Source organism: Aulonocara sp. 'chitande type north' Nkhata Bay, linkage group LG3 (genome assembly GCF_057382095.1).
Source record: "Aulonocara sp. 'chitande type north' Nkhata Bay isolate Kocher_YH1m ecotype deep benthic linkage group LG3, A_spYH_male_GT1.1, whole genome shotgun sequence".
NCBI lineage: Eukaryota > Metazoa > Chordata > Actinopteri > Cichliformes > Cichlidae > Aulonocara > Aulonocara sp. 'chitande type north' Nkhata Bay.
The window spans coordinates 15,635,775-15,779,953 of record NC_141346.1 but is presented as its reverse complement, the minus strand read 5'-3'; the positions used below and the strand labels follow the sequence as shown (position 1 = coordinate 15,779,953).

General features: G+C 41.8%; 5 protein-coding genes across 7 annotated transcripts; all 5 read left to right on the top strand.

The window, feature by feature from the left end:
• Nucleotides 1–11,455: 11,455 nt before the first annotated feature.
• On the top strand, nucleotides 11,456–15,989 carry LOC147334162 (Fc receptor-like protein 5). 2 transcript variants are annotated; one of them, XM_086286693.1, is made up of 5 exons: nucleotides 11,456–11,864; nucleotides 14,926–14,961; nucleotides 15,085–15,348; nucleotides 15,428–15,673; nucleotides 15,760–15,989. In XM_086286693.1, the coding sequence occupies exons 1-5, from the start codon at nucleotides 11,843–11,845 to the stop codon at nucleotides 15,987–15,989; spliced, it is 798 nt and encodes a 265-aa protein (XP_086142819.1). In that variant the 5' UTR covers nucleotides 11,456–11,842. The 2 variants fall into 2 exon arrangements, with proteins under 2 accessions (XP_086142819.1, XP_086142820.1); XM_086286694.1 differs by having other exon boundaries at nucleotides 14,926–14,965; nucleotides 15,089–15,348.
• A 20,835-nt stretch (nucleotides 15,990–36,824) lies between these two features.
• On the top strand, nucleotides 36,825–42,542 carry LOC147334161 (Fc receptor-like protein 4). Its single transcript, XM_086287327.1, has 6 exons — nucleotides 36,825–36,855; nucleotides 39,348–39,383; nucleotides 39,564–39,824; nucleotides 39,904–40,149; nucleotides 40,236–41,744; nucleotides 42,239–42,542. The coding sequence occupies exons 1-5, from the start codon at nucleotides 36,825–36,827 to the stop codon at nucleotides 40,412–40,414; spliced, it is 753 nt and encodes a 250-aa protein (XP_086143453.1). The 3' UTR covers nucleotides 40,415–41,744; nucleotides 42,239–42,542.
• Nucleotides 42,543–46,962: 4,420 nt separating this feature from the next.
• On the top strand, nucleotides 46,963–53,420 carry LOC147334160 (uncharacterized). Its single transcript, XM_086285885.1, has 8 exons — nucleotides 46,963–47,146; nucleotides 50,086–50,229; nucleotides 50,419–50,682; nucleotides 50,762–51,007; nucleotides 51,094–51,192; nucleotides 51,425–51,505; nucleotides 51,761–51,832; nucleotides 53,319–53,420. The coding sequence occupies exons 1-8, from the start codon at nucleotides 46,963–46,965 to the stop codon at nucleotides 53,387–53,389; spliced, it is 1,161 nt and encodes a 386-aa protein (XP_086142011.1). The 3' UTR covers nucleotides 53,390–53,420.
• Nucleotides 53,421–69,075: 15,655 nt separating this feature from the next.
• LOC147334159 (Fc receptor-like protein 5) lies at nucleotides 69,076–85,652 on the top strand. The gene is made up of 6 exons (XM_086285884.1): nucleotides 69,076–69,151; nucleotides 69,346–69,609; nucleotides 69,689–69,934; nucleotides 70,020–70,187; nucleotides 75,286–75,364; nucleotides 85,418–85,652. Exons 1-5 carry the CDS (start codon nucleotides 69,076–69,078, stop codon nucleotides 75,318–75,320), a joined length of 789 nt encoding a protein of 262 aa, XP_086142010.1. The 3' UTR covers nucleotides 75,321–75,364; nucleotides 85,418–85,652.
• Nucleotides 85,653–100,508: 14,856 nt separating this feature from the next.
• On the top strand, nucleotides 100,509–138,724 carry LOC147334158 (Fc receptor-like protein 1). Of its 2 annotated transcripts, XM_086287325.1 has the most exons (6): nucleotides 100,509–100,539; nucleotides 101,088–101,123; nucleotides 101,334–101,493; nucleotides 115,262–115,365; nucleotides 115,445–115,690; nucleotides 138,516–138,724. In XM_086287325.1, exons 1-6 carry the CDS (start codon nucleotides 100,509–100,511, stop codon nucleotides 138,722–138,724), a joined length of 786 nt encoding a protein of 261 aa, XP_086143451.1. The 2 variants fall into 2 exon arrangements, with proteins under 2 accessions (XP_086143451.1, XP_086143450.1); XM_086287324.1 differs by lacking the exons at nucleotides 100,509–100,539; nucleotides 101,088–101,123; nucleotides 101,334–101,493 and adding exons at nucleotides 114,267–114,297; nucleotides 114,861–114,896 and having other exon boundaries at nucleotides 115,102–115,365.
• The last annotated feature ends 5,455 nt before the right edge of the window (nucleotides 138,725–144,179 follow it).

Genomic DNA, 144,179 nt, shown 5'->3' with positions numbered 1-144,179 from the left:
TGCCGCAGCACGTCTCTTGACCGGCACTAGAAAGTTTGACTCTATCACCCCTGTTCTGAAAAATTTACACTGGCTTCCTATCAGATATCGAATTGATTTTAAAATTCTATTGTTTACTTATAAAATTCTGAACAATATGGCACCTGACTACTTAGCTGATCTCCTCTGTCTGTACAGCCCTCAGAGAGCACTAAGATCATCGGGCCAACTGCTCTTGGTGCAACCTAGGTCTCGGCTGAAGACCAGAGGAGACCGTGCCTTTGCCGTTGCTGCACCCAGGCTATGGAATACTCTCCCTCTTCATATTCGCGCGTCAGATTCCATTCAGTCTTTTAAATCACGTTTAAAAACGTATTTGTTTGATCTAGCATTTAAGGCAAATTAGGGTATTTTACATCTGGCTCTGTATTTAGATTATGTAATTATCTTATATTTTATATATTTGTAATTTATATTTTATTGTGATTTTATTTGTACTACGATTTTAATGGAAAGCACTTTGGTGTACTTCGGTCTTAAAAATGTGCTATATAAATAAATTTTGATTGATTGATTGATTGATTGATATGCTTTAGCAAAAAGGAAAGTTTTAAGCCTAATCTTGAAAGTAGAGATAGTGTCTGTCTCCTGAATCCAAACTGGCAGCTGGTTCCACAGAAGAGGGGCCTGAAAACTGAAGGCTCTGCCTCCCATTCTACTTTTAAATACTCTAGGAACAACAAGTAGGCCTGCAGAGCGAGAGCGAAGTGCTCTAATAGGGTGATATGGTACTACAAGGTCATTAAGATAAGATGGGGCCTGATTATTTAAGACCTTGTATGTGAGGAGCAGGATTTTGAATTCAATTCTGGATTTAACAGGAAGCCAATGAAGGGAAGCCAAAACAGGAGAAATATGCTCTCCCTTTCTAGTCCCTGTCAGTACTCTTGCTGCAGCGTTTTGGATTAGCTGAAGGCTTTTCAGTGAGTTTTTTGGACATCCTGATAATAATGAATTGCAGTAGTCCAGCTTGGGAGTAATAAATGCATGAACTAGTTTTTCAGCGTCACTCTGAGACAGGATATTTCTAATTTTAGAGATGTTTCACAAATGGAAGAAAGCAGTCTTACATATTTGTTTAATATGTGCGCTGAAGGACATGTCCTGGTCAAAAATGACTCCAAGGTTCCTCACAGCGTTACTGGAGGCCAAGGTAATGCCATCCAGAGTAAGAATCTGGTTAGATACCATATTTCTAAGATTTTCAGGGCCGAGTACAATAACCTCAGTTTTATCTGAATTAAGAAGCAGAAAGTTAGTCTTCTAATGATGCTGCCTGAGGGAAGCATGTATAGTGTAAACAGAATTGGTCCTAGCACCGAACCCTGTGGAACTCCATAACTGACCTTAGTGTGTGAAGAGGACTCTCCATTTACATGTACAAATTGGAGTCTATTAGATAGATATGATACAAACCACTGCAGCGCAGTACCTGTAATACCTACAGCATGTTCTAATCGCTCTAATAGGATATTATGGTCAACAGTATCGAATGCTGCACTAAGGTCTAGCAGGACAAGCACAGAGATGAGTCCACTGTCAGAGGCCATAAGAAGATCATTTGTAACCTTCACTAAAGCTGTTTCTGTGCTGTGATGAGCTCTGAAACCTGACTGAAACTCTTCAAATAAACCATTCCTCTGCAGATGATCTGTTAGCTGTTTGACAACAACTCTTTCAAGGATTTTTGATATGAAAGGAAGGTTGGAGATTGGCCTATAATTAGCTAAGACTGCTGGGTCTAGAGATGCTTTTTGAGTAAAGGTTTAACTACAGCCAGCTTGAAGGCCTGTGGTACATATCCGATTATTAGAGATAGGTTGATCATATTTAAGATTGAAGAATTAATTAATGGCAGGACTTATTTGAGCAGTTTTCTCTAAGCTCTAAGCTGCACGTGCTGGCAAAAAAAGTTCTAACCTGAATTGAAAATAAAATGAAAACTTTAACAATTCTGTTTTGCAGTGTTAGTCAGGAAGTGACTGGCTGCTCCCGTATGGGATTAGAACGATGCCACCTTATCCCATAGTCCAGCCAATGATCGATTCACATTCGTATATACGCAGCTAATCAACATCGTTGACAGGCTATGACTGCGTCCTTATGTGCCGACACCAGTGTTTTAGCTAGCAAAGCGACGTGGCTGATGTGGAGTGAAGCCAACGTGTACAACCATTGGAGATGTGAGCAGGACAGACGGAACAAATGACGGAAAAAGTGTGGACTTTATACCAGTTTTTAAATTGTGTTGATAGGCCACGTAAAACCAGAGTTATGATAAAAATATGCAATGTTTGGTTTTCTTCCTGAATACTGTCGTTGTTTATATTTACTGCGGGAAGAAACAGTAAAAAAGGCATTTTATAAGGAAAACGCTCGAAAGCCTGTGAGCAAAAACAAAACCAAAACGTACCAAAAATGTACCATGTCGACCAATCAACAGTTGTTTAGGGAGGAGGAAAGTTTTAGGAGTGAGGGCGGTGTTTTGAGATGTGAAAGATTTGTGACCTTTAGAGATGAAGCATTGCCAAATATGACCAAAATGCTCAAAACACTCTCCGCCTTTAAGCAAAAACAAAAACAAAAAAAACTCCACCCTTTCCTATTGGTCAAAAAATGTACCATGTCGACCAATCAAAAATTATATAGCAACGTGTCATTTAGTTGTTAAGAAATGGAAGGAAGTTTTAGGAGTGACGGCGGTGTTTTGAGATGTGAGAGATTTGAGACGTTTAGCGCAAATCTTGTGTAGTTAGTGTGTAGTGCAGTCAATAGTTTTGTTGTGTGTGTCAGAACAATGAGGCGACTGCTGAATGTTACAGGTGTTACAGGAGTGATACATCTCCTGTTGTCAGGCCTGCAGGTATCAGGCTGTTGTTCTCCTTCATCTCATAGTGGACAGAAATTATTTTTTGGAGTGGCACAAATAATTTGTGTGGCATCAATATTTTTACTTCCAATAGTGTTAACATACAACACAGGTCATGAACAAGATTTTTTTTAAATTTTCATTGTAAGTGGGCTAAAGCAGTTAATTAAAAGTAGTCTAACATACATGTAAATGTTGTCATTTTAATAAACCATGTAACTTGGATGGATTCAATGCTGGCGTGACCACAGTGCACACGTCTAATGTTGCTCACAGTGGTCCAAGGGATCGCTCAGGGAGTTTGTGTGTTTGCTCAGACACATAAAAAATTAGAGGGAACATTGCTTGTGACTGTTATTGTTAGAATTAAAGCTGTTAGTTTTATCTCTCTCCAAACAATATTGACCTAACCAGCAGCAAAAGAAGATCCAAACTTCGCTTCACATAAACATCGTCATGAATTCCCTCTGTGATTTTATTGTGGTGGAAGCAAAACCGTAAAACCCTTTTACGGTTTTGCTTCCACCACAATAAAATCACACTTCATGCACAGCTCTCTCTCTCTCTGTACTTCAACAACAGTTTCCTGTCTAAAAATCTGCTTATGTTATATGTACACACAATCACACTCCCCAAGCGTGCTCTAAGCCCCAGCTCTAGGAACCCTTGCCCCTGGAGGGGGAAACTGCACCCAGACCGAGGTGGTGTCACCCTTTTCACAAGGGTGGAGGGGAGCAGACTGCCGCGACTCGGCAGCAGCAGGGAGGCCCCACACTCCAGACGCCAATCGGGTCTACGTGTATTTTAAATTGAGAGGTGGGCAATGACGCCAGGGGTGAGGTGTACACCCTGATGGTCTTTTGGAGTCCGTGTAGCGTGCCTGTTGTGATATTTTGATACCACGGTTAGCATTTACAGGATATTGTTTTATTGTGATATTATACAGAAAAGAGTTACTCAATAAGGCCCATCTACTAGTTGTTTTTCTCTTTCTCTGTGACCCAAGAATTAATGTGTAAGACTCACAAGCTGGTACCCCAAGGTCGAAAACACCACAGAGACGAGACCACTTCCTTACTCCCATCCTCCCTTCTTTATCTCTTAGAAAAAGGCTCGTTAAAGGCCAGGTGGTTTGTTTCAGAATTCACTAATGAAAGAACTCTGTATTTTATGTCTAGGAGTGTATTTTGCTGGGATGATCATAAATTGTAGCTGAACTGATAAACTACACACAGGATACTTCTTTGCTCACAAGGCAGGAAGACGTTTCCTTATTTGGTCTGTACCGGTTTGAACTGAGAACTTGCTGACACACGAACCTTTTTTTCCTCTATATAAGCTGTTATGTACTAAATAAACCTTTGAGTCGATTGGGAAGGCAACCTAAAGCAGTCTCTGTTTTCTTGTTCTCCCAAGCTGCTCCCGACGTCGTAACTAACCCAGCTGAATGGCATACCTGAGTGTTACTTTGAATAATTAGGAATCTTATAAGGAAAGGACAAAACTCTGCTTATCGCTCGTGCCTTGGAGGGAAAACCGGGATGGACATTTTTTCCTTCAATTTGGTGTCAGAAGTGGGATGGACTGACAGAAGGTAAATATGCGTCTTTCATATTTATATAAAGACCGTATTATACCTCTCTCAGTGATCGATCCATAAAAAACGGGATATGCTGACGAAGTTTCACTTAGTGATCCAGAGAGATACACTGACGACTTCCTCAGTCCCCGAATAAAGTAAATTAACCCTTGTGTGGTGTTGGTGGACACAGGAAGTTGCCTGTTGTCTTGAAACGTACGTTAAAAAGTGAGAAGTTGCTCACTCAGAAAAAGTGACACAGGAAGTTGCCTGTTGTCTTGAATATTTCTCGTTAAGTGAGAAGTTGCTCACCAAAAAGTGACACAGGAAGTTGCCTGTTGTCTTGAAACGCACGTTAAAAAGTGAGAAGTTGCTCACTCAGAGAAAGCTAGTAAATAATTAAATTTAATTTTGTTAAAAAAAAACAAAAAAAAAACGAAAGAAAACTGAAAACGGGTCTCACAGACCCGATTACCATACAAGGGTTAAAAGCAGTAAATTAAAAGCAGAAAGACACAGGAAGTTGCCTGTTGTTTTACGAGAAGTTGCTCGTTAAGCGAGAAGTTGCTCGCTAAGTGAGAGTTGCTCACCCAAACAAAAATTGCTAGCAATAAATTTAAAGTAACCTCAGCTGTGCCGCAGCGAAAATACTAACATAAATCCTTCAAGCGTGTAAACCCCTCTGGAAATCACTGAACATGGGTCAGAATAATTCAAAGACCACAGACAGGTCCGATAAAAAATCTAAAGTACCTGTAAAACCAAAAATTAATAAAATACAAAATAAAGTCTCAAATAACGGTTCAGTACAACTCCCATTTCCGGTTACGTGTAACCTACGTCCGCGAATCGGTGAAGACGTCCATGATTACGTATCCAGAACATGCGGGAGTGCTTATGTGACTGACTTTGTTTACAACTTACGGACTGTAAGTTCAATGCATTCTAATTTATTTCTGGAGCCTTATCCCGAACGATTATCGCCAGAAACCAGGTCAGTAGAAATGTTGAATATCATTTGTGATAAGAAAAGTAGTCTGCTTAAAAAGTCCTGTAGAAAATACATGATAGAATGCCGCGACGTGATACATCAAATGTTACCACTATGGAAAAAGGGACCGGAACCAGGTGTAGATGCTTTAACATCAAATAAAACTAGTGCAGGCTCTAGCAAAGAAAATAAATCTACCGCGGGAAAAGCTAGTCTTGCATGCTCAGCCATTCAGCCTACAGCCCCGCCGCCTCATTACGATGAGACCGAATTAATAGTCGCTGTAGCAACTGCACGTAAACAATGTCAGCATTCTGATCCAACCAGCTCAAAAGAAAGCGACGAAAAATCTGAATCACATGCAACGGATCTTAGCCATCTCTTTAAACAGGATCAGGAAAAACAATATATACGCCGCGAGGAAGAATTAGCAGAACATAGAAAGAGAGAAAAACTTTTGAAAGAAGAATGTGAGGAACTTATGAGAAAAAATTCAGACGACTATGAAGAAAAACTTTTGCATCAGGCAGTGTCCACAATAGACACCCACATGAAACGCCACGATATCGTAGCTAGAGGTTTAGAGGTAGCTAAAGAAATACCTGTTACCCGAACTTTAATAAAGACTTATCTAAAAGGAAAAAAGGAAAAACAAAGCCAGGATGACAAAGGTCCTCACGCCAACACTCGCGGTAGTAAACAAACAGAACCAAAATCTAGTGACGTCAATGACACTTACCCCTTTATGATAATAGGAGATCAGTGTTGTATTCAGCCCCCTAAAATCTCAGAATTAGTGACAACTATTAAAGAGCTTCCCGATCCTCTTAAAAATCCTACAGCCTTTGTCTCTGCACTACAGAGAAGTACCAGATATCACCATTTGGGTGGTCCGGATTACAGGTACATATTGTGTCAATGCATTCCTGGAGTAACCGAGTCACAACTCATAAGAGAGATAGGTGAATTAGATCCAAAGCATGATAAAGCATCCACAACTGCAGAGTTTTTGTGGGTAAATAATGACAAAGTCGCCGATTTCTTTAAGAATCTAAAGAAATTCCTGCTCACAATGTCCAGAGACAAAATTGACTTAAATGCAGTAACTATGTGTAAACAGAAGCCTGATGAATCTATCCTAGTATTCATAAAACGCTTTATGCACTGTTGGACAAGCTAGAGGTGCAAATTTAGCTCAGTTTTCCAGCAGCCGCAGACACCCAGAGCAAAAATGAATTTGTGTATTTCATTTAACATAAAGGGTGAAATGTTTGCTGACACTGATAACAGCTTATGTTTTCTCTGCCCTATGTACCAACATGATGGAGAAGGAACATCCTCTGTGTCAGCTGGACCCTCAGCAGAGAATGAACTCAACATCCTTTTTGTCCGGTACTCTATGTCACACACTGTGCCAAAAAAAACGTGTACAGACGCCACTACCAGGTAATCCCATGACTGGGAGCCACACTTTTGTTTCTCTAAGGTCAAACAGTGATTTTGTCACATAACTCAGACATAGTTTATGACATAACTACACCATGTCGTCACATAGATCTAACCTACCCTATCGACTGTACTATTTCTGCACTTACGTTGCCAGCTGAATACCAGAATATGACATTATGGTCAAAAAGTGAGAATGATATAGGATTTATTGACTGTACACTTTATCACGTACACCTATTAAAACACAACAAGCCAGTATATGTCAAGCAACATCCCATTTCTGCCGAAAAAGCCGCAGCCCTAGATGTCATGATAGGAGATTTATTGACTACAGAAGTAATAAAGCCCACACTCCTGTCAATCCTGTGCCAAAGCCTAACAAACCTGGCGTATGGCGTTTCATACAAGACTTAAGGCAAATTAATGCAGTCAACATTCCTCTGCCACCTCTCGTTTCAGATGTTCACAGCATATTGACATGCATTGCATACACATTTTACCGTGGTGGATTTATGCTCCGCTCCTTTTTCTTAGTACCTGTGCATGAAGACACACAGCCGTTATTTGCATTCACACATAGAAATAAGCAGTACACTTGGACTCGTCTGCCTCAAGGCATGATAGACAGCTCTGCTGCTTTCTCAATGGTGCTTCACTCCTCCAGGGCTGCACCCTGATCCACATGTGGATGACCTCCTCCTCCGTGCTGAAAGTGAAAAACTATGTCAAACTGCTACACACATGCTTCTCCAGCACCTCCAAAAGACTGGCCACAAAGCATCAGCAAAGAAAATGCAGTACTGTCAGACTTCTGTTCAATATTTGGGATTCACACTGTCTCACGGAAAACGTTCCATGACTGCAGACAGGGTCAAAGCTGTGACCTCCGTCCCTCGTCCCACTACACAGAAGGAAATGTTGTCCTTCCTGGGCATGGTGAACTATTGCAGACAGTGGATACCAGACTGTTCTTTTCATGACCACATTCTGCGTGACTGTTGTAAAAAAGACAAGCCTCCTCGAATACTGTGGTCCACAGAAATGACTGCCTCTTTCAATGCATTAAAGGGAGTGCTGACCTCCGCCACTCAAAGGTGCTGCCTGAATTGTTCAGGGAATGCCGGCCTGCCTGAGGGCAGTAGCAGCTTGCTCTATCATGATAAGGGACTGCGAGAAGCTCACACTCTCACATGACACTATTCTACACACCAATCACCAGGTCACGACCATTCTAGCAAACATAACTACACAACATATGCAAACCTCACCATAAAAGTGAGCAGCACACCTGATTCGCCAGCACATTTATTGATCCTATGCTGTGTTCTTGTGACCGACAGGATGGCTCAGACAGGCTTGATGATCATGACTGCATGACACGTATACAGGAATCCACAGCACCACGTCCAGATTTAGAGCAAACACCTATCCCAGACTCAGCCACGGTTTATGTGGACGGGTCCTGTTCAAGGCCGAATGACAACTCATTTCTTTGTGGCTATTCAGTGGTGACATTGCCTGACATCATACTAGAGGCTCACTCATTACCATTTCACTCAGCACAAAAAGCAGAGCTCATGGCTTTAATACGCGCCTGTGAGCTACATTTGGATAAGCATGTGACAATTTGCGCAGACAGCCGCTATGCATTTGGCGTTGTGCATGACTTTGGCACATTGTGGAGACAGAGAGGATTTAGATCTGCTGATGGAAAATAAATTGCTAAATTCTGATTTTGTTCAAAGACTTTTGCAGGCTATACAGCTGCCATCGGCCGTTGCAGTTGTAAAAACGAAAGGACACAGTACAGCTGACACAGACGAAGCAACAGGTAATGCCTTAGCAGACGTGACAGCCAAGGCTGCAGCTCCCACCGCCGCAGGAAGTATTATCTGTGCCCCTACAGCTGCCACTTGTTACACTCCCAGACTATTTAGACACAAATGTTGATTTAAAATTTATACAAGAGCAAGCCTCTGCATGTGATTACACCTATTGGGAGAATAATGACTGTACCTTAGATGACAGAGATGGCTTATACAAAATCTTAAGGGTTTGATTGCCCTCCCATATTCCCTGATGCCAGTCCTTGCCCGACATTTTCACTGTGTGAGTCATGTCGGACAAAGAGGGGTAATAGGGGCAATAAAATCAAGATTTGTAATTGAGAAAACATCACATGCAGTAAAAAGCATATTAGCAACCTGTCTAACATGTGCACGAACTAATGTAGGAAAATCAAAAGCAAAACATCAGCATTTACCACAACCAGATTTTCCATTTCATACATTACAAATTGATTTTACACATATGCCAGCGCAAGGAAGCATCAAGTACTTACTGGTAATAGTGGATCAATTTAGTAAATGAGTAGAAGCTTATCCAACCTCAAAAGAAACTGCAGAAGTAGTCTATCAAAAGTTGAGCAATGAAATAATACCCAGATTCGGAATACCTCACCAGATTAACAGTGATAGAGGATCTTCATTCACATTAGAAGTAATTCAAAAGTGTGCTAAAACTTTAATGACCTGGGTCAAATTACTTCCTCAAGTCCTCTGTGAGATTAGAATGACTCCATCTGCAGTAACCAAATTATCTCCATTTGAAATAAGACTATTTCCAACACCATGGTCAGCTTCCAGAGGGGCACCGCTAGTAGAAGGTGATGTAGATATTGCATTGTCCGACTATGTCTACAATCTGGTAGAAACACTGAATAATAACTATCAGAAAGTTTGTCTCTCTCAGCCTTTCCCCTCCACAGTTCCACCAGTGGAGACAAGGAGATGCGTGTTGGAGAAGCCACTAAAACCAAGGACACTCTGGGAGGCCGCGCGTGTTCCAGCCCCAGACTGTACTGGCAGTGACGAAGAACCAGCATCCTCACAGACGGACAACCTCAGTGGATTCATGCCAGCAGGGTTAAGACCAGCCCAATCGGACCATCTCAGGCGTCGGATCAAGCAGATGACATCTCCGGCGGGCCAACGCCCGGAACCAGAGCAAATAAACACACGGGTAGATGACATCTCAGGCGAGCCAGCGCCCGGATCCAATGTACATACACACACACAATCACTGATTAACACACAACGCCTGAAAGAACAACAACAAGGTACTCAAACATCCAGCAGGAACAGAAAGCCAAAAGTACCACATGATGTCTAACCTGATAAAGCTAGACTCATTTCATCCTGATAATGGAGAAAATGAAATGCCCATTGTCATCATACGACGCTTATTCTGTGTCTCTCGAACCTGGGACCAGGCCAGGAGACGACTGAAGAACTGTCTTTCTTATATATTTAGGTTATTTATCATACCTATCGCATTAACCTTAGGATTTTTCTTTGCTATTTTGTATTGTAAGCTGCAACCATGTTCACATTTCTGCAGGTCATATTTTGCTGACTATACCTCATGCTCCATTTTGCAAGACACCTACTTAATGCACTCATTACGTTCCCTAAAATCAGTAAATAGCAACATAGACGCCACTAATAAACCATCTTATGCGCCCTCTAGAACAGGAGCTAACGCCTGGTATGAAAATGCCAGAACAGCCGCTCGTGATTTAGGAAACAGTAACTGTTATGTCTGTTCAAAGGCTAATCCAGAACAGGTAATAGTAGGATACCCCATATCCGGTTTCCCCCTGACTGAGGGACTAGAGGAAATCGGCGGAGATAATGCTCTCCTTAAAGACACTTTACAGTTGACTCTGAGCCCTCTCGACTGCCTACTTAGACACACACACACACCAACTAACCCTGAGACTCCATTAGGCGAATTATTGAAGTTATCTAATGACACCGCAGGGACCTGCGCCCCAATGAAACGCCCCAAGAATAGGTTAAAACCCTCACTGCCCTTAGGACAGATCCCTCTCCATTTTAATACTAGTATGATATGTCTGCGCAGACTAAAGTTAACTGGCCCAGACACACACATAGATTATACAAAGGATAACTATACATTCTTCTCTGACTCCCCAGGTGCACGCTGTAATGAGACATGGCTAGCTGTCTCTGTGGCTGAAGTTGTATCATATCTGGAGGAACACACACACAGTTCAAGTTCGAGCAGAGAATCGATCATTGTTCCCCCAGAGGGTGTATTAAATGACACTGACTGGGGGGAGTTAGTTAAATCACACATGGTCACGCGCCTAACTAGACCAATCCCACATGCTTATTGGTTGTGCAATAATACCCTTAGATTAGCTTTACCTGTTAATTGGACCGGTACCTGTGGTCTAGTAACCGTTGATGTATGCTGTACTTTCATTCCCAATAATACCGCTCCTAACGGTTCATTCACACAAGCTATGAATAGACTTGAAGCATTGAAGATAGAACTAATTGCCAATACAGGCCACGGTCAGTGGCTAGACAAGTGGCTGCAGGACACGTTTGGAAAATGGAGGGAACTAATTGTAGCCTTTGTAACCGTTGCAGCATGTTTTCGATGATTATTGTCTGTTGTGTGATACCATGTATACGCTCTCGGAATTTTTGATATTAAGCTTGCTCGAAGGACCAGTTACAGTTATGATTTGTTTTATGTTTATGATTTGTCTTTATATTATGTTATTACATTCTGTCTTTATACTATGTTATCATTTCATGATAAAAGGAGAGAACTGTTGTGATATTTTGATACCACGGTTAGCATTTACAGGATATTGTTTTATTGTGATATTATACAGAAAAGAGTTACTCAATAAGGCCCATCTACTAGTTGTTTTTCTCTTTCTCTGTGACCCAAGAATTAATGTGTAAGACTCACAAGCTGGTACCCCAAGGTCGAAAACACCACAGAGACGAGACCACTTCCTTACTCCCATCCTCCCTTCTTTATCTCTTAGAAAAAGGCTCGTTAAAGGCCAGGTGGTTTGTTTCAGAATTCACTAATGAAAGAACTCTGTATTTTATGTCTAGGAGTGTATTTTGCTGGGATGATCATAAATTGTAGCTGAACTGATAAACTACACACAGGATACTTCTTTGCTCACAAGGCAGGAAGACGTTTCCTTATTTGGTCTGTACCGGTTTGAACTGAGAACTTGCTGACACACGAACCTTTTTTTCCTCTATATAAGCTGTTATGTACTAAATAAACCTTTGAGTCGATTGGGAAGGCAACCTAAAGCAATCTCTGTTTTCTTGTTCTCCCAAGCTGCTCCCGACGTCGTAACTAACCCAGCTGAATGGCATACCTGAGTGTTACTTTGAATAATTAGGAATCTTATAAGGAAAGGACAAAACTCTGCTTATCGCTCGTGCCTTGGAGGGAAAACCGGGATGGACATTTTTTCCTTCAGTGCCCACCCCCAAGATCCTATATGTATGTGTTATGAGCAGAGATGGGCAGTAACGCGTTACAAGTAATGCGTTACTGTAATCCGATTACTTTTTTCGAGTAACGAGTAAAGTAAGGGATTACTATTGCAAAAACGGTAATTAGATTACCGTTACTTTCCCGTAGGAACGCTGCGTTACTGCGTTACTAAAACCGTGATTTTTTTTTTTGCGAGAACGTGCGACGTTTGTGACAACAGCTGTGTGCAGATCAACAGTGGATCATATATCGAGTACTGGAGAGAGTATGAGCGTGCAGCGTTTAAAGCTTGGAAGTACTGACCTTACTTTGAGTTTGATTCCATAAACAGTGACAAAAACATAAGTGTCCGTTGTGCGTGGGAAGAAAACTTCTTTTTACACCGAAAAAAACCCCTAAATTTCCAAACAAGCTCCGAGTGCCCAACGACGTAATGGGAAATTCACAGAGAAACTGCCGTATCCTTCCACTGACCGCTGCGGCACACCTGCACCAGGGTAAACCTCCGCCTACCTTGCTCCTGCTTTACAGGTGAAAATAGAGCAAAAGGACCGCTGAGTCTTTGACTTTATTTATTTTCTGCTGTGTTTCACTTGCATCTATTTGAAAGACTGAGTGTAAACACAAAAAATATTTTATTTTATGTGCTGGAATGTGCAGAAAATAGGTTTAAATATTAAACAAATTTCTTCCAGTCAGAGAATGTTGCATATAATTAAATTTTTGCTTGATGTATGAAGTTAAAAGATTAAAACTGATAAAACAAGTTAAAAAAAAGAGACTTTTCCATTTGATTACATTTTGTATGATGGATTATGTAGAAAAAGTAGAATTGGGCTGAGAGATCTATCGCTTTATCACCTCTTCAGGTTGTAAATCGTGTTTTTAAAAAGTAACTAAGTAACTAAGTAATTAATTACTTTTGAAAATAAGTAATCAGTAAAGTAACGGGATTACTTTTTTTGGGGAAGTAATCAGTAATTAGTTACTGATTACTTTTTTCAAGTAACTTGACCAACACTGGTTATGAGAGTGTGAGTAATGTGAATGTCTAAGTTGTGAGATAATACTGAGGCACAGGCAGCCAAAAGGGGACAGAGGGGGGGGGGTAGCCTCCTCTGCACCCTGGTGACACACCTTTACCCCAAGGCCCTGCATGTGTGGGTGATTGTGGTGGAGCGGGAAGAGGGAGGCAGCTGGAGATGGGGAGTGAAGGAAGGGAGGGGCAAGTGACCTCTCCCTGGGGCCAGCTCCCCCGCTGACCCCAGTAGGCACCCCCATACTCAGCAACCCGCCAGGGAAAGGGGGCCCAGGCCCATCCGGACCGGGGCCCAGAACAGCAGCGCCGCCCGGCCCCAAAGAGCCCGGGACAGTCCACCCGACCCCACCACAGAGAAAACTGCACCCACTCCATCATCCACTCATCTTCCAGACTACACAAGACAATAGATGCCCAGGCTGAGATCTTCCTCCGCCTCTCCTGTATCTCCCCCTCCTGCAGAGTGAGTTCCTGAAGACAGGAAAGCTCCTGCAAGATGTGACAACCTCCCCACCAGTTGAAGAGCCCCCCAGGTGGTTCAATGCAGGTGGTTCAATGCACTGCACCCTGCACCGTCACCTAAGAGCCAGCAGAGCCACTAATAGGCCTTGACCGCTACCCAGGTTGAGCCCCACAAGGAAGATGCTCCTGGGGAATCCCCCGACGCCCCAAGCCTGACCCTACCCCCACACCAATCACAACAGCGAAGGTGGGACCAAACTATGAACCCCCCCCCCCCCCCCCCCCCCACTAGGTGATGGAGCTGATCAAAGATCTGATGTGGCAGAGGCTGTATCAAGACTAATGTAATCTAATAGATAATTTCTATATTGGTTAGAATTAAGATTATTTTTATTTTTCCGGTTCATGAGGACTGTTTTCTTGGCTATGCATAGGGCAGTGAAAACCATATGGGCTATATTCTTATCTGAAGTGACATTATCTAAGCTGCCCAACAAACACACTAAGGGGGAAGTTGGAATGTTACATTTCAGACACTTTGATAAGTCCTCACACTGAGCTGTTTCAGATGTTCAGTCATGTTCATGAAATACTATAAATAAATAAAAGCTATACCACCCGAGTGACCAGCTCACCAAGCTGCACGCCACGCATCTGAGCACAAAGCGGTTCAAGTTCAAGAATGTTTTGGCATACCCCCATCTGTGAATGGCTTTATATTAAGCACTAGCAAAGCTAGGCAAATTCCAGTCACCTTGTTGGGTCCAAACATGGAGTTGCTGCTGATTAGCTTGCACTTTGCAAAGTAGCTCTTGAAATGCTTTTTTCCTGCTGTCCACCGCATGATATTCCGATGCAAATGTGGTATGGCGTGTGCCAGAAAAGTTTCGATGTGGTGAGATATGTTAATAAAAATAAAATGAAATGATTTATAAATTGTGTTTGACCCTTTAAAACCAGTGGGAGGAAGCACACTCCATTTTGCGTAACTATTTTTAAATCCCTGTAGAACTGCAACAACGTAAGCTAGCGCAGTAATTTTTTTTTGAATATGAAACTGGAGGAGTCATTTCCTTCCACATATAGCTTTGCTGTTTGTGTGGAGTTGTTCTTTATGTTCACCTCAAATCAACCTGAGTGTCATTTCTCTTTAGTTCTGATCTCACTGCTGAGCTGCACAACAAACCAAGGTCAGTAACCTTCTTCTGTCACAGTTTAAACCTGAGAAATGCTCACTGATATGACCTGATGGGGTTCATGTTTCACAATGTAAAGTCTAACAGATCATCAGTTTTTCATTTTAACCCTCACACCTCGTCTGACTGTGAGTCCCAGCAGCTCTCAGTTCTTTAAAGGAGACTTTTTGTCTCTGAGCTGTGAGGAGGACGACAGCTCTGCTGGATGGACTCTGAGGAGAAACACAAGCAAAGAACAGAGGACTCAGTGTGGAGATGGGTGGGGAAAACCTGCTGGTTCTTCCTGTAAGATCAGTAACACATATCAAATGGACAGTGGAGTTTACTGGTGTGAGTCCAGAGAGGGCCCCATCAGTAACATGGTTAACCTGACAGTCACTGGTAAGCTGAGTGTGTGGAGTTAGTGTTGATGAAGCTGTGTGTAAATGGATGAAATGCTGTAGTTTGTCTCTGTGTTGAGGTGGATCAGTGATCCTGCAGAGTCCTGTCCTCCCTGTGATGGAGGGAGATGACGTCACTCTGCTCTGTGAAACAAAGACCACTCCCTCCAACCTCCCAGCTGCTTTCTATAAAGATGGCTCCCTCATCAGGAAGCAGCCTACAGGTCACATGACCATCCAGCATGTTTCCAGGTCTGATGAAGGCCTCTACAAGTGTGACATCAGCGGTCATGGAGAGTCTCCATCCAGCTGGATCACTGTCACAGGTGACACACTCACCTGTCTGTGTTTCTGCAGCTTTCAACATTCACAATGTGACGACAACTTAGTGACTGTGTTTGCTTTATTTTAGGGGAACACACCACCACACCTCCACCTACATCCACACCTCCACCTACATCCACCTGTCCTCCTGGTTCCACCTCCATCATTTTTCCTCCATCACTCTCTCCTCCGCCTCCTCCTCTCTCTGTGTTTTCATTTGTTGTATCAGTGTGTGTTGTGGTTCTACTGGTGTTACTGGTTCTGCTGGTGAGACGATGTGTTCACAGGAAACCTGAAGGTGAGACTCAGACTTCCTGATCTTTCATGTCTGAGTTTGTTTAGTAGAATAAAGTTCACATTCATGATGACCACAGTAACGACTTGATTAAATGTAATCTCTGTTTAGATATTTAATTTGAAATATTTTTCATTTTGGAAAATTTCAGCAGATCAACAAGCTGGAGAAGATGACATCATCACACGTGTCATGTACCATGCTGTCAAAATACAAAGTAGAGGTATCGCTGTGTTTCCTTCACTGGGTTTTTAGTGTTTTGTGTCTGTGTGTGTTTTGGGAGTAGATGTGTGGTATGTTTTATAATGTGAGGACATTCATAAATATTTAAGGCATACTTTGCTTGAAAGTTGTAGTAACAAACATGATGGTTGCAACGCTCCGAAAGAGCAAATCAGCAGCTTAAACACAAAGTATATGAACATCAGAAAGTTTCAGCTTCTTTTTTATCATAGTAAGGATGGATTCAATATACTTATGGTAACTTCCTGGATTACTTTGTGGGGAATAAATTTCTTTAGGAAAGTGATTATTAGAGGAACAGCAGCTTTTTTCACTTGTTCTTTTCACCTCTGCAAGTTTCTGCTCAGTCTGTTTATTGTTCTAATGAAGACTTATTAGAAAATCCTTACTAGAAGACCAGCTCACACATAAAGAGTAGAAGTATAACTTGTGTGGTTTACTTATTTATTTTCAATGACAAAGTCATCAAACCATTGAATCAAGTTTTATCAGATGGTGTCTGGTGATTCTGCATCTGCCCTTGTTGTTTCCCTTTCATTTAGGCAGAGTTTATATAATAACTTCGCATTTCTGCTCAGACCCAATATAAGACTGCTGCTGAGTGTTTGACTGGAGGTAGAATTAGATTTAGTCCATGAAGACTGTTCATGACTTTGGTGATATGATGAATTTTGAGGACATTATGAAGCAGTGAGGGATGATCAGAAGTGTAGAAATGCAAATTATTGTAACAGTAAAACTATTTTTGATCAAAAGCCTGAAGTCATAACAATTAAGTTCACACCTTTATTATAATCTGTGTCCTTTTATTAAACATTGGCTAATTTAGACGAATGTTACCATGTGTGTTTCATACTGTACTTACTGAGTGTTGTTCACTGTGAGCTGGACTGTGTGTTTGTGGTCTGTGGTTAACTGAAGCTAACAGCTCTGCAGTCGTCCAGCATCCTGTTTCTGATAGAAAGAAACACTTCAGCTGCAGGCGTTTCAACACAGAGCTGTTTATTTTAACAGGAGGGAACACGGAGACATCATTTGGAAACTCTGCACACAAAGGATAAATTCATTTGATTAAGATCTTCTTTTAACATTCACTATTTATTTCGAATTTAGCCTTTGAGTTTTTTAAATGACAATAGCATTTTAAATCATATCTACATCAGTATATATATTTGCATTCTGAGTGTCACCTTAACAACATTAATATTTTGCTAGTGTCTTTGACACACTAATATGTAAAACAGATCCATTCATATTGATATTGATTCTAGTTAAATATAGTCTTAAGCTGCTTCTCACTGCAGTGCATTGTTATTTGGCCAATCATAATTCAGTTCATTTCAGATTTATTTATACAGCACCAAATCAGAAAAACAGTTGCCTCAATGCACTTAAAGTGGTCGTGCTGTGAGAAGATCTTTGCTCTGTGGTAAAGAGCGTCGGTCTGCAATGGAAGAAGAAGGTGTGTTTGTGGTTGTCCACCTTGTTATTCTCAGAAACTCTCCCCAGTTCTTTGTGGTGGTCTGTGTTTCTCAGCAGAGCTGTTAAAAAAATGGAAGCTTTACAAAGGTTTTAATCTTTATAAAGAGTTGTCAGTTAAACTTTTCATGATGCAACTTTACAAAAAATATGATAATACTACAAATAATGGTAAACTTTTTGCTTTTGTGTGATAATATCACAATGCTGTAGCTGTTGTACCTGCAGTCATTTAAATGTGTTTTATTTTACATCCAGCTGCAGTCCATTCAGCAGTGAAAACTTACCAACCAGAAACCATCTGAACAAAGAAGGCCCAGGTACAACTGCTCTTGACTTTTAACTTTGAATAAAGGCTACTCTGTTTCCAGACATCCTCCTAACCTAAGCTAACACAACCACATCATGACTCAATTTCAGATCTCAGATTTGTGAAGGATATTACACTCACACTTCTCATCTCTGAACAAGCAGACAAACCTGTTCCTGTTAAATGAGACATGGACAGCTAAACATTAGATCAGTGATAAAAGAGCTTCCCCCCTTCTCTTGGAACAATACTTAAGAGTTTTATGTCACATAAGATGTAATTCAAGTGATTCTGTAATTATAAATGGATGACTACTTTCATTATCCTTTGTCACATTGAGCTCAATTTATTGCATTTACAGATTTTCAGAAAACTTGACTTCTGACCTTGAGGTCAATGATACTGAGATTTGAACTTGTCGGAGATTTTTAGTAGATGAGCTTGGTATTTTGAAACTCTGTCCCCTAGATCTCAAGTTGTCATATTCATCAATGCAGGTGTCCATGCTGTCCGTCAGCATGCCAGCCGGGGTGATGACAATGCCTCATCAGCTTTTAAGGGGCATTTTGCACAGCAGAAAGAGCAGGGCCGCCATGTCCCATTTCTACTATAAGCTAACAATGATTGTGCTCAGGGTTGCACAGTTTTGTGATGGTTAGCACTGTTTCCTAACAGCAACAACATCCTGAGTTCAAATCCAGGCTCAGGCCTTAATGTCTGGAGTTTACATGTTCTCCCTGTGGATGTGCAGGTTCTCTCCCACAGTCCAGTACATGACGGGTTTATTTTTGTTTGTGATTTTAAACTGACCCTAGGTATACATGTATGAGTTAATTTCAGCTCTTCGGGTTCCTGTTTGACTTGCTAATTTCACAGTGCTCTGATTTGTGTCTGAACTAGTTCCCAGTAAAGTCTGAACTGGAACTGTGTGTGATGCAGAGAGGTGGAGATTGGAGGTTTTGATTGAACTACAAAGCTTGTAATCATGTTTCCTGTTGTTTGAACTGTGTGTGTTTGTGTTCAGACTTTAAACCAGAGCCAGACGTCGTCTACTCTTCACTGAAGTAGTCCACCAGTCCAACCACTGAAATCCAGCTGCTGGTCTCTAACTGGTCCCCCAGCACCTCAGACTAAAGGACATCCACATGTTCAAAAGACTTTCTGTGTATTTTATGTGTTTCTTTGGCTTATTTAGACTCACATACTTCAAAAATCATATAATCTTAATTGATATAGGTATCTAAATTCAGCAATGATAATAAAAGTATGCTAACATGTTTAATGCTTACAATAAGGTCACCCTGCTTTTGTAATGCTGGTAGTGGTTTAGTTTGTTTGCATCATTAATAAATGCACTTTTAGTCTGACTTTGTTACTGTGATACTTTCACCAAAGTATCAGATGGGAAAAATTTGTAGTGGTTTGGTTTTCCAGAATTGATACACCAATCTTTTTTTTTTTTTTAATGCATAGAACAAACAATTAGTAATAAAACCCCAAAACAAACGGTCACAGCTTAAAGCCACCATCTTGCCAGGGTCTCTGTGTGTAGAGTTTGTGTGTTCTAACCATTTCTGTGTGGGTTCTGTCCGGGTACTCCGACTTCCTCCAACAGTCCAAAGACATGCAGTTAGTGCGATTACCATAATTGATGATTCAATATTGCCCATAGGTGTGAATTTAAGTGTAAACGGTTATCTTTATTGCTGTGTTGGCAGAGTGGGAACATATCCTGAGTGTACCCCACCTCTCTCGCACTGTGGGAGCTACGATAGCTTCCAGTTCATGCATGACCTTGATAAGCCAAAGGGGATGGATGGATAGATTTCAGGCTAACCATGCGTGCTTTAGTCACTTCTTATATAATCCCAATTCATAACAACAGTCTGGGAATTTCCTCTCAGGGAATTTCATCACAGCTCTGGTCCGTATGTGCCTAGGCCTTTTTCAAAGTAGGGTTTCAAAGTAAAAGTCATTTTTACAATGTTGTTTTGAAAAGAGAAATGTTGTGGTCCTACTGTTCACTGCACATGTTAGATGTGTTCCTTGTGCTCTGGAATAAACTGTGGAAGCATCAGTGACGACCTGCTTATCTGCTTCTAAACTAAAACACCTCCCTCTAGTGGCCAAATCTGACAGGTTTGTTCCAGTCAGACTTAAATGCAGTTATCCAGTTTGACCTGCATACTATTCTTTCTCTTCTAATGAAGATGCATCCACAAGCTCTCCAGACAGATGGGTTGTAGTTCCATCATTCATCTCTGAACTCTGACTTTTACTGATAACCTCAAAATAACCACTTAAGATTCTTCCAAACATCTGGATTATCATGGTCCTTTCAGACCACACAGAATGCTTTAATCTGTTGTCAGATATGAATGGATTTAACCAAGGACCTTCTTGTTTTGAGGAAACAGCACTAATCACTGCACCACTTAATTTTTATCATTATTAAACAGATTAGCTGTTTTTACAGAAAACATCATGTAGAAATTACGGCAACACTTGTGATTTGATCTGCTAAACCAAAGCACATTTCAGAAGCTTCTCAACATCACTAAACATGCTCAGTTGTATCTACACCCATCTGTACCAGCTAGCGAGCACTGTGAGGGTCATTTTTTAAAAACTTTTCCAGTACAGTCAACACCATCAGGCCGACCCTCCTGGGGTGTAGCCTTGTTGCGTCCTGGATTATTGATTACCTGACAGAAAGACCACAATATGTGTGTCTTCAACATTGTGTGTCTGACAAGGTGCTCAGCAACACAGGGACACAACAAGGGACCGTCCTCTATACGTCAGACTTAATTAAGTCACTGCAGAGACCTGCCATCTTCTGAGGTTCAGGACTTTTAACATCAGGATTTTCTATGAGTCTGTTGTGGGCAGTGCTATACTTTGTGCTGTTGCATGCTTGATCAGTGGGTTGAGGGCTGCGGATGCTAACAGACTAAAAAAAACTGATCCACAAAGCCTGTAACGTAGTGGTGATGGAAATTAATTCTCTGAAGGTGGTGTCAGAGGTGGAGGTTGTCTAAGAAAAGGATGATGCCGAGACCACAGCAACTGTGAACACATCATTTTCACAGGGATTAATAAAGGCTTCTGATTCTGAACACAATAAACATCACAGCTTGAGCTGGATTAATTTTTAATTGCCAAAAAATGATTAAATCTGCACAGACTGAAAAACAATAACCATCAAACAGAAAAAATACAAACAAATAAAAAAATCTCAGCACATCCTTTAATTTTTGGAATTTCATGGTTTTTTAAATCTATATTTTAAAATTATTTCCTGAAATATTAGCTAGTGCAATTTCCCACTTTGACATAATGGTCTCAGTGTTGTGTCACTGTCACATAACCTGGAAGAAATCTACATATTCACAGTGTCTTATGACATTTTTCAATATTAAAGTAAATTTACTTCTGACTTTTATTAAGCTGCAGGTTTTTTTTGTTTATGTTTTTTTTTTCATTGTTTCAGTTTTCATGGGTTTGAATATAATTTACATTAACTTACCAACAAAGTGGTGGGAACATGGTTCATGTTGGTTTGATATGGAAGTTACACTTTAACTAACCAACGCGCGCGCACACGCACACACACACACACACACACACACACACACATATATATATATATGGATGGATGGATGGACATATGCCACTAAATAAAAACATATATATAAACGAAAGGCTGATGATTAGGAAACGTGTTCATCAATTCAACCTTGTCATGGTTCTGGGTCATTGTGAGCCAGCATCTTCTGTCTTGTGCATTTGTATTATTTTTTATTATGGTTTCGGTTCTGATTCCTTGGTTGTGCTCTCTGATTATCATTATGTTGTTAAGTATTGTTTTCCTGTTTTGCTTTGACAGTCTGTTTCTAGTTTTGCAGCGCCCTGGCCCCGTCGGTTAATTTATATCAGATGTGTTTCCCACCTGGTCCTCATTCCCTCATTTTCCTCTTGTATTCATTGCCTGTGTTTTCATCTGGTCAGCATCGTGTTGTCCCCTCATGCTGTTTTGTTTTCCCGTCAGCAATAAAGCTGCTTTTGAGTTCATGTTTCGCCTCAATGAATCTGCATCTTGGGTCCTCTCTTGCCTGCACACAGCTGTAAAATAACAAACCTCTTATAGCTCAAGGATATGTTCAGGAACATTAAAATATCTCAGCATTGTTTAATTCAAATAATGCATGTGTGCAGTTTTCTTGGGCAACACATTTCCTTAACAACTGGTTTAGACCATCAGTTGGGTGCTTTTTTTTCCTGAGCTGTGATACACTTTAGATTCTAGCCAATCATTTTACGTTTCCGAGGATAGTAGGCGGGGCCAGGTACATACGTTCTTTTAGAGCAGAGCTACAGATTAAAAATGACCAAGGCGAAGCGGTCAAAGTCTGGCTGTACTTCACAGCAAAAGATGCAAACTCAGCAGCCTGCAACAAGTGCTTTAAGCTGATACTGTGATACTGTCAAAGGAGGTAACACCTCGAATCTGATGAAATACCTGGCGACGCATAGCGTTTTTTTTAAAGCCGAGAAATGCGACGTATTTGATATTTACTATTTAATTTCTTTGACAACGTATGAGATTTTGGTTTTAGTTTATTTTTATTTTTGTAGTTTTTGCTGATTCTGTGTTGTAATATCTTGTTTTTTTAATACAGGGCTGTTTTAATTTGTATGTATTATTTGTTTTATTTTTTAATGGTTCCTTTTATGCTATAGTTCTTAATGTATATATTGTACAGCAGTTTGGGCCTGTTCTGGCCACACACACACACACTGACCACTCACTATGTCTTGAACCAATAGAAAGCTGGTGCTCAGAGGAAGAGGGCGGGCTTTACTTGGTGTCAGTGACAGACATGAAAAAAAGCTCAAATGAGTGAGAAGGACGATGAAGGAAACATCTGTGCTGTGTCTGCTCTGTAAGTAGAATATCTGTGTCAGATTTTAAATTTGATGTAAAATGTTAAAACATGTTCACTTAACATTTCAGGCTAATCAGGGATTTGTTTTATGTGTTAACCCTGCATTGGACCAGTAACATTTCAGATGTTACTGGTCCAATGTCATGGTAAGCGAGCAACAGTTGGGATCTGTAGACCCAAAGATCAAAATTTAGTCGAGAAGATGGATGTTCTCCTACCAAATGTTCCTTTTTTTTGTTTGTTCAACTTTAAACATTGTTTTCAGTCCTTTCTCTTTTTCCGAGCGTTAATTTGAAAATGAGCAGATATATCACAGAGAGACGAGTTTGTCAGCTTTTTGTTGTTCTTTATGTTCACCTCAAATCAAGCTGAGTGTCATTTCTCTTTAGTTCTGATCTCACTGCTGAGCTGCACAACAAACCAAGGTCAGTAACCTTCTTCTGTCACAGTTTAAACCTGAGAAATGCTCACTGATATGACCTTTATTGTCACTATACAGATGTACAATCAGATATTGAGAATCTCCTATTCAGTGTAAACATGTAGGGGGAGGGGGATGCACAGTTCTGCATCACTGTATACATATGAACAGTATTAACTGAAGAAATTATATAAATTGCAAAAATATGCAATCCGGTGTAAACAAAAACTAAATATACAAATAAAAAGTGTTTTGTATACACAGTTTGGGTTATTGCACAGTGCAGTGAGGGAATAATTATGCCATTGTTCTCACAAAAGTATAACTAATCATCAGTTTTTAAATTTAACCCTCACAGCTCGTCTGACTGTGAGTGAGTCCTACCTGTAACATTGTTGTATTCCCGTCAGACAGTGGAGTTTACTGGTGTGAGTCCAGAGAGGGTCCCATCAGTAACATGGTTAACCTGACAGTCACTGGTAAGCTGAGTGTGTGGAGTTAGTGTTGATGAAGCTGTGTGTAAATGGATGAAATGCTGTAGTTTGTCTCTGTGTTGAGGTGGATCAGTGATCCTGCAGAGTCCTGTCCTCCCTGTGATGGAGGGAGATGACGTCACTCTGCTCTGTAAAACAAAGACCACTCCCTCCAACCTCCCAGCTGCTTTCTATAAAGATGGCTCCCTCATCAGGAAGCAGCCTACAGGTCACATGACCATCCAGCATGTTTCCAGGTCTGATGAAGGCCTCTACAAGTGTGACATCAGCGGTCATGGAGAGTCTCCATCCAGCTGGATCACTGTCACAGGTGACACACTCACCTGTCTGTGTTTCTGCAGCTTTCAACATTCACAATGTGACGACAACTTAATGACTGTGTTTGCTTTATTTTAGGGGAACACACCACCACACCTCCACCTACATCCACACCTCCTGCTGTTCTCTTTGTGTTGTCATGTGTTGGATCAGTGTGTGTTATGGTTCTACTGGTGGTACTGGTGAGACGATATGCTCACAAAAATCTTAAAGGTGAGACCCAGGATATCTAGATTTCAAATGCATGCTTTTGGTTTGGTGAATAATCAAAACATTTATTAAGTGGAAATGTCTTATTGCTTGCATGCCTTGATGCTGATTGTTAGAAATGACAAATATAAATTTTTTTTGACATTTTTATCTGAACTTTGGTGTTAAATTTGGATCATTAGAGCAGCTCAAAACAAAGATTCAGAAAATAATGTCACAGACAACATCATGTAGAGGAACAGCAACACATCACATAGTGAAAAACAGCCAATTTAAAAACCGTACCGGTAATATTGTGAGACACTAGCTGTTTTGCCATTAGTGTAGATGTTGGGTATCGAAGGGTCCACATTTTCCTCATGCTCTTCATGTTACACCTTCCACTGGGGCCAACAGTGGCCTCTCCTCATCCCTTTTTCTGTGTCATCCTATTCCAGTAGTCAGCTTCTCATCAATGTGTCCTGGTTTCTCAACAGTGTGTGTGTGTGTGTGTGTGTGTGTGTGTGTGTGTGTGTGTGTGTGTGTGTATAATATTGACTTTTGACTTCTTTCTGTGAAACCACTGAAGCAACTTCTTTTTGTTGACACCAGTTAACTGTAGTCTGAGACTGATCAGACCTCTCACCACAGTGTGTCCTGGTTTGGCTAACAGACGTGTTCATGTTGTGAGAACACGTTTGCTTTGTGCTCTGTGGTGAAGCGTCTCAGTCTGTATTAAAAGAAAATGGCAGCTTTGTGGTCGTCTGCCTCCTATTCTCACCACTTCTGTCTGGTAAGATGATTTTCAGCAGAGGTGGTAAGAAGTGGAAAAAAACAACAACTGTGAAAACCCACATCTGTGTATAATTTTAATTTCTGCATAACCCAAAATAAAACCGTACTGTTACAGCTATAGTGTAATAATAAAACAATACTGTCATCATTGTACATGCAATCATTTTTGTTTGTTTGTGCAGTGAGTGATTCAACTGTAATCTACTCAACAGTGAGGACATAAGCCACACCAAAGAGGACCAGAGGTACAGCTCCTCCTTATTTTTTACACAGCTGAGTGAGCTGCTTGTTTCCAGACTATTTTCAGTCTTTTTTCCTGCCATTTCAAACAAGTTAAAGTTTTTCAATCACAGAAGTGAGCATTATAAATATGCGTTAAGAAATATCTTGCACTCTATGCAAGCGAAACTGAAAGCTCTCAGGTTTTTTATTAAAATGTAGCTAAAAAGTAATAATAATTTTTTAATAAATACGAATTTGTTGAGGTAAAAAATAAATAAATAAATAAGTAAAGTTCTTAGGGGCGACCGTGGCTGAGTGGGTTGGGAAGCGCATCTATAACCAGAAGGTCGCCACAGGGCAGCTGTGGCTACAACTGTAGCCTTCCTCCACCAGTGTGTAAATGTGAGAGTGAATGAATAGTGGCATTGTAAAACGCGTTGGGTGCCTTGAAAAGCGCTATATAAATCCAATCCATTATTTTTTAATTTTTTTTTTGTTGTTGTTAAAGTCAATACCTGTTCTTCTGGTGAATGCTCAAATTAAACATTAACATTAATTGTTTTGAGTTAAGTAATGACTCCCAAAGAAATGAATTTGTTACACTAGTCATTGTACAATGCTTCTATTACTGTAGCATTTCTCTGTAACACGGTGATAAGTTGTACTTTCACATAGTTACCAGCTCTTTATATAAACTTGATCCTTCATAGTTGCCCTCACATCCTTGTTACTAATCCCCTGCACTTCCTGAGACAATAACAGCCCTCTATCTGACCTAATTTGCCATTTTCTTGATTTTTGAATCATGACAACACAGTATTTTGGACAATCAATGAAAATGATTGAAAATGTGGAAAAAGTGACTATATGGCTTTTTAATGTCATTTAATGCTTTTCATAAGCTAATTGCTACAGATCTGTTCGTTTCAGGTTTGTTCTTTGCACATTTTAATCTTTTATAAAGCAGCTGGTTCCCTGTAAAGTCTGAACTGGGACTGTGGATGATGCAGTGAGGTGGCGATTGGAGATCTTGACTGAACTACAAAGTGTGTAATCATGTTTTCTGTTGTTTGAACTGTGTGTGTTTGTGTTCAGACATTGAACCAGAGCCAGACGTCTTCTACTCTGTACTACCAGTCCAGCAGTAGTAGTCTAACAGTCCAACCACTGACGTCCAGCTGCTGATCTTTAACTGGTCCCCCCAGCACATCAGACCAAAGGAGATCCACATGTTACAAAGAATTATATGTATTATGCATTCTATATCTTATTTTTCCAATTATTTAGCCACTCCAAATAAGATGTATTTTTAGCAGAGTTTTAACCTAGTTTCTCTGTGAGATTAATAAAACTTTTTTTTCCATTTTGTTTTCTCCATGTGATTCTGTGGGTTTCACCAAAGTGTCATATGGAAAATTGGGCTTCTCTCAAAGTAGTTGTGGCTAACAAATACACGCCTTTCACTGGAGAAGAGAAAGCATAAGCATGTAACTGGAATGGCAGCAAAATTCTGTGAATGTAACCTAAAAAGATGGGGTTAGTACGAGGGATGGGTATCGTTTAGGTTATATCCAATACCATTGCCAAAACGGTACTTTTGAAATAGCGCCGGTGCTTAAACGGTGCTCGAACCGGTGCTTAAAGAATAGAACAGAATAGAATTCAACTTTATTGTCATTGCACATGTCACTGGTACAGGGCAACGAAATGCAGTTTGCATCCATCCAGAAGTGCTTTAGCCATGATATAGACATATTACAATATATATTAGCAATAATATAGATATGTAAGTATATTACAGAAATGGGTCTATTATGGTATGTTATAATGTACACGGTATGAAGTATGTTATGAATATGCTATAACTACAAGTATGTACAGGCTGTAGTGAGTACAAGCTATGAACAGGATATAAATATGAAAAACTATACAGAATATGAAATAAAAAACTATACAGAAATATGAGATATACAGTTATACAGAAATGTGAACTATGCAAGTTATGAACAGTTGTAGGATTAATGTGAGGTCTCGCAGCAAGCTATCAAATATGGTGCATTTCTCAACTTTTAAAAAACGCTATGCGTTGCCAGGTTTGTCATCAGATTCGAGGTGTTACCTCCTTTGCACAGTATCGCAGTATTACCTTAAAGCACTTGTTGCAGGCTGCTGAGCTTGCATCTTTTGCTGTGAAGTACAGCCAGACTTTTGAACACTTCGCCTTGTGTATTTTTAATCTGTAGATCTACTCTAAAAGAATGTACATACCTCGGCCCGCCTACTATCCTTGCAAAGGTAAAATGATTGGCTAGAATCCAAAGTGTATGGCATCTCAGGAAAAAAAAAGTACAGAAATAAAGCATCGAAATGTGCACTGCTTTTCGGTCTGGTTACTACTGTTTATGGCAACCTGATACCGGTAACCATCACTAGTTAGTACTAAGAGTATGTGACTGAGGAAATAAATGTCATAATTTTTCTGTGTCACTAAGAAATTAGCTGATAAACTCTCATTGTACTGTGTATTGTTAATTGTATTTTTTTTCTCTTAATTTTAGGCAGATGAGAGAAACAAAACAGAACTCTGGTAGCAGCTTCAAAGATATGAATCCTTGCATCTCTACATTTTTTAAATATATTGATTGTAATTGATATAAACTAAAGTAATCTTTACATGTTAGGTTGGACGTTTATAAACTATTTTCAGCTGTGCTTGAGCATAATAAAATATAGAAAGAGAGAGCTTAGTGTTTATTGATAAGTAACAAACTCATGAACATGTGACCCAGAGTCGATCTCCTGAACCAGCACGGAGCTCAGACAAGTTTGAAATGGTCACAAATCCTATTTTGAAGTGTGCTGCAACCTTTTGGTAAAACAGTTTACAGCAGAGCTACTGCTTTATAACAAAAGTTTTGACATTTTGAGATCCACGAGTTAGACTATAAAACCAATGTAACCTATGTATAGGTTTAGGTTACATTTTACATTCATGCTAAAGAAAGATTAAGTGGAATGAAAAGGAGGGTATCATGAAATAACCGCAAGATATGTGCTTTTTTATCATTATTAGTTTTTAATTTTTAATTTCATTTTTTTTTTATTAAAAATTATTCGTGTGGGGAAGGGGTTTGTGTGTCCCAGGGATCACAGGGGCTATGTTATCTGGGGGCTTTGCCCCCTGGTCAGAATCAGAATCAGAATCAGAATGGGTTTATTGCCAGATGTTGAGGTTTACAACATTAGGAAATTGCTGCGGTGCTTCAGTGCAGACAATAAGAATTAAAGTGCTATGTAGAAAGAAAGATATGTGCATGAGATATACATGAGATATATACATGAGAATAAGAATTATGAGTGCTACGTAGAAAGATATATACATGAGTGCAGGTGGTGATCAGTGCCAAACATGAAATGATGCAGTGACACAGCGTAGGGTCATGTGTTAGTGGCGGGGACAGTCATGTGGTTATTGTTCATGTGTCCAACAGCAGAGGGGAAGAAACTGTTCTTGTGGCGAGAGGTTCTGGTGCGAATGGACCGGAGCCTCCTGCCTGAGGGGAGCAGGTCAAACAGACTGTGTCCAGGGTGAGAAGGGTCAGCTGAGATCCGGGCTGCACGCCGCAGTGTCCTGGAGGTGTACAGGTCCTGCAGAGATGGGAGTCTGCAGCCAATCACCTTCTCAGCAGAGCGCACAACACGCTGCAGTCTCTGTTTGTCCCTGATAGTGGCTCCAGCGTACCACACGGTGATGGAGGAGGTGAGGATGGACTCGATGATTGCAGTGTAGAATTGCATCATCGTCCGTGTTGGCAGGTTGAATTTCTTCAGCTGCCTCAGGAAGTACATCCTCTGCTGGGCTTTCTTGATGACGGAGGTGATGGTGGGCTCCCACTTCAGGTCCTGGGTGATGGTGGTACCCAGGAAGCGGAATGAGTCCACAGAGGAGATGGGGGTGTCAGTCAGGATGATGGGGGGGAGTGGGGCTGTGTGCTTCCTGAAGTCCACAATAATCTCCACTGTCTTCTGGGCATTCAGCACCAGGTTGTTGTGGCTGCACCAAGACACCAGACGTTCAACCTCCCTCCTGTAGGCAGACTCGTCCCCGTCCGAGATGAGCCCAATGACGGTGGTGTCATCTGCGAACTTGATTAGCTTGACAGACTGGTGGGTGGAGGTGCAGCAGTTGGTGTACAGGGAGAAGAGCAGAGGAGAAAGAACACAGCCCTGAGGGGAGCCGGTGCTGATGGTCCGGGAGTCCGAGACATTCTTTCCCAGCCTCACGTGCTGCTTCCTGTCCGTCAGGAAGTCAGTGATCCACCGGCAGATGGGATCAGGCACATTCATCTGGGAAAGCTTGCCTCGGAGATGGTCTGGAAGGATGGTATTGAAGGCAGAGCTGAAGTCCACAAACAGGATCCTGGCGTAGGTTCCTGGGGAGTCCAGATGCTGCAGGATGAAGTGTAGGGCCATGTTGATGGCGTCGTCTACAGACCTGTTGGCTCTATATGCAAACTGCAGGGGGTCCAGGAGGGGGGCCGTGAGGGTCTTGAGATGGGAGAGAACTAGGCGCTCAAATGACTTCATGACCACAGATGTCAGAGCCACGGGTCTGTAGTCATTTAGTCCAGTGATCCTAGGTTTCTTGGGGACAGGGATTATGGTAGAGGACTTGAAGCAGGCAGGCACATGACATGCCTGCAGTGAGGAGTTGAAGATGCCAGAAAACACTGGGGCCAGCTCGTTTGCACAGTGTCTGAGGGTGGCAGGAGACACACCGTCTGGGCCGGGAGCTTTCCGAGCATTCAGACTCTTAAACTGCTTCCTCACATCTGCTTCATGAATATGAAGAGTTGTGGTCGGAGGAGGTGGTGTGAAATCCTCTTTTGTGTGGGGTGAGGGGGCGGGTGTTGCAGGTGAACAGTTTGAAGGTGGTGATGGCTCTATGGAGGGGGGAGAGGTGGGGGAATGAGTGTCCAAAGTGCCTCTATTGTTGGGGTCGTTGGAGGTGTGAAGGCTGCCTGATGGCTCGTCAAAACGGCAGTAGAAGTCGTTGAGGGAGTTGGCCAAGAGCAAGTCATCAGTGGAGTGGGGGGTTTTAGGCTTGTAAGGTCTCCAATGGCAAATTAGTCCTGGGTGAGGAACCAGAAAAAGAGTCTGTGTAGGTTCTCAGTCATCCAGGTCATCGTAGTCAAAGGAGCTTGCAAAGAAAAGCGTCTGGACTTCTTTAAGTTACTTGAAGACGTTTCACCTCTCATCCGAGAAGCTTCTTCAGTTCTAAGGTCAAATGGTGGAGAGTCCCAGATATAAACCTAGTGGGAGTGACCCCCCACAGAGGGACAAAAGGACCCCCTGATGATCCTCTAATCGCCTGAGCCAAGGTGTGAAACTGGGTGTGGGCCCCAATCAGCCAGAGTTCCGGGTGGGTTCAATGTGAAACCGGGCCCCACCTTATCATGCGAATTCCTGAGATCAGATGGCCCAGGATGTGAGTGGGCGTTAAGGCGTCTGGGGAGGGATCTCAAAACTGGATTATAGATGGCAGAGAGTTGGTGTCGTAAACCCCCGCCTCTGTTCAAAGATGGTCGCTCACAGTGGACATAGATGGCTTCTTTCACTCCTCTTTCAAACCATCTGTCCTCTCTGTCCAAAATGTGAACATTGGCATCCTCGAAAGAGTGTCCTTTATCCTTAAGATGCAGATGGACTGCTGAGTCTTGTCCTGTGGAGGTGGCTCTTCTCTTCTCGGATGAGAGGTGAAACGTCTTCAAGTAACTTAAAGAAGTCCAGACGCTTTTCTTTGCAAGCTCCTTTGACAACCAGACAAAGAGCGATTCAGAAGACTCCTATGATAAGACTATCGAGGGAATAGTTCACCCTTCCCGGGATAGGGTTACCGGGGCCCCACCCTGGAGCCAGGCCCAGGGTAGGGTGCTTGAGGGTGAGCGTCTGGTGGCCGGGCCTTAGTCAATGGGGACAGGCCGGGCACAGCCCGAAAAAGGGACATGAGCCCATCTTTCTGCAGGCCCACCACCTGCAGGAGGCACTGTAGGGGTCGGGTGCATTGTGAGCCGGGCGGTGGCCAGGAGCAGAGGTCTTGGCAGACCGATCCCCGGCTACCAAGACTGGCAATTGGGACATGGAATGTCACCTCTCTGGTGGGGAAAGAGCCTGAGTTAGTGAGTAATGTTGAGAGGTACTGGCTAGATATAGTTGGGCTCACCTCAATGCATGGCTTGGGCTCTGGAACCAGCCTCCTGGAGAGGGGCTGGACTTTGTCTCAGTATGGAGTTGTCCCTGGTGAGAGGCAACGGGCTGGGGTTGGTATTTTGGATATTTCGGATTGCTGCTGTATGTTGGGGTTTCTGTGACTGGGAGGAACGGCCTCCCAGATCTGAACCCGAGCACCGTTTTGTTATTGGACCTCTGTGTAAACCACAGTTTGGCTATAACGACCATATTCGAACATAAGAGTGTCCATAAGTGCCCATGGCACCAGGACACTCTAGGCCACAGGTCGATGATCGATTTTTTTTTTTTTTTTTTTTTTTTTTTTTAAATGACATCAGAAACAGCAGTATGCGACATTACGTGATGGCAGAGCTTCAGTTCATCCTTTGTCTTTTTTTTTTTTTTTTTTTTTTTTTTAATAAATAGGACAGGGGGAATGAATGAGAGAAAGAGGGGGAGAGAAAGAAAGAAAACCAAAGGGGAGAAGAGACTGTGAGAAGGGGGGGGAAGAGAGAGAAAAAAAAAAAGAACTCCTGGGTCACCTGTATGGAGGAAAAAAAAAAACAAAAAAAAAAAACAAACAGAGGAGACAGCAAACAACAAAGAGCAACATAATAATAGAGAAAACAAAGCACCATCACAATAAACTAGCTAGTCATAGATATCAATATTTACTAAATAATAAACGATATTGTGCAGCACGCAAGATAGACAGCGCACAGTGTGCTTTGAAGCAGCAGCCAAGAAAGCTTTAGTCCGCGTCTGTGAATACCCATGTGTGCATACCTGTGTGGATCAGCATGCTTGCATTCCAAAGGTTTCTCCATGTAATGATCTGCTAGGGAGTGTGGGGGGGCCACAGCCCCGTCCTCCAGGGTGTGAAGCGGGTATGGAGGAGATCAAAACTCCAGACATCCAGAGGCCCCCAGAACACAAGAGACCATGGAAGACCAACAGAGGGGCAGCCGCGCCACTGTTCCAGTAAGAGCTGAGGAGAGTCCCAGATGAGGGCTCGCCCAGCAGCCGCGGAGCAGAAGTCAGGGGGAGTTGCAGTGACGCGCCCGTGAGCTCCGCCGGCCCCCAGCTGCGCCTGAGTGACCGAGCCCCAGGCCGAGAGGCCGGGGGCACCCCACCTCCAAAGGGGCCCGAGCGAGCCCCAGGCCCCAGGCCCCGACAAGCGGCCGCCAAGGAGTGAGCCGGTGTGTACCCGGACGCCCACCCCCAGACACAAAGAACCACCAACACACCGACACCTGAGGGAGTCCGCCACCGGCAGGGGAAGTGGTGGTGGGTGGAGATAGGCCTCCAAACCTTGGAGGGCCTGAGGTGTCCCCAGAGAGGTGGCGTCTGATACCCAACCTGACATATAGACACAGACATACAGGCACACACAGACACAAACATCCATTCCCACCCTCATGCTCTCATATGCACTCACTCCATACTCAACCAACGTGGAGACAGACATAAAGAGACGCTGTACACACAATCACACTCCCCAAGCGTACTCTACAAACCGGGTCTAGGTACCCTTGCCCCTGGAGGGGGGAATTGCACCCAGACCCAGGTGGTGTTACCCTTTTCCCTGCGGTGGGGAGAGGCAGACCACCCCGACTCCGCAGCAGCAGGGAGGCCCCACACCCCAGACCGCAGTCGGACGGCCAACTCCTCCTACTAGCCCTCCCGCTCCAGCAGGCCGCAGAGAATGGGGGTGGGAGAAGACTCCAAACCTCCCTCCACCCGCTCATTGTAGTGTTGATTTTGTAATCGTATCACCAGACCTAAGGTCATATGTTTTGGACACTCAGGTAAAGAGAGGGGATGACTTGTCAACTGGTCACCAGCTGGTGGTGAGTTGGATCAGGTGGCGGGGGAGAACGCTGTACAGACCTGGCGCACCTAAACGTACAGTGAGGGTGTGCTTGGAACGTAGCAGGGGCCCCGGTCCATGAGATCTTCAACTCACACCTCCAGCAGAGCTTCAACAGTATTCTGAGACTGGGGACATTGAGTCCAAATGGACCATTTACAGCACCTCCATTGCCGAAGCAACTGCACTGAGATGCGGGTGCAAGATAGTTGGTGCCTGTCGTGGTGGTAATCCTCGAACCAAATGGTGGACACCAGAGGTGAGGGGAGCCACCAAGCTGAAGAAGGAGTTCTACCGGTCTTAGTTAGCCTGAGGGACTCTGGAGGCAGCTGATAGGTACCAACAGGCTAAGCGTAACGTGGCTCAGGTACAGGCTGAATCATAAACTTGGGTGTGGAAGGAGTTTAGAGAAGCCATGGAAAAAGACTTTCGGACTGCCTCAAAGAGATTCTGGCAAACAGTCAGGCAACTCAGGAGGGGAAAGCGGTGTTCTACCTGCACTGTGTATAGTTCGGGTGGAGCGCTGCTGACTTTGACAGAGAAAATTGTTGGGCAGCGGAAGGAATACTTCGCTACGAGACTTTCAGTCCTTCTACAACCGTTGCAAGAGCTTGGTCCGCATAGCCAGGAATAAGCCAGACTTGTTCCTGGTGGGTGATAGGATAGGCTCCGCCGGGGCTGCCCTTTGTCACTGATTCTGTTCATAATTTTTATGAACATGATTTCACTTTCACTTCACTAGTGTCAGAATCTCATCTCTGCTTTTCGCGAATGATGTGGTTCTGTTGGCTTCATCAGATGATGGCCTCCAGCTTGCTTTGGAAGGGTTCACAGCTGCGTGTGAAGCGATGGCAACGAGAATCAGCACTTCCAAATCTGAGGCCATGGTCGTCAGCTGGGAAAGGGTGGGTGGAGTGCCCACTCTGGGTCAGGGATGAGTTCCTGTCGCAAGTGGAAAAATTTAAGTATCTCGGGGTCTTGTTCACAAGTGACGGGAGAAGGGAGCAGGAAATCAACAGATAGATTGGTGCGGCGGCCGCAGTGCAGCGGCCGCAGTGTGGCGGCCAAAGTGATGCAGACGCAGTACCGGCCTGTTGTGGTGAAGAGAGAGCTTAGTGTGAAAGCAAAGCTCTCAGTTTTCCGGTCAATCTATGTCCCTACCCTCACCTATGGTCACGAGCTGTGGGTAGTGACCGACAGAACAAGATTGTGGTTTGGCTTCCTCCGAAGGGTGACTGGCCTCTCTCTTAGAGATAGAAGTTTGGCCATTTGGAAGGGGCTCACAGCAGAGCCGCTGCTCCTCCACATCGAAAGGAGCCAGTGTAGGTGGTTCGGGCATCTGACAAGGATGCCTTCTGGGTGAGGTGTTCGGGGCCAGTCCCATGGGAGGAGGCCCCGGGCCAGACCCAGGACACGCTTGAGAGATTATATCTCCACCCGGCGACCCGGCCCCAGGTAAGCGGAAGAAAATGGATCGATGGATGTTTATATTAGAAGTATTACAGCCTAATCTAGAAGCTTCTGAAAATCAAGATTTTCACAGACTGTTTCAACAACATCCTGGCAAAATCTTTTCATTAAGTCTTTAAGTCAATCTTTATGCACAGTTAAACATAAAATTGTCAGTACACATGTATAAACATCTCCCTCTAGTGGCCAAATATAAACCATGTGTGAGGATGGTCTTAATGTAAAATGTGAATCATAGTGTTCCAGTCAGTCATCAGTGTGTCTCTGCACAGCTGTAATTAAAATGTGTTCAGAGGGCCTCAGTGTCTGAATGGCTCCAGTTCAGCTCCATAACAGCAGCGTCCCTGGTTTGATTCCTGTGTTTCCTGTGCTTCCAACCAGCTCATATCTGCCTCTTGGCAGACATGAGCTGGTTATGGTTATGAGCTGGTTTTAAACTAAAGTCTAAAATACTTAGTTAAATTTAACATTATATAATTCACATATAAAACTATGAATTGTAATTTTAAATGGTTTAAAAGCATGTAGAATAGCATATGTAGGCAAGTATATTTCTCCTTTTTTATCAAGAAGCAAAGACAAAAAGGGGAAAAAAAGAAACAGGGCAGGGTTTGTTGGTTGAATCATCTGTCCCTACCAATGCCAAAACCAAATCTACGCCCTTGGTTATAATGCTTCTATATACTGAAAAAGTCTTTTTGGTGAAAGAGGTTACAGCAGAGCTACTGCTTTATAACAACAGTTAAATAGTTTAAGATCCACTAGTAAGACCATAAAACCAATGTAACCAATTAACTGTAGGTTTAGGTTACATTTTACCTACATGGTGAAGAAAAATTAAGTGGAATGAATAGGAGGGTATCACGAAATAACAGCAACCTTCGTGTTATTTTATCATCGGCAGTGTTAATTTAAGTACGTTTTTTTTAAGAAAAATAATTCTTCCATTGTTTATATTAGAAATATGACACCTTTACCACAGTCTGTTTCATCACATCAGGCTTTACCAGGAACTGCACATGTGTGAGGACAGTGTTATTGTAAAATGTGAATCATACTGTTCCAGTCAGTCATCAGCAATTTTCCCTCTAAGCGTGTATGTGCGTGTGAGCAATCGTGCACTGCTGACACGGACTCCCCACACAGAAAATCTGCGCAGCGCACAAAAACAAAATCCAGCCTGAATTGGAATTAAAGTAAACACATGTATTTATTTTATGTCGCTGATTTTCTGTGCATGGAGTGTCAGCAGTGCGATTGCTCACTCGCTCAGCTTAGAGGGAACAGTGGTCATCAGTCTGTCTCTGCACAGCAGTAATTAAAATGCGTTCAGAGGGCCTCAGTGTCTGAATGGTTCCAGTTCAGCTCCATAACAGCAGCGTCCCTGGTTTGATTCCTGTGTTTCAGCTCATATCTGCCTCTCTCACTGAGGGGGACGTAACTACATGGAAATGGATTTGTTCATCGACCAAACTACAGATCACTGAGAGCAAAGGAAACTTGAGTTTGTTATGTGTGTGCATATATGACATAAAGGCAGGTTGGATACATATTCTGCTGTCTTTTTAAAACACTGCTTATTTTTTATATTGCACAGGTTTTTATGTCTGCCGGTCATTATGTTTAACACATCTTAGTTATGAGACAGGCAAACTGAAAGGCAGATTTTAAAAGCTGTCTACCGATATAAGGTGAAATAATGTTAGCATTTGTCCCTTTACATTAAAACAAAGGTGAGTCTCCTACCACTGTTGGGGTGTTATTTCTTGTGCCAATAAGAACAAACCACAGACTCAGAGGAAGAGGGCGGGCTTTACTTGGTGTCAGTGAGAGAAATGAAAAAAAGCTCAAATGAGTGAGAAGGACGATGAAGGAAACATCTGTGCTGTGTCTGCTCTGTAAGTAGAATCTCTGTGTTTGTTTGAATTCTTGTACTTTGACTGTCTGCTCTCCTGATAACTGATGATGGAGGAGAAGACATGAAAAACAAATCAGGCTGAATTCAAGTTCAAACACCACGAGGACCAACTGCAGGTCTGAACTGACTCTTTATCTTTGCTCAGGAGTCGAGGAAACACAGCAGGCAGTGAAAAGCTCAAATCATTTTATTTTTCTTACACAATTTCCTTTTTTAAAATTTTTTTACATCTAAACCTCTTCCTGCGGGAAGGAAGTATGTAATCAGTTCTGTTAATTTCGTTTGTCTGTCTGTCTTTGTTAGCAAATTAGCATTCACGATTTTTCAACAAAATTTTTCAAAATAATATTTACAAATTATTTACAAATATTTACAAAAACATTTACAAAAACATGTAATGATAGATACCAATAACAGCTCAAGCTGATTTCATTTTAGTAAAAATTGCTCTCAAGGTCATATATATATATATATATATATATATAAATATATATATATATATATATATATATATATATATATATATATATATATATATTAGGGGTGCAACGATACACAAAATTCACGGTTCGGTTCAGTTCGATACTTTGGTGTCACGGTTCGATATTTTTTCGATATAAAAAAAATGTTCATGCCTTTTTAATTTGTCATTTATTAAAATTATAAATATATATTTTAACTCAAAAGTACAGTTTTTAAATTTAACCCTAACCCTTGTGCGTGTTTTTTATTTTGACATTGAATGCGCACCTGCGGACCACTTATGTGCAGCCCTGGTTATATAGCTCGTCATATCGCAGCCACAGAAATTCTTTTGTCCATGAAACCATAAAGCTGCACTTTCTTTTTGCCTTATAGTCTGATTTGTCATAACTTCTCCGTTTTGTGGTAAGCTTTTCTTTGGCTGTCACTTCTTCACCCTGACCTGTCTTATTTGGCTCAGCAGAACTAAAATAATATAAAATATATATCATATATCCTGCTGCTTTTACACAGGCACTCACATAACGCTCAGCGATTCTCTGCGCGATCAACCTCTCACATGTTTAAGCTTGCTGCGGGAGATTTCACTTGTCATGTTTGCATAGTAAGCTAACGATTAATAAGACGATGTCAGAGGAATTGGTGCACAAATTATCATCACTCACAGATCAGTGCTGTCGCTCTCTATACACAGTTCGCACGATTGCAAAGTGAAAGCAAAAAAACAAGCGCAAATTCAAACGCGATTTCAATATGTCACATATTGACAGTGGCTCACCGATGCCAATGACATAATTACCCAGCTACATTTCTGAAAGAATGCAAAAGCATTGACATATATTTTTCCTTCCTACAATAGCCCGAAGGGGAGGGCAGAGAGAGATTTTGGTACCCCGACTGGAAAAATCCAGTCGGGCTACCCAGGTGGCCTTGCATGGAATGGGAAGGAACAGACTAAACACAGTCGTTATCAGGGTGTTGTTGTTCAGCTCCAGCCTTGCAGCTGGCGCCAAAGGGGTGTCCGCATAAGTGTTGGTATTTTTTACTTTAGTGCGAACAGCTCATATGAATTTCAAAGCAGTTCTACAGTCTAACACTAGCTTCGCCATGCTTGTGTTCTGTGATGTTGTCATTTCTTGTGCTCAAGGAGCCGATTTCTGAGAACTCACGGCAGTGTGCCTCCCCGAGATTTCATCCAATTTGTACCCAGAGATGTTATTCCGGGCTAGCCCTTCCGAGATGTATCCAGTCTGCAGTCAGAGATCTTATTCTGAGTATTCACAGCAGCCGTAAGCCTCTCCAAGATCTTATCCGTGCTGACTCAATGAGCCCATTTTGAGAAAATCACGCCTCTCCCATCATTTCAATCCCAGCGGGCAGCCTTGTGGGGGTTTGAACAGCCAGTTCCACTTTCTTAATTCTTCGATAAGTCAGGGCCAAGCCAGCTCCGATCCGCCAGAACCCTGTTACCATGGTTCCGAATAGGTAGATATCTTCAGCACTCAGGCTCACCCAAGCCCAGACTTCTCGTTGAGAAAGGGGTGTCAATTGCATTTAGGGACCAGTTGATCCAATCCATAATTCCTCTTTTAGGTTTTAGAGAACAGACTGTGAGAGAATGTTCCAGGGAAAATACAAAAAAAAAACAAAAAAACAAGAGACTAGACAAGGACATAAGAGGCTAAGCAGGGAAGGTAAGGGAGAGGAGAAAAGTTATGAGTACAATACCCTACGATGTCACAAAGACACCAAAAAATTTCACAAACGCAATCTTAAAACTCTTTTTTTTTACAGATTATTTTACAGAAAATGTCTTATAACATCAACATTTTAGTTTAGCTCAATCTCTCAGAGGTTGACAATTTGCAGGCATCAGAACAGAAAATGAGCAGATACATGAGAGAGATGAGTTTGTGTGTTTGTCAGCTGTTTGTGTGGAGTTGTTCTTTATGTTCACCTGAAATCAACCTGAGTGTCATTTCTCTTTAGTTCTGATCTCAGTGCTGAGCTGCACAACAAACCAAGGTCAGTAACCTTCTTCTGTCACAGTTTAAACCTGAGAAATGCTCACTGATATGACCTGATTGGGTTCATGTTTCACAATGGATGATGAGATGAGATAAATCTTCCTGCAAAATACCATTTTAAAATGGTTTTGACAAAAATCTAACAGTGATCATCAGTTTTTCATTTTAACCCTCACAGCTCGTCTGACTGTGAGTCCCAGCAGCTCTCAGTTCTTTGAAGGAGACTTTGTGTCTCTGAGCTGTGAGGAGGACGACAGCTCTGCTGGATGGACTCTGAGGAGAAACACAAGCAGACGACAAAGGACTCAGTGTGGAGATGGGTGGGGAAAACCTGCTGGTTTGACCTGTAACATCACTGTTTTCCCATTGGACAGTGGAGTTTACTGGTGTGAGTCCAGAGAGGGTCCCATCAGTAACATGGTTAACCTGACAGTCACTGGTAAGCTGAGTGTGTGGAGTTAGTGTTGATGAAGCTGTGTGTAAATGGATGAAATGCTGTAGTTTGTCTCTGTGTTGAGGTGAATCAGTGATCCTGCAGAGTCCTGTCCTCCCTGTGATGGAGGGAGATGACGTCACTCTGCTCTGTAAAACAAAGACCACTCCCTCCAACCTCCCAGCTGCTTTCTATAAAGATGGCTCCCTCATCAGCAGTGGGTCTTCAGTTAACATGACCATCCAGCATGTTTCCAGGTCTGATGAAGGCCTCTACAAGTGTGACATCAGCGGTCATGGAGAGTCTCCATCCAGCTGGATCACTGTCACAGGTGACACACTCACCTGTCTGTGTTTCTGCAGCTTTCAACATTCACAATGTGACGACAACTTAATGACTGTGTTTGCTTTATTTTAGGGGAACACACCACCTCTCCTACTGTTCTCTCTGTGTTGTCATCTGTTCGATCAGTCTGTGTTCTGGTTCTACTGGTGTTACTGGTTCTGCTGGTGAGACGATATGTTCACAAGAAACCCGAAGGTGAGATATTAAATATGTGCTTTAACGGAAGCATTTATTATCACTACATGTCTTAAATACACAATGGTTAGAATATATAAATATGGGAAATTTTTTTCACATTAAATTTTTATCTAAAAATTTAAATTTAATCTAAACGATTAAAACAAAGATTCAGAGAATAATGTCACAGACAACATCATGTAGAGCAACAACACATCAAATAGTGAAAAACAGCCGATTTAAAACAGTACCCGTAATACTGTAAGACGCTAGCTCTTTTACCATTAGTGTAGATGTTGGGTATCCAAAAGTCCACATTTCCCACATGCTCTTTATGTTACACCTTCCACTCGAGTTACTTATGTTGTAGCATTGAACACAGGCCCTCTTCTCATCCCTTGTCCTGTGCCTTCCTATTACAGTAGCCAACCTCTCATCAATGTGTCCTGGTTTCTCAACACCTGACGCAGATCTTGGTAATGCGGGTGACGCCCAAGCTGGTATGGCTTCTGTTATCTGTCTCTTGTTCATACCTCAGGTAGGTTCGGTTAGCATGGGGGGAACTATCATAGGGAACCTTACTGGAAACAGACACCCTGGTTGGGAGTCTGAAACTTCAAAGGCGACTTGTGTTAACAGTACACTATCCAGCTGCATATATACATATATACACAAATGTGTTTTAGGAAGAATAAAATATCTCAGACCTATTTAGTTCAACTGTTGCAGATCTACAGGTTTTGTGACTTTTGGCGGAGCCATAATTGAGCATTAAATCTCTCAGCAGAGTTGACTATTATTTAGTTCGTATCAGGTAGACTTCACTATCACCACGATGTCTAAAGAAACAGACTCTTCACTGTTAATCATTCATTGATACAATGAAGTATTTTTACTTCTTTCTGTATGAGAAACCACAGAAATGACTTCCTTTTGTTGACACCAGTTAACTGTAGACTGAGAGTGATGAGAGCTGTCACCACAGTGTGTCCTGGTTTGGCTAACAGAAGTGTTCATGTTGTTAGAACAAGTTTGCTTTGTGCTCTGTGGTGAAGCGTCTCAGTCTGCATTAAAAGAAAATGGCAGCTTTGTGGTCGTCTGACTTCTATTCTCACTACTTTCTGGCAACATGTTTTTCAGCAGAGGTGGTAAGAAAGGGGGAAAAACAACTGTGAAAACCCACATCTGTGTATAAAAGCTATCATTTCATTTCTGCCTAACCCGAAATAAAACCGTACTGCCGCAGCTATAGTGTAATAATAACACAATACTGTCATCATTGTACATGCAATCATTTCTGTTTGTTTCATTGTGCAGAGAGTGATTCAACTGTAATCTACTCAACAGTGAGAACACAACCCATCAATTACGAACAAGTAACGATCACAACACACAGGACCAGAGGTACAGCTACTCCTTTTTTTTAACTTTGGATGCAGCCAAGTGAGCTACTTGTGTCTGATTTCAGTCTTTATGTTAATGTAAGCTAATCTTGACCCAAGTTCACGATATCAAACTGCCCATCTCCCCGAAAGGAAACAGTTTTCTAGTTTTTTAAAACAATTGAGTTGGTTGGTTTACAAGTCTGAAGAGACACCACTCAATCAGCCAGTGAACAGAGCAAAGAGAAAGAGAGACAGAAAAGGTGTAACTATATGGCTTTTGTCATTTAATGTCATTTAATGCTGTTTATAAGCTAAGTGCTACAGATCTGTGGGATTCAGGTTTGACCTTTGTGAATTGCTTCAACCTTTTATAAAGCAGTCGTAAATCAGCTGGTTCCCGGTAACGTCTGAAGTGGGACTGTGTGATGTAGACAGGTGGTGATTGGAGGTCTTGATTTAACTGCAAAGCTTGTAACAATGTTTCCTGTTTGTACTGTTTCTGTTTGTGTTCAGACTTTAAACCAGAGCCAGACGTCATCTACTCTTTACTACCAGTCCAGCAGAAGTAGTCCACCAGTCCAACCACTGATATCTAGCTGCTGGTCTCTAACTGGTCCTCATAGTACCTCAAACAAGAGGACATCCACATGTTACCTATATCTTCTTTTTCCAATTATTTTGCCATTTCAAATTGGATGTATTCTGAGCAGACTTTTAAACGTGGACTTAAAATCACCAATAATAATATAATGGTTTCTGTTTCTCTCATAATAGTGATCTGTTTTCTATGTTAGATTAATAAAACTTTTTTCTAATTTATTTTCTTTGTGTGGTTCTGTGGGTTTTACTGAGATCTCATATGGAAAATTGGACTTATCCCAGTTTAGTTGTGGCTAACAAATACACGGGTCATTTCACTGGATAAAATTAAGAATAAGCATTAAACTGGAACAGCAGCAAGATTCAGTGAATGCAACCAGTAAAGAAGGGGTTAGTACTGAGAGTGTGTGAATAAGTTTGAGGTCTCTATTTCCTCAGTCACAAAGAAAATAGGTGTATTTTTTATTTTAATTTTAGGCAGATGAGAGAAACAAAACTGTAGCATCTTCATAGATATGAATCCTTACATTTCCCTATTGTATTTATATATTGATTGCAATTAATATAAACTAAAGTAATTTTTACATGTTAGGTAGGACTTCAGAAAATTATGAAGGTTTTTCAGCTGTACTGGAACAAAAACAAAACAAAACAAACAAAAAAACAAAAAACATGTAGACCCAGCTGACTCAGACAGCTGAGTGTTTACTGATAAGTAACAAACTTATGAATATGTGACCCAGAGTGGATTTCCTGAACCAGCACAGAGTCAGCACCTCAGACAAGTTTGAAACAGACATGATTCCCATTTTGAAATGTGCTGCAACCTTTTGGTGAAACAGGTTACAGCAGAGCTGCTTTATAACAGCAGTTAAACATTTTAAGATGCACTATTTAGACCATAAAACCAATGTAGCCAATGTGTAGGTTTAGGTTACATTTTACCTACATGCTGAAGAAAAATCAAATGGAATGACTAGTAGGGTATCATGAAATAAAAGCAAGATATGTGTTATTTTATCATCATTAGTGTTAGTTTAATTACGGTTTTTTTTTAGAAAAACAATTCTTCCATTGTTTATATATCAGAAGTATTACACTGTCTCCACCGTCTGTTTCACCAAGTCAATCTTTATGCATAGTTAAACATAAAACTGTCAATGTATCAGGAACTACACATGTACAAATATTTCCCTCTACTGGCCATAACCATGTGGAAGGATGAGTCACAGTCTGGCTTAGGCAGTATGAAGTGAGATAGAGGTCCCAAATAGCCACGCAAAACAAAACTTTACTATTAACCCTTTAAAACCGGTCGGAGCGGGCACGCTCCATTTTGCGTAACTATTTTTAAATCTCCATAGAACTGCAACCACGTAAGGAGTTATACTTACATCTTATGCCATCAGCTTGTCCTAGGTCATGGTTTCCTTCCACATAAAGCTTTAGAAAAACTGCATAAAAAACACTTGCAGCAACAAAAACATAATATTCCAGAAAAACACTTTGTCAATCCGATCAGCTGTTCGCAAAACTTCCTAGGTTTGAATAGACATTAGCCCAAACTATCATATGTCGGCCATTGCCTGCCTAAAGCTGGAAGTGACATAATTTTCGCGAAAAATGTTGTATTTTACCTTCAGGGCCTTATAAGCCTACACTGGTGTTTTTAAAAGTCATATTTGACTTTATGCTTTTCTGTATAGTTTCTGGGATGCTTTGAAGTCAAATTGTACTGCTGGAAATAGTTTATTTTGATTCATGAGGTTTCTATGGACTTCATACATACATATTATTACAATTTGGGCTATAATGGTTGTATTGATGTATAGCAACTTGAAATGCTCCCAAAATTGGCACTACAGCATGTAAAAATATAAAGATAAGCTCTGGCTTACTTGGTTCTATAGTAGGTCTTGAAGGGTTTAGCCTATACTAAAAAGGGCAATCTTGACAAGACACAAATGAACAACTACAGGCCGATCTCAAATCTCCCATTTTTAAGTAAGATCATTGAAAAAGCAGTTTCTCAACAGCTCAATTACTTCTTGAAACAGAATAACTGCTATGATGCCTTCCTGTCAGGTTTTAGACAGAACCACAGCACTGAAACCGCTCTGACCAAAGTGTTTAATGACATATGTCTGAATACAAACAGTGGAAAAATGTCAGTCTTAATTTTACTGGATCTCAGTACAGCGTTTGATACAGTTGACCACAACATATTACTCAAACGACTGGAGAACTGGGCAGGTCTTTCAGGAACTGTACTAAACTGGTTCAAAACATACTTAGAAAACAGGAAATACTTTGTATCAATCCGGTTGTTCAGTGATGACGCGGCGAATCCTACTTCCGGGCCTAAAGTAGTCTGCGTTTAATATGGCTTTTGTGTTGTTAACATGTTTAATGTTATGTATTTTCTTCTATTTGATCTCAAAAAGCTCCTAAAACAGTCAGTGATCACTGTTGACCTCCCTCGGCTTTTATTACCGCTAATCATTTATTTAAGCTCAGTTTTTAAAACCTTAGGATGTAACTACAGCCCAGCCCATGCAGCAGTATATGAATGACTAACCTCGTATTATGGATGGATTATCTCAGTTGTTCTCAGTTGCTCAAATAATTTCCCCCAGGGATCAATAAAGTATTCTGATTCTGATTCTCCTGGCTGAAGTTTGGTCCTTTTACAGCATCCTGCCATGCGATTACATTTGTTCCTGACCACCGAGAACACTCACGTTAACTTTTATCGAGTGGAAAAAAAGTTAGCTTGTTTATATTATGCTAACATAGCTGTGTCGCTAGCGGTCACGTAGCACATCATTATATACCAGCTAGCCAAACTTCAGTAACCCTACAAATGTCACTGCTTTTTAGTTTTCTGTCTTTATTTATGTTGGAAGTGATAACAGAGCTGTATGTTTTAATTTGTTTCCAAAACCCCGCAGTCAGGACATGCTATATTGTATTTAGATAGAAGCTAGCGAGCTAACTCCCTGCTAACTTCTAACTCCGTTAAATGTCATAAATTCCGTTTTCATGGATGCCTGGATGTTAAACTCAATTGTTACAGCTGGTAGAGCAGAACGCTGATCATTTTATTAAAGATGAAAGACTTTAGACAGTTTTTCAACTCTCAGTAATGCCATAGTGATCGTTTGATATATGGACCTGCAGTGGAGTTTAGGTCCAGACACGGCTAGTGACGTCAGACTGAACAACCGGATAGGTAACTTCACATCTGAGCAGACAAGTATCACATGTGGAGTTCCCCAAGGTTCCATCTTGGGACCCCTTCTGTTTAACATTTACATACTCCCACTGGCACAGATTATAAAGAACAACAAAATAAACTATCATAGCTATGCAGATGACACACAAATATATATCACAATGTCACCAGGAGACCGAGGCCCTGTACAGGCTCTTGGTAAATGCATTGAGGAAATTAATGACTGGTTGTGCCACAATTTTCTCCAGCTAAACAAAAACAAAACTGAAGTAATAGTCTTTGGTGCCAAAGAAAAACGATTACAGGTCACCAGAGAACTTCAATCTATACACCTAAAAACCACAAACCAGGCGAGAAATTTGGGTGTAGTGATGGATGCAGACCTAAACTTAGAAAAACACATTAAGACAATAACAAAATCAGCTTACTATCACCTCAAGAATATATCAAGGATAAAATATCTGATGTCTTAACGGGACCTGGAAAAACAAGTCCAGTCCAGCTCTGAGGTCTTTACACTGGCTGCCTGTCAGTCAGAGGATAGACTTTAAAGTTCTGATGCTGGTCTATAAAGCTCTGAATGGTTCAGGACCAAAATACATCAGTGACCTCCTGACTCAGTATGAACCTTCCAGATCCCTCAGGTCATCTAGATCTGGTTTTCTATCAGTTCCCAGAGTCAGAACCAGACACAGAGAAGCTGTATTCAGCTTTTATGCTCCATATATCTGGAACAAACTCCCAGAAAGCTTCAGATCAGCTGAAACACTCAGTTTATTTAAATCCAGGTTGAAGACCCACCTATTCTCAGCTGCATTTGAATAAAACACCAAATACACACTTTTAAGCTTAAATTACAAAACTTACATTTAACTACTGATTTTATCTACTGTTCTGATTTTATCTACTGTTTTTTTAATAAATTTTAAGTCATGCTTTTTATTTTTTTAAATGTCTCTGTAAAGCACTTTGAATCACCTTCTTGTTGAATTGTGCTATATAAATACATTTTCCTTGCCTTTCCTTGCCTACTATCCTTGGAAAGGTAAAATGATTGGCTAGAATCCAAAGTGTATGACATCTTAGGGAGAAAATGCACCATAATGTGCGCTGCTTTTCGGTCTGGTTATACCCTTTATATCAGAACCACAATGCCATAATGGCACCGGATACCAGTTCACATCCTTAGTGCTGATGCAGCAGATCAGGAGGGTGACCATGTGAAAAGAGGCAGTGACAATGGAATGACTGGTCACACTTGGACTGCTTGGTTAGCGGCTGGCGGCTATATGGGTGGGTACGAAGACCATCAGTTGGCTTGGCTGGCAGTGTTAATGTGACCTCTCGGGTAGTTCGGTGGGTTTCTGTGGACGGGCTGTCTTGACAGGCCCCAGATGCAGTCATGCCAGACGTGGACATGGTTTGGCTGCAGGACCATACAAGGCAGGACCAGATGGCTGCATGGCAGCCGCAGACAAAAGCATGGAAGCTGCTGGTGGTGGCTGAACGGACTCCCCAGAGCTATCAGCGGACATGGGGAGGTGCTGGACATGCTCTCCAGAACCCCCAGCTGACGAGACATGAAGGTTGTGTTTGTCTTTTTTTACTTTATTTCCTTAAAACATCTTATAGCCTATAAAGTCTGTGTGGTCTCAGACTTCCTTGTCACATCCTTAGAGCTGGGTAGTGACATTCTGTACATATAACAGGTCTAAAATAAAAACTTTTGTTCAAAGGAAAAATAGACAGGCATTTTGAAAGTTTTTTACAGAAACAAAGTTAAATAATGTTTCTCTACACGTGTTTCTTTACATTACAAAAAAAAGTGGGTCCCTCACCCCTGTGGTGTATTCATTGTGTCTTGTACCAATAACAAGAAACCACAGACTCAGAGGAAGAGGGCGGGCTTTACTTGGTGTCAGTGAGAGAAATGAAAAAAAGCTCAAATGAGTGAGAAGGACGATGAAGGAAACATCTGTGCTGTGTCTGCTCTGTAAGTAGAATCTCTGTGTTTGTTTGAATTCTTGTACTTTGACTGTCTGCTCTCCTGATAACTGATGATGGAGGAGAAGACATGAAAAACAAATCAGGCTGAATTCAAGTTCAAAACACCACGAGGACCAACTGCAGGTCTGAACTGACTATCTTTTTAATCACTGATTTCCAGAAATCATCGATTACAAGCATAGCGATTCCCTGACTTACTCTTCTTAACGGGTCCAACAAAATCCATTCCGAGGCGCTCAAATGGGGTACCAATAATAGGCAGTGTTTGGAGTGGAGCTTTGGAAGGGACTTTGGAGGATGTCATTTGGCACTGAGGACAGCTCTTACAGAAGTAGGCTACATCTCTGTGGAGGCCAGGCCAGAAAAAAATGTTGTTTATTAATACGAGCTGTGGTTTTGCGCTTACCAAGGTGGCCAGCACAGGGAATAGACTGTCCCAAATTAAGCACTGTTTCTCTAACTACTTGGGGGACCACTAGCCTCAGAAGTGAGCCCACCTGATGGTAAAGTATGCCATTTTGCAAGACACAGTCACTTTTGTTAATGCCTGCCTCCTCTACTTTGTCTTTGTCTATCGCTCGCTGAAAACAGAAAGCTAAACTAGGATCAAATTTTTTGCAACTCTATTATATTGACAGGAATTTGCACACCACAAATGGGGATGGTATCACTGACACAGACAATATTGGGGGGCACAAAATCTCTGTGTATCAACGTACAAGAACTACCCGAATCAAGTAAAGCTCTTGAAGTTGTTCCATTAGCTTCATTTTTTATCATTTTAACAGTCTGGTCACACTGGAGCCCATGTTCAGCATGTGGATGTGGCATGAAACACATTTGAACCATCTTAGCTGAGGCTTTTGGGCACATTGGCTTTGTGTGGCCCTCTAACCCACAGAGGTAACAAAATATCTTTTTTGAATTTTTTAATGGTCTGCCAGCAAACTGGAAGGAGTTTTATCTGCTGACAATGGCCTTTGATGATACATCTGGGCTGATTTGGGGCCTTCCTTTGGCATTGTATTTGCATTACAGGTCCAAGGTTGCCCTTTCCTCCTGGCAGCTACAAATACTTCTGCCAGCTCAGCTGCCTTCGCTGCAGAAGACGGATTGTGCTCTCGAATCCAAACCTGTAGCTCAGGGGACAACATTCTCAAATATTGTTCAAGGATGATTATTTCACCAATTTCTTGATTCGTTTTACCTTTTGGCTTAATCCATTTCCCGTACAGATCTTTAAGTCGAGCACACAACTCCTTAGGGTTCTCGTCAAGCCTGACTGCCAGTGAACGGAATCACAGCCTGTAGGTCTCAGGGTTAACATCATTCTTGGACAAAATTGCAGCTTTAACTTTGTCATAGCTGAGAGAGTCATCAATATCCATATGAACGTATGCCCCTCTTGCCTTGCGTTAGCAGTGGTATTAATCGAAAAACCCAGTCTGTTTTTTCCCAATGATATGCTAAGACAATGCGTTCAAATGTAGTCAAAAAATGCTCAATATCATCACTATCAGTCAACTTTTCCAGTCTGGGTTCATGCAATGAAAACTGACCTGATAATGACTGACTGGATTCAGCTTGAGCTTGAGGTGAACTAGAAATGTGAGGTAGCTCCCTTGACTCTGGTGACTCTGTGGTAGGTAATGGTAGCTCTGGTACTGGTGATGTCCGGGACTGCACCTCTAACTGTAAAAGCTGAAACTGATGTTTCAATGCTTTGAATTTTTGTTCTTATCGTGCAGTTACCTCTTCTTGCCTTGCTTCCCAAGCTTCCTGTTGACCCATATGAGCTTGCAATATTGACATCAGATCTGACAGAGATGGATCCCTTTCTTCAACCTCAGTGCTCTCCACCATTTCAGAGACTCCAATTTCCTCCTCAGCATCAGCTTCCTTCTGAACAGTTACTCCTTTCTTCTTTTCCACCTTTCCTCCCTGATGCATTTTCCTTTTTTCTGGGGGTGAAAAAACCTCAAAGAAATAAAAAAACAAAACAAAACAAAAATGTGTCCTCAACTGGTAGGTCCCAGAAACCTGCCACCAGTTGTGAGGGACCAAGCAGCCAAAGCATAGAGGACACAGGCAAAAAGTATCTTCACAAAGGGTTTTCTTTATTGTAACCCTCAAAAAGTGCAAAATTACCAAAATTCAAAAACATACTTAGCAGGCCAATAAAAGAGGTCAACTAAATATAACTCTACGGAAAGTAATTTCCAGAAACTTAAACAAAACAAAGTGACCTGATTACAAAGACAAACGAGGGTAGCTTTTATAATGATTTGGCCAAACCATTTACACACAATAGGGGGAAAAACAAAAAAAACCCAAAACACAATATTAACTAAGCACAGAATAACCTAACTAAACCATTTATCAGCTGGTGATAAATGTTTTCTACTGGCCACTCAAATACTTTTATTCTCCCTCATGGTTAAGTCTTTAAGAGGATGGATGTGGATGGACCTTCCACCATTTAAACACTTTTTTTTAATTCAAACTTGGCATCAAATAGAAAATGAGCAGATATGTAAGAGAGACGAGTTTGTGTGTTTGTCAGCTGTTTGTGTGGAGTTGTTCTTTATGTTCACCTCAAATCAGCCTGAGTGTCATTTCTCTTTAGCTCTGATCTCACTGCTGAGCTGCACAACAAACCAAGGTCAGTAACCTTCTTCTGTCACAGTTTAAACCTGAGAAATGCTCACTGATATGACCTGATTGGGTTCATGTCTGAGAATGGATCCCACATATAAAACTGGTGAAATGAAGTATTAAAAAATGTTCCTTGAACATTTCTTACAGCATGTAACATGATCAGATCATCAGTTTTTCATTTTAACCCTCACAGCTCGTCTGACTGTGAGTCCCAGCAGCTCTCAGTTCTTTAAAGGAGACTTTGTGTCTCTGAGCTGTGAGGAGGACGACAGCTCTGCTGGATGGACTCTGAGGAGAAACACAAGCAGACGACAAAGGACTCAGTGTGGAGATGGGTGGGGAACATCTGCTAAGTCTTCCTGTAACATCAGTATAACAGCACCACATGACAGTGGAGTTTACTGGTGTGAGTCCAGAGAGGGTCCCATCAGTAACATGGTTAACCTGACAGTCACTGGTAAGCTGAGTGTGTGGAGTTAGTGTTGATGAAGCTGTGTGTAAATGGATGAAATGCTGTAGTTTGTCTCTGTGTTGAGGTGGATCAGTGATCCTGCAGAGTCCTGTCCTCCCTGTGATGGAGGGAGATGACGTCACTCTGCTCTGTAAAACAAAGACCACTCCCTCCAACCTCCCAGCTGCTTTCTATAAAGATGGCTCCCTCATCAGGAAGCAGCCTACAGGTCACATGACCATCCAGCATGTTTCCAGGTCTGATGAAGGCCTCTACAAGTGTGACATCAGCGGTCATGGAGAGTCTCCATCCAGCTGGATCACTGTCACAGGTGACACACTCACCTGTCTGTGTTTCTGCAGCTTTCAACATTCACAATGTGACGACAACTTAATGACTGTGTTTGCTTTATTTTAGACAAACACACCACCACACCTCCACCTACATCCACACCTCCACCTACATCCACCTCTCCTCCTGGTTCCACCTCCATCACTCTTCCACCATCACTCTCTCCTCCTGTTCTCTCTGTGATTAAGGTATGTTAAAACCTGCAGAAACACAGACAGGTGACACACTCACCTGTCTGTGTTTCTGCAGGTTTTAACATTCACAATGTGACGACAACTTAATGACTGTGTTTGCTTTATTTTAGGGGAACACACCACCACACCTCCACCTGGATACACCTCCATCATTCTTCCTCCATCACTCTCTCCTCCGCCTCCTCCTCTCTCTGTGTTTTCATTTGTTGTATCAGTGTGTGTTGTGGTTCTACTGGTGTTACTGGTTCTGCTGGTGAGACGATATGTTCACAGGAAACCTGAAGGTGAGACTCAGACTTCCTGATCTTTCATGTCTGAGTTTGTTTAGTAGAATAAAGTTCACATTCATGATGACCACAGTAACGACTTGATTAAATGTTCAGTTCAGTTCAGTTCAGTTCATTTTTATTTCAAACATTTCAAACATGTGCCTTCACAATCATTACAAAATATCATTCCATTATTTGTTTGAAAAGGAGTAAATGTAATCTCTGTTTAGATATTTAATTTGAAATATTTTTCATTTTGGAAAATTTCAGCAGATCAACAAGCTGGAGAAGATGACATCATCACACGTGTCATGTACCATGCTGTCAAAATACAAAGTAGAGGTATCGCTGTGTTTCCTTCACTGGGTTTTTAGTGTTTTGTGTCTGTGTGTGTTTTGGGAGTAGATGTGTGGTATGTTTTATAATGTGAGGACATTCATAAATATTTAAGGCATACTTTGCTTGAAAGTTGTAGTAACAAACATGATGGTTGCAACGCTCTCAAAGAGCCAATCAGCAGCTTAAACACAAAGTATATGAACATCAGAAAGTTTCAGCTTCTTTTTTATCATAGTAAGGATGGATTCAATATACTTATGGTAACTTCCTGGATTACTTTGTGGGGAATAAATTTCTTTAGGAAAGTGATTATTAGAGGAACAGCAGCTTTTTTCACTTGTTCTTTTCACCTCTGCAAGTTTCTGCTCAGTCTGTTTATTGTTCTAATGAAGACTTATTAGAAAATCCTTACTAGAAGACCAGCTCACACATAAAGAGTAGAAGTATAACTTGTGTGGTTTACTTATTTATTTTCAATGACAAAGTCATCAAACCATTGAATCAAGTTTTATCAGATGGTGTCTGGTGATTCTGCATCTGCCCTTGTTGTTTCCCTTTCATTTAGGCAGAGTTTATATAATAACTTCGCATTTCTGCTCAGACCCAATATAAGACTGCTGCTGAGTGTTTGACTGGAGGTAGAATTAGATTTAGTCCATGAAGACTGTTCATGACTTTGGTGATATGATGAATTTTGAGGACATTATGAAGCAGTGAGGGATGATCAGAAGTGTAGAAATGCAAATTATTGTAACAGTAAAACTATTTTTGATCAAAAGCCTGAAGTCATAACAATTAAGTTCACACCTTTATTATAATCTGTGTCCTTTTATTAAACATTGGCTAATTTAGACGAATGTTACCATGTGTGTTTCATACTGTACTTACTGAGTGTTGTTCACTGTGAGCTGGACTGTGTGTTTGTGGTCTGTGGTTAACTGAAGCTAACAGCTCTGCAGTCGTCCAGCATCCTGTTTCTGATAGAAAGAAAACACTTCAGCTGCAGCTGTTTCAACACTGAGCTGCTCATTCTAAACACAGAAAGGAACTTGGAGACATAACTTGGAAAAGCATTTCTCTAAACTCTGCACACAGACCATCAACTCATTGATGATAAAAATTCATTTCAATTCAATTTAATTTATATTGCACCAAATCACAACAACAGTTGCCTCAAGGCACTTAACAGTGGTCGTGTTGTGAGAACATGTTTACTTTGAGCTCTGTGGTGAAGAGAGTCAATGTGCTTTGAAAGAGATGGCAGCTTTGTGGTCGTCCACCTTGTTATTCTCAGAAACTCTCAGCAGTTCTTTGTGGTCAGTCTGTGTTTCTCAGCAGAGAAAAAGAAACTGTACAAAGGTGCTGATTTGTTTAAAGAGATGTCAGTTAAAGTTTTCATGATGCAAGATTAAAAACATTGTAATACAAATAATAATAAAATAAAGTTAGATGTAGTAGTTGTACCTAATGTGTTTTATTATGTATTCAGCTGCAGTCTATTCAGAAGTGAGAACTGAAGACATCACTTACCAGCCATCAGAACAAAGAAGGCCCAGGTAAAACTGCTCTTTACTTTAACTTTGGATAAAGGTCACTCTGCTTCCAGGCATCCTCCTAACCTAAGCTAACACAACCACAACACGATCCAAGTTCAGATCTCAGATTTGTGAAGGATATCACACTCACACTTCTCATTTCAAAAAAAGCAAACACATAATATATAAAAACAAAAAACCTGTTCCTATAAAAAGAGACATGGACAGAAAAACGTTAGATCAATGATAGAGGTGCTGTCCTCCTTCTCTTGAAACAACAGTGAAGAGTTTGATGTTACATAACTTGTAAGATTTAAAGACATTTTGTAAATCTAATTGGATTGACTGACTGACTACAAACAAAACAGCCTCCTGATAGTCACACCTGTGGTATCCCTTTCAAAATCCTGTCACCTTGTCCTCCAGTTGTTGCATTTACAAGCAACAGCTGAAGAAAACTTGACCTCTGATCTTGACCTTGGAGGTTAATGATACTGAGATCTGAACTGATCCAAGAGTGTCAGTAGATGTGTCTATGGTATCAATTTGAAGCTCATATGCCACCCTGCTCAAATTATCACATTCACAAAATTAGGTGTCCACACTGTCCGCCCGCCAGGGTGACAACAATACCCCATCAGCCTGTTACATCTGAGAGGTAAAAACTATTTTGCACAGCAGGAAAAGCAGATTCTGACAGCAGCCTGGTCCTGTTTCTATATAAGCTAATAATGATTATCCCCCAGGGTTGCAGTTTTGTGATGGTTAGCAGTATTTCCTAACAGCAGAAAGGTAACAAGTTAAAATCCATGTGCTTTTATGTGTGGATGTGCATGTTCTCTTGCATAGTCCAAAGACATCCATGGGTTTATTTTAATTTGTGATTTCAAACCGAACGTAAGTGTGAATGTGAGAGTTTGTTTCATGTCTTTGGGTTCCAGTTTGACTTTTGGGAACTTCAAAAAGCTCTGTGATCTGAGCTGGTTCCCAGTAAAGTCTGAACTGGGACTGTGTGTGATGCAGAGAGGTGGAGATTGGAGGTCTTGGTTAAACTACAAAGCTTGTAATCATGTTTCCTGTTGTTTGAACTGTGTGTGTTTGTGTTCAGACTTTAAACCAGAGCCAGACGTCGTCTACTCTTCACTGAAGTAGTCCACCAGTCCAACCACTGATGTCCAGCTACTGTTCTCTAACTGGTCTCCCAGTACTTCAGACCAGAGGACATTATATCACCTTTTTTTTCTATTTATGGTCACTTAACTGTTTCTTTTTAAATATTTCATTTATGTTTGTTGCTCTTGGAGTAATATTTCTCCTCAGGATTAAGAAACTTTTGCTGTCACTCTATTTTTATGGTTTTGTTCTGTGTATTTCACCAGTGTATCACATGGAACATCACACTTCACTGATTATCAGTGCAGATAACAAAGAATATGCATTAAACCAGAACCACACTCAGTCATCATTCAGTGGTTGCACAGAAATGATTGAGTAGAGGATGTATGTGTTTGAGAATGACTTTGTTTCCTTTGTCACCCAGAAACCAAAAGCAGCCACTGACACGACAATGATTCCTTTTGTTAAATTTTAAAAGCAAAAATTAAATAAAACTCTCTGGTATCAGGTTTCTAATTGTGAGTTCTTGTTTTTTTTATGATTGCACATTCAAAATTCAGAGGAATATTGACTGTTAGTTAAATCAAATTAGGCAAATTGAACAGATGCAATTGGACTACATGGATATTTTTTCTGTTGTGATTCATCACAAACTTATAAGAATGGAAGGGAGTCAGTCTTATCAATGATAAGTGTTTATCTGCCTATTATTTATTTCCAATGTTCCTGTGAAGCATTCAGTGTTACGGAGCCCCGTAGGGGACATGGGAGAAAAAAAATTTAAGACGGACTTTTGCGAGATCTCGCAAAACAAACTCGGGATCTCGCAAAAGTTTTGCGAAATCTCGCAAAACAAACTCGGGATCTCGCAAAAGTTTTAGCCGCATTCTACGGACGCCGGCGCGAAGCCGACCGGGAGGTCGAGGCACGATTTGCCGGGAAAGCGGTGTTCCTCCCGGCTGTAGTAGGTCTTGAGCTAACGGGAAGAATGCGGCTAAAACTTTTGCGAGATCTCGCAAAAGTTTTGCGAGATCCCGAGTTTGTTGTGCGAGAACTCGCAAAATTTTTGCGAGATCCCGAGTTAGTTTTGCGAGATCTCGCAAAAGTCCGTCTTAATTTTTTTTCCCGTACAGTGTCACACTCAGTAGTTCAGATTAAAAGCAGAGCTTAAATGATAATGGCTGATAAACAACAAACTCACGAACATGTGACTCAGGATCTCAAAATCTGAACCAGCCCAGAGCTCCTCCTACTAATCTTGTCAGTGAAGCTTGAAATGGCCATAAGTCATTTAAAGTCTGCTGCCATCTACTGGTAACACTTTAAGTTACAGAAAAATAGCTGCTTTGCATGTGATAATCAGAGGGATAGGCGTGGCTACTGTGGTGTCATCATTTTGTTTTAATGTAAAATGACCAAGATTTACAAAACAGATCGTATTCTTTATGAGTCAAATAGAGTCAACAGAAAAGTTTTTCAAGGTCAAACTAAATAAAAGTTGTTTTTTTTTTAATTGACTTTTATAAGACTCAAAGTTCTAAATTATAACTAACTATACTCTGTCATCTTGCTTGGAAGACAAATATAACTGGGTGTCATCCGAATAGCAATGGAAATGTATTTAGTTATATCTAATAATATAAAATAAGCCTGTCCTCCCATTAAGAAACTAAAGATGCTTTTTGTCCTGGTGTTATGTTTGAATGAACAAACAGAATTTCATTCAAACAATCTGTGTTGTCAAATAAAATGTGAAATACTTTGGTAACTTCATAATTTTCATAGATAACTATTTCAAATTACTTGTCAATTTTATAAGAAGCTATAGTTTCTCATTTTTCCTAGGCGATTCCTTCATTTGTGTCCTTAGTGAGATGACAGCTTTTTAACAACATCTTTAAAGATGTCAGGGTCCTTGGACTGGGCGACCCAGGACCCCTGGGCAGTCATGGACCTGTTATATTATGTATTTTTGGTGTTGCTCCCCCTTCTTTTCTATGCTTGTACATATGTGTGTGTGGGTGGCTGTGTGTCTGAGCACTCGTTTATAGGCGCCGTCAGGCCTGGGGGTGTGGCCCTGCTAGGGGACGGGCCACACCCGAAACCACACACCTGCTGCTGATCAGGCCTCATCGGGGGAGCTACTTAAGAGAGTCTTGGAGCTCCCACTGGTGTGGGATCATTGCTTGAGACTCTACGTTAGTCACCCAGTCTAGGTTTTGTTGTTAAGTGCATGCCTGCCATTGTTTAGTGTCCTGACAGCTGCCGCTATTGTTTCCTGCAGGAGGAGCGTGGAAGGCCTGAAGAGCAGCGAGCACCGGGAGTGCAGACACAGGAGCAGAGAGCACTAGGAGGACACGACACGGGAGTCTGGGGAAAACACGGGGATTTATTGTTGTTTTGTACCACACACTGTAAATAAACGCACTGTTCGCACACAGAGCACCGCGCCTGGGTCCTCCTTCCCTACACCCCCCACGGTCTGCCATACCAAACCGTGACAAAAGACATGAACAGAAACTCTACTAGCTCACCTGGAGGAACGCTCTGTTGATGATGTCATATATGAATGTGCCATCCTGGAAAATGTTTCCAGTCTTACTGGACTGCAAGTACCATCTTATTAATCCAGGGCTGATAAATACACAGAATAGGCAAAAAGTGAGTTTTGTTATTTTTATTTAGTGGTATTCTACATATAGTACTTTATAAAATATGCTTCACAACCCAAACACTTTTCTTCTACATGTAGGAGAGAGCATTCTAAATAACATTCACACTCCAATGAAGACACTGGGAGCAACTTGGGGTTCAGTATATTGGATCAGACAGGGATTAAACCAACAACCTTCAAATTAGTACATAACCTGTTCTTCCTCCTGAGTTACAGGCACTCCTACAAGAAAGCATCAAGTTATTTGGGGCTATCTTGATGCTGCAGCACTTTTAGATGTGTCAAAACAGATTAACTTGATTCACATTAGTTTGTGGTTCCAATTCAGCACATTAATATCTAATATCGATTTAGTCATTATCAATCTCTGGCATCCTTCCACAGCAATTCTTTTGCCCCGTCTTCTTTGCCTCACCCCCAACCAATCAAGGCAGCTGTCTACCCCTACGTGACCCTGGTTCTGTTGGAGGGTTCTTCCTGTTAAATGAGTTTTTCCTTACCACTGTCGCCAAGTGCTCACTCAAAGGAAGTTATTTGATTGTTGGGGTCTCAGTTATTTATATTCAGAAGTGAGTAAAATGCAGCCATTATATTTCAGACAGCACATGGTTAGCATGTTAATTATATTCATAACAAGCTATAGAAACATTAGTGCTGCTCTTGTTGATTCAATGTTATGCTCTAGTGGTCATATATAAACCATGTGTGAGGATGGTGTTAATGTAAAATGTGAATCATAGTGTTCCAGTCAGTCATCAGTGTGTCTCTGCACAGCTGTAATTAAAATGTGTTCAGAGGGCCTCAGTGTCTGAATGGTTCCAGTTCAGCTCCATAACAGCAGCGTCCCTGGTTCGATTCCTGTGTTTCAGCTCATACAGTGGGGCAAAAAAGTATTTAGTCAGCCACCGATTGTGCAAGTTCCCCCACTTAAAATGATGACAGAGGTCAGTAATTTGCACCAGAGGTACACTTCAACTGTGAGAGACAGAATGTGAAAAAAAAATCCATGAATTCACATGGTGGGATTTGTAAAGAATTTATTCGTAAATTAGGGTGGAAAATAAGTATTTGGTCACCTCAAACATGGAAAATCTCTGGCTCTCACAGACCTATAACGTCTTCTGTAAGAAGCTTTTCTGTCCCCCACTCGTTACCTGTATGAATGGCACCTGTTTGAACTCATCATCTGTATAAAAGACACCTGTCCACAGCCTCAAACAGTCAGACTCCAAACTCCGCCATGGCCAAGACCAAAGAGCTTTCGAAGGACACCAGGAAAAGTATTGTAGACCTGCACCAGACTGGGAAGAGTGAATCTACAATAGGCAAGCAGCTTGGTGTGAAAAAATCAACTGTGGGAGCAATCATCAGAAAATGGAAGACATACAAGACCACTGATAATCTCCCACGATCTGGGGCTCCACGCAAGATCTCATCCCGTGGGGTCAAAATGATCATAAGAACGGTGAGCAAAGATCCCAGAATCACACGGGGGGAGCTGGTGAATGACCTGCAGAGAGCTGGGACCAAAGTAACAAAGGTCACCATCAGTAACACACTACAACGGCAGGGAATCAAATCCCGCAGTGCCAGAAGTGTTCCGCTGCTGAAGCCAGTGCATGTCCAGGCCCGTCTGAAGTTTGCCAGAGAGCACATGGATGATACAGCAGAGGATTGGGAGAATGTCATGTGGTCAGATGAAACCAAAGTAGAACTTTTTGGTATAAACTCAACTCGTCGTGTTTGAAAGACGAAGAATACTGAGTTGCATCCCAAGAACACCATACCTACTGTGAAGCATGGGGGTGGAAACATCATGCTATGGGGCTGTTTTTCTGCCAAGGGGACAGGACGACTGATCCGTGTTAAGGACAGAATGAATGGGGCCATGTATCGTGAGATTTTGAGCCAAAACCTCCTTCCATCAGTGAGAACTTTGAAGATGAAACGAGGCTGGGTCTTCCAACATGAAAATGATCCAAAACACACCCCCCGGGCAACAAAGGAGTGGCTCCGTAAGAAGCATTTGAAAGTCCTGGAGTGGCCTAGCCAGTCTCCAGACCTCAACCCCATAGAAAATCTGTGGCGGGAGTTGAAAGTCCGTGTTGCTCGGCGACAGCCCCAAAACATCACTGCTCTCGAGAAGATCTGCATGGAGGAATGGGCCAAAATACCAGCTACTGTGTGTGCAAACCTGGTAAAGACCTATAGTAAACGTTTGACCTCTGTTATTGCCAACAAAGGTTATGTTACAAAGTATTGAGTTGTATTTTTGTTATTGACCAAATACTTATTTTCCACCCTGATTTACGAATAAATTCTTTACAAATCCTACCATGTGAATTCATGGATTTTTTTTTCACATTCTGTCTCTCACAGTTGAAGTGTACCTCTGGTGCAAATTACTGACATCTGTCATCATTTTAGGTGGGGGAACTTGCACAATCGGTGGCTGACTAAATACTTTTTTGCCCCACTGTATCTGCCTCTCACTGAGGGGGACGTCCACTACATGGACATGGATTTGTTCAGCAACCAAACTACAGATCAATAAAATCAAACCGATTAAAGAACAAGGAACTGCTGTGTATTTATAGTTATACTTTTTGTCATGGCTGGAATGGCCAATGCGTCTGAGGATCGGACCCAAAAGCAGATACACGAGAGACAGGACGAAAGTTTAAGAAAAAGTGAGATATTTCTTTTAGCTGATAACTACCACAATAACAAAAGCACAGGCGAAGAAAGGTGAAAAACTAAATGATAACCTAAAATAAGAAAAAACTAATGAAAGACATGGAAAACTTTAACTAGTCATAGGCGACGTGAAGCTGAATGCTCTGGCACGTGTGTCAATAAAAACAACACAGTGCTTCAGAAGCACTGTGTCAGGATGGAGGCAGGACCTCGAAGCAGAAGCATACTCCATAATGTGTTGTACATTATTATATGTATATTAAATCTTTATTATGTATTTTCATCTATTGTATTTACCAACATCAAGAAGTCACAAGCAAAGGACTTTGCTTGTGACTGAGCATGGCACACCATGGCACATTTTTAAAGAAGTTTATTGACAACATTTATTTTTAAGCAATTAGACATAATTTTTTTTATGCGAAACAATACATGTTCAAAGCAACACAAGGCTGACTTTCAAACAGAATTGTGAACTCTGCTCTGTAGAGTGGGCAGCCATAATGAAACAGTACACATTAAATTGTAGATTCAAACTGTTCCTCATGTTTTTTGCCACCAGATGTCACGAGAGAGGACTGTGTTAAAAAGCTTTGAGTGAAAGACCCTGGACCAATGACACTTTTAAAATATTTTTTTTCCTGTTTACAAGTAAAAAAGTTCACCCACACTTTGTTTGCCTCATGTTTGCACACTGTAAAGCCCGCCCTCTTCCTCTGAGCAGGAGGAAGAGGGCGGGCTTTACTTGGTGTCAGTGACAGAAATGAAATAAAGCTCAAATGAGTGAGAAGGACGATGAAGGAAACATCTGTGCTGTGTCTGCTCTGTAAGTAGAATCTCTGTGTTTGTTTGAATTCTTGTACTTTGACTGTCTGCTCTCCTGATAACTGATGATGGAGGAGAAGACATGAAAAACAAATCAGGCTGAATTCAAGTTCAAAACACCACGAGGACCAACTGCAGGGGTCCGTTCTTCGTACCTCGCTTACTACATCCAAGATCAAATCATCGCGCTAACTTTGAGCTCGCTATTCCGGTTCTCCGAACACACCTGTTGTTGACGATTAGTATAGCTGGATGAAGTAATGTGAGATCACTGGGTGGCTTAACAGGGGCTACGCATCGATAGTAGAAACATTGATCGGCAACCCTTTGATTGGTCGGCGAAAATGTCGAAGGAGCGCGCTCAGTATTTTTCGGCAGCATATTATATTATATCATATTATATTATATTACATTATATCCTCTTTCACATTAGAGCCATAACAGGACCCACTAGAACATGGGAACAAGTAAAAGTGAAATATAAGAATATTCTACAGAATGGTAATATTTATCACTTATATTGCTTTTAGTCTCTTGAAAAGAGACCCTGAAATAATCTGTTTGTTTGTTTATAACAGCAACCAAGAAAAGGGCAGAGCAAAAAAAGACAGGTGGTGGTCCTGCACCCCCTCGTCAACAAGTTGGTTAAGTAAATAATACCCTCACGGGAAAATCGATATCTCTCTATGAGCACACTGTCGCGCTAAGCTAAAGGATTCTGTCTATCCCGCAATATACGCTGAATTCTGAAAACTCTCCTTATCAATCTTGCACCTTCTGCAATGGGTTGCTTGCGTATACGGACAGGACATGGCTAGGACAGACTTCCCAAATCCACCTTCGCTTTTATAGCCGTGGTCTCTCATCTTGATTACACGAAGTAATTTACTATTACTACTCTGAAATATGAATTGCATCTGTAATAATTAGACATGGCACGATACCACTTTTTTATGTCCGATACCGATACCGATATCATAAATTTGGATATCTGCCGATACCGATATGAATCCGATATAGTGTTTTTTAATCAACAAAACTGTTTTTTTTTAAATATCTTGCTGAATTTTGTATAAGTTCATACTCAAGTTTAAAACAACAACTACACTAAAGCTATTCTGTTATACCTGTATGCAAAAAAAAATGTTTCATAGTTCAGCAATACTGATCAATCTAATAAACTTAAACCTACACCATCCTCCCTATTCTGGTATTTTAAAGAGTACTTAGCGTAAATATTAAGCAACCTAACTAATAGGGTTCCAACTCCCAGCAACAACAAAAATAAATAAATAAAAAATAGGGAACCACCCCTCACGCTCCACCTCATGATGCTTAATCGACGTAATCAACCTTAATTTGATGCAGTGTGAAAAAAAATGCACAGAAATCAATTATTTTTCAAGAAATATTAAATAGATTCAACATCTTTCTTCAGCAAAATTGCAGACTGCACAGATGGTACCTTCCCAAAGGAAAAAGTACTATAGCTTACTAGGGTATATATATTAGACTTAATAGTTACTATATACAGTAATGGACTTCTATTCCTTTTACATCAAATTAAAACTTTGGGTGTAAGATTCGGATAATTATTTATTAAAAGCTAGACATTTTAAATGAGAATAAAGAAAAGTGTGTCTTTGTGCCCCTTTTCCCTGTTCATGCCCTATCGGCCCCCCTGGCTAAACTTTGCTAGATCCGCCCCTGCACAGTTACAGCCGTCAGCTACGTAGAAAAAGATCCTGGTGTAGAAAGAAATATTAAATAAATTCTAACAACAGCTTATCAAGCTTAAACGTGCTGCTGTTGTTCAGCCGCTGGTTTCCTCTTTCTGGTGCAAAGTGGACCAAAAGCAAACAAGAGAGACGGACTCGCAACAGAAAAGCCGATCAGCTGATCGTTAAGCAGTTTCATGATTGAAGTAGCAGCAAGAAGAGGCAGTCGCTCCATATATCGCTTGTTAAGCTTAACGCAGGAATGCTTTACAAACATTCAGAGATGGACTTACACACTTGCTTTACTTCTCTCGGGGATAACTTTGTCGGAGATGAAATGCCGGGTTGCTAGCGAAGCTCCACATGCTATCCAGACCACCGACAGGTCCCGCATGCCACAGCCGCTCTATCACGTGATGCATACTGCTCCGAGTGCTAACGTTCTGAGGTGAGTTATGGCGTGTTGCAAGTTTTGTGAGGTGCTTTCGTGATATTTAATGGATCGGATTACATTTTTTATTTTTCTCCGATATCCGATCCAGTAATTTAGGTCAGTATCGGACCGATACCGATACGTAATATCGGATCGGTCCATCTCTAGTAATAATCACATACATGTAATAGAATGTTAATAGTACATTTCCCTTTTTTTAGGAAATGACCTGTATGTATCTGTATGAAATCAATAAAAGAATCAAGTACTGCATTATCTTTAGTTACATTGATAATATTTATTTATGGGAAAACAGTGGTAAAATATCGCTGTTGCTTTCGTATAAATGAAGCGGACATACCTGAGTGGCCGCGATCTAATCGCTCTCGAGCAGGTTTACGCTTACGGCTCTGTTGCTATGACAGCAAGTCCCGGATGAGCTTCGGAGAACCGAACGATCCAAGATCACGCGAAATCGTCAACAATCAAATCCAGCTAACTTACTTAGCGAGGTACGAAGAACGGACCCCAGGGCCCTATTTCAGGAAGCCGGTTTAGAAAACTCAGAGTTAAAAATGATACACGGGGTTGAGTAACCCCGAACTGTCCAACTCAAAATATTCGGTTTCAGAAAGGCTGATAACAATTAGTTCAATCAACGCGGAGTTGCTTTAACCCCAAATTAAGCGCGCGCACGAGGATACATAAAGCCCTGATTAGTGGAGCACAGATTAAGCGAGTCACCATGGAGACGGAGGGAAAGAAGGCGCGGTCAATGTATCTTACAGCGCTTGAGGCCGAAATTCTGATGGCAGCATATGCCGATAACATGCAAATTTTGCGGGGAAAAAGTAACACAGCCTCAGCTGCAAAAGAAAGGGAGCATGCATGGCAAAACATAGAGTCAATGCGTGAGTGTTAATTTAAACATTCCACCCATTTAACACGTTATTTATTATATTTCATTTTTTTATTTTATACATTTTATTTCGTGATGTGATGTGAGCGCAGGTGCAACCCAACAGGCCCCAAACGTTCCTGACAGCAAGTAAAAATGAAATATAAAAATATAGTCCAAACAGGTAAGGTGTAATTGTATTATAAGCCATAGTGCTTGGTCTGTTTGTCCTATGTAAATCAATTGCAGTTAGAGGCTACATTAATTTTCTTTCTGTAAGCACTTATTAAAATTATCTGAGCACATTACAAGTACATATTTGCTTACTCTGTATGCTCAAATGTGACCCGTTATGGCCACTAGAAAAAAAACGGAGGCCCGAAAAACAGGTGGATGTCCTCCACCACCACCACTCACAGAGGCTGAGCAGTTGGCTTCCACATTTGTGATAATGTTGGCAGCATCACATATGATCTTCACAGTGCAGAGAACACAAATTAGCATCCATTACTATAATGAAATAATTTGTTAGTTTGAAATGCTACAGGGAACTATGTACCTGTACATTAATGCTGTGGAAAGACTTCCTGTTCACATAGTCTCCTTCATTTACTGAAGGAGCAATGATTGGAATGTGAGTGCCATCTATACAGTAGGGGTGCAACGATACACAAAATTCACGGTTCGGTTCGGTTCGATACTTTGGTGTCACGGTTCGATATTTTTTCGATACAAAAAAAAATGTTCATGCCTTTTTAATTTGTCATTTATTAAATTTTCATGGCACATTCCGCACCACATCTCTGTGCGTTCATCATTTGTTTGAAGCCAGCTCACCTCCTGCAACTACTTTTCCGAGAATACGTGCTTCTTTTGTGGTTCGGACTCCTTCTGACATTTCTTTGGAGGTGGAGGAACATCACAGTAATTGCTTAAAGGAGCTTGCTTCTTCGACATCTTTAAGAGTTCTAAACAAATGTCTGTCCTCCTCCTGAAAATCTTATGTACGCAAACACGCGTTGCAACTTCTTATCTTGTTTATCTTTTTTATTTTGACAGCGAATGCGCACCTGTGGACCACTTATGTGCACCCCTGGTTATTTAGCTCATCATATTGCAGCCACAGAAATTCTTTTGTCCATGAAACCATAAAGCTGCACTTTTTCTTTTTGCCTTATAGTCTGATTTGTCATAACTTTTCCGTTTTGTGGTAAGCTTTTCTTTGGCTGTCACTTCTTCACCCTGACCTGTCTTATTTGGCTCAGCAGAACTAAAATATATGTCCTGCTGCTTTTACACGCGCACTCACATAACGCTCAGCGATCAACCTCTCACATGTTTAAGCTTGCTGCGGGAGATTTCACTTGTCATGTTTGCATAGTAAGCTAACGATTGATAAGACGGTGTCAGCAAATTATCATCACTCACCAATCAGTGCTGTCGCTCTCTATACACAGTTCGCGCAATTGCAAAGTGAAAGCAAAAAACAAGCGCAAATTCAAACGCGATTTCAATATGTCACATATTGACAGTGGCTCACCGATGCCAATGACATAATTACCCAGCTACATTTCCGAAAGAATGCAAAAGCATTGACATATATTTTTCCTTCCTACGATAGCCCGACAGGCAGGGCAGAGATAGATTTTGGAACAGATTTTAGAGGTAGATTTTGGCCCCGATTGGGGCTAGCGATTTTGCGAGCCCTGTATCTGATTGAGGAATCACTCATCTTTGGAAAAGAGAGTTTATTACAGAGAAATGGCTCTTTCCAAAATAAAAGCTATATTATACGCTTCTTCTGGGCTATATTCTCAGCAGCATATTAAACATGTCAGGTCCCCATAAGGAGAATCATGTGCTAACGGCTGTCTAAATGACTCGGGTAAAGTTTGTAGCATGCATGCTTGTTGTTTTTGTCTGCTTCCACTTGTCTTTGCACTAGGATGATGTCGGCGTAAATGTGCAGTCATATTCGTTGTGTTCCCACTAGTGCTATCAGCGTAAATCTCGTTGAAATGACGTTAACGCCACAACACGGCAAATCTCCGTTAACGAGCGCCCCGTGCATGGGGCTGGACGGCCAACACGTTAACAAGCTAACTGCGCTGGGGACACCTCAGGCCCTCCAAGGTTTGGAGGCCTATCTCCACCCACCACCACTTCCCCTGCCGGTGGCGGACTCCCTCAGGTGTCGGTGTGTTGGTGGTTCTTTGTGTCTGGGGGTGGGCGCCCGGGTACACACCGGCTCACTCCTTGGCGGCCGCTTGTCGGGGCCTGGGGCCTGGGGCTCGCTCGGGCCCCTTTGGAGGTGGGGTGCCCCCGGCCTCTCGGCCTGGGGCTCGGTCACTCAGGCACAGCTGGGGGCCGGCGGAGCTCACGGGCGCGTCACTGCAACTCCCCCTGACTTCTGCTCCGCGGCTGCTGGGCGAGCCCTCATCTGGGACTCTCCTCAGCTCTTACTGGAACAGTGGCGCGGCTGCCCCTCTGTTGGTCTTCCATGGTCTCTTGTGTTCTGGGGGCCTCTGGATGTCTGGAGTTTTGATCTCCTCCATACCCGCTTCACACCCTGGAGGACGGGGCTGTGGCCCCCCCACACTCCCTAGCAGATCATTACATGGAGAAACCTTTGGAATGCAAGCATGCTGATCCACACAGGTATGCACACATGGGTATTCACAGACGCGGACTAAAGCTTTCTTGGCTGCTGCCTCAAAGCACACTGTGCGCTGTCTATCTTGTGTGCTGCACAATATCGTTTATTATTTAGTAAATATTGATATCTATGACTAGCTAGTTTATTGTGATGGTGCTGTGTTTTCTCTATTATTATGTTGCTCTTTGTTGTTTGCTGTCTCCTCTGTTTGTTTTTTTTGTTTGTTTTGTTTTTTTTCTCCATACAGGTGACCCAGGAGTTCTTTTTTTTTTTTCTCTCTCTTCCCCCCCCCCTCTCAGCGTCTCTTCTCCCCTTTGGTTTTCTTTCTTTCTCTCCCCCTCTTTCTCTCATTCATTCCCCCTGTCCTATTTATAAAAAAAAAAAAAAAAATGACAAAGGATGAACTGAAGCTCTGCCATCACGTAATGTCGCATACTGCTGTTTCTGATGTCATTTAAAAAAAAAAAAAAAAAAAACAAGCTAACTGCGCTAACACACTAGCTCCCACCCATGTAATTGAGCATTGCGTGGCACATCCAACATACTGTTTTACTTTAGTCCATGACGCGCTTACCTTCAGGGTCATACGTCACATGAAAACCAAAATAATTCCAAACGCCACATCTGAATGAGGGTCGGGGAGGTTCAATTTGCCATGTTGCAAGGAGAGCTTAACTTCTGTCTCGCTAGCTTGCACTCCGCTCTTCCTTCTGATGATGCTGTCTGTGTTGAGCGCTCAATGGATCTGCGCTCGACAGTGCAGCCTAGGCGGAGTAGTTGAACGCAGATTCACTGAGCGCTCAACACAGACAGCATCGTCAGAAGGAAAGTTGATAAAATAAATTACAAATTTTGTATTGTTCGATACATATGCGTACCGAACCGAAAGCACTGTATCGAACGGTTCAATATCGATACGAATATCGTTGCACCCCTACTATACAGCCAATCACGCCTGGGAACCCTGAAAATAAATGTACAATTTAAGTAGTAGTTCAAGTATCACCACATCATGTATTAAATTTTGTTCATCCTGCTACCTGCAATTTTGTGGAATCCCTCTTTGATAAATCTTGTGGGTCTATGACCGGGGAACACCACAGACGAGTACAGGAGACGTTTCAGTGCAACTGTAACATTCCTGACTGCCTGACAGATGGTAGCCTTGGAAACGTGCTCAGCGTCACCAATATTATACAGAAAGCTCCCGTTTGCAAAAAACCGAAGTGCAATACAAATAATATGTACAGAACTGAGAGAATGTCCGCGATGTGTCACATGAGCAATATTAGGCCTGAGGATGTTATTCAAATAAATTATAGATTGTGCTGAAAAACGGTAACGTTCACACAGAAAATCATCAGAAAATGATAAAATGTCCAAACGCGCTCTAATCACTCTCTCCCGGCGGAGAGCTCTGCGGAGAATTTGGGCTTCAACATCTACTGGCTCTTCAAGGAAGGGGCACGCCATGTCTGACACTTCCTACAGTCAGGTTTCTGATAAAGAGGCGGAGAACGTCAGGGTTAGTTGAAGTAAACCTGCTAGGGGGCAGGTTAGCTTCACGGAGTGTGTCGTCATAGTAACTCACTCAGAATTAATCTAAACTCGCTTTGTGAAACCGAAAACCCAGAGTTTTCGTTAACTCAGGGTATACTTACTCAGAGTTTGCACTAAACCGGAAACAGGGCCCAGGTCTGAACTGACTCTTTATCTTTGCTCAGGAGTCGAGGAAACACAGCAGGCAGTGAAAAGCTGAACAGATTTCATCACAGTAGATGTCTTTGTGAGAGTTTTCATTCAATTATGTTATTTTCTTCAATGCTTTGTAGCCACACAGAGAAGAGCAGCTACCTGAAGGCTACTGCAATAATAGTCGTTTATCTTACATTTACTTCCTTATTATATATGACTCTGGATACTGTAACTCCCGTGAAAAAGAAAGCCTCAAATTTAGAAGTGCTTGACTCCCTGGTATAAATTTCAAATGTCCAACTTAAAACAGATAATGTGTGCGCTGGAGAGGAAGTGGTGTCTCACTAATTTGGAAGATTGTCATTTAGCCTGCAAAAGTAGTTTGCTGCTTTATTTACAAACAAACAAACAAGTCATCAATAAAGTTAAAACATCTTACTGCACATCTTGGTTATAGAAAGATTTGAAGAAAATAAGAACAACCAGAAATTTTATGACTGTAGTCAGGCTGACAAAAAGTCAGCGCTCTTGAGCTCTCTTGATTTCCATTTCTTTAATGTTATCTAGTAACTTCATGGAGTTGTTCAAAAATAAATGTACTATAACTACTTTCAACACCACTGATATCTATTTAGACAATTTTTCTCCAAGTGATATTTTTTGAGTTCAGTAATTTCAGTAATTACATCCTCCAAACCATCAATGCGTCTTTTAGAGCCCATTCCTACAAGACTGCTCAAGACTACATCTGACACCAAGAAGGTCTATAAGCTGACACTGATGGCCACAGTTGGTGTTATGTTTTAATTAAAATTTAGTCTTGTGTACCCAGTTTTTTACGAGGAAAATGAAGAGTTGTTATCTTATGCCAGTAAAACAATTACTCCAGAAATCTTTGGATGTTGCTAAGAAAGAATGTAACCATTAACAAAAAAAGTAATAACACAGAGGCCTCATAGAGGCACAGTTGTTGGTGCTGTTTGTGTGGAGTTGTTCGTTATGTTCACCTCAAATCAACCTGAGTGTCATTTCTCTTTAGTTCTGATCTCACTGCTGAGCTGCACAACAAACCAAGGTCAGTAACCTTCTTCTGTCACAGTTTAAACCTGAGAAATGCTCACTGATATGACCTGATTGGGTTCATGTTTCACAATGGATCTCATATAAACTGATGAAATGAAGGATTCATTAGAGAATTATAAGTATAACAAATCCAATATCTTTATTTATTTGTCTTCCAATGTATTTTTCTCATTTTAACCCTCACAGCTCGTCTCACTGTGAGTCCCGGCAGCTCTCAGTTCTTTAAAGGAGACTTTGTGTCTCTGAGCTGTGAGGAGGACGACAGCTCTGCTGGATGGACTCTGAGGAGAAACACAAGCAAACAACACAGGAGTCAGTGTACAGATGGGTGGGGAAAACCAACTGGTTCCTCCTGTAGCATCAGCTACAGCACCACATGGGACAGTGGAGTTTACTGGTGTGAGTCCAGAGAGGGTACCATCAGTAACATGGTTAACCTGACAGTCACTGGTAAGCTGAGTGTGTGGAGTTAGTGTTGATGAAGCTGTGTGTAAATGGATGAAATGCTGTAGTTTGTCTCTGTGTTGAGGTGGATCAGTGATCCTGCAGAGTCCTGTCCTCCCTGTGATGGAGGGAGATGACGTCACTCTGCTCTGTAAAACAAAGACCACTCCCTCCAACCTCCCAGCTGCTTTCTATAAAGATGGCTCCCTCATCAGGAAGCAGCCTACAGGTCACATGACCATCCAGCATGTTTCCAGGTCTGATGAAGGCCTCTACAAGTGTGACATCAGCGGTCATGGAGAGTCTCCATCCAGCTGGATCACTGTCACAGGTGACACACTCACCTGTCTGTGTTTCTGCAGCTTTCAACATTCACAATGTGACGACAACTTAATGACTGTGTTTGCTTTATTTAGGGGAACAAACCACCACACCTCCACCTGGATCCACCTCCATCACTCTTCCTCCATCACTCGCCTCTCCTGTTCTCTATGTGTTGTCATGTGTTGGATCAGTGTGTGTTGTGGTTCTACTGGTGTTACTGGTTCTGCTGGTGAGACGATGTGTTCACAGAAAACCAAAAGGTGAGACTTCCTGATTTTACATGTGTATAGATGTTCCAATCATAGTTTTTAAATGGTTTTTATCCTGGATTTAAAGACCACCACTGAAACAGATGTGAAAAGGGATCATTTCAAAGCTTAGAGAAGCAACAACATCAAGAACAGATTTACATAGTCCATGTCACGGCCAAGGCCGAACTCGACAACCAGACTCAAATGCAGATCATACTCAGAGGCAAGTGTAACCACTGACTCATTTTAAATAGTTTAGGACAGCCAACTACGGACCAGTTGCTAGGTTCGGCAGGGCTACAATAGAAAGCGAGGCGAATACAGAATGAAATGGCTGGAGACAGGAATTTGAGCAGCAACGGTTATTATTTTGCACAAAAATGAAATAAACAAGACAAATTCCACATTGACAGTAGTAATGATAATAATAGCAATAATAAGAATAAGAATAAGCCGGTAAAACAAAAATAACCCCAAAAATAGTCGTTTGAGCTCAATATTCAATTGTCTTTTTATCTTTGGTCATTTGTCAAGTCAAAAACTCTTAGTCTAGTTCTTTTTCTCTTTCGTTTGTGGTTTGTGTGTTACCACTTGGGAGTCTCCGTCGAGGAAGAAGAGTAAGTTCCTCTGCAAAGTTCAGTCTGGGCTCAGGCTCGCCATCTCCATCCGGAGAGAATCCATCGGAATCCAAAATCTTAATTCCTTCCACATGAACAAGGAAAAAAAAACCTGCACAACAATATTAACATTATTGTACACAGCCAGCTCCGTTTCTTCTCTTGTATCACAGCTATAGCTTTAGTTCTTTATCTCTTTTCACATTTCTTTCACATTTCCACAGTAATACATTACATGCATGCTTTGAATATATCTCTCGTTATACATGAAATTATTTTAACCATGTAAAACAACAAATGAATTTCTTGTTCTCTTTTTAACCATGAAATTATGATTAATAGGTATAACCAGCAAGATAATACATTTTTCCAATCATCCTTCAAGTATGCTAAACAAATTCTACCACAAACAGCATTTCAACCGTTTTTAAACAGCAAATTACCACTCGCGAATTGGTATGAACAGAAGAAACAACTTTTAGCAACAGACTAACACATTATTAACTTTTCAAACCCATGGGCTCAACTCACCAAAATGTTAGAAAATTCCGCACGTGGACTGTCTCATCTACTTCCACGTGCGAAAAGATCTAGCTCATGTGAAATGATGGTCTGGTGTTTCAGAAGACAGGGCTAAAACCACCTTCAACCAATGAAAATGGCATTTATCCCTTGTGATCCGGCAACAGAAAAATAAAGTTTGCTAGAGGATCACACTTCCTTTTTTCAAAATAAATGCTTCTTTTCAAAATAAAATAATGAAAATACATTTATACAAATAAAGCGAAAACAAGAAAAAAAATAACAAAGGCAGTTTTCTCTACCGGGTTACACAAGGATAAGTGTAATTAACAGAACTTTATTTTCTAGGGCCTGACAAATACTGTGAGCTATGAGAAATAACATGGGACTTCAATTATGGTGGTAAACAGGAGTGATGCTAAACTATGAGAAATAGTTGATTTACAAAAGCACCAGAGGATTGTGACGAGGGGATATGTACAGGGGCACGGGGCAGGAAACATGACCTGGAGGCTCTGAACTTTTGGCAGGGGGAGGAATGGCAAAGAAGGAGTGAGTGGTCAGAGTGAGCAGTTTTGGCCCGATTGAGTACTGTGACAGGAGGGCAAGCAGGTGAGTGAATCCGAGAGGTGCTGTGACACAAAGAGCTGCCAAGCACAAACCAGCTTCAGGATGAAAGCATGTATTGCCAGGAGATGGAGGTAGCAGACAACAGGATAATGTGGTTAGCTGAAGACTTGGCGAAGAGGAAGAGGACTGGTGAGCGCTGGTCTTAAGTACTGGCAGCTCAATTGCCAGCAGGTGTGGAGACATGCAGGAAAGCAGCGACTCTGCCCAGCGGTGGAACTGTGACTGAGTGGAAAAACCCAAGGACTCACCCAGACCATGACAGTCCAGATGAAAGAGTAATCCATCTGAGCTGGACAACTTAGAATGACTGGATACAAGTTGATCGAACAGTGTAGAAAAATGCTCTGCTGTATTTGAGCCGAAGCCTCAACAGCGTTGGACAGGTGCAACCTGTTTAAGAGCAGCACCAAGAGCAACAAGGAGCAAACCAGGTGCTTTTTAATGTCCCAAAGACATTTTATAAATCCAGAGGAGTGAGTGTCTGGAGGTCAGGCAGGCTCCATCCCTTGCTGTTTTCAAAACTCGTTTAAAAACATCTCTTCTCCTTGGGTTTTAACCTAAGTTGGGTCGTGGTCTGTGTTAAACATTTTACCCTTTGTATATTATATTTTGTACAGCACTTTGGTAAGCTATAATGTTGTTTTTGAAGGGCTTTAGAAATATAGTGAAAGTGATAAATAAAATGGGCACATGGTCAGAGAATGTAGCATCCTCGACATGTAAGTTACAGACAGATAACCCATTCTTGAGTGCCACCCTTAACAGATTAAATAAAATGAAAAGAGTTTATTAAGTCCATGAAGTCCTTAGCCAGGGGGCTTCCCTGGGCAACAGATGTGAATATTAAAATCACAGAGTAGCAGGATCTGGTCATATTGTGATGCACTGTCAGCGAGAATGTCAGAGAACTGAGATAAAAAAAAAAATCATTATTATATTTAGGAGGCAGTTAAACCACTGCACACAGCAGCGAGTGGCCCAGTTCACACAAACAAAGTTCAAAGGTGGTGTAGCATCTTCTTGAGGATAGCTGCTTAAAGGCGAAGTGTGCTTCAAAAACAACAGCTAACCACAAACGGAAGATCTTGGAGTGCTAAAATAAGCAAAGCCAGCTGGCAGTAGTTAAGAAAAGGTGCTTAACTCACCAGGTGAAGTCCAAGTTTCTGTCAGACAGAGGAAATCCAATGCATGGGAAGAAAAGACATTTTCATTTGCCACTGATCTGACATTTATTAAACCCAACCTGAGGGGAGCTGGGTCGGAGACTTCCCCTGCAGCAACAACCTGAGCCACAGGTCGAATGTTGGATAAAGTCGCTCCCTACCAACGCAAATGGCGAAGAGGCAGGGATTGAAGAGGGCTCCTCTTGATAGAGCCAACAAAGGGAACCAACCAGGAGTCCGCAGGGTCCACGTCATGGCACCAGGATTCATGGAAAAGATTGATGAATGAAGTGAAGATTGTTGGGAAGGTAAGAAATCCAGAGTCTCAGCTTAGCGGGGTGACCTCCACAGGTACCCCGTTTCCTATGTCGCTTGCGCATAGATGGTGGCGGTGGTATGGGAATCCAGCACAATGGTATTGCTTCCAGATGAGGAGGCAGAGAATCTTGGCTACATTTACCAAGCAGAGCTAAAACTTTGGGCCATGAACCTATTTTCAGTGTCTGGCAATCACAAGACAGTGTGGAACTGAGATGCTGTACAACGTTGGCTAAAAACAATAAAATGAGACAAATAAGAGAGAGCGGTAGATGGCGTGCCAACCACAGGTGCCATTTTGAATCACACGAATAACAACAATTATTACAATATATTAAAATGTAGGAATGTTGACAAAATGTTTTTTTTTTCTTGAGTAACTTTCCAGTGACAATTTTTACAGTAATTGATCTTAAATTTGGTTCATTTCAGCAGAAGAAAACATGACATACTGCAACATCAAAACATCACACTGTCGAAAACATCCAATCAAGCAATGCAGAGGTAATGTTCATTCTTTTTGGGTTTTTCTTTTCTTTTTTCATGGTTCTTGTTTTTTTGAGATCAGATCTGTCAGAAGAGAAGAGTTATTTTAGAAAATTGGTACACTGTTGGAAAGGGAGGGGTTTTGCAACCAAAAGTGACTATTTTGTATTTAGAAAAGCTTTGTTTTCAAGCTAAATCCATTGATATTATGTGGTCAGACACAGATGGCTGCTAACTAACCACCAAAACTGGAGCTCAGACTTTGTGAATAGTCTGGTAGTACAGTTAACTACACACCAGCCATATTATTGGCCAGAATAGAAATTGCATTAAAAAAGCTCAGACGGTACAGTAGTCCAGTGGTCCACTACGGGGGATTCCGATTAGGTAGCAGACAGCTCACAGCTACAGCCTACTGCCTGTGTCATCAGCAACCTGTCTGTCAAAGAGGCCACCGCCCAGTTAATGCAAACTTTAAGATTTTGAAAAGTTTGTATAAATTTTACTACTAAACAGTGAAAAAACAAAAACAAAAAACAAAAACCTAAAGACATAAAATGTATAACTGCTGAGTTTTTAGAATTGCTTCCTTTGGCAAAAGTCTTTCTGACTTGGTTTAAGTTTGATGCTGATTGTGATTACGGTTGATATATATATATATAATGGATGAGGACATTATGGAGTATGCGAGTGAAAAAAATGTGTGATGTAACAAGAATTGTTTTAGTTTACATTTATCCTTTCACTTCCATTGATGCATCCTTTTTTTATTTGCTTCCTTGTCCAAAATGTAACACCTTGATCATTTTAATCAGATATGATATGAGTTTGTCTTTAAAGTTTGCTGTCGCATGTTATCCGTTACCATTTCTGTACAGGACTGTGTGTTTGTGGTCTGTGGTTAACTGAAGCTAACAGCTCTGCAGTCGTCAAGCATCCTGTTTCTGATAGAAAGAAAACACGTCAGCTGCAGGTGTTTCAACACAAGGGGGTTAACAAGACAGACAAGTTAATAATGACTCTCATGAATACGCTCATTAATTCATTTACTCTGGTATTATTCACAGTTAACCTTTGGGTGCCCTTGTTCCTTCATATTAATGTGACACCAATATTTTGAATTCAGCTTATGTCTGTGTATATTTTCAAAATTCTGAAATGTTTGAAACATTTCTATTTTTTTAGTATCCTGACATGCTGAGTCAATACACTAATCCTGATGATGAACAGTCATGTTTCCAGTGTTTTCAATTACTTTTTGTATCCAAATTGTTTCTTGTCTAAGTATTTCTGCAGTAGCATTAATATATATCCTCTGCTATGAGTTGTTCTGCCTGCACTGATGTCTTCTGTGTGTCCTTTATTGTGCAGGGAGTGATCCAGCTGCTGTTTACTCAAACTGGTGAGAGCACTTATGAAGAAATCATGGTGAAAGAGAGCCAAAATAAAGGTAAGTCTGCTAGTGATTGTTTTCATCATGGTTCATGTCTACAGAGTGGCCTTACACTGTAATGATTTCCACATTTATCTAACACGCATTAAGTCTCAGTTTGATTCTGGGAGGAGACAAAAATCCAGAGCTCCAAGTCATTATCTCTCAAAAAACATTAGACACAAGAACAACGCTAAATTATTCTTTTTTGACAAATTGTCAGGCAATCTATGTATTCCAGATAATCACAAGGAACCTTTCCAATGCCTGACAGATAAAGAATTCCACAGATAATTAAGGCAGCTAAACTTCATTTCCAAGAATAGTTGTTTTCCCCATGTGAGCTGGTCATTTAGCAGTTCTATCAGAAAAACACAGGCTGAGAAAGAGTCAGAAATCTTCCACTCTACTTTACTGATCAACCAACCAACATATATGTGTAACAACTTCAATATTTTCAACTTTTTATTTATTGATTGACTCAGTTGGCTTCTATCGAAATGTAAATGAGCCCAAGTCCTAATCACACTCTAGATCTTGTGCTGACTTTTGCTGATTTCATGAAACCCCTTTTTGGTCTTCATAGCTTAAAAATTGGACAATAATGGACTACACAACTCTGCTGATAAGTCATCTCTATCCAATCAGTTTGACTACATTTAGCTGGACTTAAGCAGACAGTAGGTCTCTGAACACCTCATTCAGCTGCATCTGTCCTGTGTCACATCATCAGTAACAAACACTTTGTTTGTTTGACACTTTGAGTCAATTGTCCCATTTTGTTTGGTCTGTTTGAAAAGAGGTTGTCACATGTTAAGGAGCTGAAACTCCTAAACCTTTCAGCCATTATTTTTATTTATTTAATCATTTTTCTTGTTATTTCTTTTTTTTTTGTACAGCATGTATTCAAGATCAGGTTCAACTGTTACATGATAAACATATATGAAAATATATTTATATTGAAGAATATCAATATAGCATTGGTTGGTCCAAATGTGCAGTTTACTTTGGTCAGTTTTGACTAATAATCTAGACCATGGTATAGGCTGACCTTGTATGGCCCAGATGTCAGGTGTGGTATGACTTTTAGAAGTGCTGTAACTAAGCAGTTAGTCAGAAAGCAGGTCAGGTGTATCTTCTAAATCTACTTTTGGCAGCAGGATGTAACCAGGATGAATTTGTTGTGAATGTGAGGCGTATAATGAGACATATGAACAGACTAAAAGTCTTTAACTGTGTGTTCAGGGTGAAAAACTGTCCCTTTAATACAATGAATCATTTTGACTTCTGCATGTAAAACCACAGCAGCAGCTTCCTGCTGTTGATTCTAGTGAACCATAGGCTGAAAACACTTTCATACTGTGTTGCTGCTTGGCTAAAAATAGTGTTGTGAGAACACGCTTGCTTTGGCCTCTGTGGGGAGGGGTGCCAGTTTGCATTAACAAAAGATGGCAGCTTTGTGGTCGCGCAGTTTTACTCACACAAACACCCCCAGTTTGTTGTAGTCTGTTGTTGTTTCTCAGCAGGTGTTAAAAAGTGGTAAAAACTGTGAAGAGAATAATTGTTCCTGTTTCCTGTTTTTTTGTTGTTGTTTTTTTTTGTTAAAATACGTAACCAACAGCTTGGAAAATAGATTATACATTTGTATCATACTAATTATATTATCAATATCAGTTTTCCATTCATATTTAGAATTTTATGGCAGGGTCATATTTGGCCATCTTTTATTAGTTAAGGCTACGTTTTGGAGTAGTATTATCCTTATATTTGTGCATCTATAATGTTCCACAATTTGTAGATCCAGGTTTTTGTTACGTGTACTACGTACGATGTGTACTATAAGTACGAGAAGTGCGGAAGTGAGAGGCTTGTGAAATGGGACGCTTCGTCGCGCTGTTCAGGTTGCCTAGCAACCGTGATACTAACCGCAAGACATGTTACATACAGCTTTGTTTGACAGAAATGAAGGAGAAAAATGTTTTGTTGGTCATTCATTTTTGTCATGACATCACTTTGATTAGTTGAGTATCTGAGGCTGAGACCACGGGACTGTAAAACATGATAGTTGGGCTTCATTTCTGTGCTGAACAGTCATTTAAGATTAGTTAGTAAATAACAATTAGGTAATGTTGTTCATGAGACTAAAGTCATCTCACTCTGGTAATGTAAATATAATATGGCCAATATTATAGTATTGTCAGATTATTATGAGATATATATATATAAACCTCTTTGGCCGCTCCTTTCTGCCGTATTTTGCGGCAAAATTATCCACACCCACCACCGCGCTATGAATTGTGGGATATATGGGACCACCTGTCAGACCATCCGACTGGTAAAAGGAGCCGTCCTCAAAACAGCAAAATCCCACCTGCTACATTGGAGGAGTTGTCACTGCTATTGGATACTTTGCTGGAACACAGTAAAGCTGTGGGTTGTGGGAATGACCCATAATGTTTTATCTAGGGGTCTAGATTTATGCCTGTAGTGCACTGCCATGTAAATAATTTGCATTTACTGAATATGTCCTGACTGAGTCCCACTGTTCAAAAGTTGAATAAACAAACAAACTAATTTCTGCCTCTTTTTTAAAACTTAAAACCATTTTGTAGAACATCACATCAGTTACAGTGTAGAATCCATGTCATTTATAGTTTACAAATGACAAAATGTTTACACAAAATCATGAGTGTTTACATGATATCACCCACTACTAACATTACTTTATTTACTGTATCTTTTGAAAAAATACAGCACAAGACTTTAGAATATTTAACAGGAGCAGGTTTCATTTTTCCCTGGTTTTATTATCACACTGTTCACCAAAACGCAGCAAACCTTCACCATCTTATCCAGAAGGGTCACCTCTTCACCCTCACATGGAAGAAGTAATCTGATTGGCATGGTGGTATGTTTGAAGCAGGTCCCTTGTGTAGCGCTGGAACCCGGTCACGATGTTTCATCCATTTCATCGGCTGGTTTGCTGCAATAATGCCAAATAATTAGCAACTCTATAAATAGAAGGTAGTTCTGCAAAATCACTCAGTAGGATGTTTGTTCTAATTTGCTATGAGCTCAGAGCGCATAGAAAATAAAACTAATAGGCTATAAAGAGTGATATGAACATATTTAGAACTTACCGGAATGAAAATGTCTGGAGCACCAACAGATATTTGGAGATGGAAGAGAACTGGATATCAGCTCGTCTCACAGCTGCTATCCAGGCTAGACGCCTTCGTTTGGTAACATCGATACACGAGCTGCTCATGTTGCTTCCAGGTTGGGAAAGAATGAAAAGATAAACAATTTTCAAACTTATTCTCTTGCCCACACAGCAAATACAAACCATGGCTGTTGTGTGTGCCTTCGCTCCCTTTTCACTTGCACTAGACCCCCAAAATGGCAGATCGGGCCAAAATGCTTTCCACGCCCACCCCCGTGACATCAATTCAATTCAATTCAATTCAATTCAATTTTATTTATATAGCGCCAAATCACAACAAAAGCCGCCTCAAGGCGCTTCATAGATACAGAGAACAACCCAACAATCATATGACCCCCTATGAGCAAGCACTTTGGCAACAGTGGGAAGGAAAAACTCCCTTTTAACAGGAAGAAACCTCAGGCAGAACCAGGCTCAGGGAGGGGCGGCCATCTGCTGTGACCGGTTGGGGTGAGAGAAGGAAGACAGGATAAAGACATGCTGTGGAAGAGAGACAGAGGTTAATAACAGATATGATTCAATGCAGAGAGGTCTATTAATACATAGTGAGTGAGAAAGGTGACTGGAAAGGAAAAACTCAATGCATCATGGGAATCCCCCGGCAGCCTACATCTATTGCAGCATAACTAAGGGAGGATCCAGGGTCACCTGGTCCAGCCCTAACTATATGCTTTAGCAAAAAGGAAAGTTTTAAGCCTAATCTTAAAAGTAGAGATAGTGTCTGTCTCCCGAATCCAAACTGGAAGCTGGTTCCACAGAAGAGGGGTCTGAAAACTGAAGGCTCTCCCTCCCATTCAACTTTTAAATACTCTAGGAACAACAAGTAGGCCTGCAGAGCGAGAGCGGAGCACTCTAATAGGGTGATATGGTACTACAAGGTCATTAAGATAAGATGGGGCCTGATTATTTAAGACCTTGTATGTGAGGAGCAGGATTTTGAATTCAATTCTGGATTTAACAGGAAGCCAATGAAGGGAAGCCAAAACAGGATAAATATGCTCTCTCTTTCTAGTCCCTGTCAGGACTCTTGCTGCAGCATTTTGGATTAGCTGAAGGCTTTTGAGTGAGTTTTTTGGACATCCTGACAATAATGAATTACAGTAGTCCAGCCTGGAAGTAATAAATGCATGAACTAGTTTTTCAGCGTCACTCTGAGACAGGATATTTCTAATTTTAGAGATGTTGCGCAAATGGAAGAAAGCAGTCTTACATATTTGTTTAATATGTGCGTTGAAGGACATGTCCTGGTCAAAAATGACTCCAAGGTTCCTCACCGCGTTACTGGAGGCCAAGGTAATGCCATCCAGAGTAAGAATCTGGTTAGATACCATATTTCTAAGATTTTCAGGGCCGAGTACAATAACCTCAGTTTTATCTGAATTAAGAAGCAGAAAGTTAGCGGCCATCCAGGTCTTTATGTCTTTAAGACATTCCTGCAGTTTAACTAATTGGTGTGTGTTATCTGGCTTCATGGACAGATAGAGCTGGGTGTCATCTGCATAGCAGTGAAAATGTATGCTATGTCTTCTAATGATACTGCCTAAGGGAAGCATGTATAATGTAAACAGAATTGGTCCTAGCACTGAACCCTGTGGAACTCCATAATTAACCTCAGTGTGTGAAGAGGACTCTCCATTTACATGCACAAATTGGAGTCTATTAGATAGATATGATACAAACCACTGCAGCGCAGTACCTGTAATACCTACAGCATGTTCTAATCACTCTAATAGGATATTATGGTCAACAGTATCGAACGCTGCACTGAGGTCTAGCAGGACAAGCACAGAGATGAGTCCACTGTCAGAGGCCATAAGAAGATCATTTGTAACCTTCACTAAAGCTGTTTCTGTGCTGTGATGAGCTCTGAAACCTGACTGAAACTCTTCAAATAAACCATTCCTCTGCAGATGATCTGTTAGCTGTTTGACAACTACTCTTTCAAGGATTTTTGATATGAAAGGAAGGTTGGAGATTGCCCTATAATTAGCTAAGACTGCTGGGTCTAGAGATGGCTTTTTGAGTAAAGGTTTAACTACAGCCAGCTTGAAGGCCTGTGGTGCATAGCCGATTATTAGAGATAGGTTGATCATATTTAAGATCGAAGAATTAATTAATGGCAGGACTTCTTTGAGCAGTTTTGTAGGAATGGGGTCTAAAAGACACGTTGATGGTTTGGAGGAAGTAATTATTGAAGTTAACTCAGAAAGATCAATTGGAGAAAAAGAGTCTAACTTAACATCAATGGTACTAAGAGTAACTGTAGATAATATTACATCTGTGGGATGATTATTGGTAATTTTTTCTCTAATGATAAAAATTTTATTTGCAAAGAAGTTCATGAAGTCATTACTAGTTAACGTTAAAGGGATGGTTGGCTCAAAAGAGCTCTGACTTTTTGTCAGCCTGGCTACAGTGCTGAAGAGAAACCTGGGGTTGTTCTTATTTTCTTCAATCAGTGATGAATAGTAAGATGTTCTGGCTTTGCGGAGGGCTTTCTTATAAAGCAGCAAACTATTTCTCCAGGCTAAATGATGATCCTCTAGATTTGTGACACGCCATTTCCTCTCCAGATTACGAGTCATCTGCTTTAGGGTACGTGTTTGAGAATTATACCACGGAGTCAGGTACTTCTGATTTGAGGCCTTAGTTTTCACAGGAGCTACAGTATCCAGAGTCGTACGTAGTGAGGAGGTGAAATTATTAACAAGAAAATCGACCTCTGTTGGGGTAGCGTTCAGATAGCTGCTCTGCTCTGTGTTGGTACAGGGCATTGGAGATGATAACAGTGTGTCACAGTCACACACTTCAAGGGCGGATTCCAGACGCCCAAAACCATGAACAAAGAAAAGAAGCAGCAAGAAAACAAACATGAAACAAAATCAACACAACCCACCCAGGGCGGGCGGTGGGGGTCCAGGACGGAGGGCCAGAAACAAAACAAAGAAACCGAAGCACTCAGTCCAAACGCAAGGGCTAAAGAGTCCGAGACCCTGTTTCAGGAGGGCGACCATGATCTTGGCAGAAAAGGAGTTCATGGCACAGTAGTTCAGGTGGCCGACCTGGAGGCCGATGGCACAGTAGTCCACAGTTCAAGGGTTCAGGGGGCCGGCCATGTGGAAGGCGGCAGTGGAGAAGCAAGCATGGCTGGCCACACTCGGGAGGCTTGGCTCGCGGCCGGCGGTGACCTGGACGAGACCTGTCGGGTGGCTTGGCTGGCGGCCGGCGGCAGTGTGGACGTGGACGAGACCCGTCGGGTGGCTTGGCTGGCGGCCGGCGGCAGTGTGGACGTGGACGAGACCCGTCGGGTGGCTTGGCTGGCGGCCGGCGGCAGTGTGGACGTGGACGAGACCCGTCGGGTGGCTTGGCTGGCGGCCGGCGGCAGTGTGGACGTGGACGAGACCCCTCGGGTGGCTTGGCTGGCGGGACGAGCAGAGGCGTGGCGTCGACCACTGGCTGGGGCTTGGCTGGCGGGACGAGCAGAGGCGTGGCGTCGACCACTGGCTGGGGCTTGGCTGGCGGGACGAGCAGAGGCGTGGCGTCGACCACTGGCTGGGTCGTGGCAGGCGAGACGAGCACAGGCGTGGCTGAACCTCCAGCTGGCGAGACGAGCACAGGCGTGGCTGAACCTCCAGCTGGCGCAACAGGACCAGGCGTAGCAGAAGCACAGGCAGAGGCCGGACCAGGCGTAGCAGAGGCACAGGCAGAGGCCGGGCCAGACGAGGCCGAAGACTCTGACGAGGCCGAAGACTCTGACGAGGCCGGGCCAGACGAGGACGAAGACTCTGACGAGGCCGGGCCAGACGAGGACGAAGACTCTGACGAGGCCGGGCCAGACGAGGACGAAGACTCTGACGAGGCCGGGCCAGACGAGGACGAAGACTCTGAGGCTGGGCCAGACGAGGACGAAGACCCTGAGGCTGAAGCCGGAGCCGGACCAGGTGGAGCAGGAGCAGCTGATGCAGAGGCCGGACTGGGCGAGGATGAAGGCTCTGAGGCTGCAGCTGATGAAGCACAGGCTGGAGCTGGTCCTGGCGTAGCAGAGGCAGAACCAGGTGACAGTGAGGCAGCCACAGGTGGTGAAGCAGAAGGCGGCCAGACGGGCTCATCGGGCCCGCCAGCTGACGTGGCGTGGTGCTGGACGGGCTCCTCGGGCCCGCCAGCTGACGAGGCGTGGTGCTGGACGGGCTCCTCGGGCCCGCCAGCTGACGAGGCGTGGTGCTGGACGGGCTCCTCGGGCCCGCCAGCTGACGAGGCGTGGTGCTGGACGGGCTCCTCGGGCCCGCCAGCTGACGTGGCATGAGGCTGGACGGGCTCCTCGGGCCCCCCAGCTGACGTGGCATGAGGCTGGACGGGCTCCTCGGGCCCCCCAGCTGACGTGGCGTGAGGCTGGACGGGCTCCTCGGGCCCCCCAGCTGACGTGGCGTGAGGCTGGACGGGCTCCTCGGGCCCCCCAGCTGACGTGGCGTGAGGCTGGACGGGCTCCTCGGGCCCCCCAGCTGACGAGGCGTGAGGCTGGACGGGCTCCTCGGGCCCGCCAGCTGACGTGGCATGAGGCTGGACGGGCTCCTCGGGCCCTCCAGCTGACGCTGAAATAGGCTGCACAAACTCCAACTCAGCCCCTGGCTCCAACCTGGCCTGGATCTCGGTCCCACAGTGGCTTAGCTGAGCCTCATGGCTAGCACTTCCAGTGCAAAATGTCTTATAATTAGGCTTCTTGGAAGCAAAGTTCATAGCGTGATCAATACACTGGGAAGCTAGGTAGTTGTGCAGAGGGATAAGATATTCCGTGGAAGACTTGGCTGGTGATTTTTCAGTCTTAGTCATTTCATAAACATGCCCATGAACCTTTAAGGCAGTGTTTGTTCCAATATTGTCCTTAGAAAAAACGCGTGGATTCAGAATACAATCACCCACCTCATGTTGCTGTGAGCCGAGGTGACGACCTGGACGCCGCCTCCTCCTGGAAGCGGTGGTTGTGGAGGCCGGCGCCGCTACAGCTGAGGTGAATGTAGCACTGGAAGCAGCCACCGGTTGAGGTGAGGGAAACGCAGCACTTCTCTGCTGCAGTGGCGACATGGACATGGAGACAGGTGAGAGACTGAATAAGCCGACTCTTACTCCTGTAGCCGGTGAAGGAAGAGCTGCATCACCGCAGGGCTGGTGTGATTCAGCCTGCACACTGGGCACCTGCTCAGACGATGATGGTGAGGCAGAGGAGATCGTGGCTGTAGCAAACTTCTTTAAATCTGCAGGCAGGCAGTCCATAAAACCTGGGTTAGCCGTGGCTATCCGGGTCAACTGAGCCCGAATAGCCTCCTTCTCCTCCCCCTGCTTCCCTGCACAGGAGATAATCCAAAGTCCACGAAGCTGTGTAACACGAATCTTGAATTCAAAAAAGTCACTGAAATAAATGTCCGCTGGGTCCAGCATGGTCAGGTCGTTCTGTCACAGTCTGGCGAGAGCAGACTGTATGTATTGTGAAGAGTGGACCCAAAATGCAGACACCAAGGAACTTGGATCAAAACTTGAGTATCAACAAAAAGCGAGCCGTTTAATGAGGCTGGCAGAAAAGGTACAAATAAAGGGCAAGGCAAACAGAAATAAAACTAACATTAACCTAAACTGGGAGAACTAAACAAACAACATGGAAAAACCTGGACATGAAACCTAGAAACATGGCATGGAGAACATGGCGTGGAGAACAGACGACCTGACAAACACACACTGAAAACAGAGGACTTAAATACACAGGAGGTGATTAGGGGAAGTGGAGACACATGAGGAAACAGCTGGCACACATGAACATAATGACGTCACAGTGGGAGAGTAAAACTGAACATGATGAACACAGAACACCAGACCTCTTCACAATAAAACAGGAAACATAATGAGACATAGACATGACAACCCGAACTTGACAACGTAAGACACAGACATGAAACGCATAAAGAGCAGGGGAGATTTAACATGGTTGGAAACACGAGGGGAAAATAATAACTAGAAACACTTAGGCATAATAATACAAACTTGATAACAAATGACACGCAGCATGAAACACGAAGGTTGAGGGGAAACTTAAATACAGGGGAAGAAAACACAAGGAGTCTAATAACCAAATGAACTTAGATAACCTAATGAACAAAATAAACTCAAACTTAAAACGCTGGGTCAAAAGACCCAGGATCATGACACAGTGGGTGGATTATATTCTTAATCACGCTCCAAAGCCCTATTGGGACACCGCCACTGTGTTTCATTCAGTCTGTGTCGCGTCGTCTGTGTTCCACGCCCTATGTCATGTCAGGTTTCAAGTCTCTGTGCAGGTCATGACTCATGATGCTTATTCTTATATTTCATAGTTCCTTCATGTTCTGGCACAGTCTTGTTCATGGTCTCACTGTTCTTCGAAGTTTAGGTTCCTGTTTAGTTGTTGTCCCTGTTCAGCTCTTGTTTAGTTTAGTTCATGTACTCCAGCCTCAAATAAAGGCTCGCTTTTCTTTAAAGTTAATTTTGTCTGCTCATCTGTGTCCGCACCTGGGTCCTCCAAACACTCGACCACACGGTCAGCCACTGCGGACCGTGACAGTCTGACTCTTGTAACATAATTGGTTTTGTGGGTTCCAGGTTTTATTTTATGTATTTATTTATTTATTTAGTTTTATTTCAATAAGCAGCTAAAGTGTAGGCAGTGCAGAAAGTAAAGTATTTTATATCTGAGCTGGTTCCCAGTAAAGTCTCAACTGGGACTGCACGTGATGCAGAGTGGTGGACATTTGAGGTTTTATTTAACTACACAGCTTGTAATCATGTTTTCTGTTGTTTGAACTGTGTGTGTTTGTGTTCAGACTTTAAACCAGAGCCAGACGTCGTGTACTCTTCACTGAAGTAGCCCACCAGTCCAACCACTGATGTCCAGCTGCTGGCCTCTAACTGGTTACCCAGCACCTCAGACAAGGAGACATCCACAAGTTCAAAAGATTACTCAGATTTTTTTCCACTTATTTAAACTCATATGCTTCAAAAATCACATAAGTTTAACTGGAATTATTTTAGTACTTAAAATAAACAATGATAATAAAGTCACTCTATGAGCACTTTGTTCTGTTTCCCATACTAGTGATTTTGTTTCACTATAGGATTAATAAACTTTTGTTCACACTTTTTTTTCTCATGTGGTTCTTTTGTTTTTGACAAAATATAAAGGATAACCATTTTAATAAAGTCAAAACCAGAAATTTTAAAACCAGAAAATAATTTTATTTTGTACAGTTTCCTCCTTTTAAAGAAGCAGCTGTGTGTGTTTAAATATGGAGGCTCAATGCTGTCTGTGTAAAATAAAGGAAAGCAAATAATAAAAATACAGAATCATTCTTACACTTAATGTGAAATTAGCCAGAGGGATAAAATTATTTACTTCATGACTCTGGCCCTAAGCCAAGCAGTTATCAGTCCTCATATGAGTCCTGCATCAACCCAGCATCCTAAATATAACCCACAGAGTATTTTCACAGTAAAAGTCTTTTATACTGTCACACATTGGGTTATGACATTTTTTAAAATATATTGTTTAAAACTCCTGGCCGCCACACGGCACACAATGCACCCGACCCCTATGGCGCCTCCTGCGGGTGGTGGGCCTGCGGGAGGATGGGCCCATGTCTCCTCTTCGGGCTGTGCCCGGCCGGGCCCCATGGACTAAGGCCCGGCCACCAGACGCTCGCCTTCGGGCACCCTCCCCGGGCCTGGCTCCAGGGCGGGGCCCCGGTAACCCTATCAGCAGGGTAAACTGTTCCCTCGGTGTCCTTTTCATAAGGGTCTTTTGAATCGCTCTTTGTCTGGTCCCTCACCCAGGGCCAATTTGCCATGGGAGACCCTACCAGGGGGCAAAAGCCCCCAGACAACATAGCCCCTGGGATCCCTGGGACACACAAACCCCTCCACCACGATAAGGTAGCGATTCAAGGAGGAGCTGGAGAGATTATATCTCTCGGCTGGCCTGGGAACGCCTTGGTGTTCCCCCGGATAAGCTGGAGGAGGTGGCTGGGGAGAGGGAGGTCTGGGCCTCTTTGCTTAGGCTGCTGCCCCCGCGACCCGGCTCCGGATAAAGCGGATGAAGATGGATGGATGGATTGTTTAAAAAATGACCTCAGTGACCTTATAGTTGTCATTTAGATTCAGTGGATTAACTGATTCACTTTTATTAAAGCTTCACTTTACTATTTACAGATAAACATCATGTGGAGTTAGTGTAAATCATTTGAAACACATCATATCAAATGAATTCAATCAGTTTTATCATCTGAAGAACCAGAAGCTCTCAAACTTTATCTGAAACAATATCAAGAAGAAAATCACCTCAGTCACAAAGAGGAAATGTACTCAGTTACTCTCCTGTACTCTAATTACAGTCATGTGATTTCCAGGAAGTGCTGCAGAAGCTGCAGGTGCTCTCTCTCCCTGCAGACTATTTGCTGCTGCTCATCTTTTCCGTTTTTTTCTCTGTTTGTGTTTCTGCTGCTTCTTTGTCCTCACTGTAAACAGTTGTACTGAGAGACTCCTGCACTGATGTTTCATAGGAAAGTCCAAACAGCCTCACTGGCTCTCTGTCTCGTTCATCACAGTTCTAAACACATATTTAAGTGAATATAATCTTCACCCTCAGTTAAAATGACTTTTATTAAGAACAGCACATCCTCAGTATTACTATAAAATAATTATTGATGTTCTGATGATCCATGTTAGTATTTAAAGTCACACTTCTCTCTCTAGTGGCCATATATAAACCACGTGTGAGGATAGGGTCCATTCTCCTCTACTTGTCCTTAACAGGGTCCTAGTGGACAACAGATCAGCAGGACTAACACAGAGAGACAGATTTCCATGTGCACTTAAACTTATGGGCAATTTAAAATCACCAATTAACCCAAATAACTGTTTTGGACTGTGGGAGACAGTCAGACCTGACCCATGCAAACTCAGGGTGAACACTCCACACAGAAAGGCCCCAGTGAGATGGTGGAATCGATCCCAAAAGCCACTGTGTTGCCCTGGGAGGATGGTGTTCATGTAAAATTAGAATCATAGTGTCCCAGTCAGTCATCAGTGTGTCTCTGCACAGCTGTAATTAAAATGTTTTCCATACGTCATCCATCTGTGCTTGGTGCCAAGGCTGAGATAAACGAGGAGTTTTCTCATAAAGAGGAAGAAACAGTACTCCAAGAACAGACAAAGCCCAGCAGAAACCTTGAAGAGGAGCCTCGTCTGCCCCCACCCCGGAAGAGCTTCAGAAAGGAGAGACATCTGAGGCAAGAAGAGGGGTCCCCATTTGCCTCCAACTCTCTCAACAACACCAACGACCAGGACCAGGGACCACGATCTTCCCCAGTCCCCCAAACCCCTGACAGGCCATCACCCTCCTCCCCCTCCCTTTCTCCTCCCTTTCTCCCTCCTCCCCACACCTGAAATTCACTGAGGAGATGATGGAGCAGGACAATGCTGGGCTCAGATCTACCTCCCGGCCCAATCCCTTTTTGTCCCCCATAAACCCCCCACCAGAGCAGCCAAAGGTTCGCCATCGAGCCCCACCCTCAACAGAGCAATCGAAGTTACATTGCCCAGCCTCGCCCCCCTTAGTTCCTCCTTACCACCTTCATGCTCTGTCTCCGCAGTCTGATGTGTGATGTGTGAAGGGTCCGGGCTGTGAGGATTATGGCAGTGGTGACTTTTCCCAGGAGAAGCTGGGACCCTGTTTACTAGAAGGTTTTAAAATCTCTGTACTCTTAGGTGACAGAAGGAGACATGTGGCCTGGTCAAAACACAGAGAGCTGCACTCTAAAAGATCTTTAAACATAGTAAACATACCTTGTGTGCCACAGACTGCTCCCAAACACGAGGGAACAAGTAATACCTCTAAATCACTTAAGTTGGCTTTATTAAACATTAGATCTCTAGCTGGGAAAACATTTTTAATTAATGATTTAATCACTGAGCACAGCCTTGATTTTATGTTTTTAACTGAAACTTGGTTGGACCAAAGTAACAGTGGAGCTGTTCTCATCGAGACGACCCCTCCTAACTACAGTTTTATCAGTGAGGTCAGGGCGAGCAGGAGAGGAGGAGGGGTTGCTGTCTTATTTAATGAATCATTTCAATGTAAGCAGCTATCTCCTGGAAGTTTTCAGTCTTTTGAATATGTGGCTTTACAGCTGAAGGCCCCATCCAAAGTTGTGTTTCTTAATGTTTACAGGCCTCCCAAATACTGCACAGACTTTTTTAATGACCTCAGTGAACTGCTGTCTGTGATCTGTGTTGATTTCGACTGTGTAATTATTGTTGGGGATTTTAACATCCATGTGGACAACCCTCAGGACAAAGGGACTAAAGACCTGAGTAACACTCTGGGCAACTTTGGGCTGACTCAGCATGTAACAGAGGCCACACATAATAGAGGACACACTCTTGACCTACTGATCTCCAAGAGCCTGAGCATTTCAAACATTACTGTGTCTGATGTGGGCGTGTCTGATCATTACTGTGTTTTCTTTGAAAGTAAAATTTCAGTAAAATATATCAACAGCAGTGATCACAAAACGGTGTTGATAGGTTTGTAGCTTGAACCTATTCGCTGGAACGTTGAAGGCAATATAATTACTAGAGATGGCACGATACCACTTTTTTATGTCCGATACCGATACCGATATCATAAATTTGGATATCTGCCGATACCGATATGAATCCGATATAGTGTTTTTTAATCAACAAAACTGTTTTTTAAAATATCTTGCTGCATTTTGCAAGTCTGCAAGTTCATACTCAAGTTTAAAACAACAACTACACTAAAGCTATTCTGTTATACCTGTATACAAAAAAAATATTTCATAGTTCAGCAATACTGATCAATCTAATAAACTTAGACCTACACCATCCTCCCTATTCTGGTATTTTAAAGAGTACTTAGCGTAAATATTAAGCAACCTAACTAATAGGGTTCCAACTCCCAGCAACAACAAAAATAAATAAATAAAAAATAGGGAACCACCCCTCACGCGCCACCTCATGATGCTTAATCGACGTAATCAACCTTAATTTGATGCAGTGTGAAAAAAATGCACAGAAATCAATTATTTTTCAAGAAATATTAAATAGATTCAACATCTTCAACAAAATTGCAGACTGCACAGATGGTACCTTCCCAAAGTAAAAAGTACTATAGCTTACTAGGGTATATATATATTAGACTTTATAGTCACTATATACAGTAATTGACTTCTATTCATTTTACATCAAATTAAAACTTTGGGTGTCAGATAATTATTTATTAACAGCTCGACATTTTAAATGAGAATAAGAAAGAAAAGTACGTCTTTGTGCCCCCTTTTCCCAGTTAATGCCCTATCGGCCCCCCTGGCTAAACTTTGCTAGATCCGCCCCTGCACAGTTACCAGCCGTCAGCTACGTAGAAAAAGATCCTGGTGTAGAAAGTAATATTAAATACATTCTAACAACAGATGATCAAGCTTAAACGTGCTGCTGTTGTTCAGCCGCTGGTTTCCTCTTTCTGGTGCAAAGTGGGCCAAAAACAAACTAGAGACACGGACTCGCGACAGAAAAGCCGATCAGCTGATCACTGAGCAGTTTCACGATTGAAGTAGCAGCCGGAGAGCGAGAGGCAGTCGCTCGTTAAGCTTAACGCAGGAATGCTTTACAAACATTCAGAGATGGACTTACACACTTGCTTTACTTCTCTCGGGGATAACTTTGTCGGAGATGAAATGCCAGGTTGCTAGCAAAGCTCCAAATGCTATCCAGACCACCGACAGGTCCCGCATGCCACAGCCGCTCTATCACGTGATGCATACTGCTCCGACTGCTAACGTTCTAAGGTGAGTTACGGCATGTTGCAAGTTTTGTGAGGTGCTTTCGTGATATTTAATGGATCGGATTACATTTTTTATTTTTCTCCGATATCCGATCCAGTAATTTAGGTCAGTATCGGACCGATACCGATACGTAATATCGGATCGGTCCATCTCTAATAATTACACAGCAAGCAAGACACGAAGTAGGCAAAGTTCTTCTTGTTACTCAGAATCATCAGAATCAGAATCAGAATACTTTATTGATCCCTGGGGGAAATTATTTTTTGTTACAGTGCTCCATTTTAAACCAACATTAAGACAAGACAGACAATACGCTAACTAAGAATAGTACAATATATACATATATATACATACATATATACATAAGTCACTTATAAATAAATATTTGGAAAAGAAACATGTGTAGTTGTAGCAGCAAACAGTGTGTTAAGTGGATGCGTTGTACAGGGAGATGGCCACAGGCAGGAATGATTTCCTGTGTCGAGCATGAGGGAGACCTGCCTGGAGCCAAGTGTCGTTCCACCACTTGACCTCCGTCAGACTCTCAGCCAGGTTCCTCATAGCACTCCTCTTATTGTGGTTAAATGAATATGCATAGGGTCATTAACATATGACGTCTACATACACACAAAGAGTGTGTGTGTGTGTGTGTGTGTGTGTGTGTGTGTGTGTGTGTGTGTGTGTGTGTGTGTGTGTGTGTGTGTGTGTGTGTGTGTGTGAGGAAGTCCAGCAGTTCATCACAGATTATAAACAACAACAAAATAAACTATCACAGCTATGCAGATGACACACAAATATATATCACAATGTCACCAGGAGACCGAGGCCCTGTACAGGCTCTTGGTAAATGCATTGAGGAAATTAATGACTGGTTGTGCCACAATTTTCTCCAACTAAACAAAAACAAAACTGAAGTAATAGTCTTTGGCGCCAAAGAGAAACGATTACAGGTCACCAGAGAACTTCAATCTATACATCTAAAAACCACAAACCAGGCGAGAAATTTGGGTGTAGTGATGGATGCAGACCTAAACTTAGAAAAACACATTAAGACAATAACAAAGTCAGCTTACTATCACCTCAAGAATATATCAAGGATAAAAGATCTGATGTCTCAACAGGACCTGGAAAAACTAGTCCATGCATTCATCTTTAGTAGGCTTGATTACTGTAACAGCATCTTTACAGGTCTACCTAAAAAATCAGTCAGACAACTACAGCTCATTCAGAACTCTGCTGCTCAAGTCCTCACTAAGACCAAAAAAGTGGACCACATCAGTCCAGCTCTGAGGTCTTTACACTGGCTGCCTGTCCGTCAGAGGATAGACTTTAAAGTTCTGATGCTGGTCTATAAAGCTCTGAATGGTTTAGGACCAAAATACATCAATGACCTCCTGACCCAGTATGAACCTTCCAGATCCCTCAGGTCATCTGGATCCGGTCTTTTATCAGTTCCCAGAGTCAGAACCGGACACGGAGAAGCTGCATTCAGCTTTTATGTGTTAGGGGTTCCGAAAGAGACTCAGGCGCAGGCCAGGGTTTTCCTTTAAGCGAAGGACAGTGCGTTTATTTACAGTGAACACATACACCAAGTGGCTATATACAACGTGCAGGGGAAATGGGTCCGGGTCACCAGGGTCCGTGGGAAACAGGGTTGGGAGAAGGGTGTTCCACACTTTCTGTACAAAACGTTCCCCCCTCAATCACTCCTCTCCGCATCGGGTTCCAAAAACGATCTACACACAAAACGTCGGGTTAGCAGGATAATTATAAGAAATTCTCAAGGTAAAGGTTAGCCGAAACACAAGTCTAACTGACACTGATAGCTCAACGATCCAGCGAAGACTAGTGCAGACTCGCCATCTAAGTAGTGCAGTAATCAGCTGGGATCAGCGGCCGGTGTGGTGATGAGCAGGTGTGTGGGCCAGCAGCGGGAGCCCGCAGTGAGCATCGCCGTGGCGAGAGAGAGAGAGAGTGAGAGAGAGAGCAAACAAACCACAAACATATTGCCCAATAGAGGATTGACCAGCGGGGCACAGGGACCATGACATTATGCTCCTTATATCTGGAACAAACTCCCAGAAAGCCTCAGATCAGCTGAAACACTCAGTTTATTTAAATCCAGGTTGAAGACTCACCTGTTCTCAGCTGGATTTGAATAAAACACCAAATCCACACTTTTAAGTATAAATTTCAAAACTTAAATTTTAACTACTGATTTTTTCTACTGTTTTTTTAATAAATTTTAAATCATGCTTTTTTATTTGTTTTTGTTTTTAATGTCTCTGTAAAGCACTTTGAATCACCTTGTTGTTGAATTGTGCTATATAAATAAACTTGCCTTGCCTTGCCTTACTTGGCCAAAGATCCAGGACCATGAATCATCATTATTTGTACATAACATGTTTTATAATTTGTAGATTTCTGTCTTTTAAATTCACTGTTCATGATATCTAAGAAATCTATCAAGATGAAGAGAAGAGTGTTTTGGAATTTTTCCATTAAATAAAGCCTGCAGACGAGCGGTGAGCATTAGCTAACATTCTTTAATCAAAAAACAAAGATCAGACAACCAAGCTTGTGGAGAGCCTGCATGATCTCGGGGCAAACGGTCAGCAGTCGCCCGAGTCTAGCATGGCTCTCAGTTAAATACCTTCTTCAGGAACAAAAGGCAGTACACAGCTGTTTCACACCTTAAGGTTCACACTCCCTTGCTACCTCCCAGAGTCCTGAAAGAGACAAAAGACTCTTCCTGTGGAGTTGTCTGCTTCCCCCAACTTCCTTACTACACCCCCACCATTTGTCTTACTGTATGAGTGTGAGACTTCTTCAAATCCAGTGGCACAAAGGCATTATAGGATAGAATAAATTGATTAATACATAAATAAAAGAAATTCCTATACAATTGATAGAGAAGTGTTTGACTTTTTAACTTCATCATGACAAAATAAGTCTGCTACAGTTGATGTAACCCAACACTGACCAACCACTGTGCACCAGTATGGGCTCTTTATCCCATTACAAACTACCAAGTATTTTCATGCAAAATTTGAATAAGATGAAGTTAGTATACTAAGTTTGTTTTGCAGAATGTTTCACTCCATGAAAGTAATTGATTGAACTACAAAGCTTGTAATCATGTTTCCTGTTGTTTGAACTGTGTGTGTTTGTGTTCAGACTTTAAACCAGAGCCAGACGTCGTCTACTCTTCACTGAAGTAGTCCACCAGTCCAACCATTGACATCCAGCTGCTGGTCTCTAACTGGACCCCCAGCACCTCAGACCAGAGCACATCCAGAGGCTTTTCTATTTATTTTTGTCTTTAATTATGTAATTTAAAAAAAAACACAGGAGTTATTCTTAAGTACTTAAAACCAACCATGATAATTAAAGTATGTTAATATGTTTTATGGGCACAGTATCTTCACTGTTATTAATACTTAATCTATGCATCCGGCACTTTGTTCTTGTTCCCATGTCAGTGATTTAGTTTCACTGTTGGATTAATAAACTTTTGTTCTCACTTGTTTTTCTCATGTGATTCTTTGGGTTTCACCAAAGTCTCAGATGTAAAAATAAGAATTGTGTTGGTCAATTGATACAAAACTCTTCAGTGCAAAAATTATAATTAAAACCCAAAAACAGGAACTTGTCAGTGAATGGCACAAAAACAAGCTTCAGAGGGGAATAAAGTATGAGTAAGACTATAGCCGGGATTTAGAAACGAGTGAGGACCAGAATTCTTCTCTTGATGTATCATACTAAAAGTGCAATCCTGTCATCTATTCACCAGGATAAAATGTCACACTTATAAAGAAACAAGAGTTGGAATCAAAAACAAAAAGTTTAAAGAATTTTAATTTGTTCTATCCTTTTGCAGGAGCAGCTGTGTATGTATAAATATGGAAGATGAATGTTGTCTGTGTGAAACAAAGGAAACAAAACATTTAAAAAATGCAGATTAGATTAATTATTTTAACTTGACATGAAATTAGCCTGACTTACTTTATGCCTCTGGCCCTACTGAGCCTCTGATTCACTCCTGGTGCCTGAACCAACAAGTTAACCAGTTAATAACCTAAATATAACCCAGTGAGTGGCAGGCAGGCCAAAACTTTACAGAATTCTCTACTTTAAAAATAGTGGTTTGTGCCATTTTTCCATCTTATTCTGAAATAAAAGAAAAAAAAGAAGGTTTAAAGTCTTGACCTCAGTGATCTTATAGTTCATTCTGACCATGATTATATGTGTGAAATGTCTTAATGTCTTTACTACCTTACTCAGCAAGAAACCATACAGAAGGAGCTGATAAGACAAAAAAAAAAAAAAAATCAATTTTATTTACTGATTGTTTCATTTTAAGCACAATTGAACAAAATAATATTTTGCTTTCCTGTATTACTAGAATTAATATTAAAATTAACTAAAATAAAAATAATAATAAAAATGAAATAAAAGAAGAGGATTGAATGAATGTTGTGGTGATCAGCAGGAGAGTACAGCAGAAAGTAATTTTGACTGTTCACAATAAATATGTTCATTCGTAATAAACTGTGGAAGCGTCATTGACGATCTGCTTATATCCATGTGGTAATAAAACTATAGCACCTCCCTCTAATGGCCACATGTAAAACTTGTGTGATTACGTGAAAGTTTTAAAGTTGCAGAGAATTGTTTCTCCTCTGATGAAGAGCCATTAAGAGGCTCGTTAGAGAGTTTGGTTTCAGTTATATCATTCTTGTGAACGGACCTGCTGACTATTAAAACTAGAAGATTTTCATTATTAATCTTTAAAACTGAGTGACAGATTCTTCTGAAATGTCAATATTTAGTCGTTCACATCACATAGAACACGTTTAATCTGTTAGAGATTTTGATATAAGAGTGAAATTATTTAAAGCCAATTCATAACGGTTTTTATTCATTTATTTAAACTTTAAACAATTTAAAGTTCCCTAAATTTTAAGTGAAATGTCTTTTTGCCGAATTATATCATGTAATGTTTTACTTGAACCTCATGGTGGCAGTGTTGCTCACTGTTAGGTTACTTGGAAGACAGTGCATCACAGACATCATGTGTTTAAACATTAGGGTGCATTTACTGCAGAATCAATGTACTTTAGTGTACTTTAATCTTCATCAGTGTTGGATCACATTATATTGGACATTATTAGTTTCGTCGACTGAGAAAATTGTCGGGCGGTGGAAGGAATACTTCGAGGACCTCCTTAATTCCACTGACACGTCTTCCGAGGAGGAAGCAGAGTCTGGGGATGAGGGGAATGACCCGCCAATTTCCGGGGGCGAGGTCACTGAGGCAGTTAAACAACTCCTTGGTGGCAGAGCCCCTGGTGTTGATGAGGTCCGCCCCGAGTTCCTGAAGGCTCTGGACGTTGTAGGGCTGTCCTGGTTGACACGCCTCTGCAATGTTGCGTGGAGATCAGGGGCAGTACCTGTGGACTGGCAGACCGGGGTGGTGGTCCCCATCTTCAAGAAAGGGGACCGGAGGGTGTGTTCCAACTACAGGGGGATCACACTCCTCAGCCTCCCTGGGAAAGTCTATGCCAGGGTGCTGGAAAGGAGAGTTCGTCCGCTAGTCGAACCTCGGATACAGGAGGAACAATGCGGTTTTCGTCCTGGTCGCGGAACACTGGACCAGCTCTTTATCCTCTCGAGGATACTTGAGGGTGCATGGGAGTTTGCCCAACCAGTCTACATGTGTTTTGTGGACTTGGAGAAGGCATTCGACCGTGTCCCTCGGGGTGTCCTGTGGGAGGTGTTGTGGAAGTATGGGGTGTCTGGCCCATTGCTACGGGCCATTCGATCCCTATACAACCGTTGCAAGAGCTTGGTTCGCATTGCCGGCAATAAGTCGGACTCGTTCCCGGTGGGTGATGGGCTCCGCCAGGGCTGCCCTTTGTCTCCGGTTCTGTTCATAATTTTTTTTGGACAGAATTTCTAGGCGCAGCCAAGTGGCGGAGGGCTTTCACTTTGGTGGCCTCAGAATCTCATCTCTGATTTTTGCAGATGATGTGGTTCTGTTGGCTTCATTGGGTGAGGGCCTCCAGCTCGCACTGGAACGGTTCGCAGCCGAGTATGAAGCAGCGGGAATGAGGATCAGCACCTCCAAATCTGAGGCCATGGTTCTCAGCCGGAAAAGGGTGGAGTGCCCACTCCGGGTCGGGGATGAGTTCCTGCCCCAAGTGGAGGAGTTCAAGTATCTCGGGGTCTTGTTCGCGAGTGATGGGAGAAGGGAGCCGGAGATCGACAGACAGATTGGGGCTGCAGCTGCAGTAATGCGGACGCTGCACCGGTCCGTCGTGGTGAAGAGGGAGCTGAGTGTAAAAGCGAAGCTCTCAATTTACCGGTCGATCTACGTCCCTACCCTCACCTATGGCCACGAGCTGTGGGTAGTGACCGAACGAACGAGATCGCGGATACAAGCGGCAGAAGTGAGCTTCCTCCGAAGGGTGGCTGGCCTCTCCCTTAGAGATAGGGTGAGAAGTTCGGTCATCCGGGAGGGGCTCAGAGTAGAGCAGCTGCTGCTCCACATCGAAAGGAGCCAGCTGAGGTGGTTCGGGCATCTGACAAGGATGCCCCCTGGGCGCCTCCTGGGTGAGGTGTTCCAGGCATGTCCCACCGGGAGGAGGCCCCGGGGCAGACCCAGGACACGCTGGAGAGATTATATCTCTCGGCTGGCCTGGGAACGCCTTGGTATTCCCCCGGATAAGCTGGAGGAGGTGGCTGGGGAGAGGGAGGTCTGGGCCATGCAGTGCTGCAACTTTTAAGCAAGCATTAAAACTCAGTGGCTGCACATTAACAGCAAAGAACAGTCTGCAGTCTGCAAAAAGATTTTTACTTCTGACTCTGATTATTAAATATGTTCACTGTACTGTACAGCTGATCATTCATTATTATCAGGATGTCCAAAAAACTCACTCAAAAGCCTTCAGCTAATCCAAAATGCTGCAGCAAGAGTCCTGACAGGGACTAGAAAGAGAGAGCATATTTCTCCTGTTTTGGCTTCCCTTCATTGGCTTCCTGTTAAATCCAGAAATGAATTCAAAATCCTGCTCCTCACATACAAGGTCTTAAATAATTGTCAGGGTTCCTGGGTCGTTGACCCAGTGTTTTCTGTTTTGTCATGTTCAGTTTATTTTCACATCTGTTTTCCGTGCCAGCATACCGCCTGCGTATTGTGTTCCAGTTATTTCCATGTATCATTAGTCAGACTAAGTTCAGCTGCGTACTCAACGGTTTCTAATCATTCATCACCCAGCGTGTATTTAAGTCCTCAGTTCCATCCGATCGGTGTCGTGTCATTGATGATGATGTTGTTCCTGTCGTGTGTTCAGTCCAGTCAGCCAGCCATCCATCCTATCATCTGTTGTCTACTTATTCAATAAACCTCGTTCTGCACCAAGAGTCCTGCATGTGGGTCATCCCTTCCTCGCCACCGCACACAACGCCTGACAATAATCAGGCCCCATCTTATCTTAATGACCTTGTAGTACCATATCACCCTATTAGAGCACTTCGCTCTCGCTCTGCAGGCCTACTTGTTGTTCCTAGAGTATTTAAAAGTAGAATGGGAGGGAGAGCCTTCAGTTTTCAGGCCCCTTTTCTGTGGAACCAGCTTCCAGTTTGGATTCGGGAGACAGACACTATCTCTACTTTTAAGATTAGGCTTAAAACTTTCCTTTTTGCTAAAGCATATAGTTAGGGCTGGACCAGGTGACCCTGAATCCTCCCTTAGTTATGCTGCAATAGACGTAGGCTGCCGGGGATTCCCATGATGCATTGAGTTTTTCCTTTCCAGTCACCTTTCTCACTCACTATGTGTTAATAGACCTCTCTGCATTGAATCATATCTGTTATTAACCTCTGTCTCTCTTCCACAGCATGTCTTTTATCCTGTCTTCCTTCTCTCACCCCAACCGGTCACGGCAGATGCCCGCCCCTCCCTGAGCCTTGTTCTGCCAGAGGTTTCTTCATGTTAAAAGGGAGTTTTTCCTTCCCACTATTGCCAAAGTGCTTGCTCATAGGGGGTCATATGATTGTTGGGTTTTTCTCTGTATCTATGAAGCGCCTTGAGGCAACTTTTGTTGTGATTTGGCGCTATATAAATAAAATTGAATTGAATTGAAATTGAATCAGGATGTCCATACATGTTAAAAATTAGTCTGATCATCATATTTATGAACACATGTCACACAGTGGAAATTTGTGTTTTTATGTTTTATCAATCTGTGTATTGGTACATAGTGTTGATTTTATGATATTTATTTTGTGATATTTATATTGCATGTTTGTTTATTTATATTTATACGGCATGGTTTTATCCTCATATTTATATTATGTGTGTTAATGTTGTACCATGTTCCTTTAATCCACTGTGGACTAAACAGACAATTGTAGCCACCTGTGAGGTGGGGGCGTTCCCCAAGGTGGCCTATCAGCCGCCAGGTTGACCTGTTAAAGGGGATAGCGAGCGCAGAGACAAAGAGAGGAGTGACACACGAAAGGTGAGCAGGAGAAAAAGGAACGCGTGCAAGGCCGCACGTGTGTTGAAGGAACTGCTGCCTGACTGTGGGGTGCTGTTCGGCGATCCAGTCCCAACGGCAGGAACAGCAACAGTGGGTGGCAATGGCCGCAATTCACAACAGGGCATGGATGCCCTTCTGCCTGCATCTGACGGTGAGACGAGGGATGCCGTGTTCAGGTGTGGAGTGGGGCGGGACTGTGCAGCGACGCACTGTCAGGAGGAGACAGGTCTGCGATAGGAGCCTCCTCCCTGGTCTGCTGCTGGCGTGTTTTACCATCCCGGAAGAGAAGTTCCTCTCCTGTCTCTTTCAGATAAGGACCACTCGCCCATGTGTGGCTGGACTATGGGATTATGGGACTATGGGAGGGTAATTTTAGCATATGGAAAACATGTTTTAGCCTTGTTTTAATAGTGTATAGTTATTTCTGCCGGCAGGGTTTTTAGCGGGTTGCAAACACTATTTTTATTGTATATGGGGAATTTTATCTTGTATTTGTGACTGTTTTTTTTTTTATGGAAATAAATGGTGTTTGAAGCCAGCTTAGTTTCTGTGCCCTGAGCGCTGACCCGCTCACTCCCCTTTCGCTTGTATGTATAAAGAGGTGGTGGTGAAGATTTAGGTCCACCAGTCTTAGCGGCATATTTAAGTAAATATATTTTTTAATAACGCGTTGAATAAAATACTGACATTTTATTAGGAACTGCACATGATCAGCTCGTTTATTCCTCAGAACAAACTGAGGAAGCATCACTGATGAGCTGCTTGTATTCATTAAAGTGTTTAAAGTCCAACATCTCCCTCTAGTGGTCATATATAAACCATGTGTGAGGATGGTGTTAATGTAAAATGTGAATCATAGTGTTCCAGTCAGTCATCAGTGTGTCTCTGCACAGCTGTAATTAAAATGTGTTCAGAGGGCCTCAGTGTCTGAATGGTTCCAGTTCAGCTCCATAACAGCAGCGTCCCTGGTTTAATTCCTGTGTTTCAGCTCATATCTGCCTCTCTCACTGAGGGGGACGTCCACTACATGGACATGGATTTGTTCATCAACCAAAATACAGATCACTGAGAGCAGAGGATAGATTGGATAGACGTTAGATCCTCTTTAACGTTTGTGAATAAACTGTGAAGTTTCACTGAGTACAATGTGCTTTATTGATCCTCATATAAAACTTATTACTTTTTTTATAATACATGGGCATTGCAATGTGACATATTTAAGAATAGATTCTTTAATGAAACGGATATTCAGCACTACTTCCGGGGCATCAGTTGTACCACCGTGTCTGTACTAAGAAAGAAACAGGACATCTTCAGAAGAAGACGGAGGACTTTACTAGGTGTGACGGTGACAGAAATATATACATGTGTTTTTTATAATGTTATCACATGTAGTGAGACACCCACAGTCTTTGTACTTATAGATAAACCACAGACTCAGAGGAAGAGGGCGGGCTTTACTTGGTGTCAGTGACAGAAATGAAAAAAAGCTCAAATGAGTGAGAAGGACGATGAAGGAAACATCTGTGCTGTGTCTGCTCTGTAAGTAGAATCTCTGTGTTTGTTTGAATTCTTGTACTTTGACTGTCTGCTCTCCTGATAACTGATGATGGAGGAGAAGACATGAAAAACAAATCAGGCTGAATTCAAGTTCAAACACCACGAGGACCAACTGCAGGTCTGAACTGACTCTTTATCTTTGCTCAGGAGTCGATGAAACACAGCAGGCAGTGAAAAGATCAAATCATTCACTCATTATATCAACACAGCTGCACAGTGGACACATGACTTTACTCTGGTATTTTTTAAGCTAATATATTGTGTATATTCACAGTGTAGTCACGTGAACATATATATTTTTATTATTAATATATTCATATAATTTTGTTAACTTTCAGAGCTGCTATTTAAAAATGCCAAACTAGAGGCAGAAGAAAAAATTGTGAGATTTTCAATAGTTGCTTTTCAGCATCTGCTGTTGAAATGATTGTAGTATTAAAGGCATCATAACGGTCCAGTTGTTAGTGCTGTTTGTGTTGAGTTGTTCTTTATGTTCACCTCAAATCAACCTGAGTGTCATTTCTCTTTAGTTCTGATCTCACTGCTGAGCTGCACAACAAACCAAGGTCAGTAACCTTCTTCTGTCACCTGATTAATGCTCACTGATTTGACCTGATCTGGTTCAAGTAGTGATAATGTCATATGTCAGCACTCGAGATGTGATGCAGAGGCAAGTTGAACTGAAGGCTTTTTATCAGCACTTTATTGAGCTGATAAAAAACAGATTTTGACAAAAGCAAACAGTGATCATCAGTTTTTCATTTTAACCCTCACAGCTCGTCTGACTGTGAGTCCCAGCAGCTCTCAGTTCTTTGAAGGAGACTTTGTGTCTCTGAGCTGTGAGGAGGACGACAGCTCTGCTGGATGGACTCTGAGGAGAAACACAAATGCAAGACAGAGGACTCAATGTGGAGATGGGTGGGGAAAACCAGCTGGTTTGACCTGTAACATCACTGTTTTTCCATGGGACAGTGGAGTTTATTGGTGTGAGTCCAGAGAGGGTCCCATCAGTAACATGGTTAACCTGACAGTCACTGGTAAGCTGAGTGTGTGGAGTTAGTGTTGATGAAGCTGTGTGTAAATGGATGAAATGCTGTAGTTTGTGTCTGTGTTGAGGTGGATCAGTGATCCTGCAGAGTCCTGTCCTCCCTGTGATGGAGGGAGATGACGTCACTCTGCTCTGTAAAACAAAGACCACTCCCTCCAACCTCCCAGCTGCTTTCTATAAAGATGGCTCCCTCATCAGGAAGCAGCCTACAGGTCACATGACCATCCAGCATGTTTCCAGGTCTGATGAAGGCCTCTACAAGTGTGACATCAGCGGTCATGGAGAGTCTCCATCCAGCTGGATCACTGTCACAGGTGACACACTCACCTGTCTGTGTTTCTGCAGCTTTCAACATTCACAATGTGACGACAACTTAATGACTGTGTTTGCTTTATTTTAGGGGAACACACCACCACACCTGCACCTAAATCCACACCTCCACCTACATCCACACCTCCTCCATCACTCTCTCCTGCGGTTCTCTCTGTGTCGTCATTTGTTGGATCATTCTGTTTTGTGGTTCTACTGGTGTTACTGGTTCTGCTGGTGAGACGATATGTTCACAGGAAACTCGAAGGTGAGACTCAGCGTTGTTCATTTTAAAAACAGGAAGGATCATGTAGACATCATTTGGAGTTAAAGATCATTTTAAATTCCTTCTCAGCGTCTTTACTTAAATTCTTAGCCTGACTTTAATAAAGTTAATTTTGTAGTTTCTGTGACATCCTAATGTGTTGAAACTTCACCCTGATGATGAACGCTTACAGCTCTGTGAGTGTGGTTGGTCACTTATGCCTGTATTTCCTATATTTAATGCATCAAAAACATTTCCCGGCTTCTCTGCTCTCTCTGTTCCTCCTGATGAACGCAAAACTGAATTTAACAACCAAAATCATATTTTTTTAGTCTTTCTCCTAAAACACCCGGTAAACATTACTTTCAAACTGAACAAAATTAATTTGTTAATGTTTTTTGTCTTTAGCAAAATTTTGTGTGAGTCACAGCAACCTGCAGTGTGTTTTCATGATAATGAAGAATCAACATCACCTCTTCATGACACCAGCTACATATACTCAGAAGCACAAGACACTTCTCTTTTGGCTAATAATAGTGTTCATGCTGTGAGAACATGTTTGCTTTGAGCTTTGTGGTGAAGCGGTGTGGAAATAATGGCAGCTTCGTGGTTGTGCACCTTTCTTGTTCTTAGAGACACCTCGCTTTTCTGTGTGCTTGTTGGCAAAAAAAAGAAGAAAAACTGTAAAAAGGTGCATAAAAGTAATTAATATTAAATAATAAAACTTATTTATGTGGCTGTATTGCAATAATATCACAACGCTGTTGCAGTTGTACCTGCAATAATTTTAATGTGTTTTATTCTACAGAGAGTGAACCAGCTGCTTTTGATCTGTCACAGAGAACTGAATATGTCAGTTATTGACTAAAAACCATCAGAACGTGGTCCAGGTACAGCTGCTTTTTATCTTTCACTTTGGACGGAGAAAAGCTATCTGCTCACCTTGTTTCCATTCACCATGCTAAGCTAAGCTAACCGCATCAGGACTTGTGAAACAGACTTCTCATCACTGTCACACAAAAAAAATCTTTTGCGTTAGTACCGACTCAGATCGACTCAACATGATTTGATTTGGATCAAGTAATTTTTTCATTATAGTCTAGTACCATAGACTATAATGGTACTAGACTCACATTATAGTCTAATGTGAGTGGTCATCGCAACAAAGGTGGGTGACAAGGCCATAATAGACCTGCTGCTCGGTCTGTGGCTCTTCGTCAGACTTGGGGACCACAGCGTTGTTTTTTCTTTGCTATTTCAATTTCTGGGTTTCACAAATGGTGTGACGCTCTCAAGACTCATTGAGGGACGGCACTGACAGTCCAATCGGTGGCATGCAGTTTGTTGACATGATATTTTCAGATGGCCTTGGATAGTATCACAGTGCAGTAGATACTAAAAAAGTACCGGATACCAGTTACTATGACCTAATGGAAAACCCTGACAGATGTGGCGAGCTAACCTGAGTAGGTACTAATGGAAAAGTATTTCCTGAATAACTGACCTGCTCCTTTAATGAGATATGAGCAGCAGGAAGTGAGGGCAGTTACAGATGTGTGTTCCTCTTTATTCCTCTCAGAATAAAACTAGCTCCTACACTTAGTGTATTTTGTGTCACACTAAATATAATGTTTTTGTGATAATGTTCTAGAAAACGTTTTTGTCTACTTTTTGATAAGTAAGAAACACTTTGGACAGTACAAACAGAACCTGACAGAAGCCAGTTTCTATTGAAATGTAAAGAAGAAGAAAAAATGGTGATAATCTTTGTTTACAGAGGACCTGTTCTGGTGTTTCTTATTTTTTTTTTTGTCATATGCCTCATGTTCCTCTTGTGGATGTTTGTATTGAACAAAGTTTCTATTAATGGGTTCAGTGTATATAAATGTAACTGTGAACCTAAAGCTCAGGCTGCAACTCTAAACTAATCCCTAATATGACAGATAAGCTCCAGGGAACAGAGGGAGAACAGACAGGGAATGCAGAGGGAATAAATTCAAAGTAAAAATTCAAGGTAAAAACTGAAGCTGAGAGAAGAAACAAACTAGAAGAAATCATGTGATCAAAGTTAAAGATCAGCACAGATCTGTGAGCTCTAGGTTTGAAGAAGCAGCTAAAGTGTGAACAGAATGGAAGCTCTGTGATTTGTATCGGAGCTGGTTCCCAGTAAAGTCTAAACTGGGACTGTGTGTGATGCAGAGAGATGGAGATTGGAGTTCTTTACTGAACTAAAAAGCTTGTAATCATGTTTCCTGTTGTTCTAACTGTTTGTGTTTGTGTTCAGACTTTAAACCAGAGCCAGATGTCGTCTACTCTTCACTGAAGTAGTCCACCAGTCCAACCACTGATGTCCAGCTGCTGGTCTCTAACTGGTCCCCCCAGCACCTCAGACCAGAGGACATTCACATGCTAACAAGACTTCTGTGGGTTTCACAAAGGTCTCAGATGGAAAACTGGACTTCTGGTTTGGTTCTGGCTAAATGACACATACCTCTATTAACTGAAGAAAACAAAGAATAAAGACTAAACCACAACCTCAGCCTAAATACAACCGGAGCATCAACCTGTGTCTTTAAATCTTCTTTTATTTGTGTTTGAGACTGAAGAGTGTTATCTCTTTGTTTACTCAGTCACCTAGAAACCAACCAGCAGCCACTGGCATGGTGAAAAAGTTTTATAATTTTTCCACTTTTCTAGGTAAATAAATATAATTGCCTGGTAGTAGTTATTTGTATTTTTTCCACCTCTTCAATTAATTTTTAAATATTAATAAACAAGTCAATAAAGAATTCTTTTTACTGATGGTATGAGTTGCAAGATCTTTGGGTTGATATTGTTACAGCATCACCTTGATCACAAACTACGCCATTGTTGATCTAAAACTCATCATAAAATTCAATGAGATAAGACGGGTAAAGGAGAGACATGAAATGATCATGAACAAGCATGTCCAATTCAGCTTTGGAGACAACAGTCCTGACTTTAGCCATATTTCTTAAATGGTAAAAGCTAGAGTGGGTTACAGACTTGATGTGAGCATAAAAAGTCAAATATTGGTCAAAAAATAACCAAAGAGTCTGAGCAGCAGCTTTTACCATGGATGAGAAAGAACCCAGATGTGAACAGTGTTCTTCAATAGTTGACTTTAGTTTCCACAAAGCATTGTTGTTACAGCAGAACAGCTGATGTTTAACAACAGTTTAACCCTTAATTGACCAAGGTTCCAAGATAATTAATTGCTATGAACTGGTGGTAGTGTGGACTTGAGGCAGCCAGGTATCCCAGAATGCATTTCAATTCAATTTTATTTATATAGTGCCAAATCACAACAACAGTTGCCTCAAGGTGTTTTATACTGTAAGGTAGACCCTACAATAATACATCATTTCAATTCACAAGCAACAATGGTGGTGGTGATCTAAACTGTAAGTAAAAGTTTTAAAATTTTTCTGTCACCAACTACACTTTAAATATTGTTTTGATATTGAATGTAGTGGCGTAATCTTCACATGTGTGCTCAGGTTGTCAGCATAGAACATGTTCGCTAAAGTGCTCCATTCTTTTCGGTAATTTCGTTAGCTCTGCTAACAGTCAGCTGATAGTTCCATATGTTGCATCTGCAGATTCTTATTTTCACCAACGTGTCATGATTCGGCTGTGGCGTGGATCTAGGAACCAAATGCAGGACAGTCAGACGGAGGAATAAACTCAAAGAGGCTGCTTTACTGCAGTTGCAGAAAAATTCCATAAACAATAAACTTGCAATAACAAACCAATACCAATGCTAAATACTGAGAAACCTTGAGAAAAGAGACTAGGGACGAGAAGCATGGAGGGAAACACACACACACACAGAGCGTAAGGGTACGAGGCAACAACGAGCACTGGAGGACATACACACAGGCAGGAACATGAGGGAACAGGTGGAAACACAGCTGGAACTAATTTGGCAGGACAAGGCAAGGTAAGCAAAAGAGAATTGTCAGGGTCCTGGGTCTGAGCAACCCAGGATCCCTGAGCAGTTATGTATTATATTATTATTATTATTACTATTATTATTGTTGTGTATTTTGGTGTTGCTCCCCCTTCCCTGTGCTTGTGTATATGTGTGTGTGTGTGGGTGGCTGAGCACTTGTTTATAGGCGGCGTCAGGCCTGGAGGGTGTGGCCCTGCAAGGGGACTGGCCACACCCGAAGCTACACACCTGCTGCTGATCAGGCCTCGTCGGGGGAGCTACTTAAGAGAGTCTTGGAGCTCCCACCGACGCGGGATCATTGCATGAGACTCCACGTTAGTCGTCCTGTTACTGAGTTAGTGTGTGTGTATGCCCGCGTTGTATGTGTCCTGACGGCTGCGTCTTTTGTTTCCCGCAGGAGGAGCGTGGAAGACACGGGAGCAGCGAGCACCGGGGGGTGCTGACACGGGAGCGGAGAGCACAGAAACACGGACTATTCACGGGGAGACACGACACGGGAGTCTGGGAAAACACGGGGATTTATTGTTACGTTGTTTGGATTGTCACCATTGTAAATAAACACTGTCTATACATAGAGCACCGCGCCTGGGTCCTCCTTCCCCACTCCTTCCACGGTGTGCCATGCCATACCGTGACAAGAATACACTGACATGAGACAAAGACCTTCAAAGTAAACTGAACCCAGGTGCCCAACACACTAAATTTGCAAAAAATAATTTTATTGTGTAATTTATATCTTTGTACAGCACTTTGGCCAACACTTCTGTTGTAATTAAACTTGCTTTATAAATAAATAAACAAAACAGTACAGATAGAAACACACTGGCAGGAAAGACTAGACACAAAAAAACCGAGGGAGCACATAACCCAAAACCTAAGAACTAGAAAATCTTAACCAGAATAACACCAAAATGAAAAGATAATAATAATCAAAACAAAACCACTGAGTCCGAAAACTCAGGACGATAACAGAATGGTTGTCTCTTTCTGTCAGTGGTTCATCATGTGGTTTAACAAGATTAAAGACTCAGCAAAAAAGGTCTCCATCCTCTCCAGCTCCAACAAATACATATATCTCTCAATATTATCTTCAGACAACAATTAAATTATTTTAATTGAAATTCTGCCTGGTCTACTGTCTCTATGTTTCAGTCATATAAATAATGAGCCAACATTTTCCTCACGACACAACCAATAAGCTCGACAGAGCCTCAGTTTACCTGCATACATCCTGGTCACCTGTCAGCTGTTTAACACTTCTGCTGATTCAAGAAACACACCCATGTTACCTGGTGACAGTCACAGTTTAACATGGGCAGCTGCTGCTCGATATAATGTAATGTTGGCACGATATTGTGCACAAGATAAGTGAATGCTGTTTGTTTCCAGAGCGCAGAACTGCTGGATTAAAGATGAAAAACAGGATTGAAATGGACGAGACTGATACTGAGAAAACTACAGAGCACTTTATCTTTATCTCTATTATCTGGTGTTCATATGAGTTGGAATTTTTTAACTGTGAATTTTGAGTTAAAACTAATATTAGTTTTAACTGTCTCGAAATATTAAATCATCTGTTTTTTAATAGTTATTCAACTGTATTCTAAGTAACAGCTGTCTGTTAGAATGTTCATGTTAATAAAATAAAAATAAGTAAGGTTAACATATGATTCATGTCAGTTGTTTTTTTATGTTGGTGTTTCGGTCATGTTACGTTTAGCTGTCAAAGGTTTTGTCAAAACTATGAAACACATCACAGACTTCTGGATTTTGGAAGACAATTGGTAATGCTCATGAATGAGGCTAAAGGCAGTAAGCTGCCCTTTATAACAAAACATGTTAATAGCACCTCCACATTTATATTGTAACAGACTGGGTTACAAGTTAGTTGACCGTTGTGTTATCAGTGTTTTGTGTTCAGAATTGCCACTCACTTATGGCATAGTTGATCCACACCGGTAGCAATGTGATTTACTGAGTGTCTTGAATCGGTAATCGGCCTGTCAGATAAGCTACCTATGACAGAGAGTCTTGAGGAGAGCATGTGTGTGGTTTGGCTGATAGTGTTTGGGGGGTGGATGTTAGAGAGTGTTGTCGTTGGTGTGTGCGGGGAAAAGGAGCACAAGTTGGGGCAGAGAGTAAGTGGGGGTTTGTTTTGATTCAGAAGAGCATGTTTTTTCCTGTTTTTTTGGTGTTGGCTGCAGTGTTGGTCAAGTTACTTGACAAAAGTAATCAGTAACTAATTACCGATTACTTCCCCAAAAAAGTAATCCCATTACTTTACTGATTACTTATTTTCAAAAGTAATTAATTACTTAGTTACTTAGTTACTTTTTAAAAATACGATTTACAACCTGAATAGGTGATAAAGCGATAGATCTTTCAGCCCAATTCTACTTTATCTGCATAACCCATCATACAAAATGTAATCAAATCAAATGGAAAAGTCTCTTTTTAAAACTTGTTTTATTAGTTTTAATCTTTTAACTTTATGCATCAAGCAAAAATTTAATTATATGCAACATTGTCTGACTTGAATAAATTAGTTTAACATTTAAACCTATTTTCTGCACATTCCAGCCGGCGCTAGCCGCAACCTGAACTCCCCTTCCACTGTTTATTAGCTCCTGTGTCACAGTGCTGACAGGTAAAAGCATATGCTTGGAACTCTGACACATTTCCCCAATGCAGCCGAGCTACGAAAGGAGCCCTGCTGGCCGCGTTAACCCACGAGCTGTGGGCAACACGTCAGGCAGGCTAACCGGCTGGAATGCTACTCGCATGCCGGCTAACGATAGCTGGCATGAACCATAGCATAATTCCCCACTGTTTATTCCCACAGTGTTAAGCAGGCCAACAGCGAACGTTTGGAACGCTGAAGCCGTATCCCCTCTGTGTTAACACACTTAGCAGCCGAGCTGCACAGTGCCAAGGCGACAGCGTATGCTTGAACGCTGAAGCCGTGTCCCTGCCGCGTTTCCACACTGTAGCTGAGCTACTCGCTAGCCGGCAGCTGCACAGCATGGTCCGACCAGCGCATAAGCCTGTTTTTTTTTTTCGAGGCGATATGCCGGGGAAGGGGGACCAACATAGGGGAAGCAAGGGCCAACTAGGGGGAACCAAGCTAAGGGATACCAGGGGAATACCAGGGCTACCAGGGGACCTAGAAGGAAGAAATACATCGCCCACGAAAGATGCCGAAGCACGCTCCAATAGACGCGCACACACAGTACTCTCAAGGTAAGCACTCTTTTGCACACACACACAACAAGTGGAGATCAAATGATCACCGGTGTCACGTCTGCACAGCTGTTTTATATGTAAGTTGTGGAGCATAGCCGGGCGTGCCGGAGTGTCTTAAAGAAATATCCACACACCACGACCAAGGGGGGTCATACACCGTACAACGAGGACCTCACTTGGAGCACAAATACGGAATTCCTTATTAGTAAAGGCAGACAGCGCCTCTATCACCTGAGGCGTCTAAAGAGGTTTAAGATCTCCAAGAACATACAGAGGAGATTCTACACTGGTGTCATTGAGAGCATTTTGTGCAACAACATCATGGTGTGGTACGGGAACTGCACAGTACAGCAACAGAAAGCCCTGCAGAGGGTTGTGCGCACAGCTGAACGCACTATGGGAACACCTCTACCAGCACTGCAGGACATCTATGTTGAAAGGTGCAGTTCCCGGGCCATCAGGATCATTAGGGACTCCAGCCATCCAGCCCATAAATTGTTCAGGCTGCTGAGGTCAGGGAAACGCCTCTGTAGCCTGAAAACAAGAACAGAAAGGTTCAGGAGGAGTTTCTACCCACAAACAGTGAGACTCCTCAACCAAAAACGCAAACCGGATAATATGCTGGACAATCTCACACATAGTACATAATTCACACTTTACTTTTTTCTTTCCTGAATCTTATCTTATCTTATCTTATCTTATCTTATTTTATCATATACATTTGTACTTATGTAAATATGTTCATTTTTATAGTTTTCTTAGTTTAGTTTAGTTTAGTTTAGTTTAGTTTAGGTAAAAGTTTTTTCTAGTATGTTTCTCACAGTCGGGGGGAGTATTTTTTAGCCAGGAAAAACATTTCACTGTATGTTGTACTAGCTATAACTACATGTGACAAATAAATAAAGAATTGAGAATTGAGAAAACATATGGAATATGTAACGGTGTGAACGTGTTACTGCCCATCTCTGGTTGGCTGTGGCCCACAGTAGCCTGTGTTACTGTTTTTAATAAACAGCTGGTAACGTCTTGATGCATGCTCAATTCTCCAGGTAAGTAAATCCCCAAAAGTTTTTTTCTGTTCATCTGGACATAGCATTTTCATCGGGAGAAACGTTTTGTCACTCATCCAAGTGACTTCTTCAGTCTCAGCTGACTGCAGGTTTCCCAATCAGTACACTTGCATAATGACTGAAACCAGCCCACTGAAGGAACAATGGGCTGGGAGGTCAGTTCATAATCATAATTATGCAAATTCTCATGTCCATTGATCAACAACCACTGATCAAAGCTCACTGATCAATGGCCATGAGTACCGATTCTCCGAATCAAGGAGGGGGCCTAAGGGTACATCTTTCACCATCTTATAATGCTGTGATTGCAGCCATTCCCCAACTCTCTGTTAATGGTACTCATGGCCATTGATCAGTGGTCTGGCCACTTTGATGTCAATAAAACACTCCGCCGCCTCTGGTAGGAATTTTGTTGGGCCTGACATAGGCAGGATGTAGTGGACTTTTGCCACCAGCTGTACAACACTGAAGAGTCTCACAGCCAAATTATATGCTCAACTCCAACAGGGTGGATGTAGAGGGGGTGGGGATGGACATCCTGGGTCCATTCCCCTGCACAGAAAGGGGAAACCGCTATATCCTCACAGCTATGGACTATTTCACAAAGTGGCCAGAGGCATACAGCTTACCTGACCAAGAGGCCCAGACAATTCGAATGCTGTGGTCGAGGGGATGTTCAGCAGATTTGGGGTGGCTGAAGTAATTCACATGGACCAGGGCAGGAATTTTGAGTCCCGCGTGTTTGCGACCATGTGCAAGAAACTAGGCTCCCATAAGACCTATACAACATCCCTCTGACTACAGAGTGATGGACTCGTTGATGGATGACAGAGCAACTGGCGCTAATGACAGTTAAACATCAAAGTGACTCCATGTCGATGAAGGTTCTCAGTCATCCAGGTCATTGTAGTCCTAGGAGCTTGGAAAGAAAAGTGTCTGGACTTCTTTAAGTCGCTTGAAGACGTTTTACCTCCGAGAAACTTCTTAGGTTCTAGGGTGAAATGATGGAGAGTCCCAGATTTAAGCCCTGTGGGAGAATCTTCCAAAGAGGGACAATGGACCCTCTTTGGATCCTCTACCTAATCAGACAAGTCAAGGTGTGAAAATGGGTGTAGGTCACAATCAGCCAAGGTTTCAGGTAAGGTCATTGGGAAACCTAGCCCCACCCTATCATGTGATTTCCTGAGGTCACATGGCCCAGTATGTGAGTGGGTGTTAAGGCGTCTGGGAAGGGATCTCAGAATCAGAATCAGAATCTTTATTGTCATTGTCACAGGTGCAACGAAATTAAAAATGGTCCCCGATCATTGCATCATCCCTAACGATATCAAAATATAAATAAAACAATAGAATTCAATAGTAAAATAAATAGAATACCTAAAGTGCTAATAAGAGGTATCAACAAACATTCACATACATTCCCACATACATGCTTCAGTCAGCGCATAGATTAATACGAGACTGGCGTGATTGGTGATTGGCAACAGTTCAAACAGGGAGTGACCAGGATGTGAGGTATCTTTTATGATGTTTTAGGCCTTTTTAAGACAGTGGGTGTTGTGTAGATCTTCCAGTGTGCAGAGGGCAGCCGGTGATCTTTTGGGCTGTGTTAATGATCCATTAGAGTGCTTTCCTCTGAGCCACTGTGCAGCAAGTGTACCAGATGCATATGCAATAGGTTAGAACACTCTCAATGGTGGCTTTGTAGAAGGACACCAGCAGTCTCTGTGTGATGTTCTCCTGTGAATTCTCAGGAAGTACAGTCTCTGTACCTTTTTCAGTAGCTTGGAGGTGAAACTGGATTATAGATGGCATACAGGTGGTGTCATAAACCACCTGTATTTCAGAAGCCCAGGGTTAATAATCAGGACCCTACAAAACCGGCCAGAAAATGTTCCCTATGAGCCTGAAAGGAAAAAGAGGGAACACACACATGTTCCCTTAAAACATGAGGTTATCCCAATTGGGCTTTTAGCAAGTTTCCAAATGCCGTTTGTTATTGTGGAGAAACACCTACTAAAGAGAAGGGCCACCAGGCCAAAGCAAAGGTTTTGACTCAATCAGCGTTAACTTTGTGTTAAAATAAATTCATGAAGACAGCCGAAGGGTCAGGACTGCCAAAATGAATTAAATAAATACATCATTAAAGTTGATAATACTGATGATGTGCCCCTGGACACATCATCAGTGATGTAACCTGGGGTCATTGGGGGGTTTCGTGTCTTTCAACAATCAGACCCCCTCTCCCAGGAGACCCAGCCAGGGTTGATCAAGCCCCAGCTTGTTACCTTGTTCTTAACTGAGCAGGTGCTCTTACTATGACTGATCCCACTTCAGATCAAATCCGCTACAGCCTACAGGACTTGATCGTGTTGCCAGCGATATTGTCCTTGTGCCAGGGCTTTTGGGCAGCAACTTAAAATGTGCTCCAGGGTTCCTCTGTTCTGACAGAGAAGACAGCCTGGTGTCTCTACTTTCCCCCAAGTGAAGAGATTTGATGGACTTGGTAGCACATCATATACTGCGTGAATCAGGAATTTTATCCGCTGGGGTTCTGCTTTCCACAGATCATTCCACGTGACCTTGCACTTGTAACCTTGGGTTGTGTTGCGTGGTTGAGAGGAGGCGGCAAAACACTTAGCAGGCTAGTCGGAAGAACACACACCCACGCTGGTATCGGTAATCCACGGTGGTTCTTTAATACGCCTTCTTCAACAACCATATAAAAGCCTGGCAGTGGCACAAACTGATGACACCATCAACCCTCGACCTGGATGTCTTAAAGGGACACCACACCATAGTGGCTTTTACACACTCTACAACTTGCTCCGATTTTGTCCAAGCCCCCTGCTGCCTCAATTGCACGCTGACTTCCCCTCAACTCCTGCTCGCACCTCCTCACGGATCAGCGACCGCCTATCTTTCCCCTGTGCCTTGTTGTAGTTAGGTGTTCTACTGCTACCCAAGCCCACTCTTCCCTGGGCCACTGTACCCACTATCACCCTTTGCTGCAGCCTTGATACTGTAATCTCAACAGCCTCAGCAGCCCTCCACTTCCGCCCGGTCCTAACCTCTATTCCAGCCAGGGCAACCCGGGGGTCACTGGACTCCCAATATTGGAGCAGCTCCCTGGAACGGCTCACCATAAACTCCTTGCTTAGGCTGCTAAAGTGGAGCTTCAGCTTGTTGTTATGACCATACAGAGCGATGCTACTAAGGCTTCGAGGCAGACCCAACCACCTGCGCAGAAACCTGCTGATCCTCATCTCGAATCCTTCCACTGTTGAGATGAGAACTTTATAGACTAAGAGGGGACACAAAATCCGGGTTAGAATTTCTTGCTGATAAATCCAGGCTTTAAACTTGCCAGGAAGGCCAGATTTATCCACTGATGAGAGCCAGGCCTCCAGGTCTTCGTTGGTTGCTTGTATAATTAATTAAATGGGTCAATAATTAATTAAATGTGTTAATTAAATAAAAATTTAAATAAATAAATAATTGATTGATTGAATGTTTTAAATGAAATTAATGGACATTTAATTAATTATTGTAATATTTGTATAATTAATTAATTCCAAATGTAATTAATTAATGAAAAAATAATTAAATATTTAAGGGTCTATTTAATGAATTCATTTTGTCACTCCTGGCCCTCCATGGCATACTATTTCCTGTAGTATCAGCTGTACCACCGTCTCTGTACAAATGAAGGAAGAGGACATCTTCAGAGGAAGAGGGCGGGCTTTACTTGGTGTCAGTGACAGAAATGAAAAGAAGCTCAAATGAGTGAGAAGGACGATGAAGGAAACATCTGTGCTGTGTCTGCTCTGTAAGTAGAATCTCTGTGTTTGTTTGAATTCTTGTACTTTGACTGTCTGCTCTCCTGATAACTGATGATGGAGGAGAAGACATGAAAAACAAATCAGGCTGAATTCAAGTGCAAAGCACCACGAGGACCAACTGCAGGTCTCATCTGACTCTTTATCTTTGCTCAGGAGTCGAGGAAACACAGCAGGCAGTGAAAAGCTCAACTCATTCACTCATTATATCAACACAGCTGCACAGTGGACACATGACTTTACTGTGTTATTTAATTACACTGAATATTTTGTAAATACCCACAGTATAGTCAGTGCAAATAAAATAATTATTTTAATTATTGCTGTTAAAACAATGTTGCTCATTTTCAGAGCTGCTTTTTAAAAATGCATGCCAAACTAGAGGTACGGGAAACAGAAGGTTCGTGAGATCTTTCAATAGTTGCTTTTCAGCATCTGCTGTTGAAATGATTGTAGTATTGGAGGCATCATAGCGGTCCAGTTGTTAGTGCTGTTTGTGTGGAGTTGTTCTTTATGTTCACCTCAAATCAACCTGAGTGTCATTTCTCTTTAGTTCTGATCTCACTGCTGAGCTGCTCAACAAACCAAGGTCAGTAACCTTCTTCTGTCACAGTTTAAACCTGAGAAATGCTCACTGATATGACCTGATTCTGTTCAAGTAGTGATAATGTCATATGTCAGCACTCGAGATGTGATGCAGAGGAAAGTTTAACTGAATGCTTTTTATCAGCACTTTATTGAGCTGATGAAAAACAGATTTTGACAAAAGCATATCATAATTTTAACGCTTACAGCTCATCTGACTGTGAGTCCCAGCAGCTCTCAGTTCTTTGAAGGAGACTTTGTGACTCTGAGCTGTGAGGAGGACGACAGCTCTGCTGGATGGACTCTGAGGAGAAAACCAAGCAAAGGAAATACCACTCAGTGTGGAGATGGGTGGGGAACATCATTTAACTCTTCCTGTGACATTAGTTACATCGTTGAACGAGACAGTGGAGTTTACTGGTGTGAGTCCAGAGAGGGTCCCATCAGTAACATGGTTAACCTGACAGTCACTGGTAAGCTGAGTGTGTGGAGTTAGTGTTGATGAAGCTGTGTGTAAATGGATGAAATGCTGTAGTTTGTCTCTGTGTTGAGGTGGATCAGTGATCCTGCAGAGTCCTGTCCTCCCTGTGATGGAGGGAGATGACGTCACTCTGCTCTGTAAAACAAAGACCACTCCCTCCAACCTCCCAGCTGCTTTCTATAAAGATGGCTCCCTCATCAGGAAGCAGCCTACAGGTCACATGACCATCCAGCATGTTTCCAGGTCTGATGAAGGCCTCTACAAGTGTGACATCAGCGGTCATGGAGAGTCTCCATCCAGCTGGATCACTGTCACAGGTGACACACTCACCTGTCTGTGTTTCTGCAGCTTTCAACATTCACAATGTGACGACAACTTAATGACTGTGTTTGCTTTATTTTAGGGGAAAACGCCACCACAACTCCACCTACATCCACACCTCCAGCTACATCCACAACTCCATCTACATCTACCTCTGCTGCTGTTCTCTCTGTGTTGTCATTTGTTGGATCATTCTTTTTTGTGCTTCTACTGGTGTTACTGGTTCTGCTGGTGAGACGATATGTTCACAGGAAACTCGAAGGTGAGTCTCAGGGTTGTTCATTTTAAAAACAGGAAGGATCATGTAGACATCATTTGGAGTTGGAGATCATTTTAAATTCCTTCTCAGCGTCTTTATTTAAATTCTTAGTCTGACTTTAATAAAGTTAATAATTTTGTCGTTTCTGTGACATCCTAATGTGTTGAAGCTTCAGCCTGATGATAAACGCTTACAGCTCTGTGAGTGTGGTTGGTCACTTACGCCTGTATTTCCTATATTTTATGCATCAAAAACTTTTCCCGGCTTCTCTGCTCTCTCTGTTCCTCCTGATGAACGCAAAACTGAATTTAACAACCAAAATCATATTTTTTTAGTCTTTCTCCTAAAACACCCGGTAAACGTTACTTTCAAACTGAACAAAATTAATTTGTTAATGTTTTTTGTCTTTAGCAAAATTTTGTGTGAGTCACAGCAACCTGCAGTGTGTTTTCATGATAATGAAGAATCAACATCACCTCTTCATAACACCAGCTACATATACTCAGAAGCACAAGACACTTCTCTTTTGGCTAATAATAGTGTTCATGCTGTGAGAACATGTTTGCTTTGACCTTTGTGGTGAAGCGCGTCAGTGTGGAAAAAAATGGCAACATTGTGGTCGTTTACTTTTCTTGTTCTCAGAGGCACCTCGCTGTTCTGTGTGCTCGTTGGCAAAACCTGCATAAAAGTAATTAATATCACAGCACTGTTGCAGTTGTAACTGCAATAATTAAATGTATTTTATTCTGCAGAGAGTGAAGCAGCTGCAGTTGATTCATCTGTGAGAACTGAATATGTCAGTTATTTACCAAACACCATCAGAACATGGTCCAGGTACAGCTGCTCTTTATCTTTCACTTTAGACAGAGACATGCTAGCTGCTCACCCTGTTTCCATTCACCATGCTAAGCTAAGCTAACCACATCAGGACTCCAGCTCAGAGCTCTGACTTGTGAATCAGATTTCTCATCACTGTCACAAACAAAATCCCCTTTTGCATTTTGTCAGACTTGGGGACCACAATGTTTTTTTGTAGCTATTTCCATTGCTGGGTTTCAAAAATGGCAAGATGCTCTCGTGACTCATCGAGGGACGCCGCTTACCATCCAATCGGTGGCATGCAGTTTGTTGACATGAGATTTTCAGTTCGCCTTGGATAGTATCACAGTTAAGTAGATACTAAAAAAGTACCTGTCAAGAGATGTATTCTGAAACACTTCTTCAGCAGAGAATCAGAGAGGAGAAACACACAGGTTTTCTTGATAGCAAGGGCAGCCACCAGAGCATTCGCACATGAGTGAGGGCTCAGAGCTCTCAAGAGTAGCAAACCGTCCAGCTCCCGTTAGACAGGAAGTAATGAGAAGTAGCACTTCCGGTAGGATGTCAAAATAAAATGAACAGTGTGCCAGAAACAAATAAAGATTCCATGAACTTATATAACATTACATAACATGAGGGGCGACTCTTAAGAAGCCAGAACACAATGAATTACAGTAGTCCAGCCTGGAAGTAATAAATGCATGAACTAGTTTTTCAACATCACTCCGAGACAAGATATTTCTAATTTTAGAGATGTTGCAAAAATGTAAGAAAGCAGTCTTACATATTTGTTTAATATGTGCGTTGAAGGACATGTCCTGGTCAAAAATGACTCCAAGGTTCCTCACAGTGTTACTGGAGGCCAAGGTAATGCCATCCAGCGTAAGAATCTGGTTAGATACCATATTTCTAAGCTTTTCAGGGCCGAGTACAATAACCTCAGTTTTATCTGAATTAAGAAGCAGAAAGTTAGCGGCCATCCAGGTCTTTATGTCTTCAAGACATTCCTGCAGTTTAACTAATTGGTGTGTGTTATCTGGCTTCACGGATAGATAGAGCTGGGTGTCATCTGCATAGCAGTGTAAATGTATGCTATGTCTTCTAATGATGCTGCCTAAGGGAAGCATGTATAATGTAAACAGAATTGGTCCTAGCACCGAACCCTGTGGAACTCCATAATTAACCTCAGTGTGTGAAGAGGACTCTCCATTTACATGCACAAATTGGAGTCTATTAGATAGATATGATACAAACCACTGCAGTGCAGTACCTGTAATACCTACAGCATGTTCTAATAGCTCTAATAGGATATTATGGTCGACAGCAGAGATGGGCAGTAACGCGTTACTTGTAACGCGTTACTGTAATCTGATTACTTTTTTCAAGTAACGAGTAATGTAAGGGATTACTATTGCAAAAACGGTAATTGGATTACGGTTACTTTCCCGTAGGAACGCTGCGTTACTGCGTTACTAAAACCGTGATTTTTTGCGAGAATGTCTCACGACAGTGACGTAAGCAAGTGCGCCTGAGTGACAACAGCTGTGTGCAGAGCAACAATGGATCATATGATTGTGGGAGAGAGTATGAGCGTGCAGCGTTTAAAGCGTGGAAGTACTGACCTTACTTTGAGTTTGATTCCATAAAAAGTGACAAAAACATTAGCGTCCATCGTGCGTGGGAAGAAAACTTCTTTTTACAGCGAAAAAAACCCCTAAACTTCCAAGCAAGCACCGAGTGTGCTACAGTGGGGCAAAAAAGTATTTAGTCAGCCACCGATTGTGCAAGTTCCCCCACCTAAAATGATGACAGAGGTCAGTAATTTGCACCAGAGGTACACTTCAACTGTGAGAGACAGAATGTGAAAAAAAAATCCATGACTCCACATGGTAGGATTTGTAAAGAATTTATTCGTAAATCAGGGTGGAAAATAAGTATTTGGTCAATAACAAAAATACAACTCAATACTTTGTAACATAACCTTTGTTGGCAATAACAGAGGTCAAACGTTTACTATAGGTCTTTACCAGGTTTGCACACACAGTAGCTGGTATTTTGGCCCATTCCTCCATGCAGATCTTCTCGAGAGCAGTGATGTTTTGGGGCTGTCGCCGAGCAACACGGACTTTCAACTCCCGCCACAGATTTTCTATGGGGTTGAGGTCTGGAGACTGGCTAGGCCACTCCAGGACTTTCAAATGCTTCTTACGGAGCCACTCCTTTGTTGCCCGGGCGGTGTGTTTTGGATCATTGTCATGTTGGAAGACCCAGCCTCGTTTCATCTTCAAAGTTCTCACTGATGGAAGGAGGTTTTGGCTCAAAATCTCACGATACATGGCCCCATTCATTCTGTCCTTAACACGGATCAGTCGTCCTGTCCCCTTGGCAGAAAAACAGCCCCATAGCATGATGTTTCCACCCCCATGCTTCACAGTAGGTATGGTGTTCTTGGGATGCAACTCAGTATTCTTCGTCCTCCAAACATGACGAGTTGAGTTTATAGCAAAAAGTTCTACTTTGGATTCATCTGACCACATGACATTCTCCCAATCCTCTGCTGTATCATCCATGTGCTCTCTGGCAAACTTCAGACGGGCCTGGACATGCACTGGCTTCAGCAGCGGAACACGTCTGGCACTGCGGGATTTGATTCCCTGCCGTTGTAGTGTGTTACTGATGGTGACCTTTGTTACTTTGGTCCCAGCTCTCTGCAGGTCATTCACCAGGTCCCCCCGTGTGGTTCTGGGATCTTTGCTCACCGTTCTCATGATCATTTTGACCCCACGGGATGAGATCTTGCGTGGAGCCCCAGATTGAGGGAGATTATCAGTGGTCTTGTATGTCTTCCATTTTCTGATGATTGCTCCCACAGTTGATTTTTTCACACCAAGCTGCTTGCCTATTGTAGATTCACTCTTCCCAGTCTGGTGCAGGTCTACAATACTTTTCCTGGTGTCCTTCGAAAGCTCTTTGGTCTTGGCCATGGCGGAGTTTGGAGTCTGACTGTTTGAGGCTGTGGACAGGTGTCTTTTATACAGATGATGAGTTCAAACAGGTGCCATTCATACAGGTAACGAGTGGGGGACAGAAAAGCGTCTTACAGAAGACGTTACAGGTCTGTGAGAGCCAGAGATTTTCCATGTTTGAGGTGACCAAATACTTATTTTCCACCCTGATTTACGAATAAATTCTTTACAAATTCTACCATGTGGATTCATGGAATTGTTTTTCACATTCTGTCTCTCACAGTTGAAGTGTACCTCTGGTGCAAATTACTGACCTCTGTCATCATTTTAAGTGGGGGAACTTGCACAATCGGTGGCTGACTAAATACTTTTTTGCCCCACTGTATGACGTAATGGGAAATTCACAGAGAAACTCGCGGATTCTTCAACTGACCGCGGCACACCTGCACCAGAGTAAACCTCCGCCTACCGCAGTCCTGCTTTACAGGTGAAAATAGAGCAACAGGACCGCTGAGTCTTTGACTTTATTTATTTTCTGCTGTGTTTTACTTGCATCTATTTGAAAGAGTGAGTGTAAACACAAAAAATATTTTATTTTATGTGCTGGAATGTGTAGAAAATAAGTTTAAATGTTAAACTAATTTATTCAAGTCAGAGAATGTTGCATATAATTAAATTTTTGCTTGATGCATAAAGTTAAAAGATTAAAACTGATAAAACAAGTTAAAAAAAAGAGACTTTTCCATTTGATTACATTTTGTATGATGGATTATGTAGAAAAAGTAGAATTGGGCTGAAAGATCTATCGCTTTATCACCTATTCAGGTTGTAAATTGTGTTTTTAAAAAGTAACTAAGTAACTAAGTAATTAATTACTTTTGAAAATAAGTAATCAGTAAAGTAATGGGATTACTTTTTGGGGGAAGTAATCAGTAATTAGTTACTGATTACTTTTTTCAAGTAACTTGACCAACACTGGTCAACAGTATCGAACGCTGCACTGAGGTCTAGCAGGACAAGCACAGAGATGAGTCCACTGTCAGAGGCCATAAGAAGATCATTTGTAACCTTCACTAAAGCTGTTTCTGTGCTGTGCTGAGCTCTGAAACCTGACTGAAACTCTTCAAATAAACCATTCCTCTGCAGATGATCTGTTAGCTGTTTGACAACTACTCTTTCAAGGATTTTTGATATGAAAGGAAGGTTGGAGATTGGCCTATAATTAGCTAAGACTGCTGGGTCTAGAGATGGCTTTTTGAGTAAAGGTTTAACTACAGCTAGCTTGAAGGCCTGTGGTACATAGCCGATTATTAGAGATAGGTTGATCATATTTAAGATTGAAGAATTAATTAATGGCAGGACTTCTTTGAGCAGTTTTGTAGGAATGGGGTCTAAAAGACACGTTGATGGTTTGGAGGAAGTAATTATTGAAGTTAACTCAGAAAGATCAATTGGAGAAAAAGAGTCTAAATGAATATCAATGGTACTAAAAGTAGCTGTAGATAATATTACATCTGTGGGATGATTATTGGTAATTTTGTCTCTAATGATTAAAATTTTATTTGTGAAGAAATTCATGAAGTCATTACTAGTTAACGTTAAAAGGATGGTTGGCTCAACAGTGCTCTGGCTTTTTGTCAGCCTGGCTACAGTGCTGAAGAGAAACCTGGGGTTGTTCTTATTTTCTTCAATCAGTGATGAATAGTAAGATGTTCTGGCTTTGCGGAGAGCTTTCTTATAAAGCAGAAAACTATTTCTCCAGGCAAAATGATGATCCTCTAAATTTGTGACACGCCATTTCCTCTCCAGCTTACGAGTCCTCTGCTTTAGGGTACGTGTTTGAGAATTATACCACGGATTCAGGTACTTCTGATTAGAGACCTCAGTTTTCACAGGAGCTACAGTGTCCAGTCGTACATAGTGAGAATGTAAAATTATTAACAAGATAATCGACCTCTGTTGGAGTAGCGTTCAGATAGCTGCTCTGCTCTATGTTGGTACAGGGCATTGAAGATGATAACAGTGGGTGGATTATATTCTTAAACTTAGTTACAGCACTTTCAGAAAGACATCTACTTTGATAAAGTCTCCTCTCCACCGCTGTGTAATCAATTATTGTAAATGTAAATGTTATCAGGAAATGATCAGACAGGAGAAGGTTTTCAGGAAACACTGTTAAATGTTCAGTTTCTATGCCATATGTTAAAACAAGATCTAGAGTGTGATTAAAGTGGTGGGTGAGTTCTTTTACATTTTGAGAGAAACCAATTGAGTCTAATAACAGACTAAATGCCATGTTGAGGCTGTCATTTTTAGCATCTACATGGATGTTAAAATCACCCACAATAATTATTTTATCTGAGCTCAGAACTAAATTAGATATAAAGTCTGAGAAATCAGACAGAAACTCTGTGTAAGGCCCAGGTGGACGATAGATGATAACAAGTAAGACTGGTTTCTGAGTTTTATAACTAGGGTGGACAAGGCTAAGTATCAGGCTTTCAAATGAATTAAAAGTAACTGTGAGCGTAAAGTTCAGGCTGCAGACTACACTAAACACATCTGAAGCTGAGAGAAAGAAACACTAAACCACAGTAGAAGAAATCATGTGATCAAGGTTAAAGATCAGCACAGATCTGTGGGCTGTTCGAAGAAGCAGTTAAAGTGTGAGCAGTATGGAAGCTCTGTGATTTGTATCTGAGCTGGTTCCCAGTAAAGTCTGAACTGGGACTGTGTGTGATGCAGAGAGGTGGAGATTGGAGTTCTTTACTGAACTACAAAGCTTGTAATCATGTTTCCTGTTGTTTTAACTTATTGTGTTTGTGTTCAGACTTTAAACCAGAGCCAGATGTCGTCTACTCTTCACTGAAGTAGTACACCAGTCCAACCACTGATGTCCAGCTGCTGGCCTCTAACTGGTCCCCCCAGCACCTCAGACCAGAGGACATCCACATGCTAACAAGACTTCTGTGGGTTTCACAAAGGGAAAACTGGACTTCTGGTTTGGTTCTGGCCTAACAACACACACGTTTCTTAACTGAAGAAAACAAAGAATAAAGACTAAACCACAACCTCAGCCTAAAAACAACAGGAGCATCAACCAGTGTCTTTAAATCTTCATTTATTTGTGTTTGACACTGAAGAGTTTTGCCTCTTTGTTTCCTCAGTCAGCTAGAAACCAACCAGCAGCCACTGGCATGGTGAAAAAGTTTTATAACTGTTTCACTTATTTATTTGTATCACTTTCACCTCTTCTTAAAGTCAATAAAGAGTTGTTTTTTTTTCTACTGATGGCATGAGTATGAAAATCTTTGGGTTGCTATTGTTACAGAATCATCTTGATCACAAACTATGCCACCACTGAACTAAAACACAACATAAAATCGGGTATATGGGTAAAGGAGAGACATGAAATGATCATGAACGATCATGTCCAATTTAGCTTTGGAGACTACAGTCCTGACTTTAGCCATATTTCTTAAATCGAAAAAGCAAATAGGTCACAACCTTGATGTGAGCATCAAAAGTCAAATATTGGTCCAAAAAATAACCAGAGTCTGAGCAGCAGCTTTTACCATGGATGAGAAAGAACCCAGATGTGAACAGTGTTCTTCAATAGTTGACTTTAGTTTCCACAAAGCATCATGCTTTATTCATTCCTCCTTCACTTGGGAAACATTCATAGTGACTCAGTCTGTAGTGTTTTAGTGTCTGATAAACTACGAACTAATGAACATGTGAATCACACTGGACTTCCTGAACTAGCTCAGCTCACAGCTCCTTCCATTAACCCTTTAAAACTGATCGGAGCGGGCACGCTCTGTTTTGCATAACTATTTTAAAATCCCGGTAGCACTGCAACGGCGTAAGCTAGCGCAAAAAATTTTTTTGCATATGAAACCGGAGGAGTTGTACTTACATCTTATGCCATCAGCTTGTCCTAGGTCACGGTTTCCTTCCACATATAGCTTTGCAAAAACTGCATAAAAAGCACTTGCAGCAACAAAAACATAATATTCCAGAAACACGCTTTGCCGTTCCAATCAGCTGTTCATAACACTTCCTATGTTGGAATAGACGTCAGCGCGAACTTTCACATGTCCGCCATGACCTGCCTAAAACCGGAAGTGATGTCATTTTTGCGGAAATGTAGTCTTTTTTACCATCAGGGCCTCAGGGCCTATACTGGTGTTTTTAAAAGTTATGTTTGAGTTTATCACTTTCTGTGTCTTTTCTGGGATGCTTAGGACTCATATTGCACTGCTGGAAATAGTTTATTTTGATGCATATGCTGCTTTTTTGCAAATTTGTACTATAATATTTATTTTCGTTTTTCCTGCAGTGTATAAAAATTGGTGTATTTCAAAATTAAACTATGAAGACACTCAAAATAAATTTTCTGTGGTGGGAAACTATTTTGTGCAACTTTTTTGTATTTAGGGTTTTGAGGGATAAGCCTCTTAAATTTCTCTAACTAGAAATATATGTTAAAAAAACAAAAACGATTTTAAATTTTTTTGTAGTTTATTGCACTTTTTGCAATTTATGTAATTACTATGCACTTAATGCAGACATATTATTGAAATTTGGGCTATAATGGTTGTATTGATGTATAGCAACTTGAAATGCTCCCAAAAATGGCTCCACAGCATGTAAAAATATAATATAAGCTCTGGCGGACTTGGTTCTATGGTAGGTCTTATATCCAACAATGATGAGACAAACTATAGGACAGAGGTGCAACAACTAGAGTCATGGTGCCACGACAATAACTTGGTCTTAAACACCAAAAAGACCAAGGAGATCATTGTAGATTTCCGGAAGAGGGGTCATAACAACCATCTGCCTCTCTTCATTGGCAGTGAGGCGGTGGAGAGGGTGAGCAGTTTTAAATTCTTGGGGGTAACTGTGACCGAGGACCTGTCCTGGGGCAACCATATCACCTCAGTTGTACGGAAGGCCCAACAGCGCCTCTACTACCTGAGGAGACTGCGGAGCGCACACATTCCCAGATCTCTGATGTTGAACTTCTACAACTGTGCCATCAGCAGCGTTCTGACGTATGGATTTCTAGTGTGGTTCCCCAGCTGCACCAAGGCCGATCAGCAAGCACTCCAGCGGGTGGTGAAGGAAGCTGGCAGAATTATTGGAACAAGTCTGCCAGAGATCAGTAATATCTTCCCCACTCGCTGTCTGAGGAGGGTGCACAGTATCCTGCGGGACCAACATCACCCTGCGCGCCACCTTTTCCATCTGCTGCCCTCAGGGAGAAGGTACAGGTCTATACAGGCCAGAACATCCAGACTGGCCAACAGCCTGTATCCACAGGCTGTGAGGCTCCTGAACTCTCTGCCCCCCTCTCACGGACAATAACCATATCCAACTTCTTAATAGCAATGAACTGGTCTGCATTGGTGCATCATATCTTTATTCTCTTCCCCCTCCTGCCCCCCCCCCCCCTCTTTCTTAAATAGATAACTATCATATCTGATATCATATCTCACAGTACAATAATATTGAATGGGTTGCATTGTTGTATTTTGTCATGTTTCTCAGGTCTTTGTCTGAATTTCTACAAACATTATTGCTAAGGATTGTCTTATTGCATTGGAGTCACACTGGGTTAAATGTGTACACTTGGGTTTTAAGGGGTATTTATTATTTTCTTCTTTTTTTTGGGTTGTATGGAAGCCCCAAACGCAATTTCATTGTTCTTGACAATGACAATAAATAAATAAATACTAAATACTAAAAAAATACTTAAAGGGTTAAACATGTCAGTGAATAAAGTATTTATCTGCAATTATTGACTCTGAGCAAACAATCTTGGTATCAAAATAAAATTTCATCAGAGGTGTAAATATTAAAGCAGATGTTACTATGTAGAAATCACAGAGGCTGGAACATAGACAAATATGAAGTTTTTCCTCACCTTTCCTTTTTTGTAGTTTATAGCAACCCCATTTGTAAATATGCTACTGTATCCTAAGCAGTGTTGGGTGTAACACCTTACTAAGTTAACTAAGTTACTGTCCTTTATAAGGCCTCAAGATGGCGCCAGTGTGTACGGCTTGCCGTCTGATTCTGTTTGTACTAGTGTTTTATTTTTACTTTGTTTTAAAACATGCTAACTCTCTGCTTGTATATGATCGTCAAATGCTGCTGCTATAAGATCCTCTCAGTTAAAAACTCTTTATTGCAATCGTGGATATCAGGGAACCTTCTCCCCACCACTCCTGTCAGGAGTTCCAGCTTGTCTCCGTTGCGTTCCGGCGCTACCTCAACTGAGAGGGCGCCGTAGACGCCGTGGGAAACGCAGTGGCTTATTGGTGAGAATGAAGGCTACCTGGACACAATTTCGAAAAATACCTCACCCTATCCCAACTGGATTTGACCGCGTCAACTACTGGCACTCTCTGGACACGGCTTACACCTACCTGACACCTGTTGTCGGGCTTACGACAATAACCCCACGCCAGCGTGTCCCCCCCCCCCCGTCTTCGCTCAGGTGGAGTAAACCCTCAGAATCTACGGCCGATAGGTCGGGCACCCACATCGGCCGCTGAGCCACCTGTACCACTGAGATTAAGTCTTGTTAATGCACGATCGCTAGCAAATAAAACTTTTATTCTTAAGGACTTTTTTACCGATCGGGAGCTGGATCTAATGCTTTTAACGGAAACTTGGCAGAGAGTCGGTGAGTCCAGTTGTTTTACTGAACTTTTACCGCATGACTGTGACTATCTTAATGTGCCGAGGATCACTGGGCGTGGTGGTGGAGTGGCAGCTGTTTTTAGGAAGAAGCTCTCTTGCAAACACCTCTTGACTGACTCATATTCTAGTTTTGAACTTCTGGCGTTTGAATTGGGGCATCCCCGCCCGACACTCATTGCAGCTGTATACAGACCTCCAAAATACCACAAGGATTTTACCCAAGACTTTTCTTTTTTTTTTTTTTTTTTTTTTTTCTGGCCTGTCCCGTTTGGCTCTTTTGCCATCAGAATTGTTGTCTAAAGGCAAAGAAAGATGCCCAACGGATTTACTTTACCAAACTGACCATCCCAGCCTTGCCGTAATGGTCCATTTGATTCACCTTTTATTGTTTATTTTATTTTCACTTACTGAATACGGGACAGACTTGACTGGGGGAAAGAAGGGGAGAAAGAAAGAGGGAAAGAGAAACAGCTGAGAAGAGGGACGGGGGAGAAGGGCAAAAGACAAAACCCAACAGAACGGGCAGAGAAAAAAAAATGCATATATCAATCACCTGGATCACCTGCTGAGAAAGAAAAAAGAAAGCAAGCAGAAGAGAACAAGAGTAATAGAATAAACAACATCAAGTCAAGTCAAGTCAAGTCAGCTTTATTTGTCAATTCTGCCACATGTACAGGACATACACAGAATAGAAATTGCGTTACTCTCAAACCCTAGTGATTAGAAAAATGCAAATAAAATAATTAAAAAGTAAAAATTTAAATAAATTTAAATAAATACAATACAATTTTACGTATAACAAAAAAAGCTATGCAATATACAATATACAATATTCAAGTAAGAAGGCATAGTGGTGCAAAATAGGCAAATAGTGCAAATGGGGATTTAGTAGTGTACGGTAAGAGATAGTGTAACAACAAAGGCTTATGAGGTCCAATGCTTAAGCAGTCCAATGCTCCACAAAGTGACTGGAGCAGGCCAGTGAGTGCGTCAGAGAGTGAGTGTGTGTGTGTGTGTGACAGAGTTCAGTGAGACCGTGGTGGAGAAGAGGGGAGAGGGGGGCAGAATCGGGAGGGAGTTTAGCTTCCTGACAGCCTGATGGATGAAGCTGTCCTTCAGTCTGCTGGTCCTGGCCTGGAGACTCCGCAGTCTCCTCCCTGACGGCAGCAGCTTGAAGAAGCTTTGCATTGGGTGCGTGGGATCAGCCGCTATGCAAAGGGCTTTTTTAGTGAGACGGGTGCTGTAAATGTCCTGGAGGGAGGGGAGAGAGACACCAATGATCCTCTCTGCAGCTCTCACTATGCGTTGGAGGGTTCTATGGCAGGACGCATTGCAGGCTCCAAACCACACAGTGATGCAGCTCGACAGGATGCTCTCGATGGTGCCTCTGTAGAAAGTGTACATGATGGGGGCTGGTGCTCCTGCTCTTCTTAGTTTGCGGAGAAAGAAGAGACGCTGCTGTGATTTCTTGGCCAGTGCTGTGGTGTTGTACGTCCAGGAGAGATCCTCTGTGATGTGCACACCCAAGAACTTGGTGCTGCTCACTCTCTCCACATCACAATGATATATGGGAATATGACAGTAAATACTAAATGTTAAACATTATTGTGCAGCACATAAGATCAACAGAACACAGTGTGCTTTGAGGTAGGAGCCAAAAAGGGTGTAGTTTGTGGGTGTGATCACCCGTGTGTACACCTGTGAGCATGGACGCGCTTGTTTTTTGTTTTTTAAAAGGTTCCTTCATGTAATAATCTGCTAGAGGGTGCGGGGGGGCCACAGCCCCGTCCTCCAGGGCGTGAAGCAGGTGTGGAGGAGATCAAAACTCCAGACATCCAGAGGCCCCCAGAACACAAGAGACCAAGGAAGACCAACAGAGGGGCAGCTGCGCCACTGTCCCGGAAAGAGCTGAGGAGAGTCCCAGATGAGGGCTCACTCAGCAGCCGTGGAGCAGAAGCCAGGGGGAGTTGCAGTGACGCGCCCGTGAGCTCCGCCGGCAGCCAGCTGCGCCTGAGTGACCGAGCCCCAGGCCGAGAGGCCGGGGGCACCCCACCTCCGAAGTGGCCCGAGCGAGCCCCAGGCTCCAGGCCCCAATAAGCGGCCGCCAAGGAGTGAGCCGGTGTGTACCTGGACGGCCATCCCCGGACACAAAGAACCACCAACGCACCGATGTCTGAGGGGGTCCGCCACTGGCAGGGGAAGTGGTGGTAGGGGGAGATAGGCCTCCAAACCTTGGAGGGCCTGAGATGTCCCCAGAGAGGTGGTGCCTGACACCCAACCTGACATATACAGTGGGGCAAAAAAGTATTTAGTCAGCCACCGATTGTGCAAGTTCCCCCACCTAAAATGATGACAGAGGTCAGTAATTTGCACCAGAGGTACACTTCAACTGTGAGAGACAGAATGTGAAAAAAAAATCCATGACTCCACATGGTAGGATTTGTAAAGAATTTATTCGTAAATCAGGGTGGAAAATAAGTATTTGGTCAATAACAAAAATACAACTCAATACTTTGTAACATAACCTTTGTTGGCAATAACAGAGGTCAAACGTTTACTATAGGTCTTTACCAGGTTTGCACACACAGTAGCTGGTATTTTGGCCCATTCCTCCATGCAGATCTTCTCGAGAGCAGTGATGTTTTGGGGCTGTCGCCGAGCAACACGGACTTTCAACTCCCGCCACAGATTTTCTATGGGGTTGAGGTCTGGAGACTGGCTAGGCCACTCCAGGACTTTCAAATGCTTCTTACGGAGCCACTCCTTTGTTGCCCGGGCGGTGTGTTTTGGATCATTGTCATGTTGGAAGACCCAGCCTCGTTTCATCTTCAAAGTTCTCACTGATGGAAGGAGGTTTTGGCTCAAAATCTCACGATACATGGCCCCATTCATTCTGTCCTTAACACGGATCAGTCGTCCTGTCCCCTTGGCAGAAAAACAGCCCCATAGCATGATGTTTCCACCCCCATGCTTCACAGTAGGTATGGTGTTCTTGGGATGCAACTCAGTATTCTTCGTCCTCCAAACATGACGAGTTGAGTTTATAGCAAAAAGTTCTACTTTGGATTCATCTGACCACATGACATTCTCCCAATCCTCTGCTGTATCATCCATGTGCTCTCTGGCAAACTTCAGACGGGCCTGGACATGCACTGGCTTCAGCAGCGGAACACGTCTGGCACTGCGGGATTTGATTCCCTGCCGTTGTAGTGTGTTACTGATGGTGACCTTTGTTACTTTGGTCCCAGCTCTCTGCAGGTCATTCACCAGGTCCCCCCGTGTGGTTCTGGGATCTTTGCTCACCGTTCTCATGATCATTTTGACCCCACGGGATGAGATCTTGCGTGGAGCCCCAGATTGAGGGAGATTATCAGTGGTCTTGTATGTCTTCCATTTTCTGATGATTGCTCCCACAGTTGATTTTTTCACACCAAGCTGCTTGCCTATTGTAGATTCACTCTTCCCAGTCTGGTGCAGGTCTACAATACTTTTCCTGGTGTCCTTCGAAAGCTCTTTGGTCTTGGCCATGGCGGAGTTTGGAGTCTGACTGTTTGAGGCTGTGGACAGGTGTCTTTTATACAGATGATGAGTTCAAACAGGTGCCATTCATACAGGTAACGAGTGGGGGACAGAAAAGCGTCTTACAGAAGACGTTACAGGTCTGTGAGAGCCAGAGATTTTCCATGTTTGAGGTGACCAAATACTTATTTTCCACCCTGATTTACGAATAAATTCTTTACAAATTCTACCATGTGGATTCATGGAATTTTTTTTCACATTCTGTCTCTCACAGTTGAAGTGTACCTCTGGTGCAAATTACTGACCTCTGTCATCATTTTAAGTGGGGGAACTTGCACAATCGGTGGCTGACTAAATACTTTTTTGCCCCACTGTAGACACAGAAATACAGGCACACACAGATACAAACATCCATTCCCACCCTCATGCTCTCATATGCACTTACTCCACACTCAACCAACGTGGAGACAGACATAAAGAGACGTTGTACACACGATCACACTCCCCAAGCGTACTCTACAAACCGGGTCTAGGTGCCCCCGCCCCTGGAGGGGGGAACTGCACCCAGACCCAGGTGGTGTTTCCCTTTTCCCTGCGGTGGGGGGAGGCAGACCGCCCCGACTCCGCAGCAGCAGGAAGGCTCCACACTCCAGACCGCAGTCGGACGGCCAACTCCTCCTCCTAGTCCTAGCCCCCCTGCTCCAGCAGGTCGCAGAGAATGGGGGTGAGAGAAGACTCCAAACCTCCCTCCACCCGCTCATTGTAATGTTGATGCATGTGTGTTCTAAGGTGCATTTAAAACCCAGGAGGGCTTGGAGCTACCTGCCAGAGAGCAGCAGGTAAGCGCATGGTCCCTCCTGCTAGCCCTCAATGTCTACGTGTATTTAAAATTGAGAGGTGGGCAACGATGCCAGTGGTGGGGTGTACACCCTGATTACCCAAGACTTTTCAAACTTCTTAGCTGGAACTGTGCCAAGCTACAATCGAATCTTAATCGTTGGAGATTTTAATATTCATGTGTGTTGTACCTCTAATTCACTGGCCAGAGACTTTTTAAGCTTGATAGACTCCTTCAGTCTTGTTCAACTTGTGTCAGGGCCAACCCAGAAACAGGGTCATACATTGGATCTTGTGCTGTCTCTAGGGTTACCGGTCCTAAACATGGAAATATGTGATGCTGTTTTTTCTGATCACTGCCCTGTTGTGTTTGACATACTTTTATCTCTCCGCCATTTTACACCTCTTATTTCAACACGTCATTGTCATGTTTTTAACCCATCTACAACAGAACAATTTTCTATTGCTTTTAAAAAAGTTTTAAGATCTCCCCTTGGCTTTTGTACCGAGGAAATGACAGTTAATTTCTATGATAAATGCAAAACTGTCCTTGATGAGGTCGCTCCTTTTAAAACTATAAGTTCGAAACCACGACCAGACCCATGGATAAATAAGGCCACTCGTTCAGCCAGATGAGAGTGCAGGAAGGCTGAACGTAAGTGGAAAAAAGATGGGCTGCAGGTGTCCTTTCCCATGTTGAGAGACAGTCTGTACAGGTATCAGGACATTGTTAAAGCATAAAAGTCAAGGTTTCTTTCTAATGTTATTGAGAATAGCTCCAATAATCCTCGGGTTCTTTTTTCAATTATTGACTCTGCCCTGAATATTTCCCCAGCTTCTTGTATTAATAGTTCCTCAGACACCTGTGAAAGGTCCTTGCAGTTTTTTATCAATAAGATAAAACAGCTTCGATCTATGATCGCCCTGCCTTCACATGACGTGTCTAAAATATTCACCTGCTCTGCTGTTTTTGATCAGTTTGAGCCTGTGTGTCTTGATCAGGTGGAGGAAGTATGTAGTGGCACAAAGACATCATCGTGTCCAAATGACATTATTCCAACACATCTTCTAAAAAAGATTTTTAAGGTTGTCAGTTCTGACATTTTAGCTATTTTTAATAGCAGCCTTAGCTCAGGTGTTGTGCCAGCCTGTTTTAAACATGCTGTTGTACAGCCTGTACTTAAAAAACCTAATCTTGACTCCTCCGTCCTCACTAACTTCAGGCCTATTTCAAAGCTCCCCTTCCTGTCGAAAATTTTGGAAAAGATTGTGTTTGTTCAGCTGCAATCTTTTCTAAATGGACACAATGTTCTCGAGAGGTTTCAGTCTGGTTTTAAAACTCTTCATAGCACAGAAACTGCACTTTTAAAAGTTCTTAATGATCTTTTATTAGCCACTGACTCAGGTGACTCAGCTGTACTTCTGCTTTTAGATCTGACCGCAGCCTTCGATACTGTTGACCACAGCATTTTAATCTCACGGTTGGAGCATTGTGGTGTAAAGGGCACCCCATTAGAGTGGTTCAGGTCATACCTGTCTGACAGGACCTTCTCTGTGAGTTTTGGCAATTTTATCTCTTCCTCAGCTCCCCTTAGTTGTGGTGTTCCCCAGGGATCTATACTGGGGCCAATATTGTTCTCTATTTATATGCTGCCTTTAGGTCTAATTTTTAGAAAATATAACATTTTTTTTCATTCATATGCCGATGATACTCAGATCTATCTTCAATTGAAGGGAAACAGTCCTGCCTCACTAGAACCCTCGGTGAAGATAAATCCTGGATGGCCTCTAATTTCCTTAACTTCAATGAGAACAAAACCGAAGTGATCATTTTTGGACCAAGCGGCAATCCCAACACTTCTAATTTTAACCTGCACAGTCTTGAGCCTTTTGTCAAATCACATGCCAAAAATTTGGGGGTTATATTTGACAGCAATTTCACCTTTGAAAAACAAATTAGCTCAGTCGTACAGCGGTCTTTCTTCAAACTGAGGCTTTTATCTAAGGTGAGATCATTTTTATCTTTTAAAAACTTTGAACGAGCGATTCATGCTTTTATTATATCCCAGCTGGACTATTGTAACTCCTTATACGCTGGAGTCAGCCAGACCTGCCTGGCAAGGCTGCAGTTGGTCCAGAATGCTGCAGCTCGTCTTCTGACACGTACTAAAAGATGTGAACACATTTCCCCGGTACTTGCCTCCCTTCATTGGCTCCCTGTCCGCTTCAGAATTAATTTTAAAATTTTATTGTTGACTTACAAAGCCCTGAATGGACAGGCTCCCGGGTATTTGTCTGACCTCTTGCAGACTTATACCCCCCTTAGATCTCTTAGATCAAGTGATCATTGCTTTTAGCTGTACCAAGGTCGAGGCTGGTTCATAGAGGTGATCGAGCATTTGCAGTCGTAGCGCCTAAGCTGCGGAATAATTTACCCCTATACATCAGACAGGCTCATACTGTCAATCTTTTTAAATCTTATCTTAAAACGCATTTTTATTTACTGGCTTTTAATACAGCATGAGAGTTATTTATTTCCACTGAAAAAGTAGAGTAACTGAGTACTGTTCATTTTTAGATATTTTAATTACAGTTACTTACAATGTACTTGTGTTACATTGTAAAATAATTAAACTCGCTGAATATCATTCTTTAATTTCAATAATTTATCTTCTAAAGGTAAAAATAAACTCTGCCGCTTTAACATCGCTGTAGTGCAGGTGCGCGTCATTGGGCTAGTGTTTCTAGATGTCAAGAAAGCATATGATATGTTATAGAAAAAAGCATTATTTTTTTGTGATCAACATTTTATTGATTTACAACGGGGGTTTGTGTGTGTGTGTGGGGGGGGGGGGCAGACATGTACAGTACAACTGTAAACTGCAGTAGCAAAGCAAACATTGGTCACAAGGCATGGGGACAGGAAAGAAAAAAAGAGAGAAGGATTATTGATTAAAATGAAACAGGTGGGGATCAAGGGTAAAATGTTTCAGTGGATAAGACATTTCTTACAGAAGTATTAGTGCTAGAAAGGGGAAAGAATTAAGTGCAAATTATCAAGTAGAATTTGTACCCCTTAAGGGAGTTAGTCTAGTTTTATAACAATGATCAATTATACTTTTAGCAATAAAAAAAAAGTCTGTGGGTGTCTCACCTTGCGCAGATAAATGTGTTATTTGGAAGAGGAGAAGAAATATAGGATGCATCAAAGCCAACTTACAGGAGGCATTACACAATGTAGAATCTTGGGCCTCAGAACTGGGCTTTAGATTTTCTTTATCCAAAACAAGGGGAATCATCTTTACATATAAGGAATACAGTCTTCATATTAATCTTAAATTATATGAGAATGCTATAGAAAGAAAAAAACATTTTAAATATTTGGGAATCTGCTTTAGCAGTAAACATATGCACAACAAGATGTAAAAGGATTTTAAATATATTTAGATGACTGAGGGCCAGAGAATGGGGTGCAGATAAAATGCCATTAAAGTCTATCCACACAGGGATAATCAGATCAATTCTTGATTATGGATCTACCATTTATGGTTCAGCTTTAAAGATTTTACTAAGGAAATTAGATACAATTCATCATCAAGCCTTAAGACTCCAATTTCTGTGTTACAGGCTGAGATCATGTCAACCTTGTCAAAAACAAAGAAAAACGAAACAGCTCAGTAGTTTGGTTGGATAATTCAGGATAAGTAAACAGAAACAGCTATAAGGAACATTATGATCCGTCCCACCATTGCTATTTCTGTTGTTCCGCCATGGATCCTTGGACATGTTACTGCCTAGATAGCTACACAGTAAAGAGGTGGGTAAATATATAAAAAAGTGAATATTCAGTATATGTCAGAATCTTAACAGATGCTTATAAAACACTTGATATTAAGGTTATCTGTTGTTATTCCAGATTTAAATATTACGAAAAATGGAAGAATGACAGTTAATTTAGCAGTTTAAGCAGGAAAACTAATGGCAAATCTGATGGCACTAGATTGGGCAGAGGAAGTCAGAGTGAGGAAGGTTTCAATATGTTTAGATTCAAGTAGCACATTACCAACAAGTAGCACAATACAAATATTGCAGAGCAATCAAGTTAATGTGGGTTCCTGCACATATTGGCATAAAGGGAAAGCAGCTGGCTGACAAACTTTCTAAAAGTGTAGCAAAGAAAATCCAGATGATTGGTGTACCTGGATATAATGTCGAGGTACAACAATCACTTGCACATTACATGACTGTTTCCACTGTTGCAACTATAACTTAGTTACTGATCAAATGTTCGACTTAATTCATGAACAGATTATAAAGTCATCTGCCTCCATCAGCCTCATCTTTATCTCTGTTATCTGATCATCATCATAATCAGACTGTACACAACTTTTCTAAACATTATTAACATAATCAATCCTCTCTCTCATGTTCATGTTTACTGTCGTTGAATAACACTCAACATACAAACGAGTTGTTGGAGATTAATGTGTTGATCAGCAAAGTACAACCTGCAGGAAGAGGGCACTTTTTACTCCTGACTGACTATTAAATATGTTTCCTGTACTGGACAGCCTGATCAGGATGCCCATACATGTAAAAACTTGGTCTGATCATAATAATTATGAACACTAAATTAACTAAACATATTTTTTAAAACGAGTTAAATGAACTGCAGACATTTTATTAGGAACTGCAAATGCTCAGCTTGTTTATTCTCCAGAACAAAATGTGGAAGCATCACTGATGATCTGCTTGTATCCATGTTAGTGTTTAAAGTCCAACATCTCCCTCTAGTGGCCATATATAAACATGTGTGAGGATGGTGTTCATGTAAAATGTGAATCATAGTGTTCCAGTCAGTCATCAGTGTGTCTCTGCACAGCTGTAATTAAAATGTGTTCAGAGGGCCTCAGTGTCTGAATGGTTCCAGTTCAGCTCCATAACAGCAGCGTCCCTGGTTTGATTCCTGTGTTTCAGCTCATATCTGCCTCTCTCACTGAGGGGGACGTCCACTACATGGACATGGATTTGTTCATCAACCAAACTACAGATCACTGAGAGCAGAGGACATTTAATTTTTATGATTTATTTTAATCTGAGGGAACTGATAACTGTAAAAAGGCAATTTTAATCACCTTTTTCTTATTTTAGAATTTAGTACCCACTCACTGTCTTTGAACCAACAGAAGGACCACAGACTCAGAGGAAGAGGGCGGGCATTACTTGGTGTCAGTGACAGAAATGAAAAAAAGCTCAAATGAGTGAGAAGGACGATGAAGGAAACATATGTGCTGTGTCTGCTCTGTAAGTAGAATCTCTGTGTTTGTTTGAATTCTTGTACTTTGACTGTCTGCTCTCCTGATAACTGATGATGGAGGAGAAGACATGAAAAACAAATCAGGCTGAATTCAAGTTCAAACACCACGAGGACCAACTGCAGGTCTGAACTGACTCTTTATCTTTGCTCAGGAGTCGAGGAAACACAGCAGGCAGTGAAAAGCTCAAATCATTCACTCATTATATCAACACAGCTGCACAGTGGACACATGACTTTACTGTGTTATTGAAATGCAGTGGGTATTTTGCTTATACTGACCCAATTTTGAGATAACTATAATAAGAAGGAAATATGTCTGTGAAGGTTCTCAGTCATCCAGGTCATCGTAGTCAAAGGAGCTTGCAAAGAAAAGCGTCTGGACTTCTTTAAGTTGCTTGAAGACGTTTCACCTCTCATTCGAGAAGCTTCTTCAGTTCTAAGGTCAAATGGTGGAGAGTCCCAGATTAAGAAGGAAACATTTTTTGTATTTTATTCCAAGCATTTACAGAGTCCAAAGAGTCCAAAGATATTCCTTGAGCTCTATTTTTTTATTTATTGCATTTCATTTTTGAAACAGTTTCCTATTTTCTGATGTCAGAATTTTATTTTCTCCCTCAAGGGAAGACGTAGGTAATCAGTTCACTTAATTTGTTTGTCCATGTCTGGCTGTCCATGTCAGCCAAATGGCTGCTCTCTGGGAGTTTAAGTGCTAAAAACTGAACATCCACAATTTTAAATATATCACTGAGTTGCTTTAATTTCAGTAAAGATTTCTGTCAAGGTCACACCCAACGTAAAAAACAAAAATGTATACTGCAAACAATTTCTTTCTTTTTTCTGTTATATTTTTTAAATTGTTTTTAAAAGCATCATCTTTAAACTTGACATCTATATAGTAGCCCTTGGAATGAGTTACCAAGGCTGGCCAAACATTTGACCCTCATTGTTAGGGCCCAAGCTCAAAAATGCAATGAACCATGTTGATTAATATAGAAAGAGCATGGAGGGAGCTTTGAAACAAAACTTTGAAACAAAATATACATATTTTTTAGTACAATGCCATATGGTGTCACAATAATGCCATAAAGTTTCACTCACAAACTGCATGAATATGTCTTAAAATGTAAAGTTTTCACAAATCATAATTTCAGTCAATTCTGCTACTCATCTAGATAATAAAATACACCATTTTAGTAGGTAAGGCATCAAGGACATTGGCCAAAGGTCAGCCTACAGTGTTATTAAAGCACGTTATAGCATGTTGTAATACAAAATGTCATAAAATATCCACATTTTAGTTTAGCCCTTTCACTATGCTTGGAGTTGTACTCTGAATGCTCTTACTGAAACATGCTGGCGACATCAAAGAGAAAATGAGCAGATATATCAGGGAGGCGAGTTTGTGTATTTGTCAGCTGTTTGTGTGGAGTTGTTCTTTATGTTCACCTCAAATCAACCTGAGTGTCATTTCTCTTTAGTTCTGATCTCACCGCTGAGCTGCACAACAAACCAAGGTCAGTAACCTTCTTCTGTCACAGTTTAAACCTGAGAAATGCTCACTGATATGACCTGATTGGGTTCATGTTTCACAATGGTGCTTGCATACAAAACTGAAACAAGTGAATAAGCAAAATACATTTCACAACCATAATAGTTAGGAGAAAATTGCTGTAAAGCAGAGAATTGATTTTTCATTTTAACCCTCACAGCTCGTCTGACTGTGAGTCCCAGCAGCTCTCAGTTCTTTGAATATGACTTTGTGTCTCTGAGCTGTGAGGAGAACGACAGCTCTGCTGGATGGACTCTGAGGAGAAACACAAGCACAGAAACCAGAGCTGAATGTGAGGAGTGGGGAACGCCAACTAGTTTAGTTCATCCTTCCTGCATTGTCACTTACATCATCCTATTAGACAGTGGAGTTTACTGGTGTGAGTCCAGAGAGGGCCCCATCAGTAACATGGTTAACCTGACAGTCACTGGTAAGCTGAGTGTGTGGAGTTAGTGTTGATGAAGCTGTGTGTAAATGGATGAAATGCTGTAGTTTGTCTCTGTGTTGAGGTGGATCAGTGATCCTGCAGAGTCCTGTCCTCCCTGTGATGGAGGGAGATGACGTCACTCTGCTCTGTAAAACAAAGACCACTCCCTCCAACCTCCCAGCTGCTTTCTATAAAGATGGCTCCCTCATCAGGAAGCAGCCTACAGGTCACATGACCATCCAGCATGTTTCCAGGTCTGATGAAGGCCTCTACAAGTGTGACATCAGCGGTCATGGAGAGTCTCCATCCAGCTGGATCACTGTCACAGGTGACACACTCACCTGTCTGTGTTTCTGCAGCTTTCAACATTCACAATGTGACGACAACTTAATGACTGTGTTTGCTTTATTTTAGGGGAACACACCACCACACCTCCACCTACATCCACACCTCCACCTACATCCACCTCTCCTCCTGGTTCCACCTTCATCACTCTTCCTCCTGTTCTCTCTGTGTTGACATGTGTTGGATCAGTCTGTGTTGTGGTTCTACTGGTGTTACTGGTTCTGCTGGTGAGACAGTGTGTTCACAGAAAACCTGAAGGTGAGACTCAGACTTCCTGATCTTACAAGATTGGGTTTGCTGAATGATTTAAAAAAAAATACTATTTTTACTTTGTTGGATTGACATTCTTTTCCCATTGAAGTAATTGCACATTGTTGAAAATTACAAACATAGAAATGGGTTCCAAAATAATTTCTTCATGCAAGTAAGAGTAATGACAGTTGTTAAATTTTATTATTTCAGCTATACAACAAGAAGCTGCAAATGATAACTCCACAGGCATCACATATAGTGACATCATATCATCACAACATCACCAAAGGGCAATCAAACAACTCAGAGGTAAAATTGTGTCTTTCTGTCACATAATATGGGTGGTAGTTGTGAAATAATTGTTTCTGCCGACCTTGTGAAGATAGATATGGGAACCATAAAGATGCTGCTAGGAAAGCTTTAACTGCCAATTACCTGCAGAGGAAAAGGTAAGTCCTGAGTAGGTCTGATCTGGGCAATTAATAGCTATGCCTTGCCGGGATAATAAACTGGCAAAGAAGGTGATAGAAGCCACTGACATCAAGGCAAGAAAGCTCCTGAACATGCATGGAGGTTTCACCCCAAATCCTGAGACTCTATGCTAAGAGGAAGGAAAGAGGGAGGAAAGGAAGGACTAGTGAGTGTCCGAATGAGACAACAAACATCCATGAGTTGTTATTATATAAAATTTTAGTTAATATGAAATGTATAGATAGACATGCTGAACAGACTAAATGTCTTTTTGATATAATGATTTATTTTGTCTTCTCTAAAGTCCGCATTGTAAAACCAAAGAAGCAACTTCCTGTTGCACCAGTTAGCGTGACCATGTTTCTCACTGCTGTGCGTTGCGGTTTGGTTAAAATAATTCTTGGTGAAGTGCAACATTTTGCATTACCAGAAGATAGCAGCTTTGTAGTTGTTGACCTTTTTCACACTTGACCTCTTTCTAGTCAACTGTTGTTTCACAGCAGAGTTTTAAGGAATTAGCAAAAACATAAAAAAGTCTATCATTTCATTGCAGTTGTTGTTGTTGAACTAATTTACATGTTTTATTCAGCAGACATTGATACAGCTGTGGTGTACTCAGCAGTGAGAACTGAAGATGTCACTTATGGACAAATAGCCATCAACCAAAAGACGATCAGAGGTACAGCTGCTCTTTGTCTTTAAGTCTGAACAGAGTAAAACCCAAAAGAGTAAATGTCCTCACGTTTCCATTCTAATTTAGAAGTCTCATTCATTTGGCAGTCTCAGATAGGACCACATATGTGGTCCAAAGTTTTGTTTCTGCACTAATAATTACTGTCATTGAGTAGGGATGTCAGACAGGCAAGCTAAACCAACAATCCAGAATACTAGGCTGTTGAATACTGTGTAACACTGGGTAGAACACTACAACTAAAAAAATATAAACCATTTGGTGCAGTCCGTCAAAGAATGAACTGTTTAGATATTACATGTTCAATTCAATGTAATTCAATTCAATGTTATATACACAGTGCCAGATGACAACAGTTGCCTGAAGGCACTTTATATTGTAAGGTAAAGATTCTCCAACAGAGAAAACCTCAACAATCAGATGACCCCCTATGATCAAGCGCTTTGGTGACAGTGCGAAGAAAAACTTTGAACAGGAGTTTTAACATCTGGCAGAAGAAAGCTCAGGGAGCGGCAGCCATCTGCAGTAACCAGCTGGGGGTGAGGAGAGGAAGACAGGACAAAGACACACAAAATACAAACCACGTGGTTGTGGTTCCACCACCACCAAATATGAAAGTCAGGCGAGCAGAAACCCAAACGTGTACAGCAACATGAGAGCAAGTGTGGGATGCTCAGAGAGCAGCTACTATTTATAACCTTACCACATAATGGAACTGGCCACCAAACAAGCAATTAGTTATGAAATACTGAACAAAGAATTTATTCTCCCACAAATCTGTGGGTTCTAGGCTTGTTTTGTGAATTTTATGATTGATTAAGACACAGGTAAAGTCGTAGTAAAACTTTAAACCAGAGCCAGGCATCGTCTATTATTCACTGAAGTAGTCCACCAGTCCAACCACTGACGTCCAGCTGCTGGTCTCTAACTGGTCCCCCCTGCACCTCAGACCAGAGGACATCCATATGTTGACTATTTTTATATGCTTCATATATTTTTTCTAACCAAATTATACTCAAACTTTAAGAGAAAACACATATTTTTTGAATTTTTTTTTAAATGCAATTGGTCATTTAGAAATGTAAGTACATTTTTGACACTAATACCTTTAATAGTATTTGATATCTTTGCATTATTAAAAACAAACAAACAAAGAAAAAAGTTTTGTTGTGACACTTTTGTTGTGTAGTTCTGTGGGTTTCACTGAGGTGTCAATGGAAAATTTAACTTGTTTACTTGTGGCTAACTGATGCACATCTCTCTTCACTGCAGGAAACAAACACGATACAGGAAACAGGCATCATTTGATACTGTGAACTGCACAGCAGAGCTTCAATGCAGGGTGTGTCTGTTTGAGACTGAAACACTTTATGTCCTTGGATACTCAGAACCCAACTAGCAGCAGGTGACATGGTGCAAATGTTCATGAAGTGTTTAATCTTGTATAAAATGTGAGAAATGTCCTGTAGTTTCAACATTAATTTTTGCCATTTTTCTCATTTTGTAATGTAATGTAATGTTTTGAAATGGCATAGATTCAACCACAGATCACCCTGCATGAGCCACATGTCAGGTGTGGTCAAACCTGTGTCATAACTGAGAAACAAGTTTCAAACTGATTCAGATTAGGCCCGTTTTGTCTTGGTACTCCCTTTTATTAGCAAGATGAATTTCTATTTAATATGAGGGCGATTTAAAAAAAAAAGAAAAGCAGACTGAATGTATCAAATGTTATTTTTTGATATTTAATTTAGTCTTTTCTAGAGTCTTGAATGTAAAACCAAAACAGCAACTTCACTACAGTATGTTCTACTCTAGGTTTCATGCTGTGAGAACATGTTTGCTTTGTGCTTTGTGGTGAAGTGCATCAGTTTGTAGAAACGGAAAATAAAAGCTCTGTGGTCGTTCACCTTTTTTGCACAAACACCCACGGGTTCATTCTGGTCAACTGTTTGTTCACAACAGAAGTCTTAAGCAGTGGAAAAAAATAACCCTAAGGTGTACAGTACTATTACAGTTTCTCCTGTGAAAGTAAGTTACATGATTCATTCTGCAGACACTGATCCAGCTGCAGTGTATTCAGCTGTGAGAACAGAAGAAGTCAGTCATGGACAATTAGCCATCAGACCAGAGGTACAGCTGCTCAACTAAGCAGTTTACAGTCTTTAATATAAGCTAAACACTTCCTCACTCAAGCTCACGGCGTAAAATAAAATTAGGTAAACTTAGTAAGAAAAGTGATAGCTTAATCACACCCAGATTTGAGTTTTGTGAATTTCATGTTTATTTGAGACACATCTAAACTGCTGGCAGTATGTGAAGATGCTGATATGAGTAAACATATTAGTATATCTTATGAAAGTAGTAACTTTAATGATGAAAAAAATGTGCTTATCGATGACTGTGATCTGGTGTCTTTGCAGTATTGATAAACTTTAGTTCTTATTTTGTTGTCACGTGGTTCTGTGGGTTTCACTGAGTTGTTGGATGGAAAATTTGACTTTTTTGGCTGTAGCTAAGTGCAAGAAACAAACACTAAACTGCAACTGCAGACTAGAGACAACAGTACTATCTTTCACTAACCATATATTTGAGAGAAAAGCTTCAGAACCGGATGTGTCTGTTTGAGACCAAAAGACCAATGAGTAGCATGAGACATGGTACATTTAAAAAAAGATTAAATTGTTGAATTTCTCCAGCAGTTTAAAGAAAATTTTTTTCTTTTTTCTTTTTTTCCTTTTTAAACGGTTTCAAAATCAGTATTTCAAGTTTGTCTGATGGTCAGACTAAAAAAAAGCTATTTCGGCATGTTAGACTGGACACCAGAAAATAATCACAGATATTTTACAGCTTTGTTTTTTGTTTTGTTTTTTTAACCTTGGGGTAGAGGAAAATAAACTTGGTGCTGTCAGTAGATTATTACTGTCAGCTGACCTCACTTTTTATTGTACTTGTGCAATAAAAAGTGAGCCATTTCCGTGAAAACGGGAAAGACCATCTCTGAATTGAGGAGGGGGCCTAAGGGTACATCTTTCGCCATCTTACAATGCTGTGATTGCAGCCATTCCCCAACTCTCTGTGAATAGTACTCATGGCCATTGATCAGTGGGTTTTAGTCAGTGGTTGTTGATCAATGGTCATGAGAATTTGCATAATTATGATGAAGGAACTGACCTCCCAGCCCATTGTTCCTTCAGTGGGCTGGTTTCAGTCATTATGTAAATGTACTGTTTATAAGATTTGGGGAAACCTGCAGTCAGCTGAGACTGAAGAAGTCACTTGGATGAGTGACAAAACATTTGTCTCACAAAAACGCTACCAGATGAACAGAATCAACTTTTGGAGATTTACTTTCCTGGATGATTGAGAATGCATCAAGATACTTGTACAAAGCATTGTACAAGCATGTACAAACATTCTGCAACACATTCATAGCATCACAGCCAGAACTTTACCATGTGAGATTTTTATTAAAGGTTTTTAGTTTTTTGAACCACAACCTCATGTACATGTGATCACATCTCATGAACCAGCACTGAGCCCTCCTGATAAACCACTCAGTGAAGCATGAAATAGCCATGACTCACATTTAGGGGTGGGCGATATAAACGATATGCGATATAAACGATATGCGATATAAACGATATAAATTTGGCCAATGATAGAGATTTTGACCATATCGCTCTATTGCGATAGCGCATGTTGATGATGTCATCAAGCTGCGCCTGTTTTGGTCGAAAGCATCGCAGCGGCTACAACCATTATCATCTGCAAATTATGGCGGGCGACAGTCGTAGCAAAGAGATGAAGCACTTTTGAAATATGGGGAAAGCCAAAAACTGCGCTTCCTTCACTTCCATAACATTGATTCATTAATGTTGAATTCTCTGGCAGCTGTTCTATTCCCATGTTGTTGCAGTATATTAATAACTAACCTCGTATTGTGGATGAATAATCTCAGTTGTTCTCCTGACTGAAGTTTGGCCCGTGTATAGCATCCTGCGATGCTAATGATAAGTGTATGGTATCTGTCAGAACATGGTATGAAATGTTTAGGTGTAAACTAGCGAGCTAACTTCCTGTTAACTTCTAACTCCATTAAATTTAATAAATTCTGTTTTCATGGATCCATGGATGTAAAACTTAATTGTTACACCCGATAAAGCAGCTGATGATTTAATTAAAGAATTTAGACTGTTTTAACTCTTAGTGTTCGTTTGACTTTGGGACCTGAATGGACGGAGTTTTGGACCCAGATTACTCCACGAAGCTCCTCACTACAGCAGCCGTAATGCTCTGACAATCCATCAAGCAGTGCG

Coding starts and splice junctions, on each gene's coding strand:
- LOC147334162 (XM_086286693.1), top strand. CDS start 11,843: ATGAAAGAACTCTGTATTTTAT. Junction 11,865..14,925: donor GAAAGAACTCTGTATTTTAT/GTCTAGGAGTGT, acceptor ATTTCTCTTTAG/TTCTGATCTCACTGCTGAGC. Junction 15,349..15,427: donor GGTTAACCTGACAGTCACTG/GTAAGCTGAGTG, acceptor CTCTGTGTTGAG/GTGGATCAGTGATCCTGCAG.
- LOC147334161 (XM_086287327.1), top strand. CDS start 36,825: ATGAAGGAAACATCTGTGCTGTGTCTGCTCT. Junction 36,856..39,347: donor ATCTGTGCTGTGTCTGCTCT/GTAAGTAGAATC, acceptor ATTTCTCTTTAG/TTCTGATCTCAGTGCTGAGC. Junction 40,150..40,235: donor CAGCTGGATCACTGTCACAG/GTGACACACTCA, acceptor GCTTTATTTTAG/GGGAACACACCACCTCTCCT.
- LOC147334160 (XM_086285885.1), top strand. CDS start 46,963: ATGCCAGACGTGGACATGGTTTGGCTGCAGGACCATACAAGGCAGGAC. Junction 50,230..50,418: donor GAGCTGCACAACAAACCAAG/GTCAGTAACCTT, acceptor TAACCCTCACAG/CTCGTCTGACTGTGAGTCCC. Junction 51,506..51,760: donor TGTTCACAGGAAACCTGAAG/GTGAGACTCAGA, acceptor GGAAAATTTCAG/CAGATCAACAAGCTGGAGAA.
- LOC147334159 (XM_086285884.1), top strand. CDS start 69,076: ATGTTCACCTCAAATCAACCTGAGTGTCATTTCTCTTTAGTTCTGATC. Junction 69,610..69,688: donor GGTTAACCTGACAGTCACTG/GTAAGCTGAGTG, acceptor CTCTGTGTTGAG/GTGGATCAGTGATCCTGCAG. Junction 69,935..70,019: donor CAGCTGGATCACTGTCACAG/GTGACACACTCA, acceptor TGCTTTATTTAG/GGGAACAAACCACCACACCT.
- LOC147334158 (XM_086287325.1), top strand. CDS start 100,509: ATGAAGGAAACATCTGTGCTGTGTCTGCTCT. Junction 101,124..101,333: donor GAGCTGCACAACAAACCAAG/GTCAGTAACCTT, acceptor TAACCCTCACAG/CTCGTCTGACTGTGAGTCCC. Junction 115,366..115,444: donor GGTTAACCTGACAGTCACTG/GTAAGCTGAGTG, acceptor CTCTGTGTTGAG/GTGGATCAGTGATCCTGCAG.